At 46.9% G+C, this 115742-nt stretch overlaps 1 protein-coding gene, 1 long non-coding RNA gene and 2 pseudogenes across 3 annotated transcripts in view; 3 read left to right on the top strand and 1 right to left on the bottom strand.

Moving 5' to 3' along the window:
* The first annotated feature begins 4261 nt into the window (after positions 1-4261).
* On the top strand, positions 4262-26197 carry LOC147911477 (uncharacterized). Its single transcript, XR_015551041.1, has 3 exons — positions 4262-16063; positions 23223-23421; positions 23790-26197. It is a non-coding gene; the product is annotated as an uncharacterized LOC147911477 (long non-coding RNA).
* A 7224-nt stretch (positions 26198-33421) lies between these two features.
* Positions 33422-72353, top strand: LOC147911476 (peroxynitrite isomerase THAP4-like; annotated as a pseudogene). The gene is made up of 3 exons (XR_015550940.1): positions 33422-33642; positions 69290-69427; positions 71189-72353. The product of XR_015550940.1 is annotated as a peroxynitrite isomerase THAP4-like (transcript).
* Positions 72354-95291: 22938 nt separating this feature from the next.
* Positions 95292-115742, top strand: part of LOC147911474 (uncharacterized) — an 84673-nt gene continuing 64222 nt past the window's right edge. Inside the window, exons 1-6 of the mRNA XM_087427938.1 lie at positions 95292-95426; positions 95798-95888; positions 96399-96468; positions 96594-96728; positions 97998-98055; positions 112254-112422. Of these exons, the coding sequence (XP_087284064.1) occupies positions 95866-95888; positions 96399-96468; positions 96594-96728; positions 97998-98055; positions 112254-112422 (455 nt within the window). The 5' untranslated portion in view covers positions 95292-95426; positions 95798-95865. The remainder of the gene's footprint in view (positions 95427-95797; positions 95889-96398; positions 96469-96593; positions 96729-97997; positions 98056-112253; positions 112423-115742) is intronic.
* Positions 101673-102309, bottom strand: LOC101404949 (methyl-CpG-binding domain protein 3-like 1; annotated as a pseudogene).

Here is a 115742-nt window from a genome sequence, read left to right as displayed (position 1 = left end):
AAGCTGCTATAAATCTTTGCAAACAAGTTTTTGTGTGAACATAAGTCTTCTTCTCTTGGGTAAGCACTTAAAAGTGGAATTGCTGGGTCACATGGTATGTGTATGTTTAACTTTATTTTAAAAACTGTTTGTGTAGCAAAGTCATGGCCCACAAATGTGTCTTAATCCCTGGAACATAGGAATATATTAGTTTACTGCCAAAGGTGAATTAAATTTGCAGATGGAATTAAGGTTGCTAATCAACTGACTTCAAAATAGGGCGATTATCCTGGATTATCTAGGTGGGCCCAGTCCATCACAAAGGCCCTTAGAAGGGAAAGAGAAGCAGCAGAGTAGAAAAAGAGGCAACAAGGGAAGCAGGGCCAGAGAGATGCAGAGTTTCTGGTTTTGAGGGTGGAGGAGGGGGGCCACAGCCTAAGGAATGTGGTTGTCTCTAGAAGCTTGAAAAGGCTAGGAAATGGATTAACCTTTAGAGTCCCCCAAAAAGAACCTAGCTCTGCCAACACCTTGATTTTAGCCCAAGGAGACCCGTGTCAGACTGTTAACCTACAGAACTGTAAAACAATAATCTGAGTTGTTTTTAAGCCATGAAATTTGTGCTAATTGGTTACAGCAGCATAACAAACTCCACTTTAAAACTGTTTTCCAAAGAGGCTGAACCACTTTGTGTTCCCACCAGCAATGTAGGAGTGTTCCAGTTACTTTCCATCCTCATTAACACTTGGTATGGTCAACCTCTTTAATTCTAGTCATTCTAATAGATACGTAGCAGTATGTCAATGTGGTTTTTATGTGCATTTTTCTCATGATTAATGACGTTGAGCATCTTTTCATGTGCTTATTTGCCATCTGTGTATCGTCTTTAGTGAAGTCTCCAAATCTGTACCCATTTTAAACTTGGATTTTGTTATTGCCGAGTTTTGAGAGTTCTTTATAGTCCTGTCAGATATGTGATTGGCAAAAGTCTTCTTCCAGTCTGTGGCTTGCCTTCTCCATCCTCTCACCAGTGTCTTTGGAAGGTCTGTGTAATGTAACTCGAGAGGCTCCACATGACCTTGTCTTCCTTCCTTGGGAAACAGAGTGAGGTTGGAGCACCTGAGTCCAATCAGACATTGATCAGAGTTGGGGCTGGGTCTCACTTTTAGTAAACCCAGCCCTTCCGCTTTCCTCTGTTCCTGTTTGCTGTGCTCCTCTCCCTCGCACAGGGGTCTGGTTCTAAGTCTGGTAGATCTCTGTCTCCTCTGGTTTGGGAGCCCACAGAAAATTCAGCTGTGCCCTTCAGACATCTCAGCGCAGCTCTCCAGCCTCCTACCTTACATCGCTTCACAATATGGCACATTCCCTGAAGGTCAGACTAGCAGTATGTTGGACTTAGGCCACTTCCACCACTGCTGGAGGTTTCATTTTGCTTCGTGGAAGCTTTTGGCCTAGTTCCCCAGATTCCTGTGTGGCACCAAAACTTAGCACAGGTGCTGTGAGGAAGAGCAGTTTGTGTGTCTGAAAGCCCTCAGGTTTCCTCTGCCACACGAGTCCTGCAGAATCACTACAAGTTTGGCTAGTTTCTCTTTTCCCTAGCCGAGACTCGGACTGAGCAAGCCAGATCCTCGGCAAGCACCATGAATCAGAAAACGCCTGCAGGAGAAAGAAAGATAAAAATCCTTGCTCACATAAAAGTGTTTTTCTTCTTTCTGGAATTTTAGTTGGTTGGTTCTGAAGCTCTCTGATGCTCTAAAAATATATCTATAATTTATCTGGCTGTGTCCAGTTTTGCAGCAAGTGTGCTTTCCTGTCCTAGTCTCCTCTAAAACAGAAGTTCCCTTGTCATGAGTTTTTAACTCCATCAGTTATACATTGTCAATATTATTATTGTTTGGTAAAGTCATGCTGTCAATGATTTATTCAGATGTTTACCCTTTTTTATCCTGATGATCCATTTTTACATCTTAGCATTTCTTCTATCAATTTTTTGTTAAAGTACATTCATTTTACTTTTTATTTTTTTTCCTTGAGTAATATTAGCTCTGTGCTAACATCTGTGCCAATCTTCCTCTATTTTGATGTGTGTCACCACCGTGGCATGGCTGATGTGTGGTGTAGGTCCACGCCTAGGATCTGAACCCATGAACCAAGGCCTTGGAAGCAGAGCGTGCTGAACTTAAACCTCTACACCGGGTGGCTGGCCCCCTTAAAGTACATCCATTAGAAGTTTCTTAATGAGCATTTGTTGGTGGTAATACTCTTAGTAAATGTTTGCATAAAAATATCTTTAATTCACCCCAGTTCTTGAGATATGGTTTGATTGGGTATACACTGAAAGTTATTTTCTCTCTGTACCTTGAAGATTTAATCCAACTCTCTCTTGCCTTCCATTGTTAAGAAATGTATCATAGGTCTAAATGTAAGTCTCTGTAAGTGTTCTGTCCCTCTGTGGGGCTTTGAATATCTTCTTTTGTATTTGGTGTTCTTTGGTTTCCCTGGATGGATCTGACTCTAGATTTTTTTGTTTTAATTGTGCTTGAGATGTGTTCAGCTGCCTGAATCTAGAATAGAAGTCTTTTATCAATTCTGGAAATTTCTTTTTGTGTGTGTGTGTGTGAGGAAGATCAGCCCTGAGCTAACATCCATGCTAATCCTCCTCTTTTTGCTGAGGAAGACCGACTCTGAGCTAACATCTATTGCCAATCCTCCTCCTTTTTTTTTTCCCCCAAAGCCCCAGTAGATAGTTGTATTTCATAGTTGCACATCCTTCTAGTTGCTGTATGTGGGACGCTGCCTCAGCATGGCCAGAGAAGGGGTGCATTGGTGCACGCCCAGGATCCAAACCTGGCCCATCAGCAGCAGAGCGCGTGCACCTGACCGCTAAGCCATGGGGCTGGCCCTGGAATCTTCTGTTATTATGTCTGAATATTCCTTTAAATCATATATATATTTATATTATTTGTGAATAGCTTCTGTTGGAATATGAATGTCTTTTTTCTTGTGTCTTAGAGGAGGAGAGTTCAATAGGGGAAGCTCACTCTGCCATGATGCTGATGTCACTCTCTTCTATATATTTATATGATTTAATTCAAATATATATACACATACTTATTTATAAACATTCAATATATATTCATTAAATATATATTATTTAATTCAACATATTGTTCAATATAATGATTTATATTATTCAAAAAATGTACATATCTTATTTCTATATATGATCCTGTACTTGACCAAACTCAAGCCAGGCTCCATTGAGCCCTCTTCTTGACTAGGTCTCAATCTTGGCCAATTATAACTATGGCCTCTCAGCACAAATCATTTCACACACACACGTTATAAGACTTAAACGCTGACATACTTTCTAACAGCTCAAATCCACATCCTTAGGATGACCCCTGCCCCCTTAAAGTGCCTGCCAGAGAAAGCTCAAAGCAGCCAAAAGAATTGACTGTTTGTTCTGGCCAACACTCGATCATTGGCCCCTGACATCCTTTTCTTAGAGCATTTACCCAAAAGTGCTTACAACTGTGGATATTTCCTTTGTCCTTTTCAGTTCTATATGTGTCTCCAATAACCCAGGAGTGCATTTCTCAAGGTCCTGAGAGCCATTCCTTGAGCTGAGGACAGGGTGTCTGTCCCAGACTCTGTGAGAGGAGAGAAGTGAAACTTTGATCATTTCCAACCAGCAGACACAACTGGCCAGATCACACTGCACTGACCAACACTGTAACTTTCCCCTCCCTGACTCGACTGAGCCCCTGCTCACCCCTCTGCCTGCTCCCTCATTCTCCCTTTCAAATGGCCAGTCACTTCTGTACAAATCAAATTGAGTTCAGTTCACCCTGTTCCCTCTTCCCTATTGCAGTGGTATATTACTGATTAAAATCTGTCCTGACCACTTTAACTAGAGTCTAGCTTTGTGTATACTCTATATTTAACACACATACAGATAATCTCATGCATATGCATATATATGCATATACCAACATAACCATGGGCCCTCCAGGACCAGTTCAACTGACTCCTTCTTATCAACAGAGTAGTTAAGAGTTTTCTTTCAGGAACTGAGACCCCTAGTCCAGTTAAGGCCAGTTGAGACCACCAACCCATCAACTAGGCCTGCGCAAATGCTCAATAAATGACATTTTTTTTTTTAAAGATTTTATTTATTTTATTTTTTCCCCCCAAAGCCCCAGTAGATAGTTGTATGTCATAGCTGCACATCCTTCTAGTTGCTGTATGTGGGACTCGGCCTCAGGATGGACGGAGAAGTGGTGCCTCGATGCGCACCCGGGATCCGAACCCGGGCCACCAGCATTGCAGCGCGCGCACTTAACCACCAAGCCACAGGGCCGGCCCAAATGACATTTTTTATATCAAGGAGCTAAAAGCTCCATCCTCAGATCATCATAACACTGCCAATTTCTGAACACACATCCGATGAAGAGCCACAAAGCTTGACTTTGCTTGTGAAGATCATCAATTACGTCACTTCTCCTTACTTCCAATCATCTACCTCCACATGTCAGACCACCCTGTCCTTCATCCCATAAATTGTGCCCCAAGCCCTGGATCGGGGAGACAGATCTGAGACAGACACATGAGCCCTGTCTCCTTGTAGATAAATCTCACAAAATAAAGCTACAATTCTTTTCCCAAAAGCTGATGCCAGAGTAATTGGCTTTCTTAATGTGCATTGGGAAAGAGAACCCCAATATTGTGCGGTAACATCAATACATACATATACACTTAATGGATGTTTTATCTTTTTTTTTTTTTCTTTGTTGAGGATTCACCCTGAGCTAACATCTGTGCCAGTCTTCCTCTATTTTGCATGTGAGTTGCCACTACAGCCTGGCCACTGATGAGTGGTGTAGGTCCACTCCCAGGAACGGAGTGTGGGCTGCTGAAGTGGAGTTCTCTGAACTTAACCACTAGGCCATGGGACCGGCCCATGTCTAATTGTTTTGAAGATGTTACTAGATATGCAGTTGAAGTTTCACTATGATCTCTGGATTTCCTTGCTGCTCCTTTAGTCCCTCACTTCAGTGTATGTGTTTCTTGCTCCATTTTTCATGCTAGAGGAATTCTTCAAATATCAAGTGGTCCTTGGCTACCTGTTCATATTTCTGTGACGGGAAGAAAACAGCTGAGTAGGATCTCTGTGGGCCTGATGGGGCCTGTGAATGTCTGGACTCAATGTTTCTTCAGGGATGTTGAGTGTTGAACTAGTAACAGGCAAACAGTGTTGGTGCCCATGCTAGTCTGTAACAACATATTTATTCCACACATTCCTACAATGACAGACATCATCAGAACACATGGAAAGGCTGACAACACACCCACACACACACACTATTTGCAAATGACCATCAGCATTCAGACTGTAAACTACACCTGATAATGCACACTGATACTCAGAACATACACACAAACTCAGACACACATACAGACCACTCAGAGCCCACAGTGACTTGAATTCTCTAAACACACGCAGACATCAACAAAACACACCTTCTGAGTAGTTTTAAGCCATGAAATTTGTGCTAGTTTGTTACAGCAGCATAACAAACTCCACTTTAAAACTGTTGTCCAGGTGCCGGCCCCATGGCTTAGCGGTTAAGTGCGTCCGCTCTGCTACTGGTGAGCCGGGTTCGGATCCCAGGCGTGCACCGATGCACTGCTTCTCTGGCCATGCTGAGGCCACGTCCCACATACAGCAACTATAAAGATGTGCAACTATGACATACAACTATCTACTGGGGCTTTGGGGAAGAAAAAAAGTAGGAGGATTGGCATGGATGTTAGCTCAGGGTTGATCTTCCTCACAAAAATATAAATAAATAAATAATGGACTGTTTTCCAACCACTTTGTGTTCCCACCAGCAATGTAGGAGTGTTCCAGTTACTTTCCATCCTCATTAACACTTCTTATGGTCATCCTCTTTAATTCTAGTCATTCCAATAGGTACGTAGCAGTATGTTAATGTGGTTTTTATGTGCATTTTTCTCACGATTAATGACGTTGAGCATCTTTTCATGTGCTTATTTGCCATCTGTTTATCTTCTTTAGTGAAGTGTCCAAATCTGTGCCCATTTTAAACTTGGATTTTCTTATTGCCGAGTTTTGAGAGTTATTTATTGTCCTGTCAGATATGTGATTTGCAAAGCTCTTCTTCCAGTCTGTGGCTTGCCTTCTCCATCCTCTCACCAGTGTCTTTGGAAGGTCTGTGTAACATAACTCGAGAGGCTCCACATGACCTTATTTTCCTTGGATGAGAAACAGAGTGAGGTTGGAGCACCTGAGTCCAATCAGACGTTGATCAGAGTTGGGGCTGGGTCTCACTTTTAGTAAACCCAGCCCTTCCGCTTTCCCCGTTCCTGTTTGCTGTGCTCCTCTCCCCCGCACAGGGGTCTGGTTCTAAGTCTGGTAGATCTCTATCTCTTCAGGTTTGGGAGCCCACAGAAAATTCAGCTACGCCCTTCAGATATCTCAGCGCAGCTCTCCAGCCTCCTACCTTACATCGCTTCACAATATGGCACATTCCCTGAAGGTCAGACTAGCAGTATGCTGGACTTAGGCCACTTCCACCACTTCTGGACGTTTCACTTTGTTTTGTGGAAGATTTGGCCTAGTTCCTCAGATTCCTGTGTGGAACCAAAACTTAGCACATGTGCTGTGAGAAAGAGCAGTTGTGTGTTTGCAAGCCCTCAGGTTTCCTCTGCCACACCAGTCCTGCAGAATCACTACAAGTTTGGCTAGTTTCTCTTTTCCCTAGCCGAGGCTCTGACTGAGCAAGCCAGATCCTCGGTAACCAGCTAGAATCAGAAAACGCCTCCAGGGGAAAGAAAGATAAATATCCTTGCTCACATAAAATACTTTTTCATCTTTCTGGAATTTTAGTTGGTTGATTCTGAAGTTGTCTGATGCTCTAAAAATATATCTATAATTTATCTGGCTTTGTCCAGTTTTGCAGCAGGAGTGCTTTCCTGTCCTAGTCTCCTCTAAAACAGAAGTTCCCTTCTCATTAGTTTTTAACTTCATCAGTTATACATTGTCAATATTATTATTGATTCGTGAAGTCATGCTTTCAATGATTTATTCAGATGTTTACCCTTTTTTATCCTCACGATCCATTTTTACCTCTTAGCAGTTCTTCTATCAGTTTCTTTCTGCTTAAAGTATATTCTTTTTCACTTTCTAAGTTTTTTTCCTTGAGGAAGATTAGCCCTGGGCTAACATCTGTGCCAATCTGCCTCTATTTTGTATGTGGGTCACCACCATGGCATGGCTGATGAGTGTTGTAGATCCACTCTTGGGATCCAAACCCACGAACCCAGGCCTTGGAAACGGAGCGTGCTGAACTTAAACCACTACACCGGGTAGCTGGCCCCCTTAAAGTATATTCTTTAGAAGATCCTTAATGAGCATTTGTTGGTGGTAATACTCTTAGTAAATGTTTGCATAAAAATATCTTTAAGTCACCCTAGTTCTTCAGGTATGGTTTGATTGGATATACACTGAAAGTTCTTTTCTCTCTGTACCTCGAAGATTTATTCCAACTCTCTCTTGCCTTCCAATGTTAAGAAATGTATTATAGGTCTAAATGTAAGTCTCTGTAAGTGTTCTGTTCCTCTGTGGAGCTTTGAATATCTTCTTTTGTATTTAGTTTTCTTTGGTTTCCCTGGATGGATCTGGCTCTAGATTTTTTTTTTTTAGTTGTGCTTGAGATGTATTCAGCTGCCTGAATCTAGAGTAGAAGTCTTTTATCAATTCTGTAAATTACTGTTATTATGTCTGAATATTCCTTTAAATCATATATACATTTATATTATTTAATTCAAATATATATAAACATACTTATACATATTCATTATATATTCATTAAATATATATTTATATTATTTAATTCAATATATTATTCAGTATAGTGATTTGTATTATTCAAAAAATATACATATATTATTTATATATGTAGTTTCCTGTACTTACTGTTTGTACTGGGAGAAACACAGAAGAGATAGAAACAGACTGGATTAGTCTTGTCTGAACTCCTATCACGTAGGACTTGAATCATTCAACAAATGAGCCATTAATGGCGGCTATACCACTGGGATCACTTCTCCTTCCTTACCATCGCCTCCCCTCTCTGCTCCCACTCTAGTTCCAGGGCAAGTTACCTGTGGCTCCTGAGTGCTGCTCCTTGGCCTGGAAGGGCCTTCCTTCACCCCATCCACCTTGTGAGCTCACCTTACCCTTCAAGACTTGACTCCAGTGATGCCTCCTTGGGAAGCCCTCCCTGACGTTCTATCTCCCCAGACCTGCTCTAGGCCACCACCCTGCCTCCTGCCCACGTCCATCACTGCCTGGCACCTTGCTGGGCCCCCTTGTCTGGACTTCATGTCCAGTCCAGTCCCACAGGAGGGGAGGAAATGCTTAGGCTCAGGGCAATGGAGCAGATTCCTGGACTGTGGTGACACTGCCCACCCCAGGAGAGGTCATTCTTTGGGCCTCTTCCAGCTTGGGCCCAATGCAGCTCAGGGGGAGCCAGGACACAGGGAGGCTGGCTCTGGGCTAAGCAGGTCACAGGGTGGGCCTAGGGAAAAGGCACAGGGAGCCACACAGAGGGGCTCGGGGCAAAACTCCAAGTCGACAATACCCTTGCTAAGGGCAGCAGGGGCCAAAGGCAGCTGCGCAGGCTGCAGGACGTGCTGGTGAGCTTTCCATTTGCTCAGAGAGTCCCAGGGCTGGATAGAAGGAACTCAGGAGGCCCATCTGAGGTGGAGGTCACCTCGGGGGCATGCAAGCAGAAGCTGCGGGTCCCACAGCAAGTGGAATCCGAAGAGCTGACCCTCAAACTCCTTGCGGCTCTAACGTCTGCGAGTTGGAAGTCAGTCCCCTCAGTCACAGCCTCTAGCTGCCCCCTCACAGGGCTGTGCCTCTCAAACACCGCTCCCAAGGAGAATGGAGGCTGAGGGTGAAGGCAACCTCCTACCCCTGAGAACCGTTGTGATCACAGCCTCCCGCAAGGGGCCAAGGATGATGAGAAAGGGACAGAGGGACTGACCCACATGACTTCCCCTCGGATGCTGAACATGCTTGTGATTCACGGGGCCAATCAGTATCTGTCCTCCTCCTCCACTCCTTTCTCCCCAAAAGGACATGTCAGTGTTTACTATGACATCCACAGACACATCAAGGGCATCTGGGAAGAATCATGTGTACATCTGGAGAGAAGGGAACTGTGAAAACCAGTAATATCTGCATCCATGTGTGCAGATACCGACATCTACATACAGCTGTCACATTCCTCCAGCAGCCCCGGAATACTCCACAATCACGCTGGCAGGTTTTAGCACATGGGAGCCAAACCAACTGGTGGTGTCCCCAAGTACCACCACTGCTGGGGCCTACCATGAGGGTGGGAGGAGGCAGGGTGCCATGCCCCATCTCACAAAAGTCTGGCTGGTGTCCAGGAGGGTCTCACAGCCTTCTACAATCATGCCCCCATTGGCTATGTTTTCCTGGATGCTCTCTGTTTCATTTACTTCATTGTGCATTATCCTGTGGAGACAGAAAATGTCAGAGACAGGCTGCCCCCACCTCTCAGCGAGAAGGTAATGCCAGGCCTCTGGCCAGACCTAGGAAGAAAGCCTAGGGTTCTCAGGTGGAGCCTGTGTTCACAAAGGGGGAGAGAGCATGCATATTGAATGCTCGCTCTGCCGGGCACTCTATGGACATGATCTCCCATCATCCTTTTGATAGCCCAAGGAGACAGGTGTTGGAAATGTAAATGGAGATTAATAGCTAGAAAGCAGGTCTGATTTAAAAGTCTGAACCACGTGGAACAGAGATGGCAAAACTGGGAGGACAGGAGTACAGAAAAGAAGCTTTCTTCATTACTCTGATCTCCACACCACTACTGGGCTTATCTCCATCCACAGAACTCCACCCACCCATCCTGCCTCAGGGCCTTTGCACTTAATGTCTCCACCCCTCCCCCAATGCACTTTATACAGTTGCTTCCTCAATGTTCGGGCCCTGGAATGACTTAGTTTTGGAGCACCTGGCAATCCAGCTGGCTCACGGAAAGACTGACTCCAGTAGGCTCCAGCATGTCTTGAGGGGAGCAAGACACACCTTGCCCCTTAATCTAGAAAGAAGGACAACTCTCTTATTTGTCCTGTTCTGACTGCCGCAACACCCCTCCTCCAGGAGGTGGCGCCATTTAACTGCTTTTTAAAAATAGCATTGGCGGTGGGGCCGGCCCCGTGGCTTAGCGGTTAAGTGTGCAAGCTCCGCTACCGGTGGCCTGGGTTCGGATCCCCAGTGCTCACCAACGCACCGCTTCTCCAGCCATGTTGAGGACACGTCCCACATACAGCAACTAGAAGGATGTGCAACTATGACACACACCTATCTACTGGGGCTTTGGGGAAAAAAAGGAGGAGGATTGGCAATAGATGATAGCTCAGAGCCAGTCTTCCTCAGCAAAAGAAAAAAAGAGGAGGATTACCATGGATGTTAGCTCAGGGCTGATCTTCCTTACCAAAAACAAAAAGAAAAAAATAGCAGTGGTGGGAAAAGAAGCCTGTGAGTTACCAACTTTGCTAAGAGCCTTGGTGGGTTTTCAGGAGTCTTAGGAGATTAGTAATCATGTGGGGAGGAGCTTCTGGAGAAAGTACCCCACCTACTCCAAGAAAAACACAAAACCTCTTATTTGTCTGCTGATGCCTCAAATTCTACAACCACGACCAGATCACCAAGAGGGCTGGTTAATGTGTGTGGTGGTAGACACTGTCCAGTTTAACCCTCCCAGCAATGAGAGATGACACTGGTCTAGCTGGATCTCTAATTAATGAACTCAGCGTGATGAGCAAATTACTGGGCCCCTCCGACCCTCAGTTTGCTCACCTGTAGAAGGTCGGAGTGAGGATGGAAGAGAATGCATTTCACTTGCTGACCTCAGGCCCAGCACACGGCAGGAGCTTGTGTAAAGGGCTGTGATCACTGTTGCTAGTATCATTGGTTGCAAAGGTGTTATTATAAAACTATTATTATCTGTTGTTTTCTGGTTATCAGACTGGGGCATGGAGATGGGGTCTCTTCCTTAGGAGCCTCAGTCTGTCTCTCCCAGCAATGCTCTTCTCAGCAGCCCAGGCCCTAGCCCTCTTCTGGAAGGGAGTGGGCACAGGGTGGCACCTTTCAAGGATATGCTAGTTCCCTGGATATGGACTCATATTTGGAGGTGAGCAAAAGTAAGCAGAACCATTTCTTTTGACGAGGGTGGGGATTTTGCTGAGGAGGGCTGTATTTGCTACAAACAAGGGGGCGATCCCACAGTAGCAACACTAGTTTCACTGTTAGACAAGTGCCAGCTGCAGCTGCTCAGGACTCCTGCCAGCCCCGGCTGGGGTTTGTGCTGAGAGCCACACCGTCCACGCAGCTGGGGAGGAGTTCCCAGGGACGCAGGGTCCCGGGGGAACTGGAATTGACGACCTGGGTTACAGTGAGCCCAAGAGATGAGGTTCAGGAGAAAAAGCGGGACAAAGGCCAGAGGTAGGAAAGATCCAGCCCCAGGGGAGGAGTGTTTCTGAGCACAGCCGGGGAGGATTTGTTATCTGATGGCTTCATGCTGGGCTGGGAGCTTTCCTCAGTCCTCCAAGGGGAGAGGAGCATGAAAGGGCTGCTTTCAGGGCGATGGGAAAACTCACTTCTGTGCCATTAAGGTTGTGTTCAGGCCAGATGCAGGTGATCAGGTGGAACAAAGGATGAGTAGGCTTTGGGAAAGGGTGATCCCCTTGGCACCCATGTGCCTTCCTCACTACTACCCACACTGGGACAGGGCATCCCACAGGGATGAGGAGCCTCGCTGGAGCCCCAAGTCTTCTCCTTGGGGAAGTGTGCAGGATTTGGCTCCTTGGGGTATGAGAGGACTGGGGTCCCCACCCCACAATGGTTTCTGTTAGTCTGCAATCACGCTCTGATTACATCTGCTCCCTGAATGAACCTCCACTCCGGGGCCTGTGCTCTGCCCTAGTCCAGCCTGGTCCTCCCACTGCCAGGCTGGGAGACATGGCCCTACTGGCTGCCTTTTGCTGGACACGGGAAGACATTTAGGGCACTGAGTGGTTGGCAGGGCTGGGGACTGTACCCCACATGCTGCAGAACCACACTCCCTTGTAGCTTCTGGCAGCCCATCACTGCGTATGAGGCTGCTCATCATCTCTTGGCCTCCATAAGGTGCAGACCCCAGGGCTCAGCTCCTGGTACGCACCTCGTTCCTGCCTAAACTCACTCCCCTGGTGATCGCACCACTCATGTGACTTTAAATACCATCTCTGACCTGATGGCTCCTGAATGGCTCACTCCCTTACACTCCAGACCCAAACGCCCTCCTCCCTTCTTGTCCTCTCCACCACTGTTGTCCATCTCAAGTTCAACACACCCCCAGTAAAGCTCCAATGAAGCAAGAAAGACTTCCCCTCCACACCTGCCCCTCCTGCACCTCTCTCCATCTTGGTTAGCAGCAACTCCAACCTTCTGCTTGCTCAACCAAAAACTCTCGAATCACTCTTGACTCCCATCTTCTCTCTCCCCACATCTAATGCATCAGAAAATCCTGTTGTTTCCATCTTCAAAACACACCCAGAATCTGAACCTCCTGCTCACCTTCATACCACCACCTGGTGTAGGCCACCGTCAACTGCTGCCTGTGCTGTTGTAGGCGCCTCCTCCCTGATCCCTCTGCTTCTGCCCCGGCAGAGGAAGTTTCCCCCTGGGCTTTGGGGACTGAAAGAGGGGCAGCAGAGGGGCCTTGACCAGAGGGCTGGGGCCTCTGACACTGGACAAGTCATGGGCTTGTCCACCCATGACACTGCCTGCTGTTTACTGCAGCCTTTGGCACTTGAAGGCCCATCACCCAGGACCCCCTCTGGGGCTCCTATACCACAGGTTGTGACACACTGGCACTGGAGAACAGAGGAAGTTGGCAGAGTGCCTGTGAGTCCCTTGGCGGATCCCCACCCTGGCAGGTGGGCCCACGTGAGTGCTCATGGCCCTTCCTCGAACCCCATCTGTGCCAGGGACAGCACACCACCCACACAATCCCACCAAGTGCCCCCTGGGCTTGAGCTGTGAACTCCTCAGATTGCTCCGTGTCCCTGCTTCCAGGTGGGACAGGCTGGGGGTCCCCGAACACCCACCCCTTGGGATCCTAACCTGAACATGACATTTTACCATCTGGGGCTCAGCAAACTCCCGCTGGGGAGCATCCTCAGCCCTGGCCTGTCCACCGGGGGGGCACCTGGGAGCTGGGTTCACCCAGACAGCACCCCCAGTTTAGCCCTGGCATTCTCCAAGCTGTTGGCTCGATGTGCTCATGAAAAGTGGGCCAGGATCTCGTGCAGTGTCAGAATGTGCCTGGGAATCTGCAGCAGGGAGAGGCAGGGGGACAGGGACAGAGGCAAGGATGGGGAAGGACAGAGGGACAGGGAGACAAAGGCAAGGAGAGAGACAGTGATGAAACAAGTCAGAGATAGAGCAACAATGGAGAGAGGGAGAGAGAGACACCAAGTGGACGGAGAATGGTACTCGCAGCTCCCAGCACTCCCATGAGCAGGGCTGAGGATGGACACCCACAGCACTTCTGATCACAGACTCTAACGTGGAGGCTCTTCCAGGGTCTTGTCTGGGCCAAGAGCCCAGAGCTTGAGGCTCTAAGCCGGCAAGCAGAAGGGCCTGGAGGTGGGCTCAGGACCAGGAGCTCCCCCTTGCCTTCCCACACTGCCTGCTCTGTGAAGCTGGACAGGCCTGTGGTCCACTGGGTCAGGGGCTGGCTCTAACTCCATTCTCCAGGCAGCCCAGACCTGGGGCCTGTTAGGGCCTGGGGCCTCCTGGCCATGGCCCCCTGGTGCCCCCAGTTGTGGCTTCCTCCCAGCTGGGGCCCTCACTGCCATGGCCCCCCAGCAGGCTCCCCAGCCTTGCGCCCTCAAGGACAGGGCTAGGTGCCAGCTGGAGCATGGGGTCAGTGAGGAAGGTCTCCAGAACTATCTCCTTGCAGTCAGTTTGGCCTCATAGTGCTTCAGCAGCTTGTCAAAGTCACTGTTCTGCTTGCAGTGAGCCAGGATCTGCAGGCTGTACTGGTGGCTGGAGACCAACTCCTGATAGAAATTGACCATGGGCAGCAGGATGGCCAACAGGTCTGCTCAGTGGGATGCCCCACAAGCCCTTGGTCACCCAGCCCCACCCACGGAGGTCAGGGCCAGGCTCTGACCTCCCAGCCAGAGACACCCTTGCCTTTGGGGATGACTCTGGCACCACTGCCCTATCCACAGCCAGATAGGTGGACCCAGGTATCAGGACAACATCAGAGTCACAGATCTTTATAGAGATGGGGCCCCGACTAGTCTGACTCCTGTGTATTGGAAGGTCGGAGAGGGCTGTTGTGGGTGCTGTGGTGTGCCTCGCCGCCTGAAGGGTCTGAAGGGCCACCCAGCTCTGGAGCTTTGGGGGGGTTGGCTGAGGTCTCTGTGGTAAGTGAATTGCAGCTCCACATCCCCCTCAGCCCTTTCTCCCCCATGAGGCCTCCCTCCCAGAGTGCCCCGCCAGTGACAGAATTGACCCATCCGAGGTCATAAGGTGAGTCAGTAGCTGGCTTGGAACCAGGTCTCCTGAGTCCCCCATTCCAGTGCTTCCCCCACATGACATGCCCTCCCGAGTCTCGTCCCCTCAGCTGTCTGTCCATTTATCCACGTGTCCCTGTCCTTCCATGCCTCCCAAGGTTCAGCAACTTGGGTCTGCTGCTGGCCTGCTCTGCCCCAACCTCTTGGAAACACAGTACCCTGCCTTCCAACCCCCAAAAGCCCAGCCAATCTCCCCAAACCTGCCCTTCAGTACTTGATTGGCAGGGATGGGTCCACTGACACCTCTGCTTATAAACTCCATTGAAAAAGAAAAACATGCCTCCTTTGCGATAAACTCTAAGTGGGAGCTTACACGGGCATTCCACTACCCAAGGGATGGCACCTTCAACCACGCAACTACAGGAAGTGCAGACCTCGTCTTTCTAGGGCCACTTCCCATTGTGACCTTGGGGAAAAGTGGGGCTCTCTGACTTAGGGAAAGTGAACAACAAAATGTCACACTCAGTGTGGGAGAGGCGCGATGCAGGGGTCCTGCTGTGCAGCCCTCGGGGCCATCAGGGCGGTTCACCCCGCTCGGAGAGCAGTGACGCAGGGTGGACGGAGTGGGAGCCTTGACCGTGCTTCTACCTTTTGTTTCAGTCATTCTACTTTTGGAAACCTGTCCCAAGGAGACGCTTTCTCATATGAACATTTCAGATGCAGAGATGAGTGTTTCTAGTAACAAAAATTTGCAACAACTTTAAGAGCCAAGGATGGGAGATGGCTGCATGGATGATGGCATGCTCACAGGTACTGGGGCATCATACAGCCATCAAAAAGCATACTTTCAGCATGAGAAAACAATTGTGCTACAATCTTAAGTAAAAAAAAAAAACACATTACGGTTCAAATTCAATATTCATATGTGTGACATTATGTAAATAAAATGGGGAAAAAACCCAAGATCTGTGCATAGAAAAAAATTTGAAGAAAACACAACAAAGTGTTTACAGTGGTTATCTTTGAGAAACAGAACTATGCTTGATACAGCTTTTAACATTTTCTGCTTCTCTAGATTGTCAGATTTTCTCAAATGGGTTCATATATATTATTTTTAAAAGAGAAATGTAGATAAGAAACTAAAAATATATCTCTTCCTCCTAGAAAAACAGCTTTTGCCAACTTGTCTTTCCTCTTCTGCTCCCTCTGAGGGATTCTGTGTTTTTAAGGGGCCGCTGTTACACTCTGGGAGGATGGAAGTGCCGCCAGCCTGGAGGAGTGGGCCCTGGAGAGGGACTTCTCAGGTGGAGGCGGGAGCAGGAGGCCTGGGGACCTCTGCCAGGGCTGCCTGCTCACCCAGGCCCCAGTGGGCCAGCTGGAGACGCAGGCCTTCAGCCCTTGGTAGAGATCTGGTGCAAACACACGATGGCCTCACTGACAGAGGAGGCACAGGGTAAGCTCTGGCCACGGAGTTCCTGCCCCTCCAAGGGTCCCTCGCCCCCAAGTCCAGCAGAGCTGAGGGGACCAAGGAGAGGGCAGGGGCTGCCACCACCGGTGGGACTCTAGCAGCAAACACCTTTCTCAAGTGACACCTTATGTGAAAACCCCATCAGCGGGATGGACTATGTAACTTGTGAGGCCCAGTGCAGAGAAAATATGCAGGACCCCTTCTTTAAAAAATGACAAAATTTCAAGATGGTGACAGCAGACCACTAAACCAAACACAGACTTTTGTAAACATGGGTCACACGCCCCAGAAGCTGGCAGAGGATGGCAGCTGTTCTTGTTGCCAGCCCTCCTGGCACCCTCAGTGCACACCTGCTGGGGTAACCCTAAGGGATCTTAGAGGAACTCAGGGCTCTGGAGAATTCAGAGGAAATGCCACTGATGATGTGAAAAGAGCTAGGGTTTGAGACCCACGCAGAGCAGGCTCAAATCCGCCTTATGCTGCTTCTCAGCTGTGTGACCTCCAGCAAGATGCCTAACATCTCTGAACCTCAGGTCTTTCCCGTAAAACATGAAGGGGAAATGAGGTCACCCCTGTATGTAATGGGAAAATTTGAGGGCTTGGTGCAGAGAAGGTGCTTAGTAAATGCTAGCTCTCCACCACCCCCTTTTGGGGGAAAACTTAGAAAAGCAAAAACACCCAGATTCTCCCAAGCACCTGACCTGTCACCACCTCAAGAGCCCTGGGGAACATGCCTCCTCACTGGCAGCTTAGCACCAGGCTGGGTAATGGGTCTCTGAGCACCCTCCAGCCACATTGCCGTGGCTCCCCTCCCAGCACCCTCTTCCCCGCCCATGCTACCCGGCCAGCCAGCTCCAGAACACAGCCCGAGTCTCCTCTCCTAGGATGAGCTGTAAGGATGCCAGAGACACTTTTGCTACTTCCTGCAGCCCCCTCCCCTCCCAACTGTTCCTCCTCTGCCCCTGCTCAACACCCTCAGCTCCTACCACCCTGGAGACCTGGGAACCTCCCCAATGTGTCTGGGATTTGAGCTGAACAACAGAATGGAAGCCAAAGGGACTCTGTCATACACCCCATTTGTGGACAGGCAAACAGGCTCAGAGAGAAAGAGTGAAACCCCTGGGAGTCAGGGCAGCCCCAGCCTAGAAGCCTGTCCCCCTCTCCCTGCAGTGGTCTCTGTCTTTCTCTGCCACATCAGATGCCCCTCCCTGGTCCCCTTCTCCACGTGTGCTCTCTGCTCCATCTCTCTGTGATGACCCAGCATTTTGGCTGTTGGAGGCCCCTGGTGTTGTCCTCCTTGGGGAGCTGTCACAGGGGGCTGTGCCCTCTCCCAGCAGTTTGTGCGCTGAGGGCAAACCCCCACCCTGGGGTCTCACTGAGTACAATAAGAGCAGGGGGTGGAAGGTGCTGAGTGGGCGCAGAGACAACCCTGAGCTGTGTGGCAGACGTCCAAAGATAATAGCTCAGGAAATCACAAACATGCCACAGAGCCAACTCGCCTCCCTTTTCAGGGCATGTGGCTTTGTCCCCTCAAGACCACTTGCTGAACTGCAGGATGAATGGGCTCTGACCATTGAGCCAATGGAGCACTTTGAGAGCAAAATGGGACAGTTACCCGATCTCCATTTTCGGGTTGCTAAAACTACCCCAGCCTGTGCTTGAAGAGCTGCTGAAAATATCTAATGGAGAAATATTCAGGGCTGATGCAGGCTTTTCCGTTTTTTCAATTCTCTGAGAACCTTGGCACATGAAATAATGGCTGTTCTTAGATCTGAACTCTAAAGAGCTAAGGGACTCACACACACACGCTTGTGGAGAGCTCAGAGACTCGTGGATGCCCAGTCAGCACCCTCACTGCCCTCATGTCGGCACCCCCATCCCAGTCTGCTCTCTTGGCCAGTTCTGGGATTTGCACGTGGTATTCTTTTCTCTTTAGGATGGCAGGGTGTGTGTGTGTGTGTGTGTAAATGTAGTCTGTATGTTAAACTGATGGCGCTCTTCTCAGAGACATCTACAGGACACCTACACCCCAGGGACCAGAGCAAAAACCAGATGCAGTCAGGTCAGGCTCTCTGCTCCCTGCAAAAGCAGCACTGGCAGTCTGGGAGCCTAATTTAAGGATCGGGCCGGGTGGGCAAAGCTCTGGAAAGCTGTGAGCCTGGGGACCCTGCAGAAGCCTTGGGACACGGCCCACCTCTGTTACGAGCCAGTGTCAGGTTGGCGGCAAGAGCGCCAGCCCCACTGACCTCGCAGAGGCTGCCTTTCCCTTATCCTGCAGGTCCCTTCTGGGGATGCATTTGCTTTGGATCTGGGTTGGCTTGGCTAACATCCAAGCCTGCTCAGTTGACCTTTGTCAACGATGGCCATGGAGAGTTGGGACTTTGGCTTATACCCCAACTCTCCGGCTACACTCTAGCTCTGGCTGCCCAACCTGGTCCAATGCCTGGCATCTCAGCTGAGCCCTGCCCACTTGCCACCCCACAGTCTGGCCTTCTTGGCCCATCACAGTCGAACCCTCGTTTGCCACACCCCTTAGGTGCACTGCTCGTTGGCTCCTGCCCCACCCCACTCCCCTCTCTAGAGACAGTGTCTTTAATCCAGAATTCATTTAGTCAGTGCCGTCATTGATGGAGGAATTAGTCCATGGTTTTCTCTCTTTTGTTAGCAGTCAAGGTTTTGCTAAAGATCTCTGTAATTCTTTCTTTTTAAACAGCTGCCACACAACTCAGTTCTCTCTCCTTCATTCTCGATTCCCTCTGACCTGTTCCAAGCCTAAGAGATGCCCATCTCTGTCTCCCTTTGTGCCAACCCTGTCAGCATGTCCTGATGGAGTCTCTGTGGTGGGCACCATGCTGGGCACGGGTGAGACACAGCCAGAGGTGGATAAGTCAGATCCCTTCCCTGGAGGAACTTCCAGCCTAAGAAGGGGGTCAGATACCCACAGAGGTAACTTATATTCCAACAAGGTGAGGCCAGACCAGAGGTGCACACCTCCTGCAGTGGGAGGGTCTCACCATGGAAGCCACAAGCACTACCCAGAGGTTTAGCAGGACAAAAAAGAGCCCAGTTGGGCTGGCCTTGTGGTGTAGTGGTCAAGTGAACACGCTCTGCTGCTGGCGGCCTGGGGTTCTCATCCCGGGCCTGCACCCATGCACCACTCGTCAGGCTATGCTGTGGTGGCATCCCATATAAAAGTGGAGGAAAATGGGCACAGATTTAGCCCAGGGCCAGTCTTCCTCAGCATCAAGAGGAGGATTGGCATGGATATTTGTTGAAGGCTGATCTTTCTCACACACACAAAAAGGAGCCCAGCAGGTGTGTTATAGAATGGAAGGAATTGGAGCAGAGGGGATGGTGTGAACAAAGATGCAGAGTACGACAGGGTGTTGATGCAGGGCAGCAGGGGTGGGGATGGCAGGAGGAACATAGGAAACAGGACTCAAGGCACAGAGTGGGCCCTGCAGAGGGGCTGACTGGGGAGGGGTCAAGGCGGCTCTCTCCCTGACAAAGTTAGTTTGCAAACCTGATTCCTTGGCTACAGTTTTACCTTAAACCCTGAATTAAGATCTCTGCAGTTTCTTGCAGAGTCAGCCTTCCAGGATTCTGAGTGCTTCCAAGCCAGGAAAATACCACGACCATCTCTAAACTCCTACCCTGCCTTCTAGGGTTGCTTGAGCCATCCCAACTTACTTCTAATCATAAATGGGAGAAAAATAGCTATTAAAACAATGAAATGGTGCCAAACTGAAGATTCTAGGGGAGGGAAGGATTCTTCTCAGAGGAGGATGCTCCCTTTGTTTTAGATGGTCCTTGGAGCTTTCTGGTTACAAAAGATGAGGTCCAAGAGGCCTGTTAGGTGGGAGAGAAGAGACTGAGCAAAGCTGGATAGTTTTGCTTAATAAATTTTGTGCAGACTTTTGTTTATGTGTCATCTCCCATTACCTCTAGGAAGAGATGGCTATGGGTGGAGGCTCCAGGGCTGGAGAATATAGAGGGAGTAGAGACAGGGCCGATGTCCTCGAAGTGTGACCTGTGAACAGCCCGCTTAGAAGGGCCTAATACCTGGTTTAAAGCTCCGCTGTTGCTGCCCTGAAATTCTTAATAGCACTGCACTTTCATTTTGCACTGGGCCCAGCAAAGTATTTAGCTGGTCCTGAAAAAAGGTATAGAGAATCGTATATTGTTAAATGATTAACCACCAGCTCTCTCAAATAAAAACTCTGACTGGTAGCACCGGCCGATTTCCATGGTGTAAACATTCCTACCTTGGCCCATTTTAAGCTACCGAAGGGTGAATAACAAGCTTGCAAGATTCTTGAAAATTGCACAAGTGACTTGCAAGGTGGTATGAGCCAGCTCCAGCACATCACTGGACGGGGACGAGGGTCTTGACAGATAGAGGGATTATGAACACCCCCACCACCAACAAAATGGCAGTTGGGAGCGTGTGGAGAGAGGCCAGTGTGAAGAGAGGAGGTCAGCAAGAAATCCCTGTAGCAGAAAAGGCTGAGTGACAGGAGGGCAAGGATGTCTTCTATTCACATTTAAGCTGTTTTCTGTTTCAGTACTGGAAAATCCCTTGACTGTATCTAAACCATTCAGACAGTCTGGTGCATACTTGGCTGGTGTCAGGGGCTTGGGGACTGAAGTGGGAGCGAGTTGGGTGTCATTAGGGCTTTCCTGGATACTCTGGTTCTCCTCCTGGTACAAGGCAGGACTGTACAGCCCAGGCCCCTGAAGTCCGGGTGTGGTCATGTGACTCACTTTGTCCAGTGAAACATGAGCAGAGCTGTCAGGCATGATTTGCCATGATCCTTCCCCTGCCATGGGACTGGTGAATTTCCTGATGGTGGAGCCCCATCAGACTGAGTCCCTGTCTCTGAGTGAGAATGTTGTGGAGCAGAACACACAATGGACACACAATGTGAGAGAGAAAGCAATCTTTGTTGTTTTAAGCCACTGAGATTCGGAGGCTGTTTGTAATTGCAGCAGAATCTAGCTCCACCTGATGGGCACGTGGAGTGACCACACGGGGGCAAGGAGCAGTCAAGACTGAGTGAAGACAGCCACTGTGAGAAGTGATATTAGAAGTCAGGAGAGCAGAATTGGAAACCAGACATGGCCAGGAAAATGGAAGACCCTGACAATCCTCAGGAATATGTGGGATGGTGTTTGAGGAAGTTTTCTGGCTATCGGGTGGACCATGAGAGCTTGAGGCCATCCAGGTGACACAGTGGTTCCTGAACATGCACCTTTTAGATGGCCCATCTCCCCAGCAAGGAAGGAATCAGTTGTGGGGCAGGTACAGGTCAAGGATCTACAGCCAGGAGACTCAAGGTTAAGCCTGGATTCCAGCGCTGGAAGTGACCTTGGAGTGACCTTGGATAAGTCCCTTCCTCTTCTGTGGACCTCAGAGTTCTCAGATCCCTTCCAGCTCTGACGTTCTAAGACACTCTGTCTTTGTCATGGGCGTCACTCATCACTTACTTGTCTCCTTGGCACCTCCTGCCTACCTGATGGCCTACTTCCTGGGAAATGTGCTCTGTTTCACCTTCCTGGAGCCCCTCCAGAGCACACAGGTGCCCTCTGCCCTGCAGGATGTGTATGTGTGTGTGTGTGTGTGTTAGAGAGAGAGAGAGAGAAAGAGAGAGACTATAGCCAGAAAGCTTTACCAAGCTGATCTTTTAAAGTCTTGTTTAAAGAAATCGTTTGCCCTGGAGAGTAATGTACTCAGTTGGAAACGTTGTTCCAAATTCCCACCAAAAAGGCCTCTGCTGCCACACTGACACACACACACACACACACACACACACACACACTTTCACTCAAAACTGACCAGTTTGGTGCTCTCCAGCACCAGAGAGGGCCCTGCCCTTTGCACCCATCCCTTCTCTGGCCTATCAACACCCGAAACCGTTCTTTCAAGGTCATATGCGACATGAACCCGCACCCTCTTTGGCCATAAAGTGACTCATTTTCTACCTGGGTTCACACCGAAAGCTCTATTATGGTGCCAGTCACACTTTACCACAATCAGACCTTAAGTGTAGAAACTTCCATCTCTTACTGCCTACCACAGAGCCTGATGTCCATTCATTCATCAAGCCCCTACAGAGTACCTACTATGTGCGAGGCAGAAGGGACACAGTGATAAAGGACACTCCTGCCTTCAAGGAGGTCCCACCAGGCTGGATGGGGGACAGACACCCAAGAACCTGGCTCTGACGTGGCATACTGAGGGTGGGAAAGCCGAGGGAGCAGGGGTCGTGGAGCACATTCTGTGATGCGAGTCCCCAGGAGGAGGCATTCGAGCTTGGTAGGATTCCACCAGGCAAAAAAGCGTGGGGGTGGCAGGAGTACTCCAAACAGAAGCCCCAGCATGTGCCAAGGCCAAGAGGTGCACAGCTCATGACCAGGGACACTGGCTGGAGCCCCAAGTGATGGGGAAAGAGGAACCTGGGGCAGAGGATGAGGCAGTGGTCAGCTGATCTTAGGCAGTTAGTGAACGAGTGATTGAGTGAATGAATGACACCCTTGATCATGAAGCCACTAATCTGGTGCTGGTCCCTAGACCTATTCCCTGGTCCCTAACAAGGACTCAACTTGGCTTCAGGGATATGTGTAGGGCTAGGATAGATCTCAGAATGAACCAGATGGTTTAGACATGGAACAAGCCCTCATCCCAGAAGCCATGTGAGAAGAGGCTACGAGTGGCAAGACTGGCAAGTAGACACTCAGACCTGGGTTCTAGTCCTGGCTCTGCAACCTCCCAGCTGTGTGAGCTTGGGCAGGTGACTTGAGTTCTCTGAACCTGCTTCGTCTTTTGATCCTATGAAGATGGCTATGGGGACTGACTAAGGAAGCTTGTCTGACAGTGCCTGGTGCAGGGTAGAGGAGGTGTGTGGAATCTTAAACTTTTGTTCAAGCTCAAGTTCCAAGCTGATGTGACCATTAGTTCAGAGCTTGGCAGCGGTACCATAAGGTGGAATTGGAAACTTTGGATCTTTGAACATTCCAGGCAGAGCTGGCTTCAAGGGCGTGTGATGGGGTTCTATGCTCAGAAGGCCCAATGCTTGGGGCTTCAAGTTCTGCAGTTGCCACCCTGAAGTTCTTAATCATTTCTCTTTTAATTTGTTTTCACAAGTAACATCTGATGGAACAATGGAGCACTCCCCAGGGGCGTGGAGCCTCAGCCCTCATGTGTTACTGCCTCCTGCTGCCTCCCTGGGATGGTTTCTCAGCTGTTCGCTCCCCAAACGCCGGCACCCCAGAACCCATGACCTCGTCTACCTTCTGTCTGGGAGGAAATGGTTTCAGTCAGCCAGGAAGACACACCTCCCACTGTGAGTCACCCTCCACCCTCTGCAGGGGCCTTGGGGTAGGTGCAGAAAGGGTGAGTGCAGTGCACACCCGATGGTGTCTCAGGGCAGAGTGAGGAGACAGTGTCTGGCACTAGGTGGGTGACTCAGCACGGGCATCTTGCCCACCCCTCATCTAGGTACCAAGTGTATCATGGCACAGAGGTTAGAGGAGGTTGGAGGTTGAAATTGGGGGGTCGCCTGTCTGCCATGGGTGGGTTGGTGGGCTGTGAGAAGGGGAGGTCGACTTCCCCGACTCCACCCAGGGCCTTGCATTTTTCCCTTGCATCAGGCCCTACAAATCATGCATCCGACCCTCGTTAGAATCTATGTTTCCATTTTCCCATCCTCAGCTGAGAGTCCACGGTCCTCGTGTGATGTGGCCAAATGGCTCTGAACATCTGGTGAGCATGGTGAGATGAGGGGTGAGAGGCAATCAGATCATTCGGTGCTGGGTTAGACAGCTGGTGAGGGGCGTCTAAGGGACAGAGAGCCAACGCCTCCCAAGCTTTAATGTAAATGGCAATCGACTGGGATGTTGTGAAAGTGCAGATTCTGATTCTGGAGGTCTGGGCAGGGCCTGAGATTCTGCATTTCCAACATGCTCTTGCTTCATGGACCACAGTTTGAGTAGTGAATTTCTACAAGGCTTAACCTAGGAGCAGCGTGGCCTCCAGACTCATGCGCGGTGAGCCCCTGTAGGAGCTCTTACAACAGGCAGAAGGAACGAATGCTTGGAACTGAGCCAGGATCCCACACTATGACGACCTACCCGGGACTCTGTGTCCCTGGACTCCAGCTGATAATGTGGGAATGCTTAGTCAATGTGGTCATCAGAAAAGTAACTAAAAACTCGCCCATAAATAACCTCACTCAATCCTCACAACCTTGCCAGGCAAGTATAAAAAGGCTGTTTTATAGATGAAGGAATGGAGGCACAGAGGATGGGGGGATGTACTCCAGGTTGCAACTGTCAAGTGGCAGAGGTAGGATCTGAACTCAGATCTAACTAAAGCCCTTCCCACTCTGCCAGCATCACTAAATTTAAGTTTCGAGGCTGGCATAGCTGTGACTGGAAGCTGCTCCCCCTGCCCGTCATGTGCCCCCTGGTCCTGCAGGAGCCTGGAGTGTGAGGTATTGGGCCTGTGCCCTGGGCTTCCTGGCCAGCCTCCTCTGCACCCCTAGCCAGCAGTCACCTCTGCCTTCAGCCGCTCGATATTGATCTCCCCATCCTCGATCTGCTGCCGTAGCTGCTTGGCCACTGTCTTCTCGCCTCCACGATCTGCAGCAGGTGCAGGTACTCCTGCATCAGCGCTTCATGCTCCCTGGCCAGGGTCTGGTAGCTGTGGACAGACAGACGTGGTAAGACACTGTCTTCTTGTCCCCCAGAGATCCAAGCAAAAGTGGGGCTCCCCCACTGACTGCTATTAGAAGATCCTGACTCCCAAACCTGGTGCACAGGGCCTTGACCTGGCTGCTGTGCTGTTACTGACTGCTCTAGCCCCTTCTCCAACTCCTCTCTCACACTCTGACCTCTGGTCCCTCTAACTGATCCTGTTCTCTCTCCTCCCCATCCAATCCACCCCCAGGCCTTTGTACAGGCTCACTCTCTTGTTAAGGGTAATGCGTCTGGTAACTTTAAGTTAAAGTCAACTCTCAAATGGAAGAACAAAGCCCAGATGACAGCACATCTGTTTACAACACGGTTCACTGAATATTTTGAGCCCACTGTTGAGACCTACTACTCAGAGAAAGAGATTTCTTTCAAAATATGACTGCTCACTGGCAAGTGCTGTGATTCCCATGGAGAGACTGATGCTGGTGTGTGCCCCCCTCCACACACACACAGAAGTTAGGAAAAGTCTTATGACTCACATAATAGAGGTCTCTGAGGAGAGCAGGGCCAGAATCACATGCAGCTCTGAAATGGCTTGAGGGAGCAAGGAAAGGAGCCTGGCCTGGGTTTTTATTGTGGTTTGGGGTTTTAAACAAAAAATCTTCAATGAAATTTGTCAAAGATGGTAACGCATATTTTATTCAGAACCACTGTGATACCCAGAGACCACTGTGATGTGATTCACAGTGGGGGAGAAATGAGATTGGGCTTGACTCTAAATGCAGCATGGGCAAGTGGGTTTTCACAGCCAGGCAGCATGGTGGGGGTCAGGGGATGGAAAATTACTAAGAGAAACTCAAGTGTTGGGGTTTCTGGCTAACCTGACCTAATAGGATTCTTAGCAGAGACAGGCCAGAGTGATCAGACACCACCTGAGGGATGGTGGAGGAGGAGGAGGAGCCTGAGCAGATCTCAAGTGTGATCAGACATTCGTGTGTGGGTTCTGGTTAAACTGACTTTGCAAGGTTGTTGCTAAAACTGGATTTTACAAGGAAGTGCACAGACAGGCATACAAGAAGGTTCAGGGGCCTGACTAAAGTTTGGTCAAAGCGAAAAATCTTTGCCAGGGCTGAGACCAGGGCAAGACTTCTGCACACAGACAGGGATTGTGTGGTTGGATCCAAAGCCAATGCCAGAGAACTAAGCCTCCGGACTTGTTCCTCAGCTTGTCCAGGCGTGGACACGAGAGAAAGAGGGAGAGGAGAGGCTTAAGCTGTCAGCATACATCAAAAAGTGCGGAGTCTGACTGCTCGTTACAAGGACAAACATGCGTACAAAAATATGCATTCACAATGGCTTGTTTTTATAGAAAGAAACACCAACAGGAAGCTCAAGAATGATCAGAACTGTGCACTGAGGGTGGCTGGAGGGAATACGCACAGTACAATCTCTTAAGAAGACACCTTGCTAATTCTTGTGAAGCTTAGTGTCACTATATGGTGCACCAGTGTATTTCTCCAACTACCGTGAAAATATACATGCACACACAGACCACTAAGAACATCTAAAAAGCAGCTTTATTCACAATGGCCTAAACCCAGAAGGAACCAAGATGTCCTTTAACAGGTGAATGATACCCAAGTGTTGGACACTGGGGGAAGACACTTGAGGCACACATGGGCTACAGGCACAGCGTAAGGAAACACACGAGTTCAGACAGGGGCTAGAGGAACAGTAAATGAAAGCACTGGTTGTCTAGATGGGCTGGAGGAACAGAGAACGTAGACAAACACGAGCTGGCATGGGCTGAAGCACAGCGGACAGGCACACTCAAGGATGGAAAAGGATGTAGACACATGGAGTGAGAGAAACACGTGAGGGCTTGTATCAAATGTGGGCACAGGAGATAGAGACACTCGAGGAAAGATACACGCTGCAGGTACGTGAGAGAATGGCATTAGTTGTCTGACATGGGTTTTAGAGAGAGGGGATGGAGACTCATATGGGTTGGCAAGGGCTACAGGAACAAGGAATGGAGACTTTTGAGAGATGGTATGGACAGAGGGGAGAGAAAACCTTGACAACACAAAAGGGCAGACATGGGCTGTAATCATATGAGATGGTGACACTGGACAGAAGATATGAGCTTCAGGTAGAGGGATGGAGACACAAAGGGCTGGCATGGTTGAGGTTCATGGGCTGGAGATCCTATGGGGCAGACATGGCTTGCAGCACAGAGTTTAGAAATACACTAGGGAAGACAAGAGATACCAGCTACATCTGTGCTTAGAAGGCAATGGTGTGTACTCCCTGATTTCAAAATATACTACAAAGCTATAGTAACCAAAACAGCATGGTACTGGCACAAAAACAGACACACAGATCAATGGAATAGAATTGAAAGCCTAGAAATAAACCCACACATCTGTGGACAGCTAATCTTTGACAAAGGAGCCAAGAACATACAATGGAGAAAAGAAAGTCTCTTCAACAAATGGTGTTGGGAAAACTGGATAGCCACATGCAACAAAATGAAAGTAGACCCTTACCTTACACCATACACAAAAATTAACTCAAAATGGATGAAAGACTTGAATGTAAGACCTGAAACTATGAAACTTCTAGAAGAAAACATAGGCAGTACACTCTTTGACATCGGTCTTAGCAACATATTTTCAAGCGACCTTGTCTGACTGGGCAAGAGAAACAATAGAAAAAATAAACAAATGGGACTACATCAAACTAAAAAGCTTCTGCATAGCAAAGGAAACCATCAACAAAACGAAAAGACAACCTAACAATTGAAAGAAGATATTTGCAAACCATACATCAGATAAGGGGTTAATCTCCAAAATATATAAAGAACTCATGCATCTCAACAACAAAAAAACTACCAACCCAATTAAAAAATGGGCAAAAGTCCTGAACAGACATTTCTCCAAAGAAAATCTACAGATGGCCAACAGACACATGGAAAGATGTTCAAAATCATTAAGTATCAGGGAAATGCAAATCAAAACTACAATGAGATATCACCTCACGCCCGTCAGAATGGCTATAATTAACAAGACACGAAACATCATGTGTTGGAGAGGATGTAGAGAGAAGGGAACCCTCATACACTGCTGGTGGGAGTGCAAACTGGTGCAGCCACTGTGGAAAACACTATGGAGAATCCTCAAAAAATTAAGGCTAGAACTACCATACAATCCAGCTATTCCACTGCTGGATATTTATCCAAAGAACTGGAAAACACCAATGGGTAAAGATACATGCACCCCTGTGTTCATTGCAGCGTTATTCACAATAGCCAAGACTTGGAAGCAACCTAAGTGCCCATCAAGGGACGAATGGGTAAAGAAGATGTGGTATATATACACAATGTAATACTACTCAGCCATAAGAAACGATAAAATTCAGCCATTTGTGACAACATGGATGGACATTGAGGCTATTATGCTAAGTGAAATAAGTCAGAGGGAGAAGGTCAACTACCGTATGATTTCCCTCATTAAGTAGTAGATAATAACAACAGCAAACAAACACAGAGACAGAGATTGGATTGGTGGTTACCAGAGGCGAATGGGGGAGGGAGGAGGGTGAAAGGGATAATTCAGCACAAGCATGTGGTGATGGGTTGTAATTAGTATTTGGGTGGTGAACATGATGTAATCTATGCAGAAATAGAAGTATAATGATGCACACCTGAAATTTATACAATGTTATAAACCAATGTTACTGCAATAAACCAAACATAAAAAAATAAAGAGAAGGCAATGGTGTGTAAACTTAAATGAATGTATGAGTATGGAAGAAAGACAGGAAATCCATAATCTCAGCTTCTGTCTCAAGAATTAAAAGAGACACACTGGAAAAAATACAGAATGGAAACAATAATAAAGATAAGAATCAATAAAATAGAAAAATACTAAAGAAACAAATCAGGCTAAAAGTTATTTTTAAAATATTAATAAATTAATAAACCAATAGCAAAACTGATTAAGGAAAAGAAAAAGAAATGAAACACAAATGACCAGTATCAGAAATCAAATAAAAAGTATTCTCTACAGAGTGCTTAGATCTTAACGAGATACACCATTTTGTGAAATACTTAGGACTACGAATTAGACAACAAAGGTCAAAATTCACTTTATAAAAAACCAATATACTGAAACTGATACAAAAAAATAACATAAAATAGGAAAACTCACATATCTACTAAATGAATTGTTAAAACATCAAGCCAACTAACCTACAAAAACAACAAACACTTTCCACAAGCAAAAATCTAGGTCTGGGATTATTAACTATTCCAGACAACAGAGGGAGGAAGTAAAGAAAGGTTCAGATTCCAGATTAGACTGAACACAAAACTAATAGAGATTTTATTCACATTGAATACAGTACAAAGATGATTCTTTACCACACAGGACCTCTGAAGTCATCTTTCCACTATACTACCCAATAAAGTGAACCTAGAGAAGAAGGGGAGAAAAAAAGCACAACACGTTAAATATTTTTAACACAGTAAAGAAACTGAGGTTATCTAAACTGAAGAGGAAAATGCTAATAGGTGACAATTACCATCTTTAATGTATGAAGAAGTCCATAGAAGGCTAAATTTAAAAAGTGGATATAAAGTGAAAATTATTTAACTAAACACAAAAAAAATTTTATTATATGGCAAAGTAATATAGCAGACAATCAACCAATCAATAAAAACCAATTAATTAATGTATATCATTGTTTAGAGATATTAATAATCAAGAGAACTGGTTTCTGAAGGTTGTGGAGAATTTGTCCCTGGAAACTTCTCAGAAACAAACATTAAGCCATTTGTCCTGGATAGACTTTAGACCTTCTCCTGCTGGGGCACAAGACTCCTTCAAGTTTCTTCTGTAATTTTAATCTACTGCTAAATTAGATGAGAGAAGGCATGGTGAAGTCAAATATGAGTGTGCTCTGGGGAGTTCCTTAGAGGAGTGGTGGAGAAACAGTAAACACACCTGGGATGCTGAAGGGTTCTGAGAAGCAGAGCAATAAAAGTGTAAAGGGCTTGAGACATATTAGGTCCTCAGTAAATAACCATTGTTATCACTAATAATTCATTTCCAATAGTGTAGATAAAAGAAAGTTGGCTATTCTGTCAAAAAAATCTTACTCAAAAATGTCTTAATTGAGGATTAAATAATCAAAGCTGGCTTTGTTTTTAATATTCTTTTCTAGCCAGGTAGGCTTCGAGGGAAGCAAGCAAAGGAATTGGGCGACACTTAGGAGAGTCACAAACCTTGAACTCAGAGTAATGTTTGCTTTAGCCCCTGAAAATTCAGGAGCCTCTAGATCCAAGTGCCAACACATTCAAGTTGTTGGTGAATCTTGATTAAGCTTTTGATACTTTTGGCTGTCTGCTCAAGCAAAGCATCCTTTGAAACCTAGGGTTTCTAAGCCGGTGGTTCTCAATGTGTAGCTGGTCAGCAGTATCATCTGGGAAATGGTCAGAGATGTAAATTCTTGGGTCCGCCATCCTACTGGATCACAAACTCTGGGATGGCCTCAGCATTCTGTGTTGCAGGGGACCTCCACACGGTTCTAATGCACACTGGAGTTCGAGAACCACTGTCTTAGGAGAAGCCAGTCCTAGGTACAACATAGGGTTAGCAAGGATTCCTCTCTCACGAGGGCTTCTCCTGAGGCCCCATGGACAAAATAAGGATTCTCCTTTATGGCCATAGGAAGAACTATCGGCTCAACTTCAGGCAGCCATCTTCAGGAATTTTTCGAATATGACCAGGAGCTCTGAAATTTGGGTTCAAAAAAGAAAAAACATAAAAGATTGGTTCAACATTCAAGAAGTTTTCCTGCTTCAGATTGAGGGTGGAGAAGTAGCTGAAATAGAGAAAATTTTCCCAGAATACTGATCTGTCATTTCTTGATGGAAACCATTGAGTTCTTTCAGTGGAACTAAACAATGACCAGGAAGGTTATGGTTAGTCTGATGTGTTAGAGAAGAAAGAAAACACAAAGATAAAGAAACAAACAAACAAACAGGACAGAGGGAGAGTAAGGAAGGGAGATAGACACAGCGACCATCAGTCAGAGGTGGTGAGAGGAGGCGAAAGGAATAGAAGATGCAGAGGGAGAGAAGCAGCTGCCGCTCGGTAGGAAACATACCTGTTGACGCTGTGCACGTGTGCCTTTCATAGAAAGGTGTAATGTTTCTAAAAAGCAAAGAAAATAAAAACAAATCCATCCAATTTAGTAATTTGTCCTAAATACTAATTGATCAGGTCTGATAACTCTGATGTCTTCCTTCTCCTTTATCTCATCCATGTCTCAAATTCTACGTCCTGCCCTTGTCTAAGGCTTCAGAAACACACCGCAATTCAAACTGTCACAAGGTGAACTTTTTAAATCATTTCAACTTCTTCTTCCTTGCCCTTCTACACAAAATAGATGCCCTACAGTGTTAGCTTACTTTCGATGCCTTTCAAAAAAACTTTAAAAAACTTTATTCTTAAAAGTACAGTTTTAGATTTACAGAGAATTGAACAGATAGTACATAGAGCTCCATACACCCACCGCACTGCCCTACCCCTCTCTCCCAAGCGCCATCTCCCCTATTACTAACACCTTGCATTAGTGTGATATTTTTGTTATAATGAATGAACAATGTTGAAACATTGTTATGAACTACAGTCCCTAGTTTGAGGGTCACTCTGTGTTGTACAGGTCCATGGGTTTTGACACACATATAGTGACATGTAGCCACCATTACGTACAGAACAGTCTCACTACCCTAAAAATCCTCTGAGCATCAGATTAGCTCTTAATGGCTTTTTAAAATACTAACAGTTGTCAGAATAACCTAAATTTTTATGATGAAAAATGTTCCACAGGTGCTAAGTTTTGTTAGTCTCACTATTATGATCACTATTAGAAATAATGAAAAAAATGAACCCCAATATAAATAGCAAAAGTTATAGAATTTTAAAGATAAAAAAGATCTTGAAGATGAGGAAACCCCATATTCTTCAAGACCCTGCCCTCCAGTCTCTCAACTTTCTGTGTCATTTATCTGCTGACTCCACTGAGGAGAAAGAAAGAAATCAATAAAGAAAAACAAAGCAAAAATTAGATTTTGGTTCTAAGTAGTCCTCTTGAGCCCAATTTAATCAAGCATGGATTCTTTTTTATTGCCTATTTGCATCAGGAACATAATTACTAGCTGGAGCCTAATTTGAGAATATTCATTACAAATGAAAGCTGTCATATCTAAGAAGAGAATGGAATTCACTGAGGCTTTATTCTTGGGACATTTGTAGGATTAAGTCAGGACACACTGTGAGATTAATAAATAAGTTCTGTATATTTTTCCTCTCCAAGACCACGGATTTCAGCCACACTTTATACCCATGTACTTTGCAACAATGAAAAACAATTAAACAATGACCTTGAATATTTTGCCGATTCATTAGTCTTTAAAATATAAATTGAGCAATTTAAATGTAGATGACTGAAAGACTATGGAGACTTCTAGATTGTCACGTTAGGTCCTATAGAAGTGAAGAATTGACTTTATAAAGCATTTCTATTCCTTGTCATACCTTGACAATAGTGCTACTGTGACTGTTTTAAAGAGGATAATGGCAGGCTTTACTTTAATTTGCACCTTTTTATTTTAAGTACATTTACTTAATATTTCTCAGTCTCCTGAAAACCTTTATCATTAAACTCAACCTTTATTTAAATCACCAGACCTATTTGATGAAGGCAACATGAACATTTACTTGCAAACTCCTCAGAAAATTCCTAATTTAACCTTACTTTGTATGATCCATTGTAGAACTCAAACAGGATTTGCCAGGCCCCTCAAAACGGCTCATAACTGTGTGTTTGTACATTTATCTGGGAAGATATTATCTAAGGGTAATTGTTCTTCCCAAACGCTGTCTTTACCTCAAACAGCAATACTTCCAAAGTTTTAATGAAAACGTGGCCAATTTGGTGAAAACCAAGTGACCTGTTTGTTTTAGCAGGCCAATGAGATTAAGAAAATAAGTATTTTAATTATTGTTATTGATTAGAAAAATCAGAAATTAAGGAAACAAACTGCTTTGTCCAAAGACATTTCTGCAAGTGAAATATGAAAAACTGACAGCTAGCCTCCCGTTTTAACCACTAAACCATAAGAAATGTAATACCGTGGGCAAACACTGGAGCATTGCCACCTGCACGAGTCCCCAGCGCTGTCGCCCCATCAGGGCCACAGATTAGGGGAAGGAGCCGACAGAGGGGAGACAGCTGTGGCCTCAGCGTCCTTCCTTCCTGGGTCAGAACTCGGTCCCAGCTGCTGCTGTCTAGTCTTCTGGGGACACGACACACATCGGGTGTTAAGGATGTCATAATTCTTTTTTAAACAAATGTTAGATCCTGTGACGTGCTTCTCAGGACAGGAGGAGCCACCTCAAGGGAAGGCAGATCTCCAGCAGCTGACGGTGATCCAGGGAAAGCACAGTCAAGGGCTGCACAGCGCCAGCCGGCTGACGCTATCTGTCTCAAGGACAGGGTCTCCACCCCCTCCCCCCTCCCCCCTCCCCCCTCTCCCCTCCTGGCTCTCCCCCAGCAGTTCCCATAGTATCCCCGAGGCTGGCGCATGCGCAGCACTGGCGCTCAGAGAGGCACAGGGGCCCGCGAGCAAGAGAGCCCCGGGGCGCGCGCACTGGAGGCAGGGTCCCTGGTGCGGAGGTGGCGGCCGCGCTGGGTTGTGTGGGGGGATTGGCGGTTTCTGGATCCTTCCTCGAGAATTTTCAGCGCTGGGGAGCTCTCCTTTCTGCAGTGTGGAGGAGCGCTGGGCAGGAGGCGGCGCTGAGGTAGGTGGTGGGCGGCTGGCTCGGGGTGGAGATCGCCGCCACAGATGGCGGGGAGCGCGGGGGCGGGGGCCGGGACTGCTGGCGGGCTGTCCCAGGCGGGGGAGCCCAACGCCTGACGAGGAGCAGAGGAGCGCCGCCTGGCTGGCCGGTCCCTCTGCATTGGCGGGGTCCCACCACAGCGGTGCCTCCTGCCCACCCAGCGGAGGTGCAGGGGGCGGCAGGGAGTCGCCTGCCCTCTGCCCGTGCCCTTAAGTTCGCGCCCCACCCCCACCCCATCTAGGCCAGGTCGCGACTCCCCGGGTGAACACTCTCCTTCAGAAGATGGCCTGTGGTCAGCGCTCCTCTGTCTGACTCCGCTCAGGCTATTGGGCTCCTCGTTGCGTTCTTTAAACAAATAAGCGTTCCTGCTTCCTTGGGACCACTTTTATAGAAAAACTAATCGCATTGGTTTCTGATAATTGACTCTATATTTGCAAGGTGAACTTTGAAGCCTATGAATTGTTGTAAACTGCATTTAATGAAAGGAGCTTTAAACAATCTTTGGTGGAAATTATGTAACTTCCTAATAATAACTCACCTTTGGTTAAGATAGATTGATGACTGATCAATTGATGATTGACATAATGTGTATGGAATTTAGGTTTCAGTGGAAAGGTTTTTCTTGGCAGTTGGTGCTAAAATTAAAATCGGATAAGGAGGAGCTTTTTAGAAGTAGTATGTAGTGTGTGTTTTGTCTCCGTACTCATTTAGAATCGTAAGAATTTAGATTTGGAAAGCCCATAGAACAATAATTTTGAAAGTTTGATTTGACTGACAAGGTGAAAGGTCAAAAGGCCAAATATGGTAGGATTTCATTTATATGATATTCTAGAAAAGATTAAACCATAAGGAAAGACAACAGATTGTTAGTTGTCATTAGTTTTAATATTTAATCATTTAGTTTAATCATTAGTTTTAATATTTCTGATTAAAAAAATACATTTTAATGATAGCATCCTAATTATGCTTTTGGATGATACCAGAAGTTCATAACCTATTAAATTCTCCAGTAGGAACAAATGACATGTTGGTTATTGGTGTCTTTGAAGTGTAAGTATTGGCGGTAATGAAATTTTTAACTAAGATTTTTCGATTCTAAACTACTGATTTTTTTACTAGATCCTGTTGGACATGGCATATTACAAGTTTCAAAAGGCTCTTTAAATTATTGTAGCAGGCTGAAGCTATTAAATTATAATGTCAGATCTTTATAGATGAAACAGGCAAAATACAAAAAGCCATTCATCATTTTATCTTTATCAAATAAATCTTATCATACACATGAATGACTTTTGGCTAGACAGACCTGAACTTGACAAGATGGACTCATTAGTATTGTGAACTTGTTTTGGAATGTTAAAATGGGAAAAGATATATTAGTTTTACCTGAGGGTGACCCAAGTCAATATGGTGGGTTTAGCTGTTTATATGCTCTGAGTTACGATCTTGATTAAAAAGCTGGTCATAGACATTCTAAGAAATTTGGACCATTTTATGTATCAATGTATTAAGACGTCCTATTTCTCTGATAGTTGCTGATTTCAGGGTGTCTGGGAAAAACAGTTTCTCAACATAGGTACTTTGGAATATAATTTTTGATTGTTGACTTATTGAATCATAGAATTGTTGAGTTGGAAATAATTTTAGTGGTTGTAGAGCCTAACCTCTTCAATTTCCAAGAAATGGAAAGTGAAGTTTCTGGAGTTAAGTCATCTATAGTCTGACTGCATCTTAGTGGCAGAGTTGGAACTAAATGCTCAGATGCTTGTCTCCAGGTTCCTAGTACAGTGCTCTCTGCGCTACGTACTATTAAGGAGACAAACTAATGTGTTGCCTTCTCAGATCATATATGTAGCCAGCAGGGTTGATTCTTTCCCATATGCATTTTTTTCTTTCTTTTTTAAATAACTACTAACCACAATTAATTCATTCCCTTAGCATGTTTAATGACTATCCTTGTGCGTGTCTCCTCGAGTACACGTGTAGACTCCCTAGAATGGACACCTGCCTGTGAGTAGATTGCTGGTCCAAAGGCTGATGTGCATCTGCAACTTGACGAGCTGCAGCCAACATCCTCTGAAGTTTTAACAATTTCCATTCCCGCCAACAGTGTATGAGTCATCCTTGCCCTGGGAATTGTCAGATTGGCATTGTCAGATTTTTAAAGTTTTACCAATCTGATGGGTGAGAAATGATGTATTTGTTTTCCTCTTGTTACAACTGTTTTGACAAATGGATAGAGCTGTGCAACTACCAAAATCAAGATACAGAACAGTTCCAGCACCCAGAACTCCCTTCAGCTGCTCTTTTGTAGTCAACTCTTCCCCCACCCTTAACCCCTGTCTGTTGTCTTTCCCTATGCTTTGTCTTTTCTAGAATACCATATAAATGGAATCCTACAGTATTTGGCCTTTTGAGTCTGGATTCTTTCATTTAGCACAGTACATTTATTTGAGTGTTCATCCATGTTGTTGACTGCATCAGCAGTTCCTTCTGTTTTATTGCTGAATGTGGTATCCATTGTATGAACGTACCACAGTTTATCCATCCATCAGTTGAAGGACATTTAAGTTATTTTCAGTTTTGTCTTTTTTGACTATGAATAAAGCTGCTATACATCTTTGCAAACAAGTTTTTGTGTGAACATAAGTCGTCTTCTTTTGGGTAAGCACCTAGAAGTGGAATTGCTGGGTCACATGGTATGTGTATGTTTAACTTTATTTTAAAAACTGTTTGTGTAGCAAAGTCATGGCCCAGAAAGATGTCCTAATCCCTGGAACCTGGGAATACATTAGTTTACTTGGCAAAGGTGAATTAAATTTGCAGATGGAATTAAGGTTGCTAATCAACTGACTTTAAAATAGGGAGATTACCCTAGATTATCCAGGTGGGCCCAGTGCATCATAAAGCACCTTAAAAGGGAAAGAAAAACAGTAGAGTAGAAAACGATGCAACAAGGGAAGCAGGGCCAGAGAGATGCAGAGTTCCTGGTTTTGAGGGTGGAGGAGGGGGGCCACAGCCTAAGCAATGTTGTGCTCTCTAGAAGCTTGAAAAGGCTAGGAAATGGATTAACCTTTATAGTCCCCCAAAAAGAACCTAGCTCTGCCAACACCTTGATTTTAGCCCAAGGAAAGCTGTGTCAGACTGCTAACCTACAGAACTGTAAAACAATAAATCTGAGTTGTTTTAAGCCAAGAAATTTGTGCTAATTGGTTACAGCAGCATAACAAACTCCACTTTAAAACTGTTTTCCAAGGAGGCTGAACCACTCTGTGTTCCCACCAGCAATGTAGGAGTGTTCCAGTTACTTTCCATCCTCATTAACACTCGGTATGGTCAACTTCTTGAATTCTACTCATTCTAATAGGTACATAGCAGTATCTCAATGTGGTTTTTATGTGCATTTTTCTCACGATTAATGACGTTGAGCATCTTTTCATGTGCTTATTTGCCATCTGTGTATCTTCTTTGGTGAATTGTCCAAATCTGTGCCCATTTTAAACTTGGATTTTCTTATTGCCGAGTTTTGAGAGTTCTTTATAGTCCTGTCAGATATTGGATTTGCAAAGGTCTTCTCCCAGTGTGTGGCTTGCCTTCTCCATCCTCTCACCAGTGTCTTTGGAAGGTCTGTGTAATGCAACTCGAGAGGCTCCACATGACATTATCTTCCTTCGTTGGGAAACAGTGAGGTTGGAGTACCTGAGTCCAATCAGACGTTGATCCGAGTTGGGGCCGGGTCTCACTTTTAGTAAACCCAGCCCTTTCACATTCCCCCGTTCCTGTTTGCGGTGCTCCCCTCCCCCGCATAGGTGTCTGGTTCTAAGTCTAGTAGATCTCTGTCTGCTTAGGTTTGGGAGCCCACAGAAAATTCAGCTACACCCTTCAGACATCTCAGCGCAGCCCTCCAGCCTCCTACCTTACATCACTTCACAATATGGCAAATTCCCTGAAGGTCAGACTAGCAGTATGTTTGACTTAGGCCACTTCCACCACTTCTGGAGGTTTCACTTTGTTTTGTGGAAGCTTTTGGCCTAGTTGCCCAGATTTCTGTGTGGCACCAAAACTTAGCACAGGTGCTGTGAGGAAGAGCAGTTGTGTGTGTGAAAGCCCTCAGGTTTCCTCTGCCACACCAGTCCTGCAGAATCACTACAAGTTTGGCTAGTTTCTCTTTTCCCTAGCCGAGGCTCAGACTGAGCAAGCCAGATCCTCGGCAAGCACCCAGAATCAGAAAATGCCTGCAGGGGAAAGAAAGATAAAAATACTTGCTCACATAAAAGAGTTTTTCTTCTTTCTGGAATTTTGGTTGGTTCTGAAGTTCTCTGATGCTCTAAAAATATATCTATAATTTATCTGGCTTTGTCCAGTTTTGCAGCAAGAGTGCTTTCCTGTCCTAGTCTACTCTAAAACAGAAGTTCCCGTGTCATTAATTTTTAACTCTGTCAGTTATACATTGTCAATATTATTATTGTTTGGTAAAGTCATGCTTTCAATGATTTATTCAGATGTTTACCCTTTTTTATCCTCATGATCCATTTTTACATCTTAGCATTTCTTCTATCAATTTTCTGTTAAAGTACATTCATTTTACTTTTTAATTTTTTTCCTTAAGTAATATTAGCTCTGGGCTAACGTCTGTGCCAGTCTTCCTCTATTTTGTATGTGGGTCACCACCGTGGCATGGCTGATGTGTGGTGTAGGTCCACCTCTAGGATCTGAACCCACGAACCCAGGCCTTGGAAGCAGAGTGTGCTGAACTTAAACCACTACACCAGGTGGCTGGCCCCCTTAAAGTACATTCTTTAGAAGTTCTTTAATGAGCATTTGTTGGTGTTAATACTCTTAGTAAATGTTTGCATAAAAATATGTTTAAGTCACCCCAGTTCTTGAGATATGGTTTGATTGGGTATACACTGAAAGTTATTTTCTCTCTGTACCTTGAAGATTTAATCCAACTCTCTCTTGCCTTCTATTGTTAAGAAATGTATCGTAGGCCTAAATGTAAGTTTCTGTAAGTGTTCTGTCCCTCTGTAGAGCTTTGAATATCTTCTTTTGTATTTCGTGTTCTTTGGTTTCCCTGGATGGATCTGACTCTAGATTTTTTTTTTTTTAATTGTGCTTGAGATGTGTTCAGCTGCCTGAATCTAGAATAGAAGTCTTTTCTCAGTTCTGGAAATTTTTTTTTTTTTTGTGAGGAAGATCAGCCCTGAGCTAACATCCATGCTAATCCTCCTCTTTTTGCTGAGAAAGACTGACTCTGAGCTAACATCTATTGCCAATCCTCCTCCTTTTTTTCCCCCCAAAGCCCCAGTAGATAGTTGTATGTCATAGTTGGACATCCTTCTAGTTGCTGTATATGGGATGCTGCCTCAGCATGCCCAGAGAAGCGGTGCGTTGGTGCGCGCCTGGGATCCGAACCCGGGCCATCAGCAGTGGAGCGCGCACACCTAACCGTTAAGCCATGGGGCTGGCCCCGGAAATTTCTGTTATGTCTGAATATTCCTTTACATCATATATATATTTATATTATTTGTGAATAGCTTCTGTTGGAATATGAATGTCCTTTTTGTTGTGTCTTAGAGGAGGAGAGTTCAATAGGGGAAGCTCACTCCACCATGATGCTGATGTCACTCTCTTCTATATATTTATATTACTTAATTCAAATATATATACACATACTTATTTATACACATTGAATATATATTCATTAAATACATATTATTTAATTCAATATATTATATTATTCAATATAATGATTTATATTATTCAAAAAATGTACATATCTTATTTCTATATATGATCCTGTACTTGACCAAACTCAAGGCAGGCTCCATTGAGGCCTCTTCTTGACTAGGCCTCAATTGTGGCCAATTATAACTCTGGCCTCTCAGCACAAGTCATTTCTCTCCACACACACATTATAAGACTTAAATGCTGAAATAGTTTCTAACAGCTCAAATCCACATCCTTAGGATGACCCCTGCCCCCTTAAAGTGCCTGCCTGAGAAAGCTCAAGGCAGCCAAAAGAATTGACTGTTCTGGCCAACACTCGATCATTGGCCCCTGACATCCCTTTCTTAGAGCATTTACCCAAAAGTGCTTACAAATGTGAATATTTCCTCTGTCCTTTTGAGTTGTATGTTTGTCTCCAATAACCCAGGAGTGCATTTCTCAAGGTCCTGAGAGCCATTCCTTGAGATGAGGACAGGGTGTCTGTCTCCCAGACTCTGAGAGAGGAGAGAAGTGAAACTTTGATCATTTCCAACCAGCAGACATGACTGGCCAGATGACACTGCACTGACCAACACTCTGTAACTTTTCCCTCCCTGACACTACTGAGCTCCTGCTCACCCCTCTGCCTGCTCCCTCATTCTCCCTTTCAAATGCCCAGTCACCTCTGTACAAATCAAATTGAGTTCAGTTCACCCTGTTCCCTCTTCCCTATTGCAGTGGTATATTACTGATTAAAATCTGTCCTGACCTCTTTAACTAGACCCTGGCTTTGTGTATACCCTACCTTTAACACACATACAGATAATCTCATGCATATGCATATATATGCATATACCAACATAAACATGGGCCCTCCAGGACCAGTTCAACTGACCTCATCTTATCAACAGAGTAGTTAAGAGTTTTCTTTCAGGCACTGAGACCCCTAGTCCAGTTAAGGCCAGTTGAGACCACCAACCCATCAACTAGGCCTGCGCAAATGCTCGATAAATGACATTTTTGACATCAAGGAGCTAAAAGCTCCATCCTCAGATCATCGTAACACTGCCAATTTCTGAACACACATCCAATGAAGAGAAGCAAAACTTGACTTTGCTTGTGCAGATCATCAATTATCTCCCTTCTCCTTACTTCCAATCATCTACCTCCACGTGTCAGACCACCCTGCCCTTCATCCCATAAATTATGCCCCAAGCCCTGGATCGGGGAGACAGATCTGAGACAGACACATGCACCGTGTATCCTTGCAGATTAATCTCACAAAGTAAAGCTACAATTCTTTTCCCAAAAGCCGATGCCAGAATAATTGGCTTTTTTAATGTGCATTGGGAAAGAGAACCCCAATTTTGTGCAGTAACATCAATAGATATATATACACTTAATGGATGTTTTATCTGTTTTATTTTTTCTTTGCTGAGGAGGATTCACCCTGAGCTAACATCTGTGCCAGTCTTCCTCTATTTTGTATGTGACTTGCCACCACAGCCTGGCCACTGATGAGTGGTGTAGGTCCACACCCAGGAACTGAACCTGGGCTGCTGAAGTGGAGTTCTCTTAACTTAACCACTAGGCCATGGGACCGGCCCATGTCTAATTGTTTTGAAGATGTTACTAGATATGCAATTGAAGTTTCACTATGATCTCTGGATTTCCTTGCTGCTCCTTTAGTCCCTCACTTCAGTGTATGTGTTTCTTGCTCCATCTTTCATGCTAGAGGAATTCTTCAAACATCAAGTGGTCCTTGGCTACCCGTTCATATTTCTGTGATTAGAAGAAAACAGCTGAGTAGGATCTCTGTGGGCGTGATGGGGCCTGTGTCTGTCTGGACTCAGTGTTTCTTCAGGGGTGTTGAGTGTTGAATTAGTAACAGGCAAACAATGTTGGTGCCCATGCTGATCTGTAACAACATACTTATTCCACACATTGCCACAATGACAGACATCGTCTGAACACATGGAAATGCTGACAACACAGCCACACCCACATACACACTATTTGCAAATGACCATCAGCATTCAGGCTGTAAACTGCACCTGATAATGCACACTGATACTCAGAACATACATACAAACTCACACACATACAGACCACTCACTGTCTCAGAGCCCACAGTGACTTGAACTCTCTAAACACACACAGACATCAACAAAACACACCTTCACATAGATGTCATAATAGCCATGCATCCTGTGACCATACATAATTGCTGAACACACACACAGCCACACAACAAGGAATGTGGCTATGCACGTGTGGACTTGATCAGGGGGTTTTTCACACCTCAGCATCAACATGGACACTGTGGGGTGAGACGGAGAGGCAGAGGGCACAGGGAGAACATGTGGGGAGCAGTCAGGAGGCACTTGCGTAAAGCAAATATGATACCTGCAAAGCTGGTTGCTAAATGACATATGACTCAAGTGTATGAGGAGCCAAGAAGATCTGAAATGGTACAAAGGAGGTGACTGATACAAACCCAGCACAAGATATTTAAATGTAAGTGATAGTGATATTTTAAAAGACACTGAGGAGAGTGTATCAAAGCTGAGATATAATTCCAAACAATGAGTGACATGGAATTCTAGCCAAAGAACAGCCATTATTGCTGTTAAAATTCCTATTTAAATGTTTCTTATAAAATTATAGAAATACTCATTGAAAAATGACAAATATTCATTGGTTTAAAAGATTTCAGGGTAAAATAACTGCAGGTTCCACTTTTATTGAGTAGCTTTCCTTGGGCAGCTAGAAAAGCTGGACAAAGCACACAGAACAGCTGTTTGAAGGGTTGTAGAACATCCTGTGCAGACAGGACTTGAGGGTCTACAATCTCTGAGACGAGGGAAGCACAAGATTGTGAGCACCAGCTCCATATGGCTTCTCCCCTAAGGCATTTGCTATTTCAACAGTGAGAGAAGAGAGTCTGAGCAGAAAGAGGAGGAAAAATGAGCTGAAATTTGGTTCCAGCCAAGTCCAGTAACTTCTGCTTCTAGTCAGATGTGGTAAAGGCAGAGCAACAATTAAACGTTGATTTAATCAATACTGTATGTTTGAAAACACCAAAGGGATGTGGAAGCAAACAGGACTAGATGAAATAAAATTTCAAAAAGGAAAGAGCCTTTTTAGGTGAGATGGCCAGACACGCCCTCACCCAGGGGAGTTTGCTTAATCTGGACTCTGGTAATCAGACTTGTCTTACCAGAAGACAATTGTAAATACAATCTGTCATAATTGATCTATGTTAGCTTTTTAATATCACAAGCTTTGTTTGGCTGTTAATTTTTATTGCCTCCACTAGAAGACTCTGTAAAGGGAAAGACATTGTATCATTTGCCACATGATCTCCAGAACATTCTTCAGTTGGGGCTGTATGACTTCTATAAATATTTGTTAATTGTTGGTTTCATGAATGCTATGGACTGAATGTCTATGTAATCCAATTTCATACATTAAAATCCTAATCCCCGACGTGATTGTATTTAGAAGTGGGGCCTTTGGGAGTTAATTAGCTTAGATGAGGCCATGAGTGTGAAGCCCCCATGATGGAATTAGTGCTCTTATAAGGAGATGGAGGGCCAGAGCTCGCTCGCTCTGCTAGATGAGGGTAGAGCAAGAAGCTTTCCTTCTTCAAAACAGGAAGAGAGCTCTCACCAAAAACAAATCAGCTTGAACCTAGATCTTGAGCATCCTAGTCTTCAGAACTGTGAGGAATGCACTTCTGTTGTTAAAAGTGCCCAGTTTAGGGACGGCCCATTGGCGCAGTGGCTAAGTGTGCGTGCTGCACTTCAGCAGCCGGAGGTTTGCAGTTTTGGATTCCGGGTGCACACTGACGCACCACTTGTCAAGCGATGCTGTGGCAGCGTCCCATAAAACAGTAGATTAAGATGGGCACAGATGTTAGCCCAGGGCCAATCTTCCTCAGCAAAAAAGAGGAGGATTGGCATGGATCTTAGCTCAGGGCTGATCTTCCTCACACACACACAGGAAAACCCCCAATGTGCCCAGTCTGGGGGCCTGCCCCACTGCCTATTGGTTAAGTTCAGTGAGCTCCTCGTTGGTAGCATGGGTTCAGTTCCAGGACACAGACCTACACCACTCATCAGCAGCTATGCTGTGGGGATGACCCACATACAAAATAGAGGAAGACAGGCATGGATGTTAGCTCATGGTGAATCTTCCTCAGCAAAAACAAATAAATAAAGTACCCAGTCTATGGTATTTTTGTTACAGCATCCCGTACTGACTAGGACACTGAGTGTGTGAACAATTTCATTTAGATTGATGATCCTCCTTCTACATGACACGTTATTGCCAATGATTCCCAAATTGGTGTGATTCAAATTTCCCTTAAGGATCGTGAAGACATTAGTGCCCTTCTCTGTAGTTATGCACATATTGATACACATGAAAACAGGTTGCATCAAGTGCTTTATTGACACCTTAGTCTCACACCTCATCCCATTAGCCTTCAGTGAGCCTCTGTGTTACAGTCAGTGCTTTGGGCAATAAAAGAAAGTCCTGACTGAAGAGGGGCCGGTATCCATTGTGCAGCTCCTGTCCTCTGCCCAGCCAGCTCTAGAGCAGTGTCAATTTACAAGATAGGCTTTTCTCCAGGCAGCTCTGTCTTTCTCCCAACATGTTCTCATTTAGGATGATCTCACCAGGAGCAATGAGTGGAAATTTGGAGGGAAGAGCTACAGATGGCATCTCCCAGGGGAAATTCTTTGTGGTTACATGATCTAGAATATGGTCACCCGGCTGCTCTAAGGTGTCCTGAAAATGGAACCCTTCTCATGTCTGCAATATCCTTCCATGTCCTCTTTCCCCTCCATCTCTCTGTTCTTGGTGGCAAAATTCCCTTGGCAATGACAACAAAAAAATGAAAGTAGGGAATGGCCCATTTCCAGTCTCAGAATTCTGTGAAACTTTACTGCCTATCCCCAGTCTCCCAGGACTGGGATTACGTTAGATTAGATTATATTTTAATTTCCTTTAATCAAAGTTTTCTCTCATCCTTGTTATGTATATACATATTCTAATACATAACATTGAAAACATTATTTTTGGCCCTATAATTTCCAGATTCATTCATAGTTATTTTCTGATGGATGCATGCCTTTGTAATTATGTTTACAATTCCATTCGCTATAGAAATTGACTAAATGATGAGTAGTAATTTACTAACACAGGAAAACGGCCCATTTTTATTCAACATAAATTTCCATGTTTTCATCAAGACAAATACACGCATACTTAATTGTTCAGCAAAAACTCTTACTGTATACATGTAAGCAATTATAAATCTATTGGAGTTGGTTTACCTTGTTGGTTATTACTTGTTTCTGAATTATGCATTCAGCATTTCCATCAACACTTTAGAATCCTGCATCTTTATCCTACCACTTTAAATACTAGGTCATTGACAAAATTCCAAATGATTTCTCCAGTTGTGTGCCAGTGGGTCCTTTGTAGGGTGTCTTCCCAGGTACATTTTCACATGGTCATCGACAAAAGTCCACATAACTTGTTCAGTTGCGTGCTACTGGGTCCTTTGTAGGGTGTCTTCCCAGGTACGTTTTCCAATGTGAACTCCAGCTGATGACCTTGTGGCACTGACATAAATACTGGTGTCTCCACAGATCATGGGGGCCAATGATGTTGGGTCCTTTATGGAGTCAAGGACCTTATCTGTTCTGATATAAGATTATGCAAGGAGAAATAATTCTTGTTGCTTATAGTAACAGTACTACTTCAATGAATTAATAGATTAATGCAGTATTAGATTAGGAGTTAGTTTCTGAGATTGAAATTAAGATAAGTATATTGTTGAAACTGAAGGCTTTCTTAACTGGTGGCTGAATTTAGGCCAACTAGGGTATAGTTTGTACTCCCTCTCTAAGGAAGGTTGTATCCTGTATCTAAAAGGCTGTACCTCTTTAGGGCTGGGTCTGGAGGAGGCAGGAGGCTGGACAAGTGTGGAGCTGGCTCTGACCCAGAGGGATGAGCAAGAGACTCAGGGCACCTGCTGCTACACACAGCCACAGTGGACATCACAAATCAGTCACGACATGCTGGGCTGCAGAGCCCAGAGAGCCCCCAGTCCTCAACAAGGTGCACTCTGAAGCCACTCCTGGGCAGAGCAGGGGACTGTGATGAACCCATTTGCCATCCCCGCTCCCCTAAGACGTGCTCCAGGCCCCCTTTCCCCACTTACTCCGCCAGCTCCTCACTGTCCTCGGGACTCAGGCCTTCAAGGCCTGCCAGCAGCTGGTTCCAGCACTTCTCCTTCCTTACCATCGCCTCCTCTCTCTGCTCCCACTCTAGTTCCAGGGCAAGTTACTTGTGGCTCCTGAGTGCTGCTCCTTATCCTGGAAGGCCCTTCCTTCACCCCATCCACCCTGTGCACTCCTACTTACCCTTCAAGACTCGACTCCAGTGATGTCTCCTCGGGAAGAACTCCCTGATGTTCCATCTTCCCAGGCATGCTCTGGGCCACTACTCTGCCTCCTGCCCACGTCCATCACTGCCGGGAACCTTGCTGGGCCCTTGTCTGGTCTCCACATCCAGCCTAGCCCCTAAGGGGGGGAGGAAATGCTTAGGCTGAGGCAATGGAGCAAACTCCTGGACTGTGGTGACACTGCCCACCCCAGGAGAGGTCATTCTTTGGGACACTTCTAGCTTGGACCCGATGCAGCTCAGGGGAAGCCAGGACACAGGGAGACTGGCTCTGTTCCCAGCAGGTCACAGAGTTGGCCTAGGGAAATTGCACAGGGGCCACACAGAGGGACTCGGGACAAAACTCCGTGTCGACGATACGCTTGCTAAGGGCAGCAGGGGCCAAAGCTTTTCATCTGCTCAGAGAGTCCCAGGGCTGGATAGAAGGAACTCAGGAGGCCCATCTGAGGTGGAGGTCACCTCCGGGGGATGCAAGCAGAAGCTGAGGGTCCCACAGCAAGTGGAATTTGAAGAGGTGACCCTGAAACTCCTTGCGGCTCTAACTTCTCCGAGTTGGAAGTCAGTCCCCTCAGTCACAGCCTCTAGTTGCCCCGTCACAGGGCTGCCTCTCAAACATGGCTCCCAAGGCAAGCGGAGGCTGAGGGTGAAGGAAACCTCCTACCCGTGAGAACTGCTGTGATCACGGCCTCCCACAAGGGGCCAAGGATGATGAGCAAGGGACAGAGAGACTGACCCACACGACTTCCCCACGGATGCTGAACATGCTTGTGATTCATGGGGCCAATCAGTATCTCTCCTCATCCTCCACTTCTCTCTCCCCAAAAGGACATGTCAGTGTTTACTATGACATCCACAGACACATCAAGGGCATCTGGGAAGACTCCTGTACACCTGGAGAGAAGGGAACTGTGAAAACCACTAATATCTGCATCCATGTTTGCAGATACTGACATCTACATACAGCTGTCACGTTCCTCCAGCAGCCCCAGAATACTCTGCAATCACACTTGCCGGTTTTTGGCACATGGTAGCCAAACCAACTGGTGGTGTACCCGAATGCCACCACTGCAGGGGCCTACCTTGAGGTTGGGGGGAGGCAGGGTGCCATGCCCCATCTCACAAAAGTCTGGCTGGTGTCCAGGAGGGTCTCACAGCCTTTGACGATCATGCACTCCATGGCTATGTTTTCCTGGATGCTGTCTCATTTACTTCATTGTACACTATTCTGTGGGGACAGAAAATAAGTCAGAGACAGGCTGCCCCCACCTCTCAGGGAGAAGAGAATGCCGGGCCTCTGGCCAGACCTATAAGAAGGCCTGGCACCCAGGATGCTCAGGTGCACCCTGTGGTCACGGAGGGGGAGAGAGCATGCATATTGAATACCTGCTGTGCTGGGCACTCTATGGGCATGATCTCACATCATCCTTCTGACAGCCCAAGGAGACAGGTGTTCTTATTTCAGAGAGAAGGAAATGCAGATTAATAGCTAGAAAGCAGGTCTGATTTAAAAGTCTGAACCACATGGAACAGAGATGGCAAAACAGAGGAGGACGGGAGTACAGGAAACAACCTATCTTCATTACTCTGTCCCTCACACCACTACTGGTCTTATCTCAATCCATAGAACACCACCCACCCATCCTTCTTCAGGGCCTTTGCACTTACTTTTTCCACCCCTCGCCCAATGCACTTTATACAGTTGCTTCCTTAATGTTCGGGTCCTGGAATAGCTTAGTTTTGGAGCACCTGGCAATCGCGCTGGCTCATGGAAAGACATATACTCCAGCACTTTTGGGTGGGGAGCAGAACACACCTTGCCCCTTAATCTGAGAATAAGGACAACTCTCCTATTTGTCCTGTTCTGACTGCCGCAACACCTCTCCTCCAGGAGGTGGCGCCATTTAACTGCTTTTTAAAAATAGCATTGGTAGGAAAAGAGGCGTGAGTTGCCAACTTTGCTAAGAGCCTTGGTGGGTTTTCAGGAGTCTTAGGATATTAGTAATTTTGTGGGGAGGAGCGTCTGGAAAAAGTACCCCACCTACTCCAAGAAAAGCACAAAACCTCTTATTTGTCTGCTGATGCCTCAAATTCTACAACCACGACCAGATCACCAAGAGGGCTGGTTAATGTGTGTGATAGTAGACACTGTCCAATTTAACCCTCCCAGCAATGAGATGACACTGGTCGAGCTGGATCCGTGATTAGTGAACTCAGCGTGATGAGCAATTACTGGGCCCCTCTGACCCTCAGTTTGCTCACCTGTAGAAGGTCAGAGTGAGGATGGAAGAGAACGCATTTCACGTGCTGACCTCAGGCCCAGCACACACGGCAGGTGATTGAATAAAGGGCAGTGATCACTGTTGTTATCACTGGTTGCAAAGTTGTTATTATAAAACTATTATCATCCGTTGTTTTCTGGTTATCAGATTGGGGCATAGAGATGGTGTCTCTTCCTTAGGAGCCTCAGTCCGTCCCTCCCAGCAATACTCTCAGCAGGCCAGGCCCTAGCCCTCTTCTAGGGAGGCACCTTTCAAAGATATGCTAGTTCCCTGGATATGGACTCATATTTGGAGGTGAGCAAAAGTAAGCAGAACCATTTCTTTTGAAGAGGGTGGGGATTTTTCTAAGGAGGGCTGTATTTGCTAAAAACAAGGATGCGATTCCAGAGTAGCAACACTAGTTTCACTGTTAGACAAGTGCCAGCTGCAGCTGCTCAGGACTGCTGCCAGCCCCAGCTTGGGTTTGTGCTGAGACCCACACCGTCCATGCAGCTGGGGAGAAGTTCCTAGGGACTCAGCCTCCCAGGGGAACTGGAAGTGACGACCTGGCTTACGGTGAGCCCAAGAGATGAGGTTCAGGAGAAAAAGCGGGACAAAGGCCAGAGGTAGGAGAGAGCCAGCCCCAGGGGAGGAGTGTTTCTGAGCACAGCCAGGGAGGGTTGGTTATCTGATGGCTTCCTGCCGGGCTGGGAGCTTTCCTCAGTCCCCGGAGGGAGAGAGGAGGATGAAAGGGCTGCTGTCAGGGCGATAGGAAAACCCTTCTATGCCAGTAGGGCTGTGTTCAGGCCAGGTACAGGTGATCAGATGGGACAAAGGATGAGTAGGCTGCGGGAAAGGGAGCAGGGTCTTAGAATAAATGCCTTGGCACCCATGTGCCTTCCTCGCACCTGCCCGCACCGGGACGGGGCATCCCGCAGGGATGAGGAGCCTCGCTGGTGCCCCAAGTCTTCTCCTTGGGGAAGTGTGCAGGATTTGGCTACTTGCAGCATGAGAGGACTGGGGTCCCCACCCCCCAATGGTTTTTGTTAGTCTACAATCACGCTCTGATTACATCTGCTCCCTGAATGAACCTCCAGTCCGGGGCCTGTGCCCTGCCCTGGTCCAGCCTGGTCCTCCCTCTGCCCAGCTGGGATCCGTGGCCCTACTGGCTGCCTCTTGCTGCACTCGGGAAGCCATTTAGGGCACTGAGTGGTTGGCAGGGCTGGGGACAGCACCTCAAACGCTGCAGACCGACCCTCCTTTGCAGCTTCTGGCAGCCCATCACTGACTACAAGGCTGCTCATCATCTCTTGGTCTCCATAAGGTGCAGAGCCCAGGGCCTAGCTCCTGGTGCGCATCTCGTTCCTGCCTAAACTCACTCCCCTGGTGATCTCACCAGTCTTGTGACTATAATCCCACCTCTGAGCTGATGGCTCCCGAATGGCTCACTCCCTTACACTCTAGACTCAAACACCCTGCTTCCTTCTTGTCCTCTCCACCACTGTTGTCCATCTCAAGTTCAACATGCCCCCAGTAAACCTCCAATGAAGCAAGAAAGACTCCCCCTCCACACCTGCCCCTCCTGCACCTTTCTCCATCTCGGTTAGCAGCAACTCCAGCCTTCTGCTTGCTCAGCCAAAAACTCTGGAATCGCCCTTGACTCCCATCTTCTCTCTCCCCACATCTAAGGCATCAAAAACTCCTATTGGTTCCATCTTCAAAACACATCCAGAATCTGAACCTCCTCCTCACCTCCACTGCCACCACCTGGTGCCGGCCACCGTCAACTGCTGCCTGGGCTGTTGTAGGCGCCTCCTCCCTGGTCCCTCTGCTTCTGCCCCGGCAGAGGAAGTTTCCCCCTGGGCTTTGGAGACTGAAAGAGGGGCAGCGGAGGTGCCTTGACCAGAGGGCTGGGGCCTCTGACACCGGACAAGTCATGGGCTTGTCTACTCGTGACACAGCCTGCTGTTGACTGCAACCTTGGGCACATGAAGGCCCATCACCCAGGCTCCCCTCTGGGGCTCCTATACCACAGGTTGTGAGACACTGACACCGGAGAACAGAGGAAGTTGGCAGAGTGCCTGTGAGTCCCTGGGTGGATCCCCATCCTGGCAGATGGGCCCACGTGAGTGCCCAGGGCCCTTCCTCAAACCACAACTGTGCCAGGGACAGCACACCATCCCACCAACTGCCCCCTGGGCTTCAGCTGTGAACTCCTCAGATTGCTCCAGGGACCCTGCTTCCAGGTGGGGCAGGCTGGGGGTCCCCCAAACCCCACCTCTTGGGATCCTAACCTGAACATGAGTTTTACCATCTGGGGCTCAGCAAACTCCCGCTGGGGAGTATCCTCAGCCCTGGCCTGTCCATTGGCAGGGGCACCTGGGAGCTGGGCTCACCCAGACAGCCCCCCCAGTTTAGCCCTGGCGTCGTCCAGGCTGTTGGCTGGATGTGCTTGTGAAAAGTGGGCCAGGAGCTCATGCAGTGTCAGAATGTGCCTAGGAATCTGCAGCAGGGAGAGGCAGGGGGAGAGGCACAGAGGCAAGGGTGGGGAAGGAGAGAGACCATGATGAAGCAAGTCAGAGAGAGAGCAGCAATGTAGAGAGGGAGAGAGAGACAAAGCAGATGGAGAATGGTTCTCTGAACTCCCAGCACTCCCACGAGCAGGGCTGAGGACGGACACCCACAGCACTTCTGATCTCAGACTCTAATGTGGAGGCTTTTCCAGGATCTTGTCTGGGGCAAGAGCCCAGAGCTTGAGGCTCTAAGCAGGCAAGAGGAAGGGCCTGGAGGTGGGCTCAGGACCCGGAGCTCCCCCTCACCTTCCCATGCCACCTGCTCTGCGGAGCTGGACATGCCTTCGGTCCGCTGGGTTAGGGGCTGGCTCTAACCCCATTCTCCAGGCAGCCCAGAGCTGCGACCTGTTAGGGCTTGGGCTCTCCCGGCCGTGGCCCCCTGGTGCCCCCAGGTGTGGCTTCCTCCCAGCTGTGGCCCTCACTGTCATGGCCCCCAGTGGGCTCCCCATGCATTTGCCCTCAAGAACAGGGCTAGATGCCAGCTGGAACATGGGGTCAGTGAGGAAGATCTCCAAAACTCTCTCCTTGCAGTCAGTTTGGCCTCATAGTGCTTCAGCAGCTTGTCAAAGTCACTGTTCTGCTTGCAGCTGGCCAGGGTCTGCAGGCTGTACTGCTGGCTGGATACTAGCTCCTGATAGAAATTGAACATGGGCAGCAGGATGGCCAGCAGGTCTGCTCGGTGAGATGCCCTACAAACCCTCGGTCACCCAGCCCCAGCCACGGAGGTCAAGGCCAGGCTCAGACCTCCCACCCAGAGACACCCTTGCCTTTGGGGATGACTCTGGCACCACTGCCCTATCCAGGGCCAGATAGGTGGCCTCAGGCATTGGAACCACATCAGAGTCACAGATCTTTATAGAGATGGGGTTCCGTCTACTCTGACACCTGTGTATTGGAAGGTCGGAGAGGGCTGTTGTGGGTGCTGTGGTGTGCCCCACTGCCTGAAGGGTCTGAAGGGCCACCCAGCTCCGGAGTTTTGGGGTTCAGCTGAGGCCTCTGTGGTAACTGAATTGCAGCTCCACATCCCCCTCGGCCCTGGCTCCCCCAAGAGGCCTCCCTCCCAGAGTGCCTCACCAGTGACAGAAGTGACCCATCCGAGGTTGTAAGGTGAATCAGTAGCTGGCCTGGAACCAACTCTCTTGAGTCCCCCATTCCAGGGCTTCCCCCACATGACATGTCCTCCCGAGTCATGTCCCCTCACATGTCTGTCCCTTTATCTGTGTGTCCCTGTCCTTCCATGCCTCCCCAGGTTCAGCAAGTTGGGTCTGCTGCTGGCCCGCTCTGTCCCAACCTCCTGGATACACAATACCCTGCCTTCCAGCCCCTGAAAGCCCAGCCAATCTCCCCAAACCTGCCCTTCAATACTTGATTGGCAGGGATGAACCCACTGAAACCTCTGCTTATAAACTCCATTAAAAAAGAAAAACGTGCTTCTTTTGCGGTAAACTCTTAAGTGGGAGCTCTTACACTACCCAAGGGACAGCACCTTCAACGACGCAACTATAGGAAGTGCAGACCTTTTCCTTCTAGGGCGGCTTCTCATTGTGACCTTGGGGAAAAGCGGGGCTCTCTGACTTAGGAAAGTGAAAAATAAAAGGGTCACACTCAGCGTGGGAGAGGCACGATGCAGGGGTCCTGCTGTGCAGCCCTCACGGCCATCAGGACGGTGCAGCCAGCTCGGAGAGCAGTGACGCAGGGTGGACAGAGTGGGAGCCTTGACCGTGCTTCTACCTTTTCTTTGTCATTCTACTTTTGGAAACCTGTCCCAAGGAGACGCTCTCTCATATGAACATTTCAGATGCAGAGATGAGTGTTTCTAGTAACAAAAAGTTGTGACAACTTTAAGAGCCGATGATGGGAGATGGCTGCATGGACGATGGCGTGCTCACAGGTACTGGAACATCATACAGCCATTAAAAAGCATGTGCTAATCTTAAGTAAAAAAAAAACATCAGTATTCAAATTCAATATTCATATGTGTGACACTATGTAAATCATATTGGGGGGGAATCCCAAGATCTGTGTATAGAAAAAAGTTTGAGGAAAACACGTCAATGTGTTTACAGTGGTTATCTTTGGGAAGGAGAACTATGGTTGGTATAGCTTTTAACATTTTCTGCTTTTCTAGATTGTCAAATTTTCTCAACTGTGTTCATATATATTATTTTTAAAAGGGAAAATAGATAAACTAAAAATATATCTCTTCCTCCTAGAAAAACAGCTTTTGCCAACTTGTCTTTCCTCTTCTGCTCCCTCTGAGGGATTATGTGAGTTTTTAAGGGGCCACAGTTACACTCTGGGAGGATGGAAGTGCCGCCAGCCTGGAGGAGTGGGCCCTGGAGAGGGACTTCTCAGGTGGAGGCAGGGGCAGGAGGGGCTGGGGATCTCTGCCAGGGCTGGCTGCTCACCCAGGCCCCAGTGGGCCAGCTGGAGATGCAGGTCTTCAGGCCTTGGTAAAGATGTGGTGCAAACACACGATGGCCTCACTGACAGAGGAGGCACAGTGTAAGCTCCGGCCATGGAGTTCCTGCCCCTCAAAGGGCCTCTGCCCCCAAGTCCAGCAGAGCTGAGGGGCCCAGGGAGAGGGCAGGGGCTGCCACCACCCATGGGACTCTAGCAGCAAACGCCTTTCTCAAGTGACACCTTATGTGAAAACCTCATAAGCGGGATAGACTATGTAACTTGTGGGGCCCAGTGCAGAGCAAATATGCAGGACCCCTTGTTAAAAAATGACAAAATTTCAAGATGGTGACAGCAGAGCTCTACACCAAACACAGGCTTTTCTAAACATGGGTCACACGCCCCAGAAGCTGGCAGAGGATGGGAGCTGCTCTCGCTGCCAGCTTTCCTGGCACCCTCAGTGTCCACCTGCTGGGGTGACCCTAAAGGATCTTAGAGGAACTCAGGGCTCTAGAGAATTCAGAGGAAATGCCACATGATGTGAAAAGAGCTAGGGCTTGAGACCCACGCAGAGCAGGCTCAAATCCGCCTTATGCTGCTTCTCAGCTGTGTGACCTCCAGCAAGATGCCTAATATCTCTTAACCTCAGGTCTTTCCTGTAGAATCTGAGGGTGAAATGAGGTCACCCCTGCAAGTAATGGGACAATTTGAGGGCCTGGTGCAGAGAAGGTGCTCAGTAAATGCTAGCTCTCCACCACCCCATTTTGAGAGAAAACAGAAAAGCAAAAACACCCAGATTCTCCCAAACACCTGCCCTGTCACCACCTAAAGAGCACTGGGGAACATGCCTTCTCACTGGCAGCTTAGCACCAGGCTGGGTAACTGGCCTCTGAGCACCCCTGGCAGCCACATTTGCCGTGGCTCCCCTCCCAGCATCCTCCTCCCTGCCCATGCTCCCCAGCCAGCCAGCTCCAGAACACAGCACAAGTCTCCTCTCCAGGGTGAGCTGTAAGGATGTCAGAGAGACTTCTGCTACTTCCTGCAGCCCCCTCCCCTCCCAACTGTTCCTCCTCTGCCCCTGCTCATCACCCCCATCTCCTACCACCCTGGAGACCTGGGAACCTCCCCAATGTGTCTGGGGTTTGAGCTGAACGACATAGGGGATGCCAAAGGGACTCTGTCGTGCACCCCATTTGTGGACAGGAAAACAGGCCCGGAGAGAAAGTGTGAACCCACCCTGGGGTCAGGGCAGCCCCAGCCTAGGAGCCTGTCCTCATCTCCCTGCAGTGGTCTCTGTCTTTCTCTGCCACATCAGATGCCCCTCCTTGGTTCCATTGTCCACGTGTGTTCTCTGCTCCCTCCCTCTGTGATGACCCAGCACTTTGGCTGTTGGAGGCCCCTGGTGTTGTCCTCCTCGGGGAGCTGTCACAGGGGGCTGTCCCCTCTCCCAGCAGTGTGTGGCCTGAGGGCAAACCCCCACCCTGGGGTCTCACTCCCTCAGTACAACAAGAGCAGGAGTGGAAGGTGCTGAATGGGTGCAGAGACACCCCTGAGCTATGTGGCAGACGTCCAAAGATAGTAGCTCAGGAAATCACAAACATGCCACAGAGCCAGCTCTGCTCCCTTTTCAGGGCACGTGGCTTTGTCCCCTCATGGCCACTTGCTGAACCGCAAGATGAATGGGCTCTGACAATTGAACGAATGGAGCACTTTGAAAGCAAAATGGGACAGTTACCCGCTCTCCACTTCTGGGTTGCTAAAACTGCCCTGGCCTGTGCTTGAAGAGCGGCTGAAAATATCTAATGGAGAAATATGCATTGCTGATGCAGGCTTTTCTATTTTTTCGATTATTTGAGACCCTTGGCACATGAAAAAAATGGCTGTTCTTGGATCTGAACTCTAAAGCGCTAAGGGACTCACACACAGGCGAGTGGAGAGCTCAGAGACACGTGGATGCCCAGTCAGCACCCTCACTGCCCTAATGTCATCACTCTCATGCCAGTCTGCTCTCTTTGCCAGTTCTGGTATCTGCACGTGGTATCCTTTTCGCTTTAGGATGGAGGGGTGTGTGTGTGTGTGTGTGTGTAAGACTAGTCTGTATGTAAACTGATGGCGCTCTTCTCGGATACGTCTACAAGACATCTACTCCCCAGGGACAAGAGCAAAAACCAGATGCAGTCATGTCAGGCACTCTGTTCCCTGCACAGGCAACACTGGCAGTCTGGGAATCTGATTTAAAGATCGGGCCGGGGAGCAAAGCTCTGGAAAGCTGTGAGCCTGGGGTCCCTGCAGAAGCCTTGGGCCATGGCCCACCCCTGCTATGAACCAGTGTCAGGATGGTGGCAGGAGCCCCAGCCCCACTGAGCTCGCAGAAGCTACCTTTCCCTTATCCTGCAGATCCCTTCTGGGGATGCATTTGCTTTGGATCCAGGTTGGCTTGGCTGATGTCAGGGCCTGCTCAGTTGACCCCTGTCAACGATGACCATGGAGAGTTGGGACTTTGGCTTACACCCCAACTCGCCGGCTAGAGTGCAGCTCTGGCTGCCCAACCTGGCTCAATGCCTGGCATCTCAGCTGAGCCCTGCCCACTTTCCACCCCACAGTCTTACCTTCTTGGCCTATCAGAGGCAAACCTTCTTTTGCCACACCCCTTAGGGGCACTGCTCATTGGCTCCCGCCCCACCCCAGTCCCCTCTCTTGAGACAGCGTCTTTAATCCAGAATTCATTTAGTCAGTGCAGTCATTGGTGGAGAAATTAGTCCTGGGTTTTCTTTTGTTAGCAAAGTTTTGCTAAAGATCTCTGTACTTCTTGCTTTTCAAACAGCTGCCACACAACTCAGTTCTCTCTCCTTCCTCCATTCCCTCTGGCCTCTTCCAAGCCTAAGAGATGCCCATCTCTGTCTCCCTTTGTGCCAATCCTGTCAGCATGTCCTGATGGAGTTTCTGTGGTGGGTACCATGCTGGGCAAGGGAGAGACACAGCCAGAGGTGGATAAGTCAGATCCCTTCCCTGGAGGAGCTTCCAACCTAAGAAGAGGGTCAGATACCCACAGAGGTAACTTATACTCCAACAAGGTGAGGACAGAACAGAGGTGCACACCTACTGCAGTGGGAGGGTCTCACCATGGAAGCCACAAGCGCTACCCAGAGGTTTTGCAGGACAAAACAGGAGCCCAACTGCGCTGGCCCCGTGGTGTAGCAGTTAAGTGCACGAGCTCCGCTGCTGGCGGCCTGGGTTCGGATCCCGGGCCTGCACCCATGCACCTCATGTCAGGCCATGCTGTGGTGTCATCCCATATAAAAGTGGAGGAACATGGGCACAGATGTTAACCCAGGGCCAGTCTTCCTCAGCAAAAAGAGGAGGATTGGCATGGATTTTAGCTCAGGGCTGATCTTCCTCACAAAGGAAAAAAGGAGCCCATCAGGTATGTTATAGAATGGAAGGCATTGGAGCAGAGGGGATGGTGTGAACAAAGATGCAGAGTACGACACGGTGTTGATGCAGGGCAGCAGGGGTGGGGATGGCAGGAGGAACATGGGAAACAGGACTCAAGGCACAGAGTGGGCCCTGCAGAGGGGCTGCCTGGGGAGGGGTCAAGGCGACCCTTTCCATGTCAAAGTTGGTTTGCAAACCTGATTCCATGGCTACAGTTTTACCTTAAACCCTGAACTAAAGATCTCTGCAGTTTCTTGCAGAGTCAGGCTTGCAGGATTCTGAGTGCTACCAAGTCAGGAAAATATCACCACCATCTCTAAACTCCTACCCTGCCCTTTAGAACTGCCTGAGCCATCCCAACTTACTTCCAATCATAAATGGGAGAAAAATAACTATTAAAACAATGAAATGGTGCCAAACTGAGGATTCTAGAGGAGGGGAGGATTCTTCTCAGAGGAGGATGCTCCCTTTGTTTTAGATGGTCCTTGGAGATTTTTGGTTACAAAAGATAAGGCCCAAGAGGGCTGTTTAGATGGAAAAGAAGAGACTAAACAGAGCTGGATAGTTTTGCTTCACAAATTTTGTGCAGACTTTGGGTATGCTCTCCCGTTACCTCTAGGGAGACATGGCTGCGGGTGGGGGCTCCAGGGATGGAGAGTATACATGGAGTAGAGACAGGGCCAATGTCCTTGATGTGTGACCTGTCCACAGCCCGCTTAGAAGGGCCTAATGCCTGGTTTCAGGCTCTGCTGTTGTTGCCTTGAAATTCTTAAGAGCCTTGCATTTTCACTTTGCACTGGACCCAGCAAAGTATTTAGCTGGTCCTGAAGAAAGTGTAGACAAGTGTATGTTGGTAAAGGATTAACGACCAGCTCTCTGAAAAAAAAACTGACTGGTAGCACTGGACAATTTCCATGGTGTAAACATTCCAACCTTGGCACATTTTAAGCTACCAAAGGGCAAAAAACAAGCTTGAAAGATTCTTGAAAATTTCACAACAAACTTGCAAATTGGTATAAGCCAGCTCCAACACATCACTGGACGGGGGCGAGGGTCTTGGCAGATAAAGGGATTATGAACACCCCCACCACCAACAAAATGGCGTTGGAAGCATGTGGAGAGAGGCCAGTGTGAGAAGAGGATGTCAGCAAGAAATCCATGTAGCAGGAAATGCTGAGTGACAGGACGGCAAGGATGTCTTCTATTCACCTTAAGCCATTTTCTGTTTCAGTACTGGAAACCCCTTCTACTGTATCTAAGCCTTTCAGAAAGTCTGGTCTATACTTGGCTGGTGTCAGGGGCTTGGGGACTGAAAGAGGAGCCAGTTGGGTGTCATTAGGTCTTTCCTGAATACTCTGGTTCTCCTCCTGGGACAGGGCAGGACTGTACTTCCCAAGCCCATGAAGTTGAGTGTGTTCATGTGATTCGCTTTGTCCAATGAAATGTGAGCAGTGCTGTCAGGCACCATTTGCCACGTTGCTTCCCCTGCCATGGGACTGGTGAATTTCCTGATTGTGGGAGACCCATCAACCTGTGACCCTGACTCTGAGTGAGAATGTTGTGGAGCGGAACCCACAATGGACACACAGTGTGAGAGAAAAAGCAATCTTTGTTGTTTTAAGCCACTGAGACTTGGAGGCTGTTTGTAATTGCAGCAGAATCTACCTCCACCTGATGGACACAAGGAGTGCCCATACAGGGGTAAGGAGCAGTCAAGACTGAGTGAAGACAGCCACTGTGAGAAGTGATACAAGAAGCCAGGAGAGAAGAATTGGAAGCCAGATGTGGCCATGAAAATGGAAGACCCTGAAAATCCTCAGGAATAAGTGTGATGGGGCTTGAGGAATTTTTCTGGCTATCAGGTGGACCATGAGAGATTGAGGCCATCCAGGTGACACAGTGGTTCCCGAACATGCACCTTTTATCTGACCAATCTCCCCAGCAAGGAAGGAATAAGTTGTGGGGCAGGCACAGGCCAAGGATCCACAGCCAGGAGACCCAAGGTTAAGCCTGGATTCTAGCACTGGAAGTGACCTTGGATAAGTCCCTTCCTCTTCTGTGGACCTCTGAGTTCTCAGATCCCTCCCAGCTCTGACGTTCTAAGACACTCTCTCTTTGTCACGGGACTCACTCATCACTTACTTGGCTCCTCAGTGCCTCCTGCCTACCTGATGGCCTACTTCCTGGGAAATGGGCTCTGTTTCACCTTCCTGGAGCCCCTCCAGAGCACACAGGTGCCCTCTGCCCTGCAGGATGTGTATGTGGGTGTGTGAGTGAGAGTGAGAGACAGTGAGAGACAGTGAGAGAGAGAGAGAGAGACTACAGCCAGAAGGCCTTACCAAGCTGATCTTTCAATCTTCTTAAAGAAATCCTTTGCCCTGGAGAGTAATGCACTCAGTTGGAAACGTTGCTCCAAATTCCCACCAAACAGGCCTCTGCTGCCACACTGACAAACACACACACACACACTTTCACTCAAAACTGACCAGTTTTGTGCTCCCCAGCACCAGAGAGGGCCCTGCCTTTTGCACCCACCCCTTCTCTGGCCTACCAACCCCTGAAACCTTTCAGGGCCATATGCGACATGAACCTACAGTCTTTTTGGCCATAAAATGACTCATTTTCTAGCTGGGTTCACACCGCAAGCTCTATTATGGCACCAATCACACTTTACCCCAATCAGACCTTAAGGGTAGAAACTTCCATCTCTTTACTGCCTACCACAGAGCCTGATGCCCATTCATCATCAAGCCCTTGCAGAGTACCTACTATGTGTGAGGCAGAAGGGACAGAGTGATAAAGGACACCCCTGCTTTCAAGGAGGTCTCACCAGGCCGGGTTGGGGAAGGACACCCAAGGACCTGGCTCTGACATGGCATGCTGAGTGTGGGAAAGCCGTGGGAGCAGGGGGCAAGGAGAACATTCTGGGATGAGAGTCCCCAGGAGGAGGCATTCGAGCTTGGTAGGATCCCACCAGGCAGGGAAGCGTGGGGGTGGCAAGGGCACTCCAAACAGAAGCCCCAGCATGTGCAAAGGCCAAGATGTACACAGCTCATGACCAGGGAGCACTGGCTGGAGCCCCAAGTGATGGGGGGAGAGGAGCCTGGGGAAGAGGAGGAGGCAGTGGTCAGCTGATGTTAGACAGTTATTGAACCAGTAAGTGAGTGAATGAATGACACCCGACACCCTTGATCATGAAGCCACTAACCTGGTGCTGGTCCCTAGACCTATTCCCTGGTTCCTAGCAAGGACTCAGCTTGGTTTGAGGGATATGTGTAGGGCTAGGATAGATCTCAGAATGAACCAGATGGTTTAGACTCGGGACAAGCCCCCATCCCAGGAGCGACATGGGAAGAGGCTATGAGTAGAGTGGGAAGACTAGCAAGTAGACACAGAGACGTGGGTTCTAGTCCTGGCTCTGCAACCTCCCAGCTGTGTGAGCTTGGGCAGGTGACTTGAGTTCTCTTTGCCTCCTTCCTTGTTCAATCCTATGATTATAGCTATGGGGACTGACTAAGGAAGCTTGTCTGACAGCGCCTGGTGCAGGGTAGAGGAGGTGTGTGGAATCTGAAACTTTTATTCAACCTCAAGTTCCAAGCTGATGTGACCATCAGTTCAGAGCTTGGCAGTGGCACCATAAGGTGGAATTGGCAACTTCAGATCTTTTAACATTCCAGGCAGAGCTGGCTTCAAAGTCATGTGATGGGGTCCTATGCTCAGAAGGCCCCATGCTTGGGGCTTCAAGTTCTGCAGTTGCAACCTTGAAGTTCTTAACCATTTCTCTTTTAATTTGTTTTCACGAGTAACATCTGATGGAACAATGGAGCACACCCCAGGGGCTTGGAGCCTCAGACCACATGTGTTCCTGCCTCCTGCTGCCTCCCTGGGATGTTCTCTCAGCTGCTCGCTCCACACATGTTGGCACCCCAGAACCCATGACCTCCTCTACCCTCTGTCTGGGAGCAAATGGGTCAAGTCAGCAAGGAAGACTCACATCCCTCCATGAGTCACCCTCAACCCTCTTCAGGAGCCTCGGTGTAGGTGCAGTAAGAGTGGGTGCAGTGCACTCCCGATGGTGTCTCAGGGCAGGGTGAGGGACAATGCCTGGACAGTAGGTGGGTGACTCAGCATGGGCATCTTGCCCACCCCTCATCTAGGTACCAAGTGTATCATGGCACAGAGGTTAGAGGAGGTTGGAGGTTGAAATTGGGGGGTCGCCTGTCTGCCATGGGTGGGTTGGTGGGCTGTGAGAAGGGGAGGTCGACTTCCCCGACTCCACCCAAGGCCTTGCATTTTTCCCTTGCCTCAGGCACTACAAATCATGCAGCCAACCCTGGTTAGAATCTATGTTTCCATTTTCCCGTCCTCAGCTCAGAGTCCATGGTCCTCGTGTGACGTGGCCAAATGGCTCTGAGCATCTGGTGAGCACTGGTGAGATGAGGGGGGAGAGGCAATCAGATCATTCGGTGCTGGGGTGGACAGCTAGTGAGGGGAGCCTAAGGGGCTGAGAGCCAATGCCTTCCAAGCTTTAATGTAAATGGCAATCGACTGGGATGTTCTGAAAGTGCAGATTCTGATTCCGGAGGTCTGGGCAGGGCCTGAGATTCTGCATCTCTAACATGGTCTTGCTTCATGGACCACATTTTGAGTAGTGAAGTTCTAGAAGGCTTAACCTAACAACAGTATGGCCTCCAGACCGATGAGCCTGGAGCCAGTGAGCCCCTGTAGGAGCTCTTATGACAGGCAGAGGGAACAACTGCTTGGAACTGAGCCAGGAGCCCACACTATGACGACCTACCAGGAACTCTGTGTCCCCGGACTCTTCAGCTGATAATGTGGGATTGCTTACTCAATGTGGTCATCAGCAGAGTAACTAAAAACTCGCCCATAAATAACCTCACTCAATCCTCACACCCTTGTCAGGCAAGTATAAAAAGGCTGTTTTATAGGTGAAGGAATGGACGCATAGAGGAGGGGAGGGGGACGCACTCCAAGTTGCAACTGTCAAGTTGCAGCTGTCAAGTGGCAGATCTGAACTCAGATCTGACTAAGGCCCTTCCCACTCTGCCAGCATCACTAAATTTAAGTTTGGAGGCTGGCATAGCTGTGGCTGGAAGTTGGTCCCCCTTGCCGGTCATGTGCCCCCCCAATCCTGCAAGAGCCTGGAGTGTGAGGTGTTGGGCCTGTGCCCTGGGCACCCTGGCCACCCTCCTCTGCACCCCTCACCAGCAGTCACCTCTGCCTTCAGCCACTCGATATTGATCTCCCCATCCTCGATCTGCTGCCGTAGCTGCTTGGCTACTGTCTTCTCGTCTCTGCGATCTGCAGCAGGTGCAGGTACTCCTGCATCAGCGCCTCCCGCTCCCTGGCCAGGGTCTGGTAGCTGTGGACAGACATACGTGGTAAGACACTGCCTTCTTGTCCCCCAGAGATCCAAGCAGAAGTGGGGCTTCCCCACTGACTGCAATTAGAAGGTCCTGACTCCCAGACATGGTGCACAGGGCCTTGACCTGGCTGCTGTGCTGTTACCGACTGCTCTGGCCCCTTCTCCAACTCCTGTCTCACATTCTGACCTCTGGTTCCTCTAACTGATCCTGTTCTCTCCCCTACACCTCCAATTCACCCCCCCCGGGCCTTTGTACAGGCTCGCTTTCTTGTTAGGGGTAATGCATCCGGTGACTTTAACTTAGAGTCAATGCTCAAATGGAACAACAAAGCCTGGATGACGGCACATCTGTTTAGTACATCGTTCACTGAATATTTTGAACTCACTGTTGAGACCTACCTCCCAGAGTAAGAGATTCCTTTCAAAATATGACTGCTCACTGGCAAGTGCTGTTGTTCCCATGGAGAGACTGATGCTGGTGTGTGCCCCCCTCCACACACACACAGAAGTTGGCAAAAGTCTTATGACTCACATAATAGACGTCTCTGAGGAGAGCAGGGCCAAAATCACAAGCAGCTCTGAAATGGCTTGAGGGAGCAAGGAAAGAAGCCAGGCCTGGGTTTTTATCGTGGTTGGAGGTTTTAAAGAAAAAATATTCAATGACACTTGTCAAAAATGGTCAGGCATATTTTATTCAGAACCACTGATACGCAGAGACCACCGTGATGGGATTCACAGTGGGGGAGAAATGAGATTGGGTTCGACTCTGAATCCAGCGTGGGCGAGTGGGAATTCACAGCCAGGCAGCATGGTGGGGATCAGGAGATGGAAAATTACTAAGAGAATAAACAAGTGTTGGGGTTTCTGGCTAACCTGACCTAACAGGATTCTTACCGAAGCCAGGCCAGAGTTATCAGACACCACCTGAGGGATGGTGGGGGACGTGGAGGAGCCCAAGCAGATCTCGAGGGTGATCAGATCTACGGGTGTGGGTTCTGCTTAAACTGACTTAGCAAGGTTCTTACTAAAACTGGATTTTACAAGGAAGTGCACATACAAACCTAAGAGAAGGTTCAGGATGCTGACTAAAGTTTGGTCAAAGCAAGAAATCTTTGCCAGGGGTGAGACCAGGGCAAGAGTTCTGCACACAAACAGGGGCTTGTGTGGTTGGATCCAAAGCCAATGCCAGATAAGGGAGACTCTGGACTTGCTCTTCAGCTTGTCCAGGTGTGGACACGAGGGGAAGAGGGAGAGGAGAGGCGTAAGCTGTGAGCACACATCAAAAAGTGCGGAGTCTGACTGCTCATTACAAGGACAAACATGCAAAGAAAAGCATGCATTCGCAATGGCTTGTTTTTATATAAAGAAACACTAACAGAAGCTCAAGAACGATCAGAAATGTGCACTGGGGGTGGCTGGAGTAACAGCGCTGGAGGGGACCCAGAAGTGTTGGCAGTGACTCTTCTGAAGTTAGACTTTTCTATCTTACAGATTTATCTAATATAAACAGAGAAATTTACACATACCATGTTTTCCCATTTAATAGTTTTCTTTAATTTTAAGTTCTGTACATAGGAAACCATTCTAAGATTTAATTCCTTTAGCACACTAAATGTTACAAAAGAGTAAACCATAACAAATGAAATTTGCATATCTCTCTCTAACTAAAAGGACAAACTGCATCCTAGTTTGTCCTTCCACTGTGTCTCACACAGGCAGGATTTTCTGGAAACAGTGGCATATTATAATGCAATAGCGGTTTGGGTTTAGCTCCTTAAACATAGTAGGATTAGTTTGATTAGTTTTCTTCACATCAATTAAAATAGAAATTCCATTGCTTTAGCTTTTTAAATCTCAATGTTCTCTAGGGACATGCACACGCAAACACTAATGTAAAAATGCAAACTGCACCTGAAAGCTTCAACACATTCATTTCACATCTTGAGATTCTCTTGCCTAAAAAGAACAAAAATTCTATTTAGTTCCACAATTTTCTTCCCTTACTGACATTGTATCTCTCCATCAATTCACATTTTTAAGCCCAAGAAACTCAAAATGTTATTTCTCATACAAGAAATAAAATTACAAAGAGCCAAGGGAAGCCCGAAGCACAGGGCTGCAGTGTTAAAGCGATACAGGAATCCAAAGGAAAGAAACACAAATACTGGTATCAGCACCGATAAGCTGCCTGCTTCCCACAGGACAGAAGGAAAGCCACATTCAGAAAGTTAAACACATTCTAAAGTCTCCTGGTGGAGACAGAAGCCCTGGAGTGGGTCAGTCCCCTGTTGCAGAAGGGTGGGGACACCTGAGCAGCCACAGGAATGGACTCTGGGAGCTCACACACCCTCCTCTGCCTGGGGAGGAAGAGAAGGGCCCTTCTCTCAGCTTCCACTCTCACAAGTGAGGAGACTCTCTACAGGATTCAGTTTAAGGTTGTGACTCAAATGAACCCTAAATTCATAAACCCTAATCCTGACACAGAACTCCTGACATTCACAGACTTTTTCAATGTGCACAAATTACACTCTGCGGGCGCCTACACTGTGGGTGCAAAACTCCACCCTACATGTGGACACAGGCCCAAGGGGAGCACAGGGACAACCTCAGGAAGGGCAGCAACCCCAGCCCCTGTGCAGATGCCTTCCCAGCTTTGCAGGGCTCTGTAGCTTCTCTCAGCAGAAAGGCTCCTTCTGCAGTGGGTATGAGCAGGGAGGACACCCAGGAAGAACATGTGGGCCCTCAAGTACTTCCCTGTGCAGGCTCAAGGGGGGCTTAGCTTAGAGACCCTGACCCCAGGCCTCTGCTCCCAGTCACGTTGCTTTGGACCACAGTGATCTTGTAAATGGCACAACCCAGTGTTTGAAGAATCCAGCAAATTCACATGAACCTACAGTTTACATGGAAAGGAGGGAAGAAAGTTGTAATGCATTTTTCTAGTTCAACAAGAAAAGCCACATGTATTTATTACTTTCAGAAAATAATGTTAATTGTTATTTCCATGGCAAGACCCTGTTTTATAAACAATTAATCATAGTTAACACTTGCTGTTCAAGTTAAGCCCTGGAATTCCATTTGAAAACACTGCATCCCAAAGAAAAGAACAGAACTAACAATATGACTACACACGATCAGGGGAGGCAGAAAGGGAAACAAGAATTTTTAACACATTCAATGTAAGAGTAGAATCTTTTACTTTTTTTCTGAAATTTGCCTATTTCTTGCCTCTTTGGAAATATTTTATACTGCTTTTCAAGCCCACTGATTACATAAACTTTAACTTTTGAAAACCTGAGGCTCCACTAAGTGAGCAAATCTTTTCAAGGCGACAAACCCAGGGAGGGGCAGTGCTGACAGGCCAGAACACCCAAGAAAGTTTGCACAGAGGAACCTCCACTCCAAGGCCTTCCCGTAGGATGTCTGTGCCAGAAGAGAGACTGGGAGGGGCACAGGGACTTCATACGACGGATTCCAGGTGGCCATTCTCTGCTCTCCTCTCGTGGAAAAGAGCCACAGACAAAATATAAATCTCACAGTCAACTCAGCCAAAACCAAACTCCCACAGCTCCCCACCAAGCAGGACCTCCCCAAGTCTCCCCAGCTGAGTTTCTTATTTCTTGGCTCAGGCCATAAACTCAGCACCGACTTCAAGTCCTCCCTCCCCAGCCTCACCCCTCACCACTTCCCATCTGTACATGGTCCTACTGTCTCGACATCCAAACACACTGAGAATTCAACCTCCTCTCCCCACCCTGACCTAAACCTCCAAGTCCTCTTGCCTGGCTTCTTGCAACAGCCTCCTAACTGGTCTCCTGCCCTCTGCCCCAGCTCCTCTGTGGTATATTCTCAGCAGAGCAGCCAGATGGAGTCTGCTAAATATATGCCTGGCCATGTTACTCCTCCTCTCAAAACATCCAAAGGGTCAACATCTCATTCAGAATAAATAAACGCCCGAGTCCTCACTATGAACAACAAGGCCCCATGATTGGGCCCAAGTCACCACTCTGCCTTCAGCTCCTGCTGCCCTCACCGGCTGTAGCCTGGCCACACAGGCCTCCTTGCTACTCCCAGAGCAGGCCACTTGCCCTTCCTCCCGCACTGCTTTTGGGCCTTGTTCAAAACCTACCTCTGTGGTAAGACCTTTCCTGGCCCTCCTGGCTACAACTCCACCCCCATTCAGCCTGGCACACATCACTCTCCCACATGAGCCACACTATTGGTGTCACATCCAGAATGTCACCGAGGGCATCCTTTTTGTGTTTTGTTCTCTTCTCTGGCCCCAGGGTCTAGAACAATGCATGACACAAACCTTGCACTTGATAAATGCAACTTAATGAATGGATGACTATAAAAACAACCAGGAACAGCCTAACCCTTGAGCAAGGAAGGCCGAATCTGTAAGAACCCCAGGGGCCAGGGGAGGCTGGTCCATTAATCAGCCCTAAAAGGACTTACAGCATCATGTTAGAAAGAAAGCTCCCCACCACATCCTGCAAATACCATACATGTTCTTATGAGCATCAATAGAGACCTTCAAGTGCCAACACCTTTTCTACTTTGAAGCAGCCTTCAGTGTCCCATTACCACTCATCACATGCCTACTCCTAACTTGAACATGATGACTTTCACATGTAAGGTAATATGACTGACATTAAACTGTGTTTTCTACCTTAACAAAGTCTCTCTTGGGAATGATTGTAGGTATGCAAGCAGTAATAACCTGAGAACAGGTGGAGAAGTAAATAATTCTATTCCTCCCCCTACCCTGTGCCCCCAGCAAACAGTACAACACTGTCTGATTCTTTTTCTTTTTTAAACAAACTTCACCAGAAATACATCTGCTGAACATGCTCCTTTGGAAGTCAGGGCTACTGTTTTCTCCAGCCACTTAACACATTTAAGTGGCCAGATGACACAAACCATTGAAATATTGCCTACACATCTACCATACAGTTCCCAATCTGAGATTTCAGTAAACTTATGTTGCAGCTGCCAGGAAAAGAAAAAGGAGGCAAAAACAATGCCATCCTCAATGACAGGTGGAATTAAACCAAATGAAAGTCTTCCTTTACAGATACAGGGATACTTGAAAGCGAATCACTCCTTACAAGGAATGAGGGAACCAAAATTGCTGTGGGAAGAAAAAGAGAGCCCGTGTACAAATGCTTTCAAGGCAACTTGCAAAATTCCAAAATATCCTGCCAGCAAAAATTAATGAACTGTCTCCTCTGGAGCAGAAGCATGCTAGTGATGGTGCTCAGGGCAGGCCACCCCAAGGTGCACCACTCTGGCATGTGGATTATTTTGAGCTGAAGACAATAAAGACTCAGAACACTCAGGAAGAACATTTGAGTTTCCCCTCCCAAACTGCCTAAAAAATTTAACATAGAAGACCTGTTTCAGGAAAGAGCCAATATTATATGATGGCTGTAATATAATTTAAAATAGAAGTTACACTAGGAAAGGCACCAACAAGCCCATTTTATCAAAATGTCTGTCTCTCCCTGGCCACAGTCTCTATAGCTTGCCTTGAAAAGAGTTGTCAGACAAACATTTGCATTTATATCTCCATGTGAATTATCTTCTTCCCCTCTAAAATCCCAAACCACTACCACTCTAACAACTTCCACACCTTTAGCTACAATACAATACTTAAGCAAGCAGCTTAGACAGAATGACGAGCTGCTCATTTCCAAGTTTCTCCCATGTATACATGTTATTAAACTTGATATTATTTTCTCCTGCTAACCTGTCTTTTAATTATTTGGCCAGCCATAAGAACCTTAATGGAAAGGGCAGAGGGGGATTCTCCCTCTTCCCCAACACTAACATTGGCCAAAGCACAAACACCCCAACCCCGACCCCCCAACACATTGTATTAGGTCCCCAAGAAGTTAAGGCCCAAGGAGATGGATTCAGTTTCTCTTTTTCATCACAGAAAAAGAAGCTTGAATGATCTATCAGTCACTGAAATAATAGAAATACATGCGTGTGTTGTGAGCATTGGAGTAGGTTCCTCCCCTCCAGCCTACAACCTAACTTCACAGGAGTTACGGAACTTCCACTTCTTAACTTCTGGAGGGGAAGGAAAAAGCCTCCCAAGAACCGACAATGAAGCCCCGCCAGTACCCCTCCGTCCCCTCCCTGATGCCCCACTGCCCCTCCCACCCCAGCTGCTGTGGGCCTGCCAGGCTGGTGCCCCAGCCCCACTGGCGCCCTGCCTTCCCTGTCTGATGCCCTGCTTCCCCTCCCGCTCCAGCAGCCAGACAGAAAAAGCATCCAGACCTGCAGGGACTGGGCTGTCAGATGCGCCAGTCTCACCATGGGTGCTGCCCCCACCCACTCCACCTGAGGGCCCCGCTCCGTCCCACGGTCTCACCCCAAACCGCACCTGCGAGTCCCCGCAACCAAGGACTCAGGTGAGCACAGCCTCCCAGGCCACCCCGGGCGGGCATGCCCTCACCCATGTCCCTCTTCCGGCTGCCCAGGAGAATGAGTGCGATGCCACGGGCAGCCGCCAAGTCCAATCTGGCTAAGCAAAGCAGGCAGGGCCAGAAGTGAGGGCTGAAGTGCATCGGTTGCCATCTTTGCGTAAGGAGGGTCCCCTCGCGGAGGGCTGGGCCACACTTTCGGCTCCCCCGTGGTCTGGGTTGTTTGCTCCGAGCACTGCAGCAGTGACCCATTGGGCAGCAGAACAGAAGTGTTTAGGCAGCGTGACCCCAGGATGCGTGCGGCAGCAGGCATTTTGCCAGGCCCGCAGGCACGGCCATCTGGCTTTACGGAGGACGGGTGGGCACGTGCTGCCATCTTGCTGTACTGTAGGCCACGGGGACCAGTTCCACATCCCATAGAGTGTTTCCCAGAGCTCTACCCTCGTGGTGGTCCTGCTCAGGGGTGGTGAGGAGGGGGGACGGAGCCTGGCAGTGCAACAGCCTGAGACCTGGGATGGTGATCGCTGCACGGCCACAAACTGCTCCCATTGGCCAGGCAACGAGGAGAAACTACCATCTCCTTCCACAGGTAACTGGCTGCCAGTGCCCTGCCGCCCCTCCATGAGGTCCAGCCCGAGGTGGGCAGCACTTTGTGCTCGGGGCCTGTCCAGCAGGTGAGTCAGCGCTGGGTGCTGTGTAGCCTTGGTTTGCGCCACCGTCTCTGCTTGGGGCACCTCGGGCCACCATGGCCACCCCACAGCCACCAGCGCCCACCTTATGGCCTCCACCACCCTCTCACCCCCACCCTGCAGCCACCCTGCTCTCCACTGATTTGGGCTAGGGCCAACAATGTCGAGAAAGAGGGTATTCTGGAAACGCTCTTCCTTAGGTCACTATCTTCTTGCATTTGCTGTGACTTTTCTGCTCTTTTGATGGCAGGGAGCCTGCCTTGATCTCTGCAATCAGGAATGTGGCTGAGCAAATGCAGCTTGTACCTGCTGGATGGATACACCTCCCAGACGCTCTGTTGCTAGAAGGGTCCTGGCAGTGCAGGGAAAGGTGGCTCTGCACATGGAGGTGAGTGCTGGAGAGGCGTCTGACAGCATCCTGGGCAGAGCAGGTCAAGACCCACTCCTCATGGGGAGGCTGACCCTGTGGACTTGGACTCAGACAGCATCCTGGGAGGAGCAGGGTTCAGCCCACTTCTCAAGGGGAGACTTACACTTGGGACTCTGCATCTGACAACCTCCTGGGTGGAGCAGGGCGAGGCCCACTCCCCACGGGGTGGCTGACCCTGCAGACTGGGCATCTGACAGCATCCTGGGGGAGCAGGGCACAGTCCTCATAGGGAGGCTGACCATGTGGACTTGGATTCTGCATCTGACAGCATCCTGGGTGGAGGAGGGCACGGCCCACTCCTCACTGGGAGGCTTACCTCGGGGACTCGGTGAAGGGGCTCCTCTCTACACATCTTCCTTGGGCTCCCACAACAGGGTGAGGGGTTTGCCTTCCCCCTGGCCTGGCTCCCTTCATGAGGGCTTCTGGAATTCAGCTAGTTCAATGAGTCCTTTCCTGCGGACTCCACACTGGAGGTCCCAGAACAGTGTACTGAAGACATTCTACTATGAAAACCTCCTGGCAGATCATTTTGTTTCATGTTGCAAGTTGTTATTGAATTTTGAAAGACCTGAATGCCACTTGTTGTCTGTAGTCTTATTGAAGGTTTACAGTGGTTTGTTCTAATTCGGAAGTTGTTACAATCTATCCAAAGAACTAGTAACATGAGCTTGTTTCAGAGGTCAGCCACCATGCTTTCTTGATGGTTTCCTTCAGAGCCTGTGTCCCAAAAGTTTTGTTACTGTTTTTGAGAATGAGGCAAAGCCCTGCAGAGAAGGTGGCTCTTGGCATGTGTCATGGTCTAATGTGGTCTGGGGGCAAAGGAGGTAGGGGTCCTTCGGTAACTAGTCACAAAGCATTGAGAAAGGTTAGAAAGTCATGTTGCTTGGAACTCCCTGAGGACCTAGTATCCACCTGGTCTGGTCCACAGTGGCCTCAGGGGTGTTAGATGACTTCAAGTGGAACAGAAAGCCCTCGGAACAGACCCCTCCAACCCCCCATGTGCACAGTTTGGTCTAAATAGAGATTTTACCTTAATGAGGAGAAGAGATTATGAAGTGTCTTGGTCAGTACCTTGCAGGGGCTGGTTGATTTGTACAGGAAGCAGCTTTCCTCCTGGTAGTGGGAGGACAGGAGGAACACAGATCTGCAGCTCTTGGGGCTGACCTCTTGGCAGCGGTCTCGCATCCTCAGCTGCTTGAGCAGAGCTAGGGCCAGGTGCACTGCTGGGTGCCTGGGAGGCTCTGCTGGCCGACACTTGGCCTGGCTTTGAAATAGGAGGACCAACCCTCCCCATTTTAGCACCCAAAGTCCTGCATCCCAGGGACAGCAGGAGGGTTGGGCAGCCATGAGCTTCTAAGAACTATTTCTGAGACTTCTTGAAGCCTTTCCTGTTGTCTTGATGCCATCCTGTGTTATCTGCCAGAACGTCTGTGTCCCTACAGGGCACTTACCACAGCCTGGGAAGAGGTCCTCACCTTCCTTCCTTCTCTGCCCTACAGACGGTCACCTCCTTAAGGTAGACAGTGGGTCTTTCATGTTTCTATTCCAGTAATAAGTTGCAAGCAGGTGTTCCTTAAATCTTTACTAAAGGTTTAAATGGGCAAAGTGGCTACAGGTGTGGGTGTTCCCAAAAACACTTGTTTTGCTTTTATAGTTGATTATTTTAGGGGGAAACATTTAATTCTTTCTTTCTAATTACTTTTTCATTTATCCTTGCAGGCTCCACATAATGGGCTCAAAACGTCTGGTCCAGTGGTTAAAAGCTGTTCACAGGGATGACTGGACCCCACTAAGCATTCTTTCATCTGTAGTGAACATTTCACCAAAAAAAGCTCTAGGAAAGGCTGGAGGATCAGTACTACGTGCTCAAGCCACGGCCGTGCCCTCCATCTTCCACCTGACTGAGAAGGGGGGCTGAAGGCCATGGCCGCCCCAGGAGAAAGGACACCAGGAAGGCCACTGGGGGCCTGAGGAACATGCGAGTGAAGCAGATGGGAAAGGAGCTGCAGGTTCATTGTGGTCCTTGAGGGAAAAGCTGAGGGCCCAGCCGTGGTCCCGCAAGTTGAAGTAACCCACTCTGCAGGGTGAACCCGTACCCAGTGCCGCCCAGGAAGCTGCCAGTCAGGATTGGGCGCAGAGTCTCTGGAAGGAACTCCAGGAGACAGTGTGGCCTCCACAGCATCAGGCAGCCAAGGAGATGCAAACACGTCTGCTGTAGATGCTGGCAATGAGAGCCCCTCTTCCCAGCCAGGGCCTGCTGGGTAAGATGGCATTTCCGTGGGTGACTTTATCCCTCAGGATTGGGGCGTGCAGATTCATTGGCTGGCTTCCTTGTTACAGTTTCTTCTCAGAGCACACTCAAGAGAGGCCATCTGTCCCTTGAGAGGCTGTTGACCAAAAGAGGCTGAAGAGAGATGTGGATCCCAGCTGCAGCGGGACCAGCCTGGGGCCAGATGAGAGCTTGGCCCAGAACCCGCAAGTTCATCATTCACAATGATGCCTCAGAAACCCTCCCAGAGCCCCTCCACCCTCCGACGGATGTCACCCTGTAGCCAGCCGCAGAAGCTGTGCAGGGCGAGCACAGTGACACCAGCGCTACGTCCCTCAGCTGTGTCATCCTGTCAGCGCTGGGGCCCAAGATCTCCTTGACTGCTGAACTCCTACTGCTTCTCCTCCCCAGGGAACAGGAGCACGGGTGCCGCCTGCGGGAGCAGGTGGAGAAGAACGGCGAGCTGAAGAGGGGCAGCCGCCGACAGCCAGGTGCACACGCTGCAGGAGGAGCTGGACGAGCTGAAGGGAGGGGGCTCCCTGCCTTAGCAGCCTGCTGCCCCCAGCCGAGGTCAGTCCCGGTGCTCGGGGCTCCCCCACTGCCTGCTCATCATGAGGGGTTTCCTGCTCCGCAGCAGACGGCCCCTGAGCACTTCTGTGTGCAGCATGCCTGCTGCTGTCTTGGGAGAAGGCTCTGCTGGTAGCTGCCCCTTGCAGACAGGGAGCCCAGGTTGCAGAGCTCACCCCGCTCGCTCTAGGGCGCTCGAGAGGCAGCGGTAGTTGTCAGGGTTTAGCAGGTGGGGAAGGAGGCATTGCAGGTCTGCTGGGAAAGCCAGACCTACGCAATGAATGGTTCCTGGATGGTTGGTTTTCCACTTGAACAGGAGAAAATCAGCTTCTGTTGCATCCCTCACACAAATGTAAATTCCAATGAGTTAGGATCTAAATGTGAAATAAAATCGACATAGTAACTATTAGAATAGTTACAGGAGACTCTTAAAGTCATGGGGGGGTTCTTTCCCTTCATGTTTTAATGAATATCCTTGAACTGAAGTCATTTTGAACATTTTAATAATTTCTTTAAAATTTGAAACATCTTTTTGAGTAGAATACATTCTCTTTTGTAAAAATTAAAACACTCCAGAAATATACAAGCTAACAAGTGGTAAAAACTCCTATTTCTCACATACCTCCCAACTTTTATTCCTTGTTGGTAGTAAAATTTGGTGTGTAATCTCCTAGACTATTTCCTGTGCTTTACATACATATTTCTCTACCTGTACAAATAGGTTGGATATGTTGTTGGTGTGTTTATTGGCTATATTTCTGATTTTCCTGCTCTTTTACAGTTTAGTCCTTGTAAACATTGGTTTCTCGATATTCCTTATGTATTTAGGGTACCATCTTTTGCCTGTTATACACCCATGGAGAACATTTCCTTACCACATTGTTCATTTAATCTGGATCAGCGCTTGTCTTCCCAGATGTCAGTAACACTTCAGGAGGGCAATGGCTCTATGCGACAGGCTGTTCAGGACCTCCTTGACCCCCAGGGCAACAACCATTAAGAAAACACAAAGCAAGAAACAAAACCCATCCTGCGTGTTTCCAGATGCATCCCCGGGGGAAGGACAGCTCCAGTTGAGGACCCCTGATGTCCTGGTCAGAGTTATCACCTATGTTCTCCTATCACGTTAAAGCTGTTTCTGTAGTTTCTTGTACCTGATGGTACAGTTTGGTGCCTTTGTCTGTTCCTCTTGGTCAGATTGCGCAAGATTTCTCACTGTTACTGTCTTTCCAGACAGTCAGCCCTTGACTCCATTGCTCATGTCTACGTTGTTCTTCCTGCCTCGTGAATCCTCACTTCATTCTGCTGATGTTGGTTTTATTGTGGTGTTGTTCTGGCTCCTGGAGGGAAGTGCTCAGCTTCTTCATGTACAGTTGATATTCCCTGATACTTGCAGTGGCGGCAGTGTCCCTTCTTCTGTCCCTTTGTCCCCACGCCATAGATTTGTCTCATGCTCCTCTCATTGCTGTTCATTTCTAAAGAGGTTGTCCTGTCTGTCTGGATTCCCTCTTTAACCTGAGAGTTTTAGAAGGATTTGGATAGATTTTCAAGTGGATACGTTGGGGAAGGGGAGCCAATATTTTGTGATTATTTTTTACTTTTATTGCTTTAAGGTCCGGTAATATGGTCACTTATAGATCTCTGCTTTTTGGACTCTTTAGAGATTTCACTGTGGCTTAGCACACAGTCCATTGTGGTGACTGTTTCATTGTGGTTTGAGAAGAATGTTTCCTCTCCACTAGTTGCTTATGTTGTTGTCCCTTGGGCTGAGTCTAGATCTAGCTTTTTTGTGTTCATCATCAGATCTGTTTCCTAACTTACTGTATCACTTGACCTGTGGATTTCTAAGAGAGGTAAGGTAGGTTTCCCTGTGATTCTGGAGGTGCCTGTGTCTTCTTGTTTGTCCAGTTTTGCTTTATGTTTCAAGACCATATTGTTAGGTGTATAAGTGTTCCTGACAGTTATCAACACAGAGAACCCCTTTTTGTCCCATTTAAAGTCTTATTTCTTTATCTCCTTATTTTCAACCATATTATATCCCTTTATTTTATAACTATATTTTAACTCAACTTGAGAGCCTTCATCTTTTTATAGAGCAATTTGATCCATTTACAATTGTGATTATCGATAAATTGGAATTTGAGTCTACCATTTAATTTAATTTTTAATTTGTTAGGCTTTCTCATGATTTTTCTATTCTTCTAGTGGGTGTCTTTCAGCTTTTAGGAACAACCATTTCTGCCTCTCTTTCTGTAAATGCTTAGAGTTGATCAGTTCCTGTGTTCTACACTCCCAACTCATCACCTTCCACTCCCCAGCTCGAGACTGTCTGATCTTACTTAGTTCTATGTTCTTATTTTCCCCATCAAGCAACGATGGTTATATGCAAGTAGAAGTTTTATTGGTTACTTTGTTCACTACTATTTATTGTTGCCAAATTTTTCCTCCTTTTTGGAAATATTTGATGCTATTTTGGAACTCATATGACAGTAAAATTTTGAAAGGAATCGAGTCTGAAATACTTCTTAGGTGCTGACACTGGGGAGCCAGCACCTATCCTCTTAAAGTTGCATCAGTGTGTCTGCAGAGTCAGGATGAGGTCAGAGATGTTTAAAACCATGGAAGTGAGTGAGGTCTCCTGGAGACACTGCAGCTGTAGAAGGGATGAGGGCCCAGCCTAGGAGCAGGCCGTGTTTAGAGAGGTGCAGCTGAAGAGGGTCCAGGAAAGGAGACTGAAACGGTGGAGCATGGAGTCGCAGGAGACACGAGGGGAAAAGGGTATTGCAGAAAGGAGGGGTGCTCTGCTGGGTTGGATACAGCTCTGATCAGAATGGAGAAAAGATGGCTGGACTTGGCCACATGGGATCACTGGTGACCTCAGTCTCCTTGAGAGGGTGGGAATGAAGCTGGGTCTAGAGTGGGTGAAGGGGGGCCATGGGAGGGCAGTAGGGATGAGACACTTTACTTAAGAGGTTTAGCCATGAAGGGGAGTCAGGAAAGTGGACAGTAGCCAAAAAGGAGCATGCGTCCAAGGGAGAGTTTTGTTTGTAAGGTGGAGATGAGCTAACAGTTGCTGCAGGTAGGACCGGATGGAGAGGAGGAGCCTGAGGGTCAGGGAGGAGCATGCTGGGCCCTGAGGAGGTGCAGGGCTGGGCTTCACCACCTGGGGAGGTGCAGAGAGCAAGAGGACAGATGTGCTGGTGGAAAGGGCGCCCTGTGCCTCTGTTCCTGTGTTCCTGGAGTGTGATGTGGGCAGTGGCTGGGAGTGGAGGGGCGATGCAGGAGGTGTTAGGTGAGCGGCAGGGAGAGGAGGGGTGAGGGAGAGGGCACCCTGGCTTGGTTTCCATGGCCCACCAGGAACTCCCCACTGGGGTCCCCGGTCACCAGCTGCTGTCTCTCTTTGATGTCTTCCTCAAAATGTCGGCTCTCTTCATGGTTCTCAGGGCTATTATGAATTTGTTCATCAATCAAGGAATCTTTGGGTCATTTTTTAGGGATTTTATGTCAAGGGGGCTCTACATGTGTTTATTCAGTCTATCATCTTTACCCAATACCTTTGTTTTTGGACAGATTCTGTACAACAGAACAGCCGGGCCAGTGGCCTGCAAGTTCCAGGGTTTGAGAGGTTTGCCCTCCAGAAAGCCGGTGATGATTGGCCTTCTCACAGGACGTGGTACACTGTCCCTGAGCCCGCTCTAACTGTGAGTGTCACAACGTTGTAAATCCTCTGGCAGTTCTGTCAGGGCCCATCGTTGGCATTTCTGTGACCAGTGAGGGCGAACATTTTTCCGTGTTCATTATCTGTCACTTCCCTGACTGTGCTGTCGCCTGCCTTGCTCACTGAGCTCTGAACCTTCCTGGTGGAACCAGGACGTTCACTCTCTATCCAGTGTGATTGCACGTTCCCTCAGTGTACCCCTTGAGTACTTGCTTCAAAAATATCTGTTTTCTTCACATTCTTTGATTCTTTGTACATATAATCTAGATTTAATCTGGAGCTTTAAAAATGTTTTATTGTGGAAAACCTTGAACATTCACAAATTAAACAGAAAAGTGTGATAGCCCCCCATGTTCCTATTACCCAGCTTCAACATTTATTAATATTCTGATATTCTTGTTTCCTCCATATTTCTACCCACTCCCTACCTTCCATTGATTAATTTTTAATTAATAGATTGTTTTTTAGGAAAGTTTTAGATGGACAGAGAAATTCAGCAGATAGTGCAGAGCATTTCTCCCTCCTCCCCCACAGTTTCCCCTACTGTTAACATCTTGCATGACCACCTGTGTTAGTGCGGTTCATTCCTTACAAGTGAGGAGCTGATGCTGCTACAGTGTTCATAACCAAGTCCGTGGTTTACATTAAGGTTCACTGTCTCACTGTCATGTACTTGGATTTTGACAAATGCATAATCTCATGTATCCACCATGACAGTATCCTACAGAAGAGTTGGATTGCCCTAAAATCTCTGTGCTCTGCCTCTTCATCCCTTGCCTTCCAACTCCTGGCAACACTGATCTTTATACTGTTTCTATAGTTTTGCCTTGTCTAGAATGTCGTGTAATTGGAATATATGAAAACTATGGAACAGAGTATATAACCTTCTCCAGTTGGGTTCTTTCACTTAGCAATATGTATTTAAAAGTCCACTATGTCTTTTTGTGGCTTGATAGCTAATTTCTTTTTTTTTTCTTTTTGTATATTGAGTTAAAATATACATAACAAAAAGTGTGCCATCTTAACCATTTTTAAGTGTACACTTCAGTGGCGTTAAATACATTTACGCTGTTGCACAGTCATCATCACCATTCATCCCCGTAACTCTTATAAATCTGAAACTCTATACCTATTAAAGAGTAAGTCTCCCTTCTCCCCTCCCTCCAGTCCTTGGCAGCCACCATTCCACTTTCCATCTCTGTGATTTTGACTACTCTCAGTTCCTCATGTTAGTGGAATCATACAGTATTTTTCTCTTTGTGACTGGCTTATTTCTGTTAGCATAATGTCCCCAAGGTTAATACACATGTAGCATATTGCAGAATTTGCTTCCTTTGTAATGCTGACTAATATTCTGTTGTATGGATATACTACATTTTGTGTATCCATTCATGTGTCAGTGGACACTGGGGTTGTTTCCACGTTTTAGCTATTGTGAATAATACTGCTATGAACATGGGTGTACAAATATCTCTTCAAGGCTCTGCTTTCAGATCTTTTGGGTGTATATCCAGAAGTGGAATTGCTGGATCATGTGATAATTCTATGTTCAATTTTTTGAGGAACATTCATACTGTTTTCCATAGCGGCTGCACCATTTTACATTCCTATCAACAGTGTACACCGGTTCCCATTTCACTGCATCCTGTCCAACACAAGTTGTTTTCTGTCTTTCCTGTAGCACTCATCTTAGTGGGTGTGAGGTGGTGTCTCATTGTGGTTTTGATTTGCATTTCCCTAATGATTAGTGGTGTTGAGCGTCTTTTCATGTGCTTATATGCCATTCATAAGTCTTTGGAGAACTGTCTCTTCAAGTCCTTTGCCCATATTTGAATTGGCTTGTTTTGTAGTTGTTCAGTTTTAAGACATCTCTGTATATTCCGGATACCAGTCTCTTGTCAGAAATATGATTTGCAAATATTTTCTCCCACTCTGTGGGTTGCCTTTTCACTCTATGCACAGTGCCTCTTGATGTACCAACTTATAAAATTTTCGTGGAGTCCAATTTGTCCATTGTTTTTCTTTCGTTACCTGTGCCTTTGGTGTCATATCCAAGAAATCATTGGCAAGTCTGGTGTCATAAAGATTTTGTCCTGTTTTCTTCTAAGAGTTTTCTTATTTTAGGTCTTACATTTATATCCTTGAGTTAATTTTTGTATATGGTGTTGGATGAGGGTCCAAGTTCATTCTTTTGCATGCAGATATCCAGTTTTCCCAGTACCATTTGTTGACAAGAAACCTTTCTCCATTGCATGGTCTTGGCACCCTTGTCAAAAATCACTTGACCATATATGTGAGGGTTTGTTTCTGGGCTAGCTATTCTATGCCATTGGTCTCTATGTCTGCCTTTATGCCAATACCATACTGTTGATTACTGTGGCTTTGTAGTAAGTTTTGAAATCAGGAAGTGTGAGTCCTCCAGTTTTGTTCTTCTTTTTAAGGATTGTTTAGGTTATTCTGAGTCCCTTGAGATTCCATGTGAATTTTAGGACAAGTTTTTCTATTTCTGCAAAAATCATCATTAGGATTTGGATAGGGATTACATTGAATCTGTAGACTGCTTTGGGTAATATTGACACTTTAACAATACTAAACCTTCCAATCCATGAATATGGGATATCTGTCCATTTATGTATGTCTTCTTTAATTTCTTTCTGAAATGTTTCGTAGTTTTTATGGTGCAAGCCTTTCACCTCCTTGGTTAAGTTAATTCCTAAGCATGTTATTCTTTCTGATATAAATGAATTGTTTTTGTAATTTCCTTTTCAGAGAGCTCCTGGTTCATGTATAGAAATGCAACTGATTTTTGTGTATTGACTTTGTATCCTGATACTTTCCTGAATTCTCTGTTAGATCAAACGGCTTTTTGTGGAGTCTTTCCGATTTTCTACATATGAGATGATTTCATCATCAAACAGAGACCATTTTACTTCTTTCTTTCCAATTTGGATGACTTTTATTTATTTATTTTTATTGCCTCATGGTTCTGGCTTGAACTTCAGTACTGTGTTGAATAGAAGTGGTGAAAGTGGGCATCCTTGCCTTGTTCCTGATCTTAGAGCTTTCAGGAAAAGCTTTCAGTCTTCCATCACTGAGTTTTGTGTTTGCTGTGTGTTTTTCCTCCTATTCCTTGTTTCTCGAGTGTTTTATCATGAAAGGGTGTTGAATTTTGTCAACTGGTTTTTGTGCATCAATCGTGATGGTCATGTTTTTTCCCCTTCATTTTCTTGATGTTGCATATTACATTGATCGATTTTTGTGTGTTAATCTACCCTTGTATATCAGGAATAAATTTCACTTGGTGGTAGTGTATAATTCTTTTAATACGCTGTTGAATTCAATTTGTTAGTATTTTGTTGAGGATTTTTGTATCTATGTTCATCAGGGGTAATGGTCTGTAATTTTATTTTCTTTTAGTGTCCTTGTCTAGTGTTGGTATCAGGGTAATTCTGGCGTCGTAAAATGAGTTTGGAAGTATTCTCTCTTTTTCAATATTTGACAGAGTGTAAGAAGGCTTGTTTTTAAAACTTCTTTATATGTATGGTAGAATTCACCACTGCAGTCATATGGTCCTGGGTTTTAATTTGTTGAGAGATTTTTTTTTTTATATTTCTTGAAATATTAGTGACATATAACACATGTAAGTTTTAGGTGTTCAAGATGATGATTTGTGAAAGAATTACCACAATACAGTGAGTTAGCACCTCCATTCCCTCACATAATTAACTTGTTTTTTCTAGCGATCACTTTTAAGATCTACTCTCTTAACAACTTTCAAGTCTATAATATATGATTGTTAATTATGGTCACCATGTTGTACATTAGATCCCCGAAACTTATTCATTTGACAGCTAGAAATTTGTGCACTTTGACTTACCTCTCCCCGTTTCCCCCACACCCAAGGTCCTGGCAAACACCATTCTAGCCTCTATTCCTTTGAGTTGGGCTTTTTTAGATTTCACATATGGGTGAGAATATATAGTATTTGTCTTTGTCTGTCTGACTTATATCACTTAGCGTAATGCCTCAAGTTCCATCTGTGTTGTTACAAAATGCAGGATTTCATTCTCTTGCATGGCTAAATAATATTCCATTATATATTTCATGTATATATACATATGTCTGACATTTTCTTTATCTATTTATCCATTGATGGACACATGGATTGTGTCCACGTCCTCAGTTTGTGATTAATGCTGAAATGAACATAGGGGTGCAGATATCTCTTCAGAATAGTGACTTCATTTCCTTTGGATATACAACCAGAAGGGGAATTGCTCATTTATATAGTATTTCTATTTTTATTTTTTTGAGAAAATTCCAAATTTTTTCCATAGTGACTGTAGGAATTTACATTCATACCAACAGTGCACAGGGTTCTCTTTTCTACACAGCCTCACCAACACTTGTTGTCTGTTGTCTCTTTGAAAATAACCATTCTAGCAGATGTGAGGTGATATCTCATTGTAGTTTTGATTTTATTTCCCTGATGATGAGTGATTACGAGCATCTTCTCATGTACCTGTTAACCATTTTTATGTCTTCTTTGGAAAAGTATCTATTCAGGTCCTTTGACCATTTTCATATTGTTTTGTTGTTTTCTTTGCTGTTGAGTTGTAAGAGTTTCTTATATACTGTGGATATTAACCCCTTAATTTGCCAATTATTTTATTTGCTGTGCAGAAGATTTTTAGATTGATGTCATCCCACTTGTTAAGTTTTACATTTGTTGTTTGCACTTTTGATGTTATATCCAAAAAAATCATTGTCAAGATGAGTTTCTTGGGCCTGTTTTCTCTATATTTTCTTCTAGTTGTTTTATATTTGGTGTCTTGCATTTAAGTCTTTAATTCAATTTGGGATTACTTTTAAATATACTTCTTTTTTTTTATTTTTTTTTTTTTTATTTTCCCCCAAAGCCCCAGTAGATAGTTGTGTGTCATAGTTGCACATCCTTCTAGTTGCTGTACGTGGGACGTGGCCTCAGCATGGCTGGAGAAGCGGTGCGTTGGTGCTCGCCCGGGATCCGAACCCGGGCCGCCAGCAGCGGAGCCCGCGCACTCAACCGCTAAGCCAGGGGGCCGGCCCGAGGGATTACTTTTAGAGTGTTGTAAAATAGGGGTCCAATTTCAGTTTTCTGCATGTGGTTATCCAGTTTTCCCAACACCATTTATTGTAGAAACTATCTGTTCCCCATGGAGTCTTCTTAGCTGACTCATCAACTTTTAGCAAAGTGTATGTGTGTGGTTTTATTTCTGGGCCTTTGATTCTGTTCTATTGGTCTATGTGTCTCTTTTTACACCTGTATCATTACCGTTTTTATTACTATAGATTTGTAATAAAATTTGAAATCAGGAATGTGATGCCTTCAGCTTTTTCTTTCTCAGGGTTGTTTTGGTTATTGGAGGTCTTTTGTGGATCCATATGAATATTAGGATTGTTTGTCCTATTTCTGTGAAAAATGTCATGGGAATTTTAATAGGAATTGCATTGAATCTTGAGATGGCATTGGGTAGCATGGACATTTTAACAATATTAATTCTTCTGATCCATGAACATAAGATATCTTTTCATTTCTCTGTGTCTTTGATTTCTTTCATCAATGTCTTATAGTTGTCAGTGTCTAGATCTTTCACCTTCTTGGTTAAATTTATTTATGAGTATTTTACTGTTTTTGATGCTATTGTAAATAGAATTTTTTTCTTTATATCTTTTTTAGATAGTTCATTGTGAGTGTACAGAAAGGCAACAGATTTCTACATGTTGATTTTGTCTCCTGCAGCTTGAGTGAATTCGTTTATTAGTCCTAAAAGTTTGGGGGGGAGTCCTTACGTATTTCTCTATATAAAATCATATCATCTGCAAACAGAGACCACTTTGATTCTTCATTTCCAATTTAGATGTATTTTATTTCTTTTCGTTGCCAAATGTCTCTGGGTGAGACTTACAGCAGTATGTTGAAGAGTGGTGTTGAGACTGGGCACCCTTGTCTTGTTCTTTGTCTTCGCAAGAAAGCTTTCAACCTTTCACTGTTCAATACGATGTTAGCTGTGGGTTTTGTCATGTAAACCTTTTATTATGTTCAGGTATGTTCTTTCTGTAACCCTTTATTTAGAATTTTTATCATGAAGGGCTGTTGAATTTTGTCAAACTGCTTTTTCTGCATCGATTGAGATTATTTTGTGATTTTTATCTTTCATTCTATTAATGTGGTGTATCACATTCATTGATTTGCATCATGTTGAACTTGATCATGTTGTTTGATCCTTTTTTTGAGTTCAGATAGTTTTGTTATAATGTGTCTTGGAGAAGAAAGTTTTAGTTTGAAATTTTAGGTTGACAGATTGGCTTCAGGACCTTGGATGTGTAAATCTCTCTCCAGATTTGGGAAGGTGTCAGCTGCTATTTTTTTTAAGTAAACACTCTTTTCCTTTATCCCTGTCTTCTCCTCTGGTACTTTAATAATGCTTATCTATTTCTTTTCATGGTATCCCATAATTCACACTGCCTTTCCCCATTCCTATCCATTCCCATTTTTCTTTTTGCTTCTTTGACTGGAGGATTACAAATGACACATCTCCTAGTTCACTAATTATTTCTTGTTATAGTTGAATCTGATTTAGAAGCTCTCTATTGAATTCTTCAGTTCAGACATTGTGTTCTTCAACTCTAGGATTTCTGTTTGTTTTTCCTTAATGATTTCTGTTTCTATAGTGAACTTCTCATTTGTTCATGCACTGTTTCCTTATTTCATTTAGTAGTCTGTCTATGTTTCCTTAGAGTTTTATGAATTTCTCGAAGAGGTTGTTCTGAAGTCTTTGCCACATAGTTCCTATATCTCCATTGCTTGGTCAGTCATTGGAGTTGTATTCTTTTTCTTTGGGGGTGTGATGGGTTTTTGATTATTCATGATCCTTGTGGCCTCCATTGGTGTCTGCAAATTTGAGGAAGTAGGCACCTCTTCCACCCTTTACAGACTGGCTTTAGCAAACCAAAGCCTTCACAGTCATCCCATCTAGGGGTCCTGTGTAGGCCATCTGGTAGTGTCCAGGGGCAGGCTTGCTGCTGGAGTCCTTGGGCAGCCTGGTACTGGGGTGAGTGGAAAGCTTGGGTCTATGGTATTGTGTCTGGCCCTGGGCACAGCTGGGACCCTGAGTTCATGAGTAGCCCCACTGGAGCCTGGTTTGGCAGGTCCTCATTGAGAGCCTGCAGCCCCAGGAGTCATCCAGGGCCATGAGAGTTCGCCAGTGCTGGGATGAGCTGAGAGCCTTGGTTCACGGGAGCCTGCCAGGAGCCTGGCACCACGAGAGACAGCTTGTGCTGTGGTAGGCCAGATGTCTGGATTCTTGGGAGCCTGCTGGGAGCCTGGGGCCACAGGAGCTGCCTGAGGCTGCAGAAGCCAGCAGGCACTGGGTCAAGATGGAAGCCTGGGTTCATGGGAACCTGCTGGTGCCTGGTGCCATGGGAGCTGTCTGGGGCCGCCTGAGTCAGCAAGCACCTGGGTAAACTGGGGGCCTGGTTTTGTGGGAGCCTGCCAGGGGCCTGGTTCCATGAGAGCTGTCTATGGCTCCTGGAACTGGCAGGTGGTGTGGTGAGCCATGGGCCTGAGTTCCCCAGCAGCTCTTGGGGAGGCTGGTGCCATGGAATCTACCTGGGGTTGCTGGAACCAACAAGTGCTGGAGTGACTTGGGGTCTTGGGGGTGTGGGAGCCTACTGGGTGCCCTGGTACAAAAGCTGTCTGTGGCTGAGTGTTGCCTGTGGCTGCCTGGAGTAGGCAGGAACTTGGGTGAGCCAGGGTCTGGATTCACCAGAGCCCACCAGGAGCCTGGTGCCAAGGACACCACTTGTGGTCACAAGAGCCACCTTGGGCTGTTTAAGATGGCAGCCCCTAGGCTGAGATGGGGCCCTGGGTTCCCAGGAGCCTGGTGGGAGCCTGGTGTCAAGGATGCTGCTTGAGGCCAACAGAGCTGGCATACTCCAGGGTGAGCCAGGGGCCTGGATTTGCAGAAACTTACAGGGAGCCAGCTAGGTCCACAGGACCTGGCACTGGGGCAGGCTGGCTAAGGTCAGGCAGAGTGGAGAAGTCCCTTCTCGTTGGGAGGTGTTTGATTACTGATTCAGTCTGCTTATTTGTTACTGATCTGTTCAAGATTTCTATTTCTTCATGATTCAGCTTTCATAGGTTGTTTCTAGGAATTTATCTATTTTGTCTAGGTTACCCAATTTATGAGTGTACACTAGTTCAGAATAGTCTCTTCTGATCTTTTTCTTTCTGAAGCATCAGTTGCAATGCCTCCTTTTTCATTTCTGATTTAGTTTGAGTCATCTATCTGTGTTTTCCTAGATATTTTATCTAAGGGTTTCTCAATTTTATTTTTTCCAAAACTCTGCTTTTACTTTTATTGATCTTCCATACGGTCTTTCAATTTTTTTCCACTCGCCTCTTGGTGACTTCCATCCTTCTGCTAACTTTGGGTTTCATTTTTTCTTTTTTTAATGCTGTGTGTTGTAAGTCAGGTTGTTTCTTTGACATCTTTCTTCTCTTATAATGTACAAGTTTATCACTATAAACTGTCCTCTTAGTACTACTTTCTCTGCATCCTAGAAGTTTTGGTGTGTTTATTGTTTCTTTCTTTCTTTTTTTTTTTTGCTGAGGAAGATTGGCCCTGTGCTCACATCTGCCAATCCTCTTTTATTTTATTTTATTTTTTTTTGCTGAGGAAGACTGGCCCTGGGCTAACATCCGTGCCCATCTTCCTCCACATTATATGGGACGCCACCACAGCATAGCTTGCCAAGCGGTGCATCGGTGCACACCCGGGATCTGAGCTGGCGAACCATGGGCCGCCGCAGTGGAGCGCTCGCACTTAACCACTTGCGCCACCGGGCCGGCCCCTATTATTTCTTTTTGTATGTTTTGAGCTATTTTCTAATTTCACTTTTGATTTCTTCTTTGATCTACCTTTTTTTTGTGTGAGGAAGATCAGCCCTGAGCTAACATCCATGCCAATCCTCCTCTTTTTGCTGAGGAAGACCAGCCCAGAGCTATCATCCTTACTCATCTTCCTCCACTTTATGTGGGATGCCACTACAGCATGGCCTGACAAGCATGCATCGATGTGTGCCCAGGATCCGAACCCGGGCCACCAGCAGTGAAGCACATGCACTTAACCGCTACAGCACCTGTCGGCCCCTTGATCTACTTTTAAGTTTAAGAGTTTTTGTTGAACTTTCACATGTTATGAATGTTCCAGTTTTCCTTCTGTTATTGACTTCTGGTTTCATGCCATTGTGTTTAGAAAAGTTACTTGGTATTATTTCAGTCTTCTTAATCTTGTTAAGACTTGTTTTGTGACCTAACACGTGATCTGTTCTGGAAAATTGTCTGTGTGCCCATGAGAAGAGTGTGCATTTTGTTGCTGTCCAGTAAAATGTTCTGTGTGTGCCTGGTAGCTCCATTTAGTATTTAATGTTTTCATGTCTGCTATTTCCTGATTTTCTGTCTGGATATTCTATCCATTGTTAAAAGTGGGTCTTTGAAGTCTCCTACTATTTGCAACTTATATAAGTGAGAAGGCTCTTATTTTGAGAATATATAAAGATCTCTTAGAACTCAATTATAAAAGACAAGTCAATGAAACGGGGTAACCAACTGGAATAGACATGTCTCTAGGAAATATATACATGGCCAATAAGCACAAGATAGATGCTCAGTATCATTAATTATTAGGAAAATGCAAATTCAAAGCACAATTTTCATGCTCAAAATGAAGGCTATATTCAACATAATGGAAAATAACAAGTGTTGGTAAAGATGTGGAGAAAGGGAAACCCACATACATTACTGGTGGGAATGTAAAATGATGCAGCCACTGCAGAAAACAACTTGGCATTTTCTAAAATCTTAAACCTGTAATTACAATTGACCTGGAGAGGCCCGTGGTAGATATGTCCAAAAGAGCAAACTTGCCCATAGACATTCAAAGCAACATTCTTCACAATGGTCCAAAAGTGGAACAAACCTAAATTTCTATCCAGTTATCACTGCATAAACCAAATGTGGCCTATTCATAATATAGGATATTATAAGCCATAAAAAGGAATTAAGTAGTGCTACATGCTCGGCCATGGGTGAACCTTGAAACATGTGTGCTCACTGAAGCCATCCACAAAGGCAGCAGATAACATGATGCCATTTGAACGAAATGTCCAGAATAGGGAAATCCATAGGGGGAGAAAACAGATGAGTTGTTTCCATGGGCTTGGGTTAGCAGAAAATAGAGTGTGAATGAGTATGGGTTTGTTTGTGGGTGTTGAAAATGTTCTGGAATTAGATAGTGGTGATAGCCACACGACACAATCATTGTGCTAAAAGCCACACAAATGTATACTTTGAAATGCTTAAAACGGTTTATTCTACGTTAAGCAGATTTTCCACATAAAAATTTTGAATTTTTTAAGTTAATCAGGGTATTGGTTAATTTTAAGTTGGTTAGTATATTTAATAAGTGTAATTAATGGAGTTATTAGGGGTAGGCAGGTTGTAGCCAAGAGAGTAAACATCCGACGAGGGCTATAGTAACAAATCCTATGATTATACAAGCAACAGGCTAAAATCCAGTCCATTTCCATTGTCCACAACTTGGAGAGACCAGCCATGAAAATAGGTCAGTGATCCCGAGGGCCTTTGGTATCTATTCAAAGATTTGGGTAATATTATGCAATATTTTAACCTCTTGGGCCATTTGGTGGAGGTAGGTTTGAACTTCTCTGTTGATGTACACTCAGCAAGTGGTTCTAGGAAAGGCACCAACCCCTCCTTCCTTGGCCGGTATAGACAGTCTAGGGCCCAGCCATTTTCTAAAACCATTTAGGCGAGAGACTCATGGGACTGTTGTTCAAGGGCTAGGATATGTTCCCATGGAGTTGTTGTCCATGATGTGTTAAGGTTGTTGATACCTCTTAGTTGCCTCAGTTTCCTGATTTTGTGTGGGTAGGGCCACCACACTTGTGCCCAGTCCAGTCAGTCAATCCTAGTAGAACTGAACACCCGGTGCTATAGGACTGATATTGTTTCTATTATTTGGTGGTAGCTAGTCAGAGTAGGAAACTCAAGGGACCTGCGACCTGAGAGAAGCAGGTTGAGAGAGAGACAATAATGCATTGCACAATATAGCCTGGAGAAAGCTGTTCACGGGGTTGGGGAAGAGAGAAGCTCACTGGATGAGAGCCTTGTGATATCAGCCCATAGTAAAACCCAAAAGTGGATGCTCCTGGTGTAAAATATTCCTTAGGTGTCTTGAGGTAAAACCAGTAATTTGCACCCATTCACAGGTTACCTGTGCTATATGATTTCAGAGGGTATGGTTAAAGTGTTTGTGGGCCAAGAGCTGTCTGGGCCTGGGCACAAAATCACCAAGGTGGCCTCAAAGGCTACCACAAAATGACCCCTCAAGGAGCAGTTGGGGCAGAAAGTGGGGGGAGAATTTTGAAGGAAGCCTGGGGCAAAGATGTTGTTGTTCGATGGAGTTGGCTACTAGCGAGTGTCTCCACAGGGTAAGCCCTTCATCTGGGGTGCAGTAGGTGATTGGAGGCCAAGTGACAGACCCTGTGACTCCTGATTCCCAGTGCACAGGCAGCCCTCTCAGCCCATTGGACATAAACGGTGGTGGTGTTTGTGAAGCATCTTGATGGCTGTGTGGAAGGTATAGGGAACGTGTGGTGGGAGATGTCATGACAGTGTCGGGAAGTGCTGTGTGTGAGATTACAGTGTTGAAGGGGAAGGACTGGAGGCAGGTGCAGTGGGTGTGTGACCAACAATGGTCAGTGAAAGGACAGCTGGGGTGTAACTGGGGAAATCAGGGACCAACAGAAGTCATGTGTTTAAAACAAGTTACCAGGGCCTGCCCAGTGGCTTAGCGGTTAAGTGCACATGCTCCACTACTGGCAGTCTGGGTTCGGATCCTGGGTGCGCACCGACTGACACACCCAGTCCTTGCAAATTTCCCACATGCATTTTACATGCATTTTCTCTTCTGTTGATGAAGGAAATGGTGAAGGCACAGTGAGGAGGAATTGTGGGTTTCTGCACGACTACCTCTAGGAGTGCCGCCCCCTCAACCTGAACAGCCACCCGGCACTACTAGAAATGAAAGACATCCCATCACCATGGATTGGAAGACTCCTTATTGTGACGATGTCAACATTATCCAAAGAGATCAACAAATCCAGTGCAGTCCTTACCAAAATCCCAAGGACGTTTTGTGCTGAAATAGAAAAAAACCCATCCTAAAATTCTTATGGAATCTCAAGTAAGCCCAGATACCAAAAATAATCTTGAAAGAAGGTACTAAGTTGGAGGACTGATTCTTCCTGATTGAAAACTTACTACAAATCTACAGTATCAAAACTGCATTGTCGGGCCGGCCCTGTGGCTTGGTGGTTAAGTGCGCGCGCTGCGATGCTGGCGGCCCGGGTTCGGATCCTGGGTGCGCACCGAGGCACCACTCCTCCAGCCATGCTGAGGCCGCATCCCACATACAGCAACTAGAAGGATGTGCAGCTATGACAGACAACTATGTACTGGGGCTTTGGGGGAAAAATAAATAAATAAAATCTTTAAAAAAAAAAAAAAACTGCATTGTCATAGCTTAAAGACAGACATATTGACCAATGGAAACAGAATTGAGAGCCCAGAAATTAACCCTCACCCATGTGATCAAATGATGTTTGACAAGGGTGCCAAGATTATTCAAAGGGGAAAAGCCCTTTCAACAAGTTGTGCTGGAAAATGTGGATATCTACATGCAAAAGAATCAACTTGGACCCTTACCTAACACCATATACAAAGCTTAATTCCCAATAGATCAAAGACCTAAATGTAAGAGCTAAAACTATAATACTCTTAGAAGAATACATAAGACAAAACTTTACAAGATAGGATTTGGTAATGATTTCATGGATATGACCCCCAAGGAGCAGCCAATAAAATAAGAAAATACACATGCTGGACTTCATGGATATTAAAACGTTTTGTATCTCAAAAGACATTATCAACAGTAAAAGCACAACTCACAGGATGGGCGACCATATTTGCAAACCATGTGCCTGACAAGGGCTTAATATCCAGAATAGATAGAGAACTCCTAAACTCAACAACAAAAATCAAACAACCCAAATCAAATTTGAACAAAGCACATGAGTAGACTTTTCCTCAAAGAAGATCTGCAAATAACCAATAAACATATGAAAAGATGCTCATCATCAGTAATCATTAGGGAAATGCAAATCAGAAACACAGTGAGAGACCACCTCACATTCATCGATCAAAAAAAAAAAAAAAGGTGGCATCTATAAAAAAAAAAAAAGAAGAAGAAGAAAAAGAATAGAACCAGTGTTGGTCAAGATGTGGAGAAGTTGAACCCTTGTGCACTGTCTTGGGAAGATAAAATATATAGTTGCTGTAGAACTCAGTATAACAATTCCTAAAAAAAATTAAAAATATAATTATATAGGACCCAGCAATTCCAATTCTGTTTATATACGCCCCCAAAGAGTTGAAAGCATATTCTTCAAAACATATTTCAACACCCTTATTCATAGCATCACTATTCATAATAGCTAAAACATAGAAGCCACCCAAGTATCATAACCGAGGAAGGGCTCGCTGCCCAATGCACCCCTTAAGCCAACCATGAGATACCTGCTCTTGTAGAAGGGAAAAAGCTTTATTATGAGGTTGGCCAGCAGGGAGACAGGAGACAAAGGTTAAATCCTTCTCCCCAATGGGCAGTTGAAAGGGCTTTTTAAGGGCAAAGGAGTGGGTGCGGGAGGTTGGGGGCGGTCCTACGCATTTTCTACAAGAAGATTTTCATGTTCTGTCATACATCCCACGTTCAAAAGGCAGTGTCCTTAACATGATTGGCAGCGGAGTTCTTGGTCCCCTACGTCATCCTCCAGTCACTTGACTCAAACAGCAGTGACGGTTTGAGTCTTGCCAGCCGTCTTGTGGTCTCACTGGTTCAAACCAGTTGAAACTTGCCCAAGGAGGAAAAACGGAGTTTCTGAAAAACAACTCATGGCCCAAGACTAGATCCTTAGTAAATATATGGAACATGGCTTAAGAAAGTAGTCTCCAGGGGACCGTTGATAAAAGTCCGGTTGGGGCCCCATTTTATTTTGCGCTTGGTTTTGGGCCCGGCTAGGCTATCTGTCCAGGGATGTATGGATATGCAAAATGTGGTATATACATAAAATGGCATATTATTCATCCTTAACAAAGGAAGGAAATTCTAAGATATGGCACACCATGGATGAACCTTCAGGATATTACTCTAAATGAAATAAGCCAGTCACAAAAATACAACCTTGTGTGATTTCCCTTCTATGAGGTTCCTGAAATCGCTAGATTCAGAGAGACAGAGAGTAGAATGGTGTTTGCCAGGAGCTGGGAGGAGGAGGAATGGGGGGTTATTCATGAATGGGTATAGAGTTTCAGTTTTGTAGGATGAAAAGACTTCTAAAGATGGATCGTGGTGATGATTGCACAGCAATATTAATGTCTTCAATACACTTAAAGCATACTTAATGTATCGATGGGGCTGATGACTTGTCCTGGCCGAGCACATGCCTGTGCTGTTGCACATCTTACCCCTCACTGTACAGTTGGGAAACTGGCCCAGAAAGAGGCAAGTACTTGCCCAGACCACAGGAGGTAGTCCGGGTCCCAAAGACTAGACAGAGCTCCAGCTTCCTTGGCCAAGGCTCCGCCCCTTCCCTCAGGTTTCCTTTGGCAATGAGAGGCATTAAGATCTTAGGGGATTGCTGCCCACCCCTCTCCATATGGGGTCATTTTCCTCTCCTCATCATAGCATGTGCATAGGCACCCCCACTCACACTGAATTCTCATGTGGGGGCCATGGAGGTGCAGTCAAGAAAGAGCTGACCCGGAGGAAGTGACAAGAGGTAAGAGGGAGAGAGATTGGAGGCAGCTCTCCCAGAGGACCATGGCATTCGTTCTCCTAGATACATGCCCAGGTGCCTAGAGATGGGCAGAGGAATCCCTAAGGCTCCAAGGTTTCTGCCTGTTCCAGACCACCCTGGCCCAGCCTGGGGAGCACAGGACTGGGGTCCTGCAGTCCACCTCTGTGGGCACCCAGAACTATGATGAGTCCATCCTCCCCTTGTGTAGGCATTGGTAACAGGAGAGAATACCTAAGTGAGGGTCCTCCTGTATAAAGTGGAGTGCATCCAGCAGGTGACTCCAAGTGTTCCATGCACTCGCAATGTGTCTGTTGGACTAGGTTCTCTGTTGATGACCTACTGTGCCCTGAAATGCTGAGAAGATGCTTTCCACCCACTTGAGATCATTTAGAAATGAGGAGACATGGGGTCATGGGTGGATGAGAACTGGGGATAAGGAAGAAGATGGCAGAGCACTGGACATCAAGCCTAGAGATGAAGGAGAAGACCAGTTCTGGTTGGACCCTCGGGGTCCTCATCTGGAGGCAGGGGGGAGTCATTGTCCTGGTTGAGGTTGGATGCCTCAGGAATGAAGAAGACACCTGGTGGGGGACAGCAAGATGGGGGGAAAGGTAGGCTCCCAAGATTCATCCCACTCTCTCGAAGCCAACAGGTCCTGCTCCTTTACCTCTGGGACCCTGGAGAGCCTCTGCCTTGAGGACATCTGAAGAATGGTTCCTTTCTGTTTGGTGGAGTTTTGGTGAGGGCTGCAGTGCTAGTGCTTGCCACCAGGGGGCGGGCAGCCTCTTGTGTCAGTGGTGGCAAGCTAGATTTTGTTTTTATTTTTTTCAGTTGTATTGAGATATACTTGATATACAGCACTATGCAAGTTAACATTGCTGTGTGGTACATTTGAAAGTTGCTAAGAAAGTAGATCCTAAAACTTCTCATCACCAGGAAAAAATCTTTTATGTTTGTTTGGTGATTGATGTTAACTAAACTTATTTTGGTAACCACTACATAATATACATATACATAAAGTCCTTTCCTTCTGCTGTAAACCTGGAATTTACACGGTGTCCACTGAACTTTTCTTGACCTCCTGGAGCAGAGGAGTCAAGCAGAGGTCTTTCTGGCTGTCCCCCTGCCTCAGAAACAACTTGTACCTCCTATTACTAGTGTTCATCTCCACAATCACAGTTGGTCAGAAGCAGGGAGAGGGGTGCAAGATCTTCCCATGTACTCATTCAGCAGCTGTGCACTGAGCACTCACCCTGTGCCAGGTGCCTTGGTGGGCCAAAGTGGAGGATGAAAATGACCAAGTGGTCCCTGCCTGCCAGGAGCTCACAGTCTAGAGGGGAAATGGACAAAAGCAAAGACAGGAGCAAGAAAAGAGCAAGTGCTGTAGAGAAACACAACAGGGGGATGTGAGGGAGGGCTGGGCGTCACTGGGTAGGAGGGTCTGAAAAGCCTCACTGGGGTGACGTTTTCTGGGACCAGAATGACAAGAGGGAGCCAGCCCTTCAGGGGTCTGGGAGCAGTGTGTCAGGGGGATGGCACCCCTGGTCCTGAGTCTCACAGGCAGAAGTGAGTTTGGCCAGAGGAGGTTAGAAAGGTGGCCAGTGCAGCTGGAGGGAGGCTGGGAGGAGAGAACAGGAGCTGGGGTGGAAGGTAGGGCCAGGGCTTGGTAGACTGTGTCAGTTACCTTTCCCTCTCTGACTTCATTGCCCCTAACCTTGCATTTCAAAACTACAAATGTTGACTATCTCACAATTTGTGTGGATCAGCAATCAGGCACGTTTCAGCTTGGTGCCTCTGCCTTGAACAGGTTGGTGCTGTGGCCTCAACTGAGGCTCAACTGGGGAAGGACTAGCCCCAAAGGTCACTCTCAGCATTCAGGGTTCAGTTTGGCTTGAGAGTCTAAGTTTCTTTCTGTCTATTGGCCTGGGCACTCCCGTGCTTCTCTCCTCTATAGGCCTCCACATTGGGCAGCCCCAAAACACTGGTATTTGATTCCTCAGTTACAGGGATTCGACAGAGTGTGTGAGAGAGAGAGAGATGAAACATGAGAGAGGGAGTAAGAGGAAGTGAGAGACTTGTGTAGTTAAAATTTAGACAAGACATCCCATCACTTTGGCTGTTATTATGTTCAGAAGCCAGTTACTAACCACTTTTGGAGGATCTGGGCTCAAAAAAGCCCAGAAAGAGAATCTTTTTGATTGTTGCCGACGTTGGCTCAGCCCTCATCCCTGACGTCTCTGGGTGTCTGACAGGAGGCAGTGAAGGGTAACATGGGGCAGCCCAGGAAAGGTTAGTGCAGGCCAGGACACAACTGTGATCCCACCTGATCAACCCCAAAATCCAGGCCCCTCATCGTGTGTTTGTGTGTGTTTGTGTGTCTGTGTGGAGTGGGGAAGGCAGGGTATGTGGGGCAGGCCATTCCTGGGCAGGAGCTGGTTGTTAGGTGTCGGAAGCCTGTGGGTCTGTCACGTTCGTACCCCAGATCATGGCTGGCAGCATGAGAAGGTGAGCTCCTCAACTCGTATGTTATTGAGCCCTAGAGGTTTCATCTCCTTCCCTTCCTGACCAGAGTTCTTTGCCAGGATGCCCTCTGTGCCTGAACTGAGGAGCAGACTTTCTCTTGGGGGTTGGCCCCAGTGGCAGTGTGCAGGCAGCCCCTGATTCCCTCTGGCCCAGCTCCCAGGCAGTCTTTGCAGAACTCCACTCAGGATGTCATCGAGTAGCTGCCCAATGGTTTCAACTCCACCAACTCACTAGACAAGGAGCAGGTGCATGAGGCTACCCACACTATCCAGTGCTGCTCTGAGATGAGAGCTGGAGCAGAGGGCCTCTACACTCAGGACCTTGAGATGATGGGTTTGGACCAGAACTAGGGTGGGACCAGTCAGGGGCTGTCTCTTTTTCAAGCTAAAGGGGATGTACATGTAGGTCACCTTGCCTGGTTCAGAGCTGAGCTGCTGTGACCCTCTTTCCTTTGTCTGGTGTGAGCTTTTGGAGGCCACTGAGGCAGAGCCAGAGGGTAAGGGGGACTGCAGGCTGCGTATTCCTGAAAAGGAAGTGGGATCTTTCTTGTGTTTAGAAGGACACATGGAAAGTCAGCTATGTGGGTGAATCTTTCTCTTTATCCCGCTGCAGCGCCAGCTGCAGAGCTCCAGCCGGTGGCAGAAGCAGAGCAGTGGGCAGTGGTGGAGGTAGAGCTGGCTCCAGCTCCGTTGACAACACCCCCTCTAGCACTGGAGCCAGTGTCCAGCAGTGTTGGAGCTGGAACAAGGGCCGATATCGGCTGCAGCAGGAGTGGGAGCTGCTGAGCTGGAGACACCTGGACCATCATTTCTAGTGGGAAGTCCATCTCCACCTGCAGCTAAGAAGCATGAGAAGCCTAACCTCACGACCTTCCCACCTAAGCTGGTGGTGGAGCAGTAGACCATGATGGATGCGGTGAGCAGCTGGGCTCTCAGGGCGGGGTGGGGCAGGCCTGCCCTCTGCCATCGTTGCCCCAGACCTGATCCAGACTCCTATGATCTGGGCCCGAATCCTGTCTCCACCCCTTACCAACCATACGACCTGGGCAACTTTCTGAACCCCCAAACATTTGCTGTCCACCTGCAGAGCGTAGAGGTGGACACTAACAGGACCTGCTGCACAGAGTGGCTGTGCCAGCTCCATGAGGTAGAAGAGATGGAAAGCTGGGTGGGGCCTGGCCCATCAGTGGTGGAGGGGAACTCACTGTGTGCAGCCAGGTCCCTGGTGGCCCAACCGTCTGCTCAGGAGGCTCAACAGCCTCAGGACTTATTAGACACCTGATGTGTACTTCACTATGTGGGAGACAGACAAGGCCCGTGGTTGTAGCTGCCACAGGGGAATGTGCATCAGAATGGGGAGGGGGAAGGGGGGGATCAGGTTGTTGGAAGATGCCCCCTTGGGATGAGCCGAGCTGAGTCACCATCTGGAGCTTGGAGTTAACCAAAACAGGCTGGATGCAAATGCCCCTCTCCCTTCCCTGCCAGTATTGGGTCCTGGGTCATCCTCTGCTGGGTGCCTGCAGTGGACAGAGAAGAAAAGCCAGGGACTCTCACAAGGCTCAGGCCACATCCTGAGCTTCCTGAGCTCCAGCTCTAAATTGTGACCCCTGTGTGGGACTTTGGGGGCTGTGGACACAGAGCTGGGGTGTGGCAATGCTGGGTGACACTCCCCCTGTTCCCCAGGAGCTCTTCCAGAAGGTTATGCCCTCTCATTGCCTGGGCTCAACCTGGGGCAAGAGGAACAAGCCCGCCAATGAGCACCTGGCACCCACCGTCCGGGCCAATGTCGACCACTTCAGAAGGGTTGCCAACCTCGTCATCACCACCTGCCTTGGGGACCGGAGCATGATGGCCCAGGACAGGGCGAGGGTGGTGGAGCGCGGGATCCAGGTGGCCCAGGTGTGCTGTGGGAGGCCCAGTGGAGCCCCTCTCTGGAGCCTTGGGAACTGCCTCCACCTTTATCAGCTCCCAGGATTGAAGTGTGTGGTCTAAGCCCCTGCAAGTCCCTAGGTCCTTCCTGCCAGGGGCACGCTGACCTTGACTCCAGGTCCCAGTGCGGGGATGCTCACTTCCTACCTGGCTCCCTCCCTGGGTTGAGCTAAAATCCTCCTCCTTGTGAGTGTTACACTTTGGGTCCTAAATGTGCCCTTCTGGGGCTCCCTGAACATCTGTCTCATCCAGGAGGGGAGATTTAAATAGAAGGGGACTGAAGCTAGAGCAAGCAGGGCTCCAGCGCCCCACCTCACAGCTCATTCTCTTCCCTTTCCCAGGAGTGCTAGATCCTGAAGAACTTGTCCTCGCCCCGCACTGTCATCTCTGCTCTGCAGAAATCCTCCATATGCCACCTGAAGAACACATGGGGTAAGTTTCCTGGTGGGTTGGCCTCTCTCCATAGGAGGACCAGGGTGGATGGGGGATCTCCTGTATGTCTGCCATTGGCCCCTCAGTCAGCTGGGAACTCCTGGGAGGCAGCAAATGATGGGGACAGGGCCTGGGCCTCAGCGGTGGGTCTCTAAGTCTCCCGGTGTCCTTAGTGCACCAATTCTGCTTCAGGACTTGGTTTCCCTAAATGCCAGGTACTGGATTGAGCCACATTGGAGATTTTCAAGTGTTTATAGCAACAGAAATCTATGCCCAGTTGAAACTCAAAGTGGTCAAAAGAGAGCTGCTCTGTATAGCTGGGGAATGGATACCCCAGTGACCAACAGGAGAGCCCCCTCCCAGTCCCACGAGACCTTAGCGCTCAGAGGAGCCCAGTGAGAGCACTCCTCCAGGCAGTTTGAATCTCTCAGGTTGTCAAAGAAAAGGATTTGCACTTAGACCCCTCACATTATCCCTAAATTTATCCTTCCCTCTTTCCCCTACCCTCAGGGAGAGCCCTGAAAAACTTAAAGAGCACTATAGCCAAGACGAGTCCTTGAGCAGAGAACTGATGACCAAGGTAGAGTGGAGTCTGGGGGTCTGGAAAGAGAGGAGGGGCCGGGGGGGAGGGGGACAGACCAAGCTGTGGTTTTGAGAGTTTCTCACTTGAACTTTCTCTGAAACATTCCTGTCTATCTTGTCCAGGTTAACAAGCAGAGGGATCTGTTCTGCCCATGGGCAGGTGGGGTGCCATTTTTGGGCAGGAGGCCTTGGTCATGGGACACAGTGGTGTTGGCTGGGCTGTTCCAGGACGAGTTGCCGAGCTGGCACCATCAGCAGGTCTCTGGCTTCCATGCACGTCCATCCTGCTGGATGTAGCTTCTTCCAGGCTGTTGGGTGGTTGGGGTGGGTTTATTCCTCAGCCTAAACCTGTCCTCAGGAAGCCAGGACCCTGCTGCTCCTTCTGTCTTCACCATGTCTCCAAGGGGAGGTCACCCTGCCTGCCCCAGGGACGGGCACAGCAGGGGATTCCCCTGGCCCAGGTGGACAAACAGGCTGCTCATCCTTGGATCTGAACAGCTGGACCAGAGACAGATGTGTGTGTGTTCTGGGACACCCCCTGAACCCCCTAGAGCAGTCACTCATTGTCAACCACAGGAGTCGCACCTGAATGCCTGGTTGGCAATGACATATACCCCAGGTGGCTTATGAGTAGCATCTAGGCAACTGATGGATTCTTAGTGGATCCTGCTGAAAGGACATTAGGAGCTTCATGTAAACGGGGAAGAAAAGCGTCCTGTCACCCCCTTCCCTGTTGATCAGAGGTGGCACCTTGTGGGTCCACTTCCTGAGTGGATAAAGAAAGAGTTCAGTGCAGGGGAATATCCTGAGTGGTTCTTTGGGGAGGAGAAGGGTTTGGCATTGCCTCTGTACAGCATGGGGGAGAGACACTCCACGGGACTGGGGCAGACAGGAGCCACTCAACCAGACTCCCAAGACACCACATCCTCTCCATCCACAGCTTGGCCCAGGGCGAAGCTTTGAGAGCTCAGGGGACAGGACTGTTGTCAGTGGTGGGGCTGGGGGTTAGGCGAGGATGTTGGAACAGGGCCTCTGGCTGAGAGGGGCAAGCGGCCTCTCCTCTGTGGGCCCCTGAGCAAGTCTCTGCCCATGTTTGGGCCTTTGTCTCCACATCAGGGAAATGGAGGGATGGTGATTGTGTGGTGCAGGCCTCACAGGGTGGTGTTGAGGTAAGAGGGAGGAAAGGAACGTGGGAGCTTTCTGCCTACTCCACCTGGAGGGGTGAGGGCCAGAACAATGATGACAGTCTTGTGACACTGAGTCCTCATGAGAACCTGTGTGGTAGCTGGAGTTCTCACACTTTCCAGATGAGGAAACAGGCTCAAGGAGGCCAGGCCACAAGCTCAAGCTCACACCCAGAGTGAGGTTGGAGCTGGGCTTGTTCTGGAATCACAAGACCTTGGAGGATGGAATGGCATTGGTACCAGTTGACTCAAGTCAGATGTCCAGTGTCGGAGGCCAGTGGTGCTGGAGAGAAATGGGGTGAGGGGAGTATGGCCTCGCTGACACTGTCCTCGACCCTGACAGGAGGGGCCCTCCACGTTTGCTCCCCCAGAGAGTGCAGGAGAAGCAGCAGCAGCAGCAGGTGAGTGTGCCTGTGGGGGAGGGTCTCTGTGCTCCCAGCTGGAGGCCTCAAATCAAGAGAGGAGGGCCCTTCCTCTTGGTGCCACAGTGTCTGAATCCCCCAGTAGAAGTGACCAAGAGGAGGGCCTGGAAGAGCTGGTGCAGGATGAGTTTGTTGTGGGGAGGGCCAGGGAAGGCACACCCTGTGATTTGCCAGAAGCCGGCCCTGGGATGTGAGGAGGAGGAGTGTGGTGTTCTTGGGGTGTGAAGGGAGGAAGAATTGAGGGGAGGCTGCTGAGGGTCCTAGGCTGCTCCTCGTGGGAACCCTGTGGTGGGCCAGGAGGCTGAGGGTGGGGACTTTTCAGGAGAGGGTCTACATGGGGTCTACTTGAGAGCAAGGGCTCATCCCACCCGCACCCCGATGTCACAGGGTGTCTTCCCCTATCTTGGCAATCTGCTCAGTGACCTGCTGATGCTGCACCTGGCGATGGGTGACTATCTCGAGGTGGGTGAACCTGAGGACTAGGCAGGAAGGACCAGGATTCTGAGCCTTGGGATGCGGGAGCCCCCAAACTGAGCTCTGAGTTCTCAGCACTTGGCACATCTCCTCTCATGAGAGCCTCGCAGCTGCCCCTGGGAGCTGGGGCATCAGGCCCATCTTAGGGATGAGTGAACAGAGGCTCCGCCTGAGACATCCATTCCCATTCCTCAGGCTGGGGAAGCTCAGAGCTGCCTGATGGCACAGCTGTGTGAGGTTTTATCTAAGCTGGACTCTGACTGTCCCTCCCATGCTGCCCGTGGAGGGAGAGAGAAGTTGGGACCCCCAAGTCAGGCAGCACATATGTGGCTGAGCAGTCCCCTCTGCCAGAGGCCTCAGCCTCCAAGTCTGTCATCAGAGAGGGTAGTACTGCCAGGTCCCTCAGCCTCACCCCCATGTCCTTCTCTGGAGCCCAGAGACCGTCCTAGGTCCAAGTCCTGTTTTCTCTGCATGCCCCGCCCCCTCTGGGGACCTGGCAGTAGTGCCACATGAGAAGGGGTGGACATAGGGGGCTAGTCAGGCTAGGGGGCTCTGTCTGATGGACTCTGGCTGTCTGCCTTCCAGGGGAATGAGATCAACCTTGAGAAGAGGACTGAGGTGAGCAGCTGCGGCACTCCCTGCAGGGGAGGGGAAGGAGGTGGAAATCAGAGACCCTCTGGGCAGAACAGTTTCTGGCTCCACCCCTTGTATCTTACATTGAGTGGAAGATTTTGATAGAAGTGGGAGACCCATCCAGTTGGCGCGTGGGTTGAGGGGAGGATGACATCAAGGAAATCTTCCTGGAGGAGGGGCTGATTATTCCCATTCTGAGAACAGGTAGAGCCTGGATGGAACTGGAGGGAAAGAGGCATCCCAGGACTGGTCCCCTGCCCCACTCCTCACCCCCCACAAGGCCCCTGCAGCATCCTCCTCCCAGGCCCTGTCTGCATCCTCTCCTTCCCTCTGGTCCCAGAAATACCGAGTCATGAGGGAGATCCTGCTGCTCCAGGTCGCTGCAAAGAATTATAACAAGACCCCAAGGAGTGATTTGGGGCCTGGTTCCAGGACATGGAGCTGCTCAACGAGAATGAGTGAGGCCGGGCAGGAGTTGGATGAGGGCAGGGGTGGATTCTCCCTGTTGGCCAGTCCAGAGAGCCTGTCTCCGTAGCTCCCTGGTCAGCCCCAGGCCTTATTGCATGGCGACCTCTGGGACACCCAGACCCCAGCAGCTGAGGTTTCTTTTGACCAAATTTTAGGAACTTTTAGTTTTCTAGTTCAATCTCTGGAATTTCATCAGCTCTAAGTGGGGAAACCAATGTAAAAAGATCAAAACGTGCACGTGGAGAGGACAAGGCCCGAGGAAGATCATTTGCAAATGGACTAAAGGCAGGCAGGACTTTCCCTCCTGAGACCCCTCTAGGGGCTCCGTGTTCACCCCTGACCTAGATTTGAATCCTGCTGGGATCCTTGTACAGGACTCTGAATTCCTTTTCCTGCTTGATTTGTATCCAGGAGGAACGATTTCTGATGCAGCTTTTAAGGCTACTGCTGGGCCTTGTTACATAAACATGACTGCTCCCTGTGAACTAGGATTTTCAGCACCCCTGCCTTCCTTATGCAATTCCCTTTAGGGCAGAAATTCCCTAGAAGGCCCCCAGCCTCCTCCCTGGCTTGGCCTGATGGATCCCGAGTGAGCTCTACTTTGCCAGGATAAGGGACCATAATCCTGGCCAGTCAGTGACCCCACATTGTCCCTTGCTGTCCAAGGTGAATTCTGAGCTCGTGTCCTTCTGAGGTCCATGGTCTTGGACAATCCTCCAGTTTACACACTCAGTGTTGGTGTTTCGAACTCGTCCAAATGGGGCAATTGGGCCCGAATCATTAAAGTGTGTCACCCCTGGGTGGCTGTGTTTTTTTCCCCAGTCTGGTGCTGTGGTTACATTACAACCAGCTGCTGGGGTGTGAACCCTGTTTGGAGCTTTGAAAGATGAGGCATGACAGGGGTGTTGGGGGGTCCAGCAGGGAATGCCACGGAACTGATGATCCATGGACGTACATGAACACAGCCTTACCAATTAAAATACTGAAATGCTTCCCATCTGGTGGTGAATAGACACTGCTCTGAGCTCACATCAAGAACCTGCCCCATGACTAGCAGCTTTAAAAGGGTTACCAAGTGGCATTTTGAACCTCTTCCCTTGGGAACACCCTGTAAGACAAGGGCCAGATGAATCGCTTGGCACTTGTGAGCTATCCCCTCCTTTCTGATGGCTGCAAGTGTCACCCAGACACACAGGCTGGACTCTGCCAGGGAAGCCTTCTCAGGACAGCCAGAAGCTGAGGATGAATTCTGGTTCCCGGCATCCCAGGCCCTTCCTGACATGGCACAGCCACCCAGGAAAGTGGTTTGGTAATGGAAAGACTGGGAAGGCCGTACTTTCCCTCCAAAGAGAAAGAGAAGTGCCAACAGTGAAAGCTTGATCCCTCAAATAGACAATTAAATCCCAACAAGCAGTGGGTTCTTGTCAGATTACTGACGCTGAAAAGGCCTCTTTTGATAATAGCCCGATCCCCCAACTGCCATGTCCATCTTCATGAATCAAACTTCCAACATATATGGATCTAAAAAACTGAGGGAAATCTGGTATTTCCTTAGATGCAACTCTGAATTTGCATGCAACAAAGAACATAAAAATGGAGACCTAGAAGTAAATACCTAATTTGAGTACATAGACATCAAAGTGCTTTTGAAACAATATTTTGGAATCTATTGGAATATTACACAAAAAGAATAATCCACTTTTAGTAGGTTTTACTGTGACTGTGAGGGGAAAAACTGAATCATCTCGTGACATTGATAACTCGCTGCTGACTTGAAAGTACAAATAAATAATGTACGTAGTAAAAGAAAATGAGAGAACAGCATGAAAAAGGAAGATCTTTCTCTCCTCACCTGAAACTCAACCTCTCACCTCAGAAAGAAACCGCTGTCTATATTTTCTATGTCACGCAGCAGAGTTTAATAAAAGAAACGTATTGGTATGTTTTAAAGTTTCAAGAGCTCAAAGCAAGGAAACATTAGGGACGCTGCCAAGAGACCTCACTGAGGTGCCTGATACATTTCATTTGCTGTCAGGATGTCCTTCTTGACCCCTCACTTTCTCTGCCTCGCTAGCAAGTCTGTCCGCCATCAGTGCTATCACCAGTCTCTCTCCTGTGCTCCTCACTGCCCTTTCCTCCTTCCTGATACCTTCCTCAGTCACCAGAAATTGTTGGCAGTGGAGCTGTGGAATGCCCAGATCAGCTCCTGGAATCATCTCTGCCAAATCTGAAGACCGGCAGGAGTGGGCATGGGACCTGGAGTGCAGACCACCTGCGAGCACACCTGGCAGGGATTCACCTGTGTGACTAGGTGCAAGTTTTTGCAACGCTTTGTCAAGATTGAAAGGACTTACTAGTTGTCCAGCACTGCTGCAGGCCTGGAGTCCTTGTGGTCTCTCGGGCCAGCAGACCTGGTGGGACTGGTCCAAGGTGTCCTCCCAGAGACCCGTCACTGCCAGGATGGGATAGGATTCTAGTAACCGGCCTCTTGACTATGTCACTGGACATCCTCATAGGGATGAAGATGCTTAAACCAGGCTTTGGTTTGGACTAGTTCCCACAGTCACGCTGCTTCCTCTGTGAAGACATGACTATCATCCTTCTTTTCCTCTTACCCTACAAAAATAAATCATGAAATTGGGTCAAATGATAAAGGAAGCCTGCCATTTTAGGACAATTATCCTGGCTGTTTTGTACTTCCACCCTCCCTCTATCCTCTGGGGATAGATCTGACCTGTGTCCTGGGATGTCATCAGGCAGATTTGCATCAAGAACAGAAAGCTCCAGGTCAAAACTCAAGGCTACTCCAGATCATTTCTCTCCCTCCATCCTGTTAACACCCCCTCCTTGTTTGAGTGTGTTTCTATTCTTTTCTTGTCCTTGTCACTCTCAACCGCACAAGTCCTGGCACTCCCTCTCAGGACAGTCGGTCCCCAGTCCTTTACTGAATCCCAAATCCTACCATTTCTGTGTTTTCTGACTACTCATTTGCTTAATCCATTGACCACTCGGTGTTCATAGAAGTGAAATCAATAGTGACATTGTCAACCAGCCCCTGTTAGCGACTTACTCCCACATCCCAGATGTTCACATAATCCAAATGGTTATGTTCAAAGTAAATAATTCAGAAAACATATTCACCCACCACAAATTCCTGATATCTAATACTTTTATTCAAACACTCATACAGTGGATACCTGTCCCTCAAGATCAGAAGTAATGCCAGATCACCGATCCTCACCTTAATTTCCTCCTACACCTATCAATCTTGGATTCCATGGACTATGATCTCAATAATTTCCTTGGAATAATAAAAAATTCATTACCACTCATTTATGTTGTAAACCTCCAAACCCAGACGATCCCGATTATCTGCCATGCCACAGCTACTGCTGGTCTTATAACAAGCTGAAGAAAAAGCACGAAACATGATCTTTTGGTACCACTGTAAATACAAAACCATCTGCATCAACTGGGAAGCACTCATAATGCCTGAAAATTTTGTTCTCTTTTTTTGTGTTGGCTCAATAACAAAAAGAAAAATCAATTAAAAAATGGACACGGGGGCTGGCCCTGTGGCTTAGCGGTTAAGTGTGCACGCTCTCCTACTGGCGGCCCGGGTTCGGATCCCCGGCGCGCACCAACGCACCGCTTCTCTGGCCATGCTGAGGCCGCGTCCCACATACAGCAACTAGAAGGATGTGCAGCTATGACATACAACTATCTACTGGGGCTTTGGGGGAAAAATAAATAAATAAATAAAATTAAAGGCAAAAAAAAAAAATTGGCAAAGGACCAGAATAGACTTTTTCCAATGAAGACATACAAGTGGCCAATAGGTGTATGAAAAGGTGTTTGGCATCACTAATCAGGGAATGCAAATCAAAACCACAATGAGCTATCACTTCACACCTGTTAAGATGGCGATTATCAAAACAACTAAAGGTGGCAAATGTTGGTGAGGATGTGGAGAAAAGAAACCCTTGTGGGAATGTAAACTAGTACAGCCATTATGGAAAACAGTATGGAGATTCCTCCAAAAATGAAAACTAGCACATGATCCAGCAATCCCACTTCTAGTATATACCCACAGGAATTGAAATCAGGTTCTCAGCGAGATACCTGCACTCTAATGTTCATTGCAGCTAATTTACAATAGCTAAGACACGGAAGTAACCTAAATGTCACTGATGGATGAAAGGATAAAGAAATGGAATATTAGTCAACCTTGAAAAAAGAAGCAATTCCTGCCATTTTTGACAACATGGATGGACCTGGAAGACATTATGCTAAGTGAAATAAGGCAGACAGAGAAAGGCAAATACTCACTTATATGTGGAATCTAAAATAGTTAAACTCATACAAGCAGAGGTTAGAATGGTGGTTGCCAGGGGCTGGGAGGATGGAGAATTTGGGAGCTGATGGTCAAAGGATACAAAGTTTCAGTTATCAAGATAAATAAGTTCTGGAGATGTAGGCTACGGCATAGTGCCTACAGGTAACAAGACTGTCTTGCATACATCACATTTGCTAATAGAGTAGATATTAAGAGATCTTACCACAGAATAATAGTAATAAAGGAGGTGAGAGAAAACTTTGGGAGGTGATGGATATGTTTGTGGCCTTGATGGTGGTGACAGTCTCAAGGGTGTATACTTATGTCCTAATTCATCAAGCTGTGTATGGAAAAGTATGACATCATCGTTGATTCTTCTGCATCTTGAAATACGCCATGTCCTCATCACATGAGAAAATTTTGTAACTATATATGGGGACAGATGTTAACTGGACTTATTGTGCTGATCATTTCGACATATACTCAAACATTGAATCATTAAGTTGTACCCCTGAAACTAATATAATGTTGTATGTCAACTTTACCTCAGGTAAAAAAACACAACAGACAAAATGATTTGAATATTGTAAAGGAGTTCAGTGAATCCTTGAAACTGCCCCACTCCTATATGGGAGTTACAGGAAGCAGAGAGGATGAAGGAAAATGGAAGAAAGTTGTACAAAAGAGTATTCAAATTAAAATCATTTGAGTTGCTATCAGCTCCTTGTGGCAGAGTTCTGTGAGCACTGATCTTCTTTCACTTTTATCCTGGAAAAGCATACTTTCAGATCCAACCCATAATAGTTCATCATTTGCTCTAATACGAAAATCTCAACTTAATAAATAAAACCAAAACCATCCCTTATGTATGAATAAAGTTAGTGAACTTTACAGAGAAAAGAGCATATTTGCACAATCTCAATAAAGGAAACAGAAGAACTGAATGATGATCGAGTCTCAGTCAAGCTTATCTTTGAAAGCCAGTGAAGCCAGGATATCTTTTCAAGGATGTGTGTAGAGCTGTCAGCCTTGGAAGATAGAAATAGTGGCCTCCTCTAGAGCAAAGGACAGGCTTGCTTACTGCTCAGTATAATAGAAATAACACCCCTCCCTGGGGCAAAGGTCAGCAGACTTCCTGCCCATTATCAAAGATTTGAGTTCCTTAAGCTCTGAGTTCTTGCAACCCTCTGCATGTCACCTGGCCCACTGTGTATCACCCTGTAGGAAGTGGGATTTAGTGAACTGGTGCAAATGTTGATACTCTGGCCACTAGTATTGTTGTGTCATTAAGTCCTTTGTCTCTGACCCATGGGTCTAGTTTCTTTTGCCAGCATCTATAAGACCATGGTAGGCTGACTTATTAGCTTGCAGCTAAGGTAAAATATCATACCTTTCACGGTTCCTGACAAGCCCTTAATGTAACTAGTACTCTTAGGAACAGAGAGCTATCCAGAACAATATGTATGAATATTCTTCATCGAAGACTTCATGCAACCAAAACTTTAATAAGTCTCTCTGATCTCTTTTATTTCTACCCCAAGTAGAAGGAGAGGCACCAAACTATTACAGACCTAGGGCTTGTGCAAGCCACCTGGAGACCTAGTGACCAGAAACTTCCCATGGGGAGCAAAGACAGATGGGCATATTTCCAAAATGGACACATATGTCTCCTTATCATCCAAAAGATAGTACGTTATCTTAATTTATGATGATTTCATTCATTAAAATCTTGTGATGGGCCAAAGATGCACATCTAAGAAGAGTGAGACACATGGCAGTTGTAAGCAGATTAACACATTTGGTGAATATCAAACTCTGAACTAAACTTAGTGTTCTAATCAATTATAAGGTACAACAAATTTAATTAGGTCAATTAAATGATCTTTAATGGTATGCCTGATTATTACTCTGCAATAATGAACAAGAAACTCATGTAAATAACTATAATTGGTCTTACTTTAAAATATAATAGTCAAGACTGTTTGAGATAAGCTGGAGAGAAGGAAGGGGAGAAATAGATAAAAGTTAGCTGCTCTGAAGCCACTCTCAAGACCCCTGGATCTACATGTAACCCAGGAGATCGAGGCAGATGGCTGTGTGCCTAGATCCTCCTGCACTGTGGTTCTCAGGGATGTCACAGGGCTGAAGCAGCTTCCTAAATCGTGTTTACACATCCATGTGTACAATACCCCTGACCATGGGGATGAAACACCATTCAATCATCCCTTACACCCCTCTAATTAACAATTAGATTTCAGAATCATTGTATCATTACATGATAATTTATTCTTCAAACCTGTAGGATGCCGAGCTAAAAGAAAATCAAATTTCAATGGCTTCTTTTCTTTGAAGGACCAAGATGTTCTTTCACACTTGGAATCCGGATTAGAGGATAAATCCATCAAATCAATGGAAACAAGTTATGAAATGGACAGAGGGATATTTCATTCATATATACACAGTTTGTACTGTGGCAAAAATAGAGTTATATTTTAAAAAATTAGAATTTCTTGAAATTTTAGAGATTTTAAAGACTTTGTTCTGCTTATACTCCCTTTGGTTTACCAAATCAAACTCACTCTTTAATGGGCATTTCTAGCATTGAGTGCTAATAACAGCAGCTTTTTAAATTCTTATTTTTCCCAGGTCAAACACCAAGGGTAGAGGTCATCAAAAGATCAAGTCTAATCTACCTACGGGTGTGGCAGGCTTAACTATGGATGTTCAAGCCAGACATTGCCAGAAGAACTACATCTCTTCACCCATAGGTGAGTTTTTACTAGTAATCACAGAAACTTAGGGATATCAAAGGAAATTTTTTATTAAGAACCCAAGTTATAGATTCCTCTCTTAGGTTCATTACTTTGAATTTTTGACTCAAATCATATATATCGATTGGACCATGTCCAATTCTATGATCTTTAGAAGATGCAACCTACAGCTGAAGAGAAACAGATACAACACCAATATCTTATCCTCTCTGAAGCCAAACTGAGAGCCCCTGGAGTCAGAAGTTTCCAAGAAAAGAAAAAGTCATCCATCTTCGGAAGAGAGACAGTAGAGGTTAGTCAAACATTCAACTTTAAATTGTTAACATGACTTGTTAGAATGTGATGGAACACACCTTCTAAGTTTCATGATTTTTCTCCAGAATATTGAGATGGATGACCTTGAAGTCCAGTTTCCCCATAAATGTATTTATTCCATGATAAAATTAATTTCCCTATAATTACCATGAAAATGTTATGTCATAGTCTCTGACTAAAAGGAAACAAAGCAAATTGAGCAGTTGAATAGCAGTGTAATTAATTCCATACAAGGATCTTTACTGCAGCGTTATGTATAATAGTGAAACTGGATGTAATCCCATTTCTATCAAAGAAGAAGTAAACAGATTATGGTATTCCTGTTCTTTGGAATACCTCTAAAACATCTAAAATGGTAAGTTAGAATGATGTGCACTGATAAGGGGAGAAGTCTATGATATATGATTTGGGAAACAGCAAATTGCAAAATGATGTAGTTATGTAATTTATGTTAAAAAACTTTATGTGTATTTATAAATTCATAGGAAATTTCCAGAAGAATAAACCCCACCCTGTTAACAATAGTGGCTTCTGAGTAGGGGAGTGAGTTTCAGGGAAGGGGATGAAAGGGGTGGGTTTCACTTTATATAGATCTGTGTACTTTGACTTTTTTTACAATATGTATTTCTTTCATAATTAGAAAAATGAATGATGTGACCATTTGGTGCAGGGCAACAGTATTATGTTCACCAGTCTCTGTACTGTATGTTACTGCACAGCACGGACTGTAGGAGAAAGCCCAGAGGTGCAATGAAGACAAAGAAGACATGACACCTGCAAAAAGTCAGTGGAGTATTTCTACGTAACAAACCTTCCAGGTGAGTGACGGTCAGTATCTTCCACTGATCCAGCTCTCACAATAAACCTAGAACATGCCCAGGGTAAGCTGGAGGACTACGCCCCACTAGTCCATTCCCCACCCAGGGCCTGTTTGTGCAGGGTGACTGCCATCAAGCAGACAATGGACTCAGTATGGGGCCTGTGCCTTTGGGGAGGCTGGTAGAGAGGGACAAAGTGGAACACCAGCTAAGTGCACACACCTGAGAGGTGGAGTTCCAGGAGGAGACTCAAAATGTACCAAGAAACTGCGTGAAGGGAGCTACTCGACCTCTCTGAGCCTCAGTGTCCCCCCCCTGTAAAATGGGGATCACAGGCCTACTTCACAGACCTGTTGGGGAAGATACATAAAAGTGCCTGTGACAGCCAGTGTCCACATTATTAACAAAGCCGTCTCCGACTTCAGAATAATCAATGAAAAGAATAATGTTGATGAGACCAAAGATGAGATGCTCAGCTTCATAACAGCCCCAGCAGCATGAGAGTGAGAGGAGCTCCGAGTAAGCAGGGTTCTTCACAGCTCCACTGGAGAGGATGAACATGGGCTACACCAGGATAAGTGGCTGTTGTACAGTGACTCGTGTAGTGAGGGTGGGTCCCTAAAGACACTGTGAAATCCAGTTACACACAGTGGCTCCTAGGAAACAACTAAAAGCAATCAACACAGCAGATAGGAATAGGAAGGGGGCGAGCAGAGGAGGGTCAGAGCCACAAAATCTGAAGGAAGACACTGAACCACGACAAGAGCCCAGCTCTGTCAACAGCTGCTGTGGTGGCACCAGGAGATCAAACGTCTGAGACAGCCATTGTGGGGACTGCTGGGAGCACAGTGGTCACTGAGGCCACACCCCAACAGCAGTGCATTGGAGCACACACACCCTGAGACTTTCCTCTCCATTAATCCTTGTTGTAAGATGATGAGGGCCGGCCCCGTGGCTTAGCGGTTAAGTGCTCACGCTCTGCTGCTGGTGGCCCGGGTTCGGATCCTGGGCGTGCACCAATACACTGTTTCTCCGGCCATGCTGAGGCCGCTTCCCACATACAGCAACTAGAAGGATGTGCAGCTATGACATACAACTATCCACTGGGGCTTTGGGGGGAAAATAAATAAATAAATAAAATCTTTAAAAAAAAAAAAAGGGCCAGCCCCGTGGCTTAGCAGTTGGGTGCGCGCACTCTGCTGCTGGCAGCCCGGGTTCGGATCCCGGGCACGCACCGCTTCTCCAGCCATGCTGAGGCCGCGTCCCACATACAGCAGCTAGAAGGATGTGCAGCTATGACGTACAACTATCTACTGGGGCTTTGGGGGGAAAAAATAAATAAATAAAATCTAAAAAAATAAAATAAAATAAGATGATGAATATCCTCATGTTACAATGTCTCTTTCCAACCCTTGTGGACGAGTGTAATCAGAACCCCCTGAAGAAGGCACAGGCCAGAATAGGATGGAACACTGGGGGCTGGGGGAGTGGCGCTGCACCTGAGCACACAGACTATCACCCGGGCCTATTGAACACGAGAGAAGAACCCAAGGATGTGGTCTAATGAGAATTCCCCGTCTTGCCACATTCAGAGACACTACAGAGTTTCTCTTCCGTTCTTTACAAAAATGTCAAAGAATTCATGCGTCATTAATTCATAAAGAGGCAAATTCTTGACAAAGTGACAGAGTCCAGATTCCATGACCAGGTTTTTCAGTTGTTTTGATAATATCCCACATTCAGGAATCAGAAATGTAACCTATTGGGTTACATATAATATAATATATGTATACATATACATATATGTATATATGTATATACATATATACAGAGGAGGAATCAAGCAACATATAATATAATGTAATATAAACAAGGACTTTTTTTAATGTAGATCAACGCCCAGATTTTTAGAGATGACATAAATCATGAAAGCTGCTAACCATTCCTCCACAGGTTTCAATAAGACTTTTAAGTTAATTTACCAATCTCAGGAAAAAAGAATTTGGCAATTCAAGTTTTTTGTTTCTGCATTCAAGCGTACAGTACAGGCAAGAGAATGAGCAGAAAAAAATTAACAAGAAGGTCTTGTGCTTGCCCAGTGGCTTAGCGATTAAGTGTGCGTGCTCTGCTATTGGTGGCCCGGGTTCAGATCCGGGCACACACCGATGCACCGCTTGTCCGGCCATGCTGAGGCCACATCCCACATACAGCAACTAGAAGGATGTGCAACTATGACATACAACTATCTACTGAGGCTTTGGGGAAAAAAAAGGAGGAGGATTGGCAATAGATGTTAGCTCAGAGCCGATCTTCCTCAGCAAAAAGAGGAAGATTAGCATGGATGTTAACTCAGGGCTGATCTTCCTCACAAAACAAAAGAAAAAAACAAGGTCTTGGTTGCATTTCATCTTTTGCAAATAAGCAGGATATTTTATGCTCTGTTCTTTTCACTACTCTAAACAATTTTTAAAGAATATGGTACATCTGACTATCCCTAGGCGTGTTTATCCTGGAACCTTGCCGGAATCCAAAGCAGAGATGTTAAAGCTGATGGGTTTCAAATGCTGCCCAAGTGCTGTCTACCTTGAACATCCCTCTCCCAAAGCTGGACCACCAGTCTCTTCCTGAGGGATCAGAGTCGTCACCCGTGTCCCTGAGAGACTGGCCACTCAGGTCTGAGCTGAGATTAGGTGATCAATCTAAATGGCAAAATGCTTAAGCTATTTTCATCTTAAGGATGCTGTTTCAGAGGCCCCTGCACTGGAAGGTGTTGGTGAAAATGTTCTATTAGATACTTGCCTGGGAATTGGGTTGTTCTCCTCTGCTCTTGGCGGATCCTGGGGAAACCAATGATTAACCTCACGGATGCCTCAACTTCCACTTCTGCGAAAAAGGCAAGCAACAGCCACTGTTACCACCCTGCAAAGCTCTTAAGTTGTGCTTGCAAGAGGGGCCACAAGGGCGAATGTCTCCCAAAAGCTGATGAAATGATGGCACTTTGGCTGGAGAAGGCAGAGGGCAGCAGGCAGAGGAAAGTTTCTGGGATGTCAAACCAGTTCCCATAAGCACTTTATGGAAACACCTGGCCCTGGACTAGGTAGGAAGATGTGGAAAGACCCACAGACATGCAGGTGGGAGGAGGAATCAAGCAACGGAGGGAGGCGATGTGGAATAGACATGAGTCTGGCTTCAATTTTGGACAAAAGCAGTTGCACGATGCAGGCCCGCGGCTGCCCATGCAGCCGCCAGACCCTCCTAACTCCTTGGTCCCTCTCGTCCTGTCACATCCCTCTGAGACTCAGTCCACGTGGAGCAGGTGCAGGACCACAAGGCAGAGCACACCTCCTTGCTCCTCCCCTCAGGGTTAGGCACTACCCCGTGCCCAGAGCCTCCTGGGATTTGTAGTCCTGCGGTCCTGCAAGCTCCCAGCTGGGAGCGGTTGAGAGACAAAAGCTCCCAGCATGCACAGCTAGGGGCCCCAACTCCCTCCTTGTCCCTCCACCCCTGGGCCCCACTCCTCTCCTTGTCCACCCCACCCTCTATCCTGCCTCTTCTCTCTACCCCGCCCACCCTCCCCCCCCTGCCCAACGCCTGGAGTATGCGCAGCGTGGTTGGGCTGCATCCCTTGAGGCCGGTACTCAGGTAGGGGTGGGGCTCACCAGCCTGGCTGTTGCTGAGGATGCTTGCAGCCCTCCTTGAAGCTCCCTGGCCAGTATTTGAAATGTAAATTCAATATCTAAAATGGAAATACCGGGTGACTGGGATCCTGGAATTTGCCTTTTCAAGGCCACTTGTCCTACTATCCCCTCCATCCCTCCAGGCTGCCATGATCCTCCCTCTCGACCCTGTGGTCAGGGTCGCTGCAGAGATCCTCCCTTTGGACCCCACCTGCCTGAAGGGCCCATACCTTGGTCAGGCATCTTAGAAGGACTGCCGTGAGCCATGTCATAAAAAGGAGAAAACATCACAGTGGACAGCCCCAATTCCTGCATATACAGACGGGAAACTTAGGTGCACTGGTAAGTGACTCCTAAGCCACTTCAGGGGACCACACGCACGCCCCTTCTCCAACGCTGCACACAGGCTTGTTCACTGGACTTCCTTATCCCAGTGTGGACCTCGTGGCCTCATTAACACAGGCAACAGCACTGAAACTTCCCGTTGGTCCTTCCCACAATGTCAGGGAAGTTTTTGTAGGAAGGTAATATTCAATTTCTGCTCTACTATAGGGCTGGCTCCTTGGCAACCAGTTTTAATATCCCTTTTTAAATATACCCTCAGAATCACAAAATAATTAAGCAAAATAATTTGTTGCTGTTGGGGGTTATGGTGATAACTCTCTGAAGTCATTTTTCCATTTAGCTACTCTGACTCCAAATACTACAGCACCACATGCTTCTCAGACTGGTAGATGCACAGCTCCACTTCTTTGCAGGGAGGATGCACAACAGCAGAATATCCGTGGCCCCACTTTCTGGAGCATCAGTATTACTACAAGATTTGGAAGAAGCAAAGTTAGGTCATTTCCAAGGTAAGGAATTAAAAACTTAAAACTAAGATGAGGTGGGAAAGTCATATACCATTAATATTTGTCAGTAATCTGTGCCTGAAATGTCAGACTTTCTCTGAGAAAGAACTCTGAGACCCTATTTCCCATTGTTTTAAATAGGAAAAATTAGAAGGCATAGCAAATCTATCGAAAAATCCTACCAATTTCCTAAGTCACGATATGGCACCTAGACATAAGTTATGAACATCATTGCTCCTCGTTTTCTTCCTCATTCAACCCAGTCCCACAGGTCTTGAGTGATTGCTGTGAACACGGCACTGTGCTAGATGTCAAGGCCTTGGTGAGCATCATTATGGGGGTGGACGTTGATGGAAAAAGATTGCATCATAAAAACTCAAAGCCATGCCACTTGCCAAATTGAGGCAAAAATGGAAAGACCTAGGGCACCAAGGAAGGGTGAGGGCATTAATAGATACTTGGGAGTATTAAAATCCATCTAATGGTGTCATGAGTGAATGTGTTCCACTTTAAAACAAAACACAGCTGTTGTTCTCAGATATTGAGTTTATCTTTGTGCAAATATGCAGGATTTAAAGTGTTTATTGATGTATAACATGCATACAGAAATATATGCAGAGGTCATCCATGTAAACCTCAAAGAATTATTACAAAGTGAACACACTTGTGTGACCAAGAACTAGCACCAGCTTCATTCAGGCCCCGACAATCCCTTTCTCCCTCCTTCCTCCCCAAAGGTAACCAATATCTTACCTGCAAACACTGTATATCGAGTTTGTCTTCTTATACAAGTGTTTTATTACAGGACAATTTAAACAATATACAAAATAAACAAAATAGCATAGTAGGCCCGTCACCCAACTTCAACAACTACTAATCATCTGCCATTTTTGTTTTATCCAGACTCCATCCCATTCTCACCTCATTTTATTATTCTTTTAGTCCTTTTTGTGTGTGGGGGGAGGTAAGATGTACACACACTGAAAGGCACAAATCTCAATCGTACAGTTTTAGCAAATAAACATGCCCATATAACCTTCACCTCTTTAAGAATGTATTTCCTTCACCCCCAAAAAACTCCTTCCTGTTCCTTCCCAGGCAATTTTTTCCTTCCCCCGAGGCAACCACTGTTCTGTTTTTTTCACCATAGGTTCATCTTGGCAGAAATCAACCCACGTGTATTGTTTTCTGTCTAGCTTGCATCCCTCAGCACGAGGTAGATGAGACTCACCCAGCACGTGTGTGTCAGCATTTGCTCCTCAGCACGGCTGAGGGCGTTCTGCTCTGTGGATGCCCCGAAGTGGGCTCGTCTTCCTCCTGGGGACGTGCAGGTCATCTCCTGTGAACATTCTTGTACAAACCCTTTTTGTATGCTGTTTAATTCCTTTATTAGCATTTAAGTGACACACCTTTGCAGTTTTTAGTGGTTGATCCAGATTACAATATGCATCTTTAACATATCACAGCCTACCTAGACTTAATAGTGCACCAGTTTAATCAATGTAAAATATGGAAGCCTTGCTACAGAACAGTTCCATTTACCTCTGTCTGTCCTTTGTGCTATGTTGTCATAAATTTTACATCTACCCATGTTATAAATCCCACAATACAGTGTTATGATTTTTCTTTAAATAGTCATAGGTCTTTTAAAGAAGTTAAGAGAAAAATGTTAAGTATTGGGAGGGAAATGTTTTGAGGATCTGCAAATGTACTGTTTCTTCTCTAAGTTTCACTCACAGTTTTTGCATTCATCAGTCAGTCTTGCCCACAGTAATTATTACTGTGGTGTTCTAGTGGCGATTTTCTATTTCATGCTATCCAGCCGCGTTTATTATTTGGAATTATGTGAGGAATATTCCCCCCCCCGCCTTCTTCCTGTCTTTCTCGCTTTCTCTCTTTCTTCCCCCCCCTTTTTTTCTTTCTTCCTTTCTTATTTAATCTTCTTTATATCAGTATAGACTCATGGATATTTATTTTATTCTCTGGGTAATAATCCAATGCTACCATTATTTATTTTGTTGCTCCCAGTTTTCCAGCTTGAACCATTGGGAAGTCTTTAAGATTGATTCCTTTTGACACATCTCATCATTTTCTGTGTTTTTTTTTGAAAGCACTTTCCTACTTTCTGGCCCTACAAGATGATCCATGTTCATCTTGTATTTTCCATCCCCAGATTTGAATTAGCCATTTCTCCAAGAAAACCTGGTTCTTTTTTATTGAAGAATGATATTTAGAAACCAAAATCTGGGAGCTAGGTGTGCTCATTGATACTAAGAGTGTCACTGCTTCTAGACCCTCTCAGCAGAGCTTGGAAATGTATGTATGAATATAAACTCAGGTATACACATCTACCTATCGATCTATCCATCTATCTATCAATCTAACTATCTATCTGGATAGATATATTAAAAGAGACATGGATTCATATTGATACTTAACTCCAATCCAGCACCACAGAGTTTATTCCAGCATTCTCCTTTTGTTTATTTGTAACTTCTTTCACCAACAGTGAGAAACAACTCCAGTTATCTACAATATATTTACTAATGTGTCAACTAGTTTCAGAATCGCTAATCCATACCCTTATGAGAAACAAATTTTACCACCTAGAGTACAGTGTTTTTTGTACAGTACTTTGGTTTTACAGTATCCCATCAAAACACTGTCTTCCAAAGTTACTTTAGGTCAGGACCTTTCATCCCCACCCCTTCTGTGTGGTTATGTCACATGCTTTGTAATACAGTGAGGTTCATTTGTCACTGCATTCCATCTGAGTTCCCCAGCATCCTGATTGATTTTTAAAATTTGCAGAGTAAAATTCACTCTATGCGGTGTACAGTTGTATGGGTTTTGACAACTTTACACGGTCATGTATCCACATCCACGGTACCACACAGAGCTGTTTCTTCCTACCCCAAAATTCTCTCATACTGTCTCTTTGTAGTCAACCCTCCCCACTCCATTCCTTGGCAACCACTGATCATTTCCATGCCTGTAATGCTGTCTTTTCTAGAAAGTCATATAAATAGAATCATATACTATATAGCCTTTTTGAATCTGGCTTCCTTCACTTCAGAGAATGTAAGCCAAGATTAATCCTTGTTGTTGTGTGAATCAAGAATTTATCCTTTTTATTGCCAAGTAGTATTCTAATGTACTGATGCACCACAGGTTCTTTCTCCATTCACCTGATGAAGGACATTTAGTTTGTTGCTGGCTTTTCACAATTATGAATAAAATGGCTATGAAGAGTCATGCAAAGAGTTTTGTTTAAACATTAGTTTTCAATTTGCTTCAGTAAATACCTAGGAGTAGGATATCTG

This window comes from Ceratotherium simum, unplaced genomic scaffold (genome assembly GCF_057802395.1).
Source record: "Ceratotherium simum simum isolate JZ-2026a unplaced genomic scaffold, ASM5780239v1 HiC_scaffold_43, whole genome shotgun sequence".
In the NCBI taxonomy this organism is placed as follows: Eukaryota; Metazoa; Chordata; class Mammalia; order Perissodactyla; family Rhinocerotidae; genus Ceratotherium; species Ceratotherium simum.
This window is presented reverse-complemented; position numbering and strand designations above follow the sequence as displayed.